Raw genomic sequence first — 144179 nt, 5'->3', positions numbered from 1 at the left:
AATTTATAACAAATGTTTTTTAAAGAACAAATGCATAATGAATATGTGATAGGATCTAACTATAATGACCAGGTTCATTGAAAGGAGGAGGGAGTACAAGCTGTGAGATGATAGCTGGGGGACCTGATATTTCAGTTCAAATTCAAGAGATAAGTTGTACATATTATCTCTCCATGAGTATCTAAGTCATTCCAAAACCTCCAGATAAAATTAGGAAAACTACTTCCAAGGCATCCACATTCACAGGTGTGGGGGCTGGTTCTATGGTATCAGAGAAGGAACTACTGCTGTAAACAGCCCTATAGAGATGAAGATTGGTAACTCACATGAATGTAATAACTTTCCAGAGTTGCTTCTAGCACTAAAAAGTTGAGTGACTTGCTCACAGTCACTTAATAGATGTCAGAGGCAGGAAGTGAACTCAGATTTTCCAACTACAAGATTTAGTCTTCTCTCCTCTATAACACCCCACTTGCACATTCACAAATATCTAAATATTTGTTATCATGTAAATAAAATATCCAAATAATTGGCCACTTTTTAAACTTTTCATATACAGTAATAATACCATAATTTACATATTATCTTTGACTCAGTTTCCAGATAACAAATGTGTTTCTCTAGTTTTTCCAAAGATACTTGACATAATAGGATAAATATGATCACCATACTTTCTGTGCTAAACATTTACTTGATAATTTTAGAGGATATTTTACCACCTGGTATGTGATTGTGCATATTTTATTACTAACTGTGTGTCTTCATGCATGGCTGGGAGGGGGAGGAAGCAATGGAACAGGGAATTTAACATCAGTCCTACAGGAGAAAATTATGCAGAAGGAAAAAATTCATATTTTTTCCTCCAGAGAATTGAGGGAGAGAGAAAATATATGGGGAAAGAAAATTTACAAGTAAATGTAGTCTACTTAAAATATTCCTGAGTCTCATATAAGATGATGCTTTTTAATTTTTAGGTATTTTTGGTTGGAACTGACCAAAATTTTAATTTTATATAAGGAGGCAAGTCAACTGGAAAGGTTCTGTCCTAGAAATATAAACTGGTGAATAAATCCATTTCTAGAGGTCCCTTACATGGCTATTATAGCAGATAGATGATGCAAAGTAATGACTCACAAAATCTTTATGATTGTCCCACAATGTAGGCAAGACAAGCACTCTGCTTGTTACCTTTGGAATGAAATATGTGTATGTGACTGTGCATGTGTATAAAAAATAAATATATATGCATATTTTATAGAATATATGTGTTATATTTAGATATTTAGGTATAAATGTATAAAGATATTGGATATGCATGTGTATATATGTGAACTTATGTACATATGCATGTTTATGCAAATATATGTTTGTATATACACATATAAAGGCATTTTATACATATTTGCATTACATATAAATCTATTATGTATTCCTAGAAGGTAAAATAGTAAGATGAATAATTGGATTCTTTCATACCTAAAATGTGACAAAAACAACCCTGAGTACAAGAGATTAAATGTGCCCCTGGAGAACCTGCCAGTAACAGTCAATCAAAGCAATTTGTCCAAATTCATCTAGAGAGATACATCAGAAATAAATGTGAACAGGAGATACCTCTTAATGATTTATGGCTGCTTCTTCAAAATATCTAATTGTCTTCCATGCCTAGTCCAAAAAACTTGATTCCATCTAAACAAAAGAATTTTGAAGTACTTAGCGCTAGTACAGGCTCTCTCTGGTTGTGTCTGCTTAGTCAAGCAGATTAAATTCACTTGTTTAGTCCTGGAAGCCAATTTAATACTATGTGTGCTAAAATCAAATAAATTTACAAATAAATTAAAAATAAAACTCAGTATCCACTAAAAATGATCAAAACATAATTATTGCTAATATTAGTAAGTAATATAGCCTCACAAAAAAATTGGAAAACAAGGGAATATCCCTTGATACCTTGGGGAATGGTTTCTCAAATTGTGGTATATGTTGGTAATGAGATATTATTGTGCTGAAAGGAATAAAGAAATGGAGGGATTCCATGTGAACTGGAAAGACCTCCAGGAATTTATACAGAGTGAGAAGAGCAGAACCAGGAGAACATTGTACATAGAGATGGATATACTGTGGCATGTATGTAATGGACTTCTCTACTATCAGCAATGAAATGACCCAGGAAAATCCAGAGGAACTTATGAAAAGAATGCTATCCACATCCAGAGAAAGAACTGCAGAAATAGAAAAGCAGAAGAAAACCATATTATTGATCACATAATTTGATAGGGATATGATTTGGGTTTTGATGTTAAAAGATCACTCTACTGCAAATATAAATAACATGGAAATGGATTTTGAACAATGATACATGCATAACTGAGTGGAACTGCTTGTTGCCTTTGAGGAGGGGGTGGAGGATCATGAATCATATAACCATGGAAAATATTTTAAATAAAAATGTTTTTAAAATAATCTAGCCTCAGACACAGAAATTTTCAGCTGTGTGGTCCTGGGCAAGTCACTTTAACCCAATTGCCTAGGCTCTACTGTCCTTCTATCTTTAAAATAATACTAAAAATTTAAAAATAGGCATTTAAAAATAATCTAATACTTATTTTTGAACCTTTCTGACAAGTGCTCACTATGTCCTAGATTCATAGCATTATAGATTTAGGTCTGGGAGGGACTTTGGGAAGAAGCTTTGCTTCCAATTCCCTCCAAATTTGACAGTTAAGGAAACTTAAAACAATGCACAGGAGAATACAAATAACATAAGTCTGAGGCAAGATGTGAACTCAGGTCTTTTTGATGGAACTTAACTCTCTGTCCACTGTACTGGAGAATACAAATGCAAAAGTATTTATATTTGTTCTCCCTATTCTCAAGGACCTTATATTTTACTAGACTTTATAGCCTTCTACCTTCAGGATAGCATAAGAAAGAGCTTCATAAGACAATTGGGGAAAGAATCTCCTTTCTTTCCTCATCCAGATAAATACAATTTGTAAAAATTTCAGTATGTTTCACTTAGAAAACTAATTGTTTGGGGTCAAACTGCCTTAGTGCCAGGGATTATCTTGGTTCTAACCAATCTGTGCCCCCTAAGGCTTAAGTACATATCTAAAGCAAATTGATCACAAAATTGCTACAGCAACAAACCCAAAATATGTGGTCAAAATTGACCAGAAAGTAAAAAGGGAATCATGAGGCGTGAGAAAGAGGGAGGGGAAAAGAGTGGGAGGGAGAGAGAGAAAGGATCATGAAGCATAAATTCACTATCAAACAATCAAAATGAAATATTTGTTTAGTGCCTACTATGTGACAGGCACCATGTTGAATGTCTACACTCAAGGAGCTCAGAATCTAATGTGTCTAAGGGAAGCCAGATATTGTCATATCAACATAAAAACCACTAAATCCAGAAAGTATTACAACTAAATAAAACACAGAGAACATTATGAGATATAAAATATATAACTTTTACTGAATCAAATTATGTTAACTGCATCAAATTAATTACATTATAATAAATTATGTTAACTTAATTACATTATTACATTAAATGCATTTAATTTAAACAGTTTTTACACAAATGCAACCAGGATTAAAAGGGAAACAAGAAACTAGGGGGAAAATTTATATCAAGTATCTCTGACAAAGGCCTCATTTTTCAAATAGATAGAGTAGAGTGAGATTTATAAGAATACATGTCATTCCCCAATTGATAAGTGGTCAAAGAATGTGAACAAGAAATTTGCAGATGAAGAAATTAAAACTACTTTTAATCATGAAAAAACATTCCCAATCATTAGTAACTAAAATAATGCAAACTAAAACAATTTTGAGGTACCTCTTCACACTAATAAGACTGACTAATATGATTTTTTTAAAAAGGAAAATTATAAATATTGGAGGAGATGTAGGAAAATTTTAGGTAGGATGTCTTTTATGTGTGTATTTTTGGTGGTCTAGATTTCCTTCTTGCTTGCATTTTCTTGAGTGCCAATTCAATTTTCTCTTATTTTTACAGCACATTGGCTACTGAGCAATTTGACTCTCTGATAGTTTTACTGTTATTGATGAGAAACAATTACTATAGAAATACTGGTAGTTTTATTTAGGTTTATTTCTAATTATTTTCCTCCCAGTTTCATCTATAAATGTTCCCATGGTGATATAGAATATTTGATTGTCAAACTTTCTGCATAATCATTTCCCCTTCCATTACTTTTTTGCTGTTTCATGAAATGATACTACTGCTGATATTCCATCACTTCCTCTGTAATATTTATCAAATTAACTGTTATTCTTAGCCACCACTGCTTTGTATTTCTTCTTATCAATATCTTTTGCTTGTTGATTGGGACAAACCTGGATTTTTTTGAGTTCCTCATTGTGGTGATTGTTTTAAATTTCTGGAAAATACTTTCTAAAAGTTCCATTCCACTTAAATTTTAACTATAAATTAGACAAGTATGTTTTCTATATCTTTATCCAAGTTACTAATAAAAATGAAAAATAATAGAGGAGCAAGATTAGATCTCTGGGGTGTTCCAGTATAGAATTTGGCATCTATTCATTTAGGACCATTATTGACTACTCTTTGGGTTTGTTATCCAACCACTTTCTGAATTCATCAATATAGCTCACATTTCTATATGTTGCCCATAAAATGATATGAGGGATTTTGTAGAATATTTTGATAAAATTTGATCTAACCATATGTAGAGGATTTCTTTGATTTATCAGGCTATTCTCATAGAAAAAGGAAATAAGGTTAGTAAGACAATATCTACTCTTTATAACTCCATGGTAGCTTTAAGTGTTCATCATTTACCTTTCCAAAAGTTTACAAACAATTCTTTTAATAACACATTGGCCATTGGACACAGACCACATTTAGTATACTGTAAATTAAATTAGTATTTGTAATTGGTACAAAAACTATAATTTGTAGTATCTCCTTTTTCATCATTCTGTCACCATTGCAATGAAAGTAGGGGGCATCCCCATAATACTCAGGGTTATACTGTATTGAATTCTGTTTCATAGGTACTTAACTGGTGGCCAACTTAATATCAATAAGGCTCCCAATATTTAGTTAAATTGATCTTTAGGTAATAGAATATGTTGCCAGAACCACATTTGAAACTTGATAGAACTTACTAGGGCTTTCTTGTACCTTTGAGAGTCTAATGCAGGGGATTATTCATCTAAATAATGTGTTTAACATTATGATTACTTTATTTCAATATAATTGTTTCCTTGGATAATTCCATATATCTTAATTTATGAATTTAATCATAGGCATAACCAGATTTCTGTCATACATGTACACAAACTGTTTTTAAGAACCTCTGGTCTATATTACTAGGTTTCTACCCAGAAGAAATTTAAAAATGGGGATGGACTTGTTTGCATAAAAAATATAACTGCGTTTTTATGGTGGCAAAAAAATGGAAAATATGGAGTTATCCCTCGATTGGGGAATGGCTGAACAAATTGTAGCATATGATAGCAATACTATCCTAGCAATACTAGGAATACTATTGTGCTATGAGGAACGATGAACTGCTTGAATTCTATAAGAACTGAAAAGACCTTCATGAATTGATGCACAGTGAAATAAGCATAACCAGGAGAACATTGTACACAGTAATTGAAAAACTGTAGGATGATCAAATGTAATAGACTTTGCTACTAATAGCAATGCAATGATCCAGGACAATTCTGAGAGATATGAGAAAGAATGTTATCCACAACTAGAGAAATAACTGTTGGAGTAGAAATGCAGAAGAAAGCATATGATTTATCACTTATTTATATGGGTACATAATTTGGGGTTTGGGTTTTAAAAGATTACCCTTAATACAAAAATGAATAATATGGAAATGGGTTTTGAGTGATAATACATGTATAACCCAGTGGAATTGCTTGTCATTTCTGGGAGGGGGGAAGGAAAAAGGGAGGGAAACAACATGAATCATGTAATGATAGAAAAAAAATTAATTAAAAAAAAAAACCTCTGGTCTACTAAATCCCCAAAGTAGAACTTTTATAAGGCTAGTCTCCAAAATATCAAAATTTTAGGTGAGCACAAAAGCATTAGAAAGAAATGTGGTGGGTCTAAATAGAAGAACTGATTTTGAGAAATGGCATAAAAACATGTCATTTTATTATAGTTTATACCAGTCAAATAAAGATACCAGTTAATAAGATTATAGATCATTTGAAATGTAAAAAAGTATAATAACAAACAAAAGTAACTTCTTCAGTCTTCAATATGTTGTATCCCAATTATTTTGGAAATAGGATTATAGACGCTATCTTACATCCATATACAAGACTCAATGTTTTCCCAAATCCTCGTGGAGAGAAAAATATGGATATAAGTTAGAAATGGACTTTGCTTTCTCTACAGCCCAACATCAGAACAATCTACTGCATGGGGGATGAATTGAAATGTCCTTAATCTAACCAATATTTTGCCTTAAAAGCTGCAAGAACCAACAGAATGAATGAAATTAATTGAAGCATCAAATATGTTGATCAATTGGTGAAAAAAAAGCATTTTTAATTTTTTAGTTATTTTATTTTAATTTTTAAATTTTTTCCATGGTTACATGATTCATGTTTTCTCCCTCCCCTCATCTACCCCTTTCTCAGAGTTGACAAGCAATTCCACTGGGTTATACATATATATTATCAATGGAACCTATTTCCATATTATTCATCTTTGTAAAAGAGTATTCCTTTAAATCAAAACCCTAAATCACGTACCCATATAATAAACGAGTGATAAATCACACGCTTTCTTCTGGATTTCTACTCCCACTGTTATTTCTCTAAATGTGTATAACATTCTTTCTCTTAAGTCCCTCAGAATTGTCCATTGCTATTAGTAACAAAGTTAGTCACATTTGATCATCCCACAATGTTACAATCTCTGTGTACAATGTTCTCCTGGTTCTGCTTATTTCACTGCACATCACTTCATGTAGACCTTTCCAGCTCTTTCTGAAACTATCTTGTTCATCATTCCTTACAGCACAATAATATTCCATCACCATCATATGTCACAATTTATTCAGCCATTCTCCAATCAAATGACATCCCCTCATTTTCTAATTTTTCTACCACAAAGAGCACATCTATGAATATTTTTTGTGCAAACATGGTCCATTCCCAGTGGGGAAAAAACATTTATTAAGTGACTAATATATATATAAAAACACAGTGCTAAACACAGTAAATCCAAATACAGGAGGAAAACAGTCCCTATCCTCAAGGAGCTTACCTTCTAACAAGGACCAAATACATCTATAGGAGTGGTAGTCATCTCCTTTTATATATAATAAATTAAGATTATTTTGGATCAAAGAAAATGCAGGGATGGTGACTAGAACAGTAAGGCAGGCCAGTGACACATTCTTTCCAGACACTATGGTAATACTGATTTGATTACAGTTCTTAGAACAAAAAGTAGAAGGACTTCAGGATCCAGTCCCAGTTTCAGGTTAGAAAAGAGTTACAATGAAGGTGATGGTCCCAAGAAGTTCATAGTCACTCCTCCCAGGCATAGCTGCTGGAATTCTAATTTTTAAGGGAGATATAGCAGCATTATAGCTGCTGAGCAAGGGTAGGCAATTATTCCCCCATGATCAAAAAGAAGAGATAGAGAAAAATCAAGAACAAAACCTCCAAATGGACCCACCTACTACTTCTTGTCAGATTGATTTATTTTCCTAGACCTAAGTATGCTCTTTAGCTCTGCCTCCAAGTATGATGCAATCATTTCTCTTCAACCACAAGTCTTGTGCTGCTAGATCAGTCTGTTATAAATTGAAAGCATCTAACTGCCTAATGGAAAGCCTCCTTCTCAATTCAGTTCATATAATTCAATGAAAGTCATTGTTCTGAATCAAAGGGAACCTATGCTATTCAGAATAGGTCACCACATTAGTCTGCCACTTACTAGAGATCATCCATATTGGCCAGAACTAGGGGAGAAAGGAGACCTTGTTTTCATATAGAGATCAAGAAAGTATCTGTTAAATATTGCGTTGCCAAGCATGGCAGAACAGAAATCAATAGAAAGTACACTTAGTCATAGCATTAGGCTGGGCTTCAGAATATCTGGCTTAAATTCAGGTGTGTGTGAATAAGAGTACCAGAAAGTGCTGGCTGGGAGAGAGCAAAACAAGCTGTGAAAGTTGTTTGGGTACTGAGTTACTGAAAATCATTACCCACAGCTCTGGGGTCAGAGTGTATATTTACTATGGCTCCAAAGGGTACACTCTAAACTGCTAACTTTTTTGGTAGAGGTCATGGAGTCAGATGGTCACTACTTTCAGTAAAGGCTTAGGATAGTTTTGAGTGAGTATAATAAAGGTTGGATGCTTGACATCCCCTTGTGAAAAATTGGTGGATTTATAGACAAAATGTTGTTTTTGTGTTTTATGGTATCACTGGCTAAATCACACCTGTACAAGAAGTTGATAAAGCAAGAGCCTTTTGCATCATATAGAGAAGATGTTTAATCTTGAGTTTTGTCAGGTAATGTACTTATCATCCTTTAAAATGCCTACAAAACTAGTGATAGATTATCATTGAAAAGACAGTTGGCTCTAATGTGGATTTTCAGTCCTCAGAATGCAGTAGCAAAGTAATAATTCGCAACTCCACACACACGTACTCTCACACTTACAAACACACACATCACTACCCTTCACTTGGGGATTTTAGTCCCTTCCACATTGTTTTCTTTTTTCCTCAATAAGATTAAAAACACACACGAAGAGAAATGCTCTTTCAGGAAATAGCAAAGAATATAGTTTGGGGACTTCATGGTTTTAAGCGGCATAGCTTGTATTAGTTTTTAATTCATCATAGTCCATAGAGTTCCTAGAACACCTTGGAGCTCCTGACATGAATAACTACTTCAATGGAAAAGAAAAAAGTTGTTTATTCAATAGCATATTGAGCTAGAGAATCTGGGAGTGAGGAAGGCACTTCTCAAAGCTCATTAATTCTGTCAAACTGATACAGCACTACTTAGGAAAGGACCACCTAGTGGTTTTGTGGTATTCATATTTTCTCCAAAGCAAAATTATTACCTTTTTGTGTGTTTATATTTACATTATTTGCTTCATATAATGCCTTTCCACTGAGAAACTGATATATTCTTAAGTCCTAGGAGAAATGGAATAGGATAGGTTAAGTGCCAGAAAGAATATTGGACTGGGAGTCATAAAAAGTTGCTCAAATCCCAATCCTGCTACTTACAAAAAAAAAATGTGCTTGCCTCATTCAGTTGAAATAATCCTTTATTCTAAGTATTAATAGGGTCTATGTTTCTCTGGAGCATGCTCAGAGGTTGTCTAATCCAACAACATCAGTTAATGAAGGAGGAACTAAGACTTGTAGAAGTTGTCACTTAGCCAAAGCAGGACAACTAGTAGTCAGAGACAGTTCTGAACACTCAGACCAGGACTTTATTGTGATGGCACTTTATAACTCTTTCTTCTTCAGGTTGGTCCCATTTCCATGTCATCTTTCACCCTGTCCCCTTCTTTCCATTCACAGAACTGTCAATTTAATTCAGGCTTTCATAACTTGTCACTAGAAATATTGCAATAGTCTCTTCCTTGCTCTCTCATATATGTGTGTGTGTGTTCATATTATATATAAAAGTATAATACATAAAAAATTTACAGATATGTAAAATTCTTGCCTTCCATCTTAGAATAAATACAATGTATTGGTTCCAAGACAGGAAAATGGTAAGGACTAGGCAATGGGGGCTAAGTAACTTGCCAAGGTTCAGCCAGCCCTAGCTGGTATTTGAGGCCATATTTGAACCCAGGAATTCTTGCTTCCAGTACTGGCTCTCAGTCTGCTGAGTTACCTAGCTGCCATCTTTGAACACAGAGTCTTCCCACAAATTGAAATTCATTCTCTATATAGATGCTATATTGGCATTTCCAAAAAGATACATCAATCCCCTAATCCTTTGTTCCAAGCTTGATCTGACTTGGGTCCAGTTTAGGTTGGATTTTAGAACAAAATGAGGCACTTAAAGGTCATTCAACAGTTAACAAATGATTTATTTCATCATAGCAAGAGGGTTTACAATAAGGATAGGCACTGAGGGCTCTTCAAATTAATTTAACTGACTAAAGTTCCCTTACTGGAGCATCAAAAAAATTCCTGGAACTGTTTGCAGCTATTTTGTATTTATGTGACTGAAAATGATGTCAACAATCTGAATCTTTAGTTTCTTTGAACTAATCAAGTCTCAAGGCTTGTATTAATACCTTTTATTTTTAGTTATTTTAATCCTTACCTTCCATCTTAGAATCAATACTGTTTTGGTTCCAAGGCAAAAGAACAGTAAGGGCTAGGGAATGGGGGGCTAAGTGATTTTCCCAGGGTCACACAAGTAAGAAGTATCTGAGGCTAGATTTGAACCAGGATCTCCCATCTCTAGATCTGGCTCTCAATTCACTAAGCCACCAAGCTGTCCCCATCTTAATACCTTTGAAGGCAAAGTTACTAATGCATCTTGTATCAGCATTAGTATATTGTTCCTATCACATGTTATCACTACTCTTCTCCAGAACCTTCATTGACTCTCTATTGGCTCTAGGATTAAATACAAATTTTTTGAGTTAGTAGTTAAAACCCTTCACAATTTGACTGTTTTCAGGATCTTTACACATCCCTTCCCCTCATTTACTCTATATGTCAGCCAAACTGAATTTGACTCTTCTCCATATAAAATATTCCATCTCCTATCTCAGTGAATTTTCACCAACTTTATCCCATTCTTGGAATACTTCTCTGTTTTATCTCTATCTCTTTGGACTACTAGTTCCCCTCAAGATTCAGATTAAGGGTCACTTCCCACAATAGTACTTACTTAATTCCCTGGCTGTTACTTCTACCATCATTTACTTTATTTTATATAGATCCTACATTTACATATGCATACATACACACACACATACACTTTCCTCTAGTAGTAGGCAAACCCCCTGAGGGAGGGTCTCATTTTTGTCTCCACATCCCCCAAAACCTAATGGAGTGATAGTCCCATGGTAAGCATTTGGTAATTGCTTTTCTAATTATCTCAACAAGTATTTATTGAGTGCCTGATGTTGTTCATTTGTTTTAGTCATGTCTGGCTCTTTATGAGCCCATTTGGAGTTTATTTGGCAAAGGTACTGAAGTGGTTTATCATTTCCTTCTCCAACTCATTTTACAGATGAGAAAACTGAGGGAAACAGGGTTGAGTGACTTTCTGAGGGTCACCCAGCTACTAAATGTCTGAGGGCAGATTTGAGCTCAGGAAGATAAATATTCCTGACTCCAAGCCTGGGGCTATACTATATCCACTGCACCATCTAGCAACTCTATTGAGTGCTTCCGAAAAGCTGTTTTAGGCACTCTGTAAGATAAAAATAGAAAGGATAATCCTTGGTTTTAAGCATGGAAAATACACATATGTATGTATATACATATGTGGGGGGTGGTATATGTTTGTATAGCATAATAATACAATAGTATATCATAATAACATTGATATTAGAATAGCAAGGTGGAACAGTGGATAGAGCTCTGAGACTAGAGTCAGAAAGACTCAACTTTATGAATTCAAATCCAGTCTCAGACATCTACTAACTGTGTGTCTCTAGGCACATCACTTAACCCTGTTTGCCTCAATTCCTTGTCTATAAAATAAGCTAGAAAAGAAAATTACAAATCATTCAAGGTTTTTGCCAAGAAAATTCTAAGTGGAATCATAAAGAGACAGACACAATTGAAATGACCAAACAATAAAAACATTGATATTATTAATAATTATTTTAGTTGATTTACTTAATATTTAATTCCTTTCATTTAATTATTAATAATTATAATTAATATTGCTAATATAATAATATATAGTATGATATTTATAAATATTTTAGATACACATAGATATATACAAATAGGCATACATACAAATAAAACAAATGTTAACATTTGATAATATACAAATAATATTGTCTGATGGAATAATGCAGAAAATGGGTGCCACTGAAGTTCTGAGAAGAGAGAGATTAAATGATTTATTTTTAATATATTGAATTATTTCTAAATCTGGGTTTTTAATTAGAGGTTCAAATCACTTCCTTGGCCTCGGTACTTATTCCTTCATTCCTTGTAGACAAAAATGGGCTCATTTTGCTCAGTAAATAAGAACTACTACTAATATATACATATATATATATGTAAGTATATATATATATAATATATAATTATACTACTACTAATAGCAGAACTAAATCTTAAATGTCTTATTAAGAAACATTACAGAAGGACACTCCTAACCAGACAGAACTCAGTTTCTCCCCCTAAACAATGGGGCACAGGACCATATGCATAACTATCAACCATCACTCAAGGAGATGGGGAGAGGATTAGAGTTTTGATGAACCACCTCCTCATTGACTATTCATCAGTTAGAGATGTCTTGAGATGAACAATGGAGAGGATGAATAATGAGATTCCAAAATTGTATTTATGGATCTGTGTGAGAAGACTTCCTGGATTTTGGTTAACAAGAGAATCACTGACCATTAATTTATTGGTTATTTCTAGCTTGATAAATAGATTTATTTTCTTATCCAGAAGCTAGACTTGGAATTTTTAATAGACACAGACATTTGTGTAGGCTGGAAGATTGTAAGCTCCTTAAAAGCTCCAAAAGGCAATGACTGCCTTTTGCACTTCTCTGTGTCACCAGAGCTTTGCTCCTGGCATGTGGAAAACCACCTAATTCATGCTTATTGACTTAACTTGAATGAAAGACTTCATGGAGGAGTTGGGATTTGAGATGAGCCCTCAATGAGAAGCCTTCCCACCAGGTAAAGAAGCTGAGTGTATATATATATATATATAATAAACAATAATAAACCAAACAAAATGAAGTGGCCATGCTGGGAAATGGTAAGAAATAAGGGAAGATGAGGCTACATTATGGAGAGCCTTGAAAAATAGTCATTAAAATGGGGTAGTGAAGAGATATTCTTTGTTACTTTTTAAGAAGGATATGATTTTATTTTATTTCTCTTTGGAGAAAATTCCTTTGCTATTCGTAGATTGGCAAGTGTTATGCAATTTATAGTCTTAGAATATTGTCTAAAGCATGGAGAGGTAAAGAGACTTTCTCAGGAAGGATCTCACAATCAGGATATGTCAAAGAAGTGATAAAGATTTATAAGCAAGGAAAGTCACTGAGAAATGAGCAACCATTGAAAGTTTATGAACAAGAGAATGATGGTAGTTATCATTTAAGAATAATCCAGCCACTATTGTTCAGGATTCATTGTGGCATCCAGGGTTAAAATCCAAATGACCAGTTGCAAAGCTACCAAATTAAGCCAGGTTTGAGGTAATAAAGGCCTTCTCTAAGGTGATAGATATAGGAATAGACGGGAAAAAGATATGAGAGACATTGAGGGAAGAAACAACAGGACCTGGAGACTGACAGTATGAGAAGACATACTTATTTGCTCTCTCCAAATTCCAAATTTCCCTAATCTTGTTGAAGACATCCTCAACCTCTCAGTCACCCAGGCTCAAGACTTGGGTTACTAGTTACTAGTTACTGTTACTAGTGCAACACAAAGGAAAGGACCCTGTCTCTAAGGAGCTCACATTCTTTTTTATTATTTATTTATTTATTTATTTGTTTTTGAAACTTTACTTTCTGTCTTAGAAGAGTGGCAAAGGCTAGCCAATTGAGATTAAATGACTTGCCCAGGGTCACACAGTTAGGAACTGTCTGAGGTCAAATTTGAACCTAGATCCTCCTGACTCCAGCCCTAGAACTCTATTTACTATCTACCTGACTGCCCCAAAGAACTCTCATTATATTATAGAAGACCATTTTCAAATAGTTATATGTAAATATAATATAGACAGTGCAAATATAAGTTAGTCTAAAACATTTCATTAGATGTAGTACTATGGTCATGTTAGTTACATGGGAAGGAACAATACACCATTTAGACTTTTTTCTCCTTTTTTTTTCCTTTTCCCAGTCACAAGCCCCATTATTAAGTCTTTAAAGGCCAGGGAATTAAATTTGTCATTCCACAAAGGGACCAGCTAGGTGGTGCACCTACCTTGTTGTAAGAATTAAATGAGCTAATATATGTAAAGTGCTTTACAAACCTTAAAATAATATATGAATATTATCATTATTATTGCTACTATTTGTTTTTATATATAACATAATATGTAATATAGTAGTAAGATTATATGTATGATTTTTATAAATTCTAATAAATATGTTTATCTAAGAGAAACAAATTCTCATTAACAATGTTCAAAATTCTATATCTTATTCTTGTTTTCCTCCTCCCTTTCATATGTCCCCCCTCCCCAAATAATTTATTTAATATTGGAATTAGATTATCTTTAAATGTTTGGTAAAACTCTCATTATTATTAATAAATCTCCTTATCTCTAAAATTGGGACGGGGGAGGGGGGAAGATGGGATTAGAATACTTCCAAGAGCCCTACAAACACTTAATCTATGATAATTCTTTTATTTTCTTTAGACCCTTACATTCCATTTTAGAATCAAAACTGTATGAAAGAAGCACATCAGATTGCAAGGCAATTAAACAAAGGCATATGTGCTCACAAATTGAGGGTCAGAGAAAGATAACTCCAGAGGAAGGCTTGTACCCTTTCATTACACTGAGAGCTTATGTGTTATGAAAAGGAACTTGCCTTTATGGTTTTTATATTATTAATCATAAATGAAATGACCATATATATATATATATATATATAATTTTTCATTAGGCAACTGTAACTATAATACTGGAAAAGTTAGTCCTAGTTTCAATTGTGTATAAGTATAATAATATCTAAGGAGAATATTAAGTATATTAGTGTGTTAGAATTTAAGAGCAACTAATTGTGAGCTTCTGGTGGAGGAATAAAATTTCAGTAATCTAGGGAAGCTGTAATTTATGTATCAGGGGATGAAATGTGATCATTTGCAATAATGAATTCACAGCTGGAGTTGTTCTAATTGTATGACTGAAAATCTGTTACCCTGAAAATGAACTACATATCCCAAGAGCCTACCGATGTCCTGTCATTACATACTTCCTGTAGACAGAGGATAAAGGGCGTGGGCTTTGGAGGCTCCCTCTCTCTGATGTAGAATCAGCACTGATGGTGGTGAGTGGGGTTGACTAAAAAATGGCTAACCAGCCATGGGTACTTGGTCTTTATTTTGTATCTTCTTTATTCCTTGATTTCTAATGATCATTAATAAATCTCTTAAAATATAATATTATTATTGAGATTTAATTTTAACTTTTACATTGATGGCAACCTCTAGTCAGAGAAGAACCTCAAAAAATTTTAAGAAAGCCTAGATGAAAAATTTTTAAGCCACATTTCTCCTGCCAAGGCTTTTTGCCCACCCCACCCACCCTCACAAACTCCACCTCTCTTTGGAGCTGCTTCATTTTTCTTTTACTACTTTTTGCCCAGTTGCTTGCTCTCCCTACTGGCTGGACTATTTTTATTAGGAGGACTCTTGGAAAAGAAGAAATAAACAGCTTCTCTCCTCCAACTGCTTGAGTCCTTGGTTCCTCATTCCTCCTTCATTCCTCCTTGCTGCTGACTCTAGCATTGCTGATACTGCTTCCTCCTGATCTTCTGGACCCTGATCACTGTTACTTCCTCTGTTGGGCTGATTGCTGCCACCAAGAAGCTAGGAGTCCTTGGAGTAGCTCCTCAGGGCAGATGGTAAAAAAAAAAAAACAGTGTTTTTTTTTCCTTAGGCAACGATTAGCCTCCTAACTACCTCTGAGGAAACTAGCATTTTACCTCAGGGTGGATGGGGAGAAGGAAGAGACTCTTCCAAACAGGAAATTGATTATAATCATGGGATATTCTATGAAAGAACACTGCATTACCTATATCAAACAGCTTTCAGCTTTAGGATATTTTTTCTTTCTACCACTGATCCTTTCAATTATCTTGCCTGGGATTCGGGGAGAAAATCATCCCCCTACAACCCTTTGCCATTTGGGCCTGGCTAGTTTGATATTATTAAAACCATGTTCTCCAAAGCTATGGGAGATCCCACACTGCTGACCATAGGGATCTGAATTTTAGAAAAAGGAATTTTAAAGGGTCTGGAGGTGAAATTTTAAGCCTTTTCAGACTCCATTATTTTAATGAAAGTTTCTGTATCTTATTTTATTTTGCTGATTGTTTTAAGATTTAATTTTATTGTTTTATGTTCATATATTAAATGTATTCAATACTGTTCTATTACACTGAATCATTTTAATCTACTGTGTTTTAACTATTAGATATATTCTGTTACCTTTCCCTTATGACTACTGAACAAAATATTGTAAAAGATTTTAAAAGCCCACAAACAGCCTTTTTTTCCATTTTGCATTTGTTAATTGTCACATAGATGATGGATGGACTCAACCTGCCTGACAACCTTTAGAGAATTTAATAAGCAAAGAATTTAATTGTAATGTTAAGGTGTCTTCAGAAAGAATTTTAATTAACTAGTGGTTTCTGAATGAATGAGTTTTTTATATATTTATATTTTAAAGAATGTTGTATTAAAGGTAGAGAAACAAAGAAATATTCCTACCAAGGTATTTATATGAAGCAGGAAGCCAAAAAGAGCTCCTGCAAAATTTTTCAGTTTAATTTACTTCCACCAGAACAATCTAGATTTTTTGGTGATGTCCTAGACCCAAATAAGTTTTACTTTGTTTAAAAATATATTTGTCAAGGTTGAAAGATTTGCTGCCTGTAAAAACTGTGACAAATATCCATCAGTTCATAGAGTTTGTTTTTTTTTTTGTTTTTTTTTGTCATACAGCAACTTAAATGAAATATGATACTGGGTTTGTTTGCTATTATCATAAAATGGGCTATTATAATTTTGGTGATTTTGATACTTTTTGAATGTGCATTACATGTTGTACTATAGTTCTTTATAAAAAACTGTTACTTTATGAAATTCATTTGCTTATACTCACAGTGGATTATGGTCAGGTTTAAAGAGGAAGTGGATCTCATTTTTGGTGAGAAATCTTTGTATTCCACATTTCCTTAGCTGACAGTGTCAATGATTGTAAGCTATATATTTTTGGTTTTTAAGACTCTTTTATTATTGTTTTTGCTTGCATGTGCAATATTCTGTTTCAGTTTTATTTTTTTCTCCATTTTGTATTTGAAGCATGTGTCACCAGCATTGAGATTTTCTTTAATTTTTTTGATTTTGCAGTAATATAAGTTTAAAATATATTTGCTATTATGCATACATATGCTACAATGCATGCCCCAAAAGCTTGAGACAATAAAAATGATGCCACTGATTGTTTAAAAAAGAATTATGGGACTTTGCTTAATGATTCTGTCTGATTCCAGGACAAGAGGATACAAAAAGATTCATTGCACAGTGCCAAAGAAGCACAAATCTAAACTGCATAGTGCCTATTGAGTGTAAGGTCAAAGAGACCAACCAATCCCAATGGGATTCATGAAAATTTTGAGCCAAGACAAGAGGACTTGAACTTGTTTGGGGTTCAAGGTTGTAGATGTTTAACATATGTTAAAGGCAGGTCTTCCTTGCCCCACATTCTACCAAGTATCTCAAATTTGGCCCCTACCTGTATCCTATAATCTAGTCCCTTTTCTGTCTTTCATGGTGTGGCAAACTTTCTATAGTCATGGCTACTTATTAGGCAAATGCATAATTGCTTAAATCATTTTAATTGGGCCCTGATTCAAGGACCTGTTATGGATTTATTTTTCCTTTACTTAGAATTTTTACACCTAAGACTTTGATAGTCTATATTTCATCCAAAACTTATTTTTTATTTGGATTTTTAAAATATTTTTACTTCTCTTGACAATTGATTCATATACCTCATAACTCAGCCATGCATCCCTAAGTGATCCCTGTATTTTTCAACACTCTCTTCAAGGGGAAATGCATTATTATTACTTTAAGTTGCAAATTTTAAATTCTTTTTGAGAGTAATTTTAGGTTAAGAAACATGTTATGTTACCTCTCCAAATCCAGAAAATGATCTGTTCTTAGAAGGCACCATGAAGATGCCTCCACAGACCATAAGCTACATCAAGAAGATCCAGAATAAACTTTGGGTGTGGTTGATTGAACTGAAGGTTGATTAAACATTTAATTTGAATGTATACTCTTACACTAAAAGGGGACTTCCCCCTAACTGGCTTTTGTTCAATGCGCCTAGCAATTATTGGTTTTGTTCTCTTTTCCTCTTATCCTCAAATTATTGCAATTTCAAAGTTGGTGTGTTTAGAAGACCCACTGGAGAGACTAGTCTTCTGTGGGTCTCAGGGGTGAATGTATGATTAAAAATCTGTTACCATAAAAAAGAACTACATTTCCCAAGAGCCTACTGATTTCCTGTCATTATGTACGTCCTGTAGACAGAGGTTAAAAGGCGTGGGCTTTGGAGGCTCCCTCTCTCTGACATAGAATCAGCACTGATGGTAAGTTGTGGGGTTCACTAAAAGTTGTCTATCCAGCCATGGGCATGTGGTCTTTATTTTGTATCTTCTTTATTCCTTGATTTCTAAGGTCATTAATAAAATCTCTTAAAATATAATATTCTTACTGAGATTTAATTTTAACTTTTACATAACAAAGTAATAGGAAAACAATCTTGGTTTGTCCAGGTTTGATACTGTGAAGATTTATCCTCATAAGAGGCTCCTCAGAATTGTATGTCCAAGATAGGTTCCTCTGACTCATCTTTAAGTCTTGTAAACCTTAAAATTTCTTAGACTTGTGAATGTTGGAAATTTCACCATTGGAAGGTTTCATGCTTGTAGGGAATTTCCTACTGATAGTGGGAACTCTATTGGAATGTGAACCCCATTGGCATGGGAGGTTCCTCCTCCTCCCTTCTTAAGATTACTTTAGGACAGAAACCTTTTGCTGAACAACGGAAAGGGCTTTGACCTATGCTTAAGCATAGAACAGGAAGTTCTTTGAGTCATGACTGATTTTAGAATTGATACAATAGAGATACTTGGAATGATAGAACCAGGTCTTGGAACTTCCAATCTCCACCCTGCTCAGGGTAACAGGATTTAGGAAGGGCTGCAGCAAAGGATCAAGATTTAATTATTTGAGAATATGACCTTCAACAGACATGTGCAAAGCCACAGACCTCTGGGCAGTCCTGGGTTAAGCTAGAGCCACCATTGGCACAGGGAAGACATGGACAGTGATTGGTAGATGTGAGAACTGAGGGGAGGGAACTTGGATGGTGTCCTTAAAGATAGCGGGGTCTGAGGACTGGGGGGTGGTTGGAGAGGTTTTGCTCTGAGAGGTTGTGCTCTGAGAAGCTTGCTCTGAAGGAAGCTGAAGGTGGAGGCCCCTGAGACTAGTTCTCCATTTTGGTCACGTGAGTGATAGGGACTGATCTCTTTTCTTTGCCTCAGCTATCTAAGGGCTTGGGCCTTTTGGCCCAGCCTAAACAGAAGGGGTATTTAAGCCTTATTCCCTTCTCTCCCCTTTCTCTCTCCCTCTCTCCCCTTTCTCTCTCTCTCTCTCTCTCTCTCTCTCTCTCTCTCTCTCTCTCTCTCTCTCTCTCTAATACCTTTCTTCCTCCTGTTTGTAATTAAACTCCATAAAAGGTTGACTGCTGACTTGAGTTTTCATTTAGGAATTACATAGCTGAATTCCTTGGCAACCTTAAATTAATATATATCAGTCTTTTAAAGTGATTTCCTTCCCACAGTCTTCTCCCAGTGTCAGTGTAATGGTGCTAGGATATTATAGGATTGAATGAAATGATTAACAATGTATCTTATCTTGACTTTGTACTAGACCTTATTAACTCTTAGAAAGTGTTATAACAAGTTTCTAATATACTCTGAATAGGTGGTCCTGTTAATCACTTATGTTAATTAGTTGCCTAAAGTCTATGAAAACAAACTGTTGAAACTCTAAATGAGGTCTTTGCCACAGGCTGGCCATGGCAAGATCTCTGACTATATTTATTCAAAAATAAAGTTGAATTCTTCCATTTGGGATAATGGTCCAGATATTTTCTTTTTATTTCTTACAATTGCCTGGGGAAGACCCTAGTAGGGTAAGGAAGTGGTGAGATACTCTCTTCATATGCAGTGTTTTAGGACATCTCTTTCCCTGCTCTCTCTTGACCTCACACACTGGAATAGTCTTCACTTAAGGAACTGAGAGCAAAATAGGGAACTCAGAGAGCTTAATCCTATAGTACTCACCTTAGATATATGTCTTGTGAGTTATTTGTCTCAGTATATTCTCTCAGGCCATTTAGTCTAGGAAAGGAAAAGTTACTATCTTGGATCATATATTTACTGCCCGCATCTCTAGGGGCAATAGACAGTTGAATACTAATAGTTTCATATTTCCTGTTGGAAGAATCAGCCTTGGCTCTTTTCAGAAGACTTATGTTCAACTTCTGCTTCTGGTGTTTCTTAGTGATATGATCTTGTCTAGCTAGGCTTTAACTTAATCATCTGAAAAAATGAGGTAATTAGACTAGATGACCTCTCAGGTCCCTTCTAGGTCTATATCTATGATCCAATCTCTCCTTTGCCTATAAAATTGAGAATCATCATTAATGAGATTTTTATTTTAAGTAGAAGTTGAATTATATGATTTTTGAGTTATCTTCCAACTTCCTGATTTTTCTGCTATTAGTCTAATATTTATTTGGATTAGAATATCAATAGATGCAATCTGGCAGGAATGCACCAACTTCTAAAAGTAGGGAAAAAAGGGGACAATAGAGGAACTAACAGATTCCCAGAGAATGGGAGGAGAAAGCTAAAGACTCTTTTCTACAGATTTCCTACAGTTTGTCATTAAATATGCATTAAACTCCTATCATGTTCTGAGCACTATGCTAAACTATGAGGACACAACAAAATGTAAAAGGCAATTTCTGCTCTCAAGATGATCACAATCTAATAAGAGAGACAACACACAAACAACTGAGTACAAACAAGCTGTGTTCAGTATAAATTGGAAATAAATAATAAAGGAAATAATCAGCAATATTCGTAAGGAGATTCAGGAAATATTTCTTTTAGAAGGTAAGGTTTTTTTCCTGGGGCTTAAATGAAGCCAGAAAAGCCATAAAGTAGAAATGAGTGAGGAGAAAATTCTAGCCATTGTAAATAACCAGTGAAATTGCCTGGTGTCAGGAAATCTTGTTTGAGAAACAGCAAGGAAACCAGTGTCTTTAGATCACAGAATACTTGAGAGGCATAGGACATAACAAGCCTGGAAGGGAGTGGGTGGAAGGAAGATCATGAATGACTTTGAATGCCAAACAAAGCTTTGTATATTTGATCCTCGAGCTAATAGAGTCACTAAAATTCATGGATTCAGGTTCCAGGGTTTTTAAATAGTATTTTCCATATTGTACAGTACTGAAACAATTGTATAAGTAGTCACCAAATTTTAAAAGGATGTTGGATTTAAATAGTAAAGGATCTAGATTTATATAGTGAAACTGCTACTTACTAGTTCTCGAGCAAGAAACAACCTTTTTGAGGTAATTCCTCAAAAGAGAAGGGGTTATTAGGCTATACAACCTCAAATACATCTTAATTCTTTGAATGTTTGAAAAATGTGGCCAGTTAAGTGTCACAGTAGGTAAAGTGCCAGTCCTGGAATCAAGAAGACTTATTTTCTTGAATTCAAATCTGGCTTTAGATATTTACTAGCTGTGTGACTCATGGCAAGTCATGAAACACTGTTTGACTCAGTTTTCTCATCTGTAAAATGAGCTGCATAAGGAAATGGCAAACCACTCTACTATCTCTGCAAGAAAGTCCTAAATAAGGTCACAATGAGTCAGACATGACTGAAAAAAAGTATAAGGATAAACTGTTATATACTGGTTAACAAGTTTCTATGGCTTTAGAATTGCCTTGGAATATCAGAATTAATCTGCCAAGGAAGTAAGGCATGCCCTGGAAGTAATTCTGTGTGGAATCTAATGGATCCTGTTCACACAGATTATTGAAAGGTCCCAAAGATGAGGTGGCAGGGATGAGAAATGTCCTTGGGATCAGGAGAACTAGAGAGAAGCTGATTGCTAATCAGTGGTAAAGTTTATTGATGGTGGATTCTATTTTATAGAGAGCCTGAAACAAGCTGAGAGTTTAGGTAAGCTTTCACATACACAATGGCAAGATAATGATTTACAAGGTGGTACAATGGATTTAGTTTATCTCATCGAATCTAGACAGAGTTTTCTATAGGCCAATAAATCAATATGTCACTATGTAACCATCTAACCCAGGTTCCCAGAGAATGCATAACAGCAGTAGTTTTATAAAAACATTCAGTTACAGTGGTAAGAGTAGAAAGGAAGGGTTTGGCAGCCTTGGGTAAGGAGTGAACTACATGTCTAACTTCAGCTGAACTATGGCCTTGGTTTTACTGAGGGTCTGTGTCCTCCAGTATTTTCCATACCATATACTACTAAAACAATTGTGTTTTACTCCAAGGGTAAGAGTGTTTACTCCTACAAGGGTAGGAGTAGTCATCAAATTTCCTCCATGGAGGTCCTTGGGCTTTGCCTATTACAACTTTGCAGTGTTCCTGCACAAGACAAGGCTATTTTCCTGTTTTATTGGAGTCACATCCTGATCAACATTCCAAACTATTCATAAATGTTCTAAATAGAAGTTTCTGCCTTTTTGCCCAATCCCAGAGATCCCATCCCCTCTTTCCTAAAACACTATAAAACTTGTTACCTCTTCCTTCTCCCTGGACTTAGCTCTACCCAAAGCCCAACATGAATTCTCTCTTTTAAAGGAAATAAATTTGCTGTGCTCACTATGGCTCTTTTGGTTTTTTCAAGGCTCCTATGACTCTTTGATTTTCAGAGAAACAGTATAACTATTCCTCTTTGGTTTTTAAGGGTAAACAATTATACATTATTATTCTTGTTTTGCTTTCTACTTAGTAAATGTTTCTGATTAAACTTTAGTTGAGTTCAGCTTGCTGATTTTTTTAATGTGTACTATACCAATGGGGGATCAGGAATTGTAGTATGTAGTATTATATTCTTTCGACCATAGTTGCCCCTAAAACAATGGAAAAATAAGTTATAGTGACAACTTTGTTTTATGAAACCCCAAATTTACCCTTGTCCAAAATAAATTGCCTTTAAGAAACCTCCTGACTGACTTGTTCCAGAATGAAAAATAAACCATCAAACACGCATTGATCACCCTAGATAGGATTAGCAAATATAATCAAATCACACTAAAATGGAAAAATTCAACTATACCTTTAATGGAGTAATTCTGAGGAATCACTGACAAAGAATATCAGTGCTTATATTTAGGGAAGATGAATAGGACAATATCTAGATACAGTGGAACAGGGAAATCTGCTGGAGGAAAGTTACAAAGTTTTTATTGATCAGAAGGCAGAATCCCATATAGTCATCAATATCACCTTTGTAGGTGTAAATCACAGCCCCTCTGGGAGACCTGAAAGCCTTATTTGCTAAACGGGAAGGAATACATAGTTACTTTGAACTTGGTAGCTTATCTATCCACACTGTATAAGAGATCTTTGGGATTTAACACTGCTGTGGTTATCAGATATAAAGGATCAGCTATTCCCAGTATTCCACCATCCAGATACAGTACTGCTTAATAGCAAAAGGTTCCAAAGGGGTTTGGGATAAATAGATTTTATGTCTGTATTATTCCTACACTCAAATTAATTTGTCTTATCATGCAAATTAAGCCCTTTCTGGTGGGTTGGTGCATCTGAGGGGAACAGGTAAAACACTATTCCTTTGGGGCAAAACCTTCAGGGTAATAAGAAGAATTAAGTTGTTTCTGTAGAACAAAGGGTAATCCTGAGCTTAATCCTCTCAACCTATGGATCCAAGGGCCTGTTGAGGTTTAACTAGAGCATAGTGGGATTTGCACCTCTCTCCTTCTGAGCACTATGTTTTTACTCATGTAGCACAGATCTATAACTAGAGTAGTTTAATCAAAATTTTCCCCAGGAAACAAAAATTTAGAGACTGTAATAATATAGGGATTAAGAGTTGTATCTGTGATTCTGTTGACATGGAGAAATAAAAGGTGAAGAAAATCTCTCTACCCATGCATGTCAGATTGGTTTCTGCAACTTCTAGTTTGGGAGGTCTGACTAGAGCACTCCACAAATGACTTGTCCAAGGTCACATAACCAATATATATGATTAAAAGATAATAATTTAATACATAAAAATGTGGTTCTCTTCCAAATGTTATCAGGACATAAATCTCTCTCCATGAATAAGTCAAAAAGCTCAGCACTCACTAATCATTCAACAAATATTTGTGTCTGCTAGGCATTCAAGCATTATACTAAGCACCTGGAATACTGTATACTGACAAAAATAGTTTTTTACCTTAAGGGCAAAAGGGGGAAAATCTGTTTGGTAGGAGGAAAAAATATCTATGAAATGCCTGAAAAATAAATCCATATTAAATTTATCAGGAAAGGACACTAGTACCTAGGTATGGACTGAGGGGCAGGGAATTTCTTTCTGAGCCTGGGAAACAGCCAGTGTAAAGGCACAAAGAAGGACATGGAATGGCATATATTAATCAATCCATAAGCATTTTTGTGCCTACTTAATAGCTGGCACTTTACTAAATGCAGGAGATATAAAAAGGGGCAAAAGACAGTCCCAATCCCTTATAATTTTGATGAGGGACATCAAGAGCTTATAATAAATAATATATATGATATTATTTAAAATAATAAAAGAGCTTGTAATTTTGATGAGGGACATCAAGAAAGACAATAAAGTGCAAGAAGAGGTGAAGGAACCCAAGAGATCTACCAAGAACCCAGCTGAGGAGTAAAATGGCTGAATCCCTAGTCACTAATCCTTTTTAAATAGCTCTGTAGCCAATCAGAGCCTCTTATTCACCACAGGTTTAATAAACTAGAAGTGGTTGTAGGATGTCCGTGGATGTTTCAATGTCTCTCCAAGGCACTTTTGTCATTTGTCATCACTACTTTCCTTAAGGAGACTCCATGACATCTCCACATGAGGAGATGCCATCAGAGAAGCTTTGAGTATACATTAATTCTTATTAACACCAGGAACCTTAAAGCTATGGCAGGCAAGTTAGTTGGATTGGCCCAAGGAGGAACTCACTTGTAGAACTACTGAATAGCTCCCTATTTTAATTATTAATTTTCACTAAGGAAAGGATAAGCTTAGTTGCTTCTATGTGTTGAAGTGCTATCATCAGCCTCTGAAATTGGGAACTTTTGGACAGAAACCTGTCTGTTCCACTCTAGGTATTATCTGGTCTCACCAATGTGATGCAGGCTATGATTTCATTAATATAGGGAACTCCCAGTGTGGAAATTCTATACATTGAGTCAATTAGCTTCTTATCTGCAGTTTACAGTCTTAGAGAGTTGTCTGGGGACCAGGAGAGGTTTAGTCACTTATTTGTAGTAAACCAACTGAGTATATTTCAGAAGTAGACCTTGAGCTCAGGACTTCCAGGTTCTAGGTTAAGCTACTTCTCTACCTAGCTCAAAGTAATCAGGTCATTTTCTAATCTTCATTAGGTTTTGTACTGAGCAAATATAAAACAAGGCATTCTAAATGACTGGCTAATTTTTTTTCAGCTTTATCCCAATGTTAACATGCCAGAACTCCCTCAAAAATGTGAAAATTGTTTTAATAATTAATTGGACAAGAGGAATATTTAAATTGGGCAGCTAGGTGGTACATTGGATAGAGAGCCTAGAGTTAGAAACACCTGAGTTCAAATCTAGCCTCAGACACTTACTGTAACCCTGGGCATGTTACTTAATCTGTTTGCCCCAGTTTCCTAATCTGTAAAATGAATCGAAAAGGAAATAGCAAACTGTACCAGTATCTCTGCTAAGAAACTCCAGACAGGGTTACAAAGAGCTGGACATGACTGAAATGCCTGAACAACTAAAACAAAATTTAATATAGGCTGTTTTTTTTCAAGATTCACCAGCAAAACTTTTGAAAGTCAAATAATTATGTAGGTGGATTATTTGCAAGGTTTAAATAGTCATGATCTTTCTCTATCATTACCATAATAAAAGATGAGTCAAAAGAATAACAGTAACTGACTTAAGTTTATTCTCAAAAGTGTACTTCAGAAATTAGCCTTAGGTCTTGTACTTCAATATTAACCCTAGGTTTTCTGGAAGGAAACAATCCAAAATGTGACATTGTCAATTAAATATGGGTTGTTCTCAAAGGGTATCAATTTATAGAATCATCAAATCTTAAAACTGGAAGAGAATTAAAACATTATACTAATAGCTAACATTTATATAGTGCTTACTATGTGCCAGGCACTGTGCTAAGTACTTTAATTACCATCTCATTTGATACTTATAGCATCCTTGGGAGGTAGGTGCTATTATTATTTACATTTAACAGATGAGGAAACAGAGATTAAGTGGTTTGTCCAAAGTCACATAATTAGTACATGTCTGAAGATGGATTGAACTCAGTTCTTCCTGACTCCAGGTCCAGCAACTCTACCCACTGTGCCATCTAACCACCTAAAAGATTCCCTTATACATCCCATATCAATGCTGGGATTCCCTTTTCAACATCTGAGATAGCCTCATCTTTGAAGATTTCAAGTGACGTAAAAATATTCTTCTTCCTGAGGAAGCTAATTCATTTTTTGGAAAGCTCTGCTTACTAACAAGTGTTAGCAAGTTACAAATTTCTTTGTATTGAGGGAAATGGTAGTGTCTCACACATAGTAGGAATTTAGTAAATGCTCATGGACAGAGTGGTCTCTGCCATATCCTTCCACTGTTGCTATTTCTTCCTTTCTATAACCAAGAATGAGTCCAATCTGCCCAAAACATGGTAATTTTTCAAATACTTGAAAACTGCAATCGTGTAATCCCTTAGGTTTTTCCTTCTCCAAAATATGTCACCAGAAGCTTCCACTGACACCTCCTAGCCAATCTTCTTACTATCTTGATCACCCTCACTTGGTAATGTGACAGCTTCCAATGTCCTTCCTAAAATATGGTACCTATAACTGAACATGGCACTATAGTTGTGGTCTAATCAGGGAGGAGCACAGTGGGACTATCACCTCCCTCATTCTGGATGCTACAGTTTTATTAATATGGTCCACATCTAAAACTAAGACAACATAACTAGAGATTTGCCTTTGAGCATCAAAATGTAAAGGTGCAGAAATGTCTTTATTCTATATTTCTTCAGCAGTGTAAAAGGCACAGTAAGAACCACTTCTCTCTCCCTCTCAACTAAAATTATCTTTCTTATTTTGTATTGTTTTTTATTTTGACCTTAATAATTAGAAAAATTATTTCAATATTCAAAGAATATGAGACCTACTTGAGAAACTCAACTGCTTTGTATATATTAAATCAGTAAGGTACTAACAAAACTGCTTTTTTTTGCTGGTACTTCCTTCCACACTTTTTTGGTTTTCTTCTATACATTTAAAAATAATTAATTGTATCTAGCTTGCATCATTTTTACCTCATGCATTCCACAGGTGATTTGAGGGCCCATTTACTGCTGAAGAACTATATACCTACTACTGGCTGTGGTTGTGATGTGTCCTTTAAGGATTTTGCTTTTTTTTTAAGGACAGCTTACTGTCCACCACCACTCCCAAATCTTTTCCCAGGAATTGTCATTTAACCAGTCCTACCTTAATCTGTGCTTCTGTACTTTGTTTTTGATTCCCAAGAAAAGGATTTTACATTTAGACCAACATATTTGATCTTCTTAAATCTAGCCATTATATTATTCCATCAAGATATTTTTATGCTCAAATTCCATCATCTAGCATGCTTTCTATCTCTTATAGTTCCATCCAAAGATTTGATCCAAAGCACTGACAAAAATGTATGATATTTTTATAGCTGAAAAAAAAGTTAGAAAATATTCCTCCAGATTCTTACCTCCAAGTTAATATCAGGCCATTAAATGATTCATTGAGTCTCATTATTCATTCAGAGCTAAGCCATTACCTATCTCTCTATCTTGCCTATAAGAATACTATGGGAAACTATAAAGTCCTTTCCTAAAATATAAACATATATGAGTATATATGTATATATAAATACAAATATATATATATAATCTATTACATTGTAGGCAACATTGTTTAAAGAAAAGAACATAGAGCATCAGAGAACCTGTATCTGAGTTCTGAATCTGCCATTTACTAGTTTTATGAATCTGGACAAACCACTTCTCCATAACCCTTTCATTTTCCTTATTTGTAAAATGGTAGTAATTCTTGAATTGATACTTCAAATACTATATGAGGAAAGCTCTTTGTAAAACTTAAAAAGCTATATAAATTCTAATAATTAACATGCTGTGTTTGTAACATTTCCCTGATTTACTGGTCTAGTGATCATTTTTTTTTTAATGGAAATGAGGATTGTCTGGCATGATCAACTTTCAGTGCATGAATACCGACTCATGCCATCTCCATAATTGCCCACACAATATCCCATTAAGTCAGAACACCTTTTAGAATTTCACTAATTGTTAAAGCCAAGCTCATTGTCTTGTCATTCAACTGGATATAAATTCACTCATCTGTACTATCATTCATCCCACATACTTCCCTTTTGTGAAAACTGGAACAGTTGTCTGAAGCACCTTTCCTGTTCCTTACAATTTTTTTGAAGATCATTGAAGGCCAACAATCACATCTGCTACACTTATTTCAGTACCTTGGGATTCATTTCTTCTGGGACTAGTTGCTTTGAATTTAGAAGAGTTTCATGCTTTATCATCATCTCACTTTCAATCACATGCCATTCATTTTTGCTTGATCCCTATTAGTCTAAAAATCATTCTCCTTTGTTAAAAAAAATGCAAAATAACAGTTGAGTAGACCTGATTTCACTCTTTTTTGCCTTATTATCATCCTTTTCAATCCATAAAGGAGTCCACATAGTACTTTGATTTTATTCTCATGCCAAATATTACTGATGAAGAGACTTTCCATGTCCTTAACATTCATGATGGGCTGAGGCTTTAGCATTCCTGACACTATTGTTATCATCTGTAGTGATTCTCAAGTATCTCCCTTGTTTCAAAATTCTGTACATATATTTTTAAAATCTAGATTAGTTGATGTGTTCTCTGGACTCATAGACTGATCTCAAGTTAATTTCCCTTTTCCTTCTTCATCAAATCAATCCAACAGGCATTTATTAAGAGATTAATATGTGTCTGCCTCTGTGCTAGGTTTGGGGATACCAAAGAAAGGCTAAAATAGCCCCTGTTTCCTAGGAGTTCACAATCTAATGAGGGAGAAAATATGAAGATAACTATATACAAACCAGATATAAATGGGATAAATTTTGGACACTTTCAGACAGAAAGTACTACTAACATTAAGGGAGATCAGAGAAAATAGAAAGTCTTCTTGCAAAATACCTGGTTTTCCCTGAGACTTAATGGAAGATTGGAAGGGAAGGTGAAAAGGCAGAGAATCATAGGCTTGAGGGACAGCAAATGAAAATATTTCGAGTTAGGAAATGAGTGTCTTGTAAAAGAACACCATAGCAGTGATCAAGTAAATTTTTATTTTACTGTCAGAATTTCACTCCAAAGAGAAATATAAGCCTTTTGAATCAGTTTCCATGTAAATATCTAAACCAGGTTATTCCATTTTTCCTTTAACTGAAATTGTAATTCAATCTCTCCAAAACTAAGGTATGTTTTGCATGGTCTGACTTTTCTCTCCTTATTTATAATAAATTCTAAGGTGCCTGGGTCACTTCCTCCTAAGATCCCTATGATTTTTTTTTCTTCAGCAATCAATTGTCCTGACTGGTGAGAATAGACTTAGAAATGCAGTTTACCAATCACTTTCTTAACCTTTTGAAGAATGGAATTAACATTAAAGTTAGAATTTGCGAGTTACTCTGTTTTTATCAGAAGGAGAGAAATCTCTATAATAGATCCAGCAGATATCCCTATATTTGAAATTCCTCATTAATGCATCTCATACCTCCATAATAGATAAGTGATCCATTTCTGCATTTTAGTGTCCATTTCCTACTTCTGGAAGAGTTTCCTGTACTGTACTCTGAACATAGCATTGCTTCTTTTATTACTATCACTACTTTTCCTCCCTCATTGACCCTCATCCAATTATGGATCTTCACTCCAGTACATCTTCTTAACATAAAGTGCTCTATCACCTATTTCATAGAATCTGTTCCTTTTAAATGAAGCATACTCATCTGCCAAGACAAACACAGGAATGATATGAACACAACTACCAAACATTTTCCACACAATTAAAACTAGATCTAAACAAATGGAAAAAACATTAATTTCTCATGGGTAGGATAAGCTAATATAATCAAAATGACAATCCTACCCAAATAATTTACTTATTCAGTGCCATAGCTATCAAACTACCAAGAAACATTTTTTACTGAATTAGAAAAAAACTATAACAAAGTTCATTTGGAAGAACAAAAGATAAAGAATACCAAGGAAAATAATGAAAAAAAATTGAAGGAGGGAGGCCTAGAAATACCAGAGCTTAAACTGTTATATAAAGCAGTGGTCATCAAAACAATATGGTACTGTCTAAAAGACAGAAAGGAGGATGAGTGGAATAGACTTGGGGTAAATGACCTCAGCAAGACAGTCTATGATAAACCCAAAGATTCTAGCTTTTGGGACAAAAATCCACTATTTGACAAAAACTGCTGGGAAAATTGGAAAACAGTGTGGGAGAGATGGGTTTGGATCAACATCTCACAACTTACACTAGAATAAATTCGGAATGGGTGAATGACTTGAACATAAAGAAGGAAACTATAAGTAAATTAGGTGAACATAAAATAGTTTACCTATCAGATCGATGGGAAAGGAAAGATTTTCAGACCAAGCAAGAGTTAGAAAATATTACAAAATGTAAAATAAATAATTTTGATTACATTAAATTAATAAATTTTATACAAACAAAACCAATGCAATAAAAATTAGAAGGGAAGTAACAGTTTGGGGAAAAATCTTTATAACAAAAACCTCTGACAAAGGCCTAACTACTCAGATTTATAAGGAGTTAAATCAATTGTACAAAAAAGCAAGCCATTACCCAATTGATAAATGGGCGAGGGACATGAATAAGCAATTTTCAGATAAAGAAATCAAAACTATCAATAAGCACCTGAAAAAAGTGTTCTAAATCTCTCATAATTAGAGAAATGCAAATCAAAACAACTGAGGTATCACCTCACACCTAGCAGATTGGCTAACATAATAGCAAAGGAAAGTAATAAATGTTGGAGGGGATATGGCAAAGTTGGGACATTAATGCATTGCTGGTGGAGTTGTGAATTGATCCAAGCATTCTGGAAGGCAATTTGGAACTAGGCCCAAAGGGTTTTAAAAGACTGTCTGCCTTTTTTTCCAGCCATACCACTGCTGAGTTTATACCCCAAAGAGATAATAAGGAAAAAGACTTGTACAAAAATATTTATAGTCGCACCCTCTGTGGTGGCAAAAAACTGGAAAATATGGGGATGCCCTTCAATTGGGGAATTGCTGAACAAATTGTGGTATATGTTGGTGATGGAATATCATTGTACTCAAAAGAATAATAAACTGGAGGAATTCCATGTGAACTGGAATGATCTCTAGGAATTGATGCAGAGTGAAAGGAGCAGAACCAAGAGAACAATGTACACAGAGACTGATACACTGTGGAACAATCGAATGTAATAGACTTCTCTATAAGCAGCAATGCAATGATCCACAACAATTCTGAGAGACTTATGAGAAAAAATGCTATTCACATACAGAAAAAGATCTGTGGGAGTAGAAACACAAAAGAAAAACAACTGCTTGATCACATGGGTCAATGGGGATATGCTTGGGGATGTAGACTCTAAGCAATCACCTTGGTGTAATTATCAATAATAGGGAAATAGATCTTGATCGATGGCACATGTAAAATTCAGTGGAATTGCTCGTTGGCTGCAGGAGTGGGGAGGGAGGAGGGGAAGGAAAGAACATGAATCCTGTAGCCATAGAAAAATATTCTAACTTAATTAATTAAATAAAATTTTTCAATTAAATAAATAAATAAAGCATACTCTCTATATAATTTTGACACTGTTACAAACCTAAACAACATTATTTCCATAAGTAGGAGTGTATATGCTAACATTCATTGGTAGAGAAAGAGCAAAGAGGAAATGTGAATAGATAGGAGTTGGGCTGTGATCTAGTAGCTAATATCTCCCACATGATATATACCAGTAGGTAGCTTGGTATTACAGAGAATAGAGTACTGGACTTGAAATCATAAAAACCTATGTTCAAGTCCAACTCAGATTTTATTAGCAGGAGTTGGCCCTATGTAAATCATACTTAACCTCCACCAATCTCATTTCCCTCATCTGTAAAATAGCAATAACAGCACCTATCTGTTGTGAGGATCAAAGAAAATAATATTTGTAAAATGTTTTGAAAACTTTAAAGTGCTATATTAATAGTACTTAACTACTATGTACACCGATGAAAGGCTATCATATAAAAAAAGCTTGTTCATTCTGGCAAATATGAATTTGGGACATGTGAGTTTCTCCAGATTTCTGCTTATGGTAGATAGTCCTTTAGCTGGGAGTTGTAGGAAAAAAAGGAATCCTGGATGATCTGGGGAGCTAGGTAATGTAATGATATATTTATGTGTGCATGTTTGAGGCAAGAAGTATTATTATTATCTCTCTTTAGTAATTTTTCTCCTTTACCTTATTTGTTTTATCAACTTATATATTATGTCTATGATTCTTTATAGCATCTCTGACCATGAAAATGTGGGTTCAAGACTTTGAGTTGCCAAAATTGTAAAGATAATTTTTAGTGTCTTTATTTAAATAAAAAATAAGTGGTCTCCATGGGCAAAATTCTCAAATATGAAATACCCAAGTTAGCTGGGTTTTATGGAGATTTTAATTAATACAAATGAAGGAATTAAGGAAAGGGAGAGAGAGAGAGACAGAGGAAATAATAGGAAAGGGATGAGCTTTAAGAGAGACTAGTCAGTCTAATCACTCCCCACAAGGTCATTCCAAGCAAAACTCTAGTGTTCAGAGAGAACCTTCAATTCAGCTTTCAGAACTGAACTCACTCCAGAGGCCTCAAGCTCCTTTCTTTTAAAGAAAATTTTCTCTTGTGTCACCTCCCCTAAATTTTCATGTCTACCAATCACAGCAAACCCTTTTCTAGGACTGCCCATTCTTAGTTTTCACCACTCTTTAGTTCTCACCTTCTCTGGGTAGAATATGTTTTCTGAGTACTTCACACTTCTTTGCTAAGCTTGCCCTTTGTAAGTTGCTTGACCTTTTAGTGATTAATTTGACCTCCATAGGTACTTATCGCCCTTTTGTATTAGATCTAAAAATAGACCTAGCTTAAGGGCTTTTGCCTCACTATAAGTATGGGTTGGGGAATTTTTCTCATTTTTCCATCATGAGTTTACAACTTTATCTTCCCCTAAAGTATACCAAGTATGGGTGGAATAATGTTAGAATTCCCAATACATTCCTGACCAAGTACCTTCATTGTTTAAAATGGGGAATAGCCTTAACCAAATGTTCCAAGGTAGAGCCTGAGAATTTTTAAGATTCACACATCTTGTTTAGCAGATGTATTTGGGCAGTTTCCTTTCCCCCACTCTATTTTTAGTTTAAAGTTCACTTACACAGAACTACAAAGTTTTACATCTTTCTTTTAAAATAGTCTTCCTTAGACATGCTTCATCCCTGGTCAAGGGCCTATTATCACTGTATATGCCACTCTGGTCCAGAAATTCAAATCTCATTCTTTGAATACCATTTTCTTAATCAGTTATTCACCTCCCATATACTCTCTTCTCACAATTATGAAAATACAATGTTTAGAGTCTTAAAGTCCTAAGGATTTTTAAGCTTTTTGAATCCAACAATATTTTTTAATTTCCTTCTGTTACTATTGATCCCCATACACCATGTCTAAAAACTTTACTTGTAAATTGGTTGTTTTGAACTCTGAAAGTTATCTCTATTAGAAATAATTCCAAACTTCTGGGTAAGCATGGCTGCAGAGTGGATGCAGCTTGCTTCCTCTACTCAGACCCAACTATACAGACGACCTCAAAAGACCCTCCCAAAATAAAAAACAACCATCCTCATAAGAACAGAAAGACCCCACAATAAGGCAAAGCTCTGACGGTAGGTGGGATTCCAGCATCTCCACAATATAAGGGAACGAAAAGCTGACCAACCCTCGCCTCCCCCACCAAACAGCCGGAGCCAGAGTTAAAGTCAGCACTGGCCAGAATCAACAAGTGAGGTAGGGGCACCCCAGGACTGAACAACAGGCAGTCCCAGGTCTGGGGACCTGAATAAGATAAGGTCCTTCTCCTGAGAGTACTAACACCCAAAACCCTGGCAGGCGGGCTAGGGGAACACAGATCTCGGGCTCCGAGAATTAGCACGCTATAATCACTGAGTGCACGAAGGGATGCCCTGACATGAGAAAGGGGCACCTACAGGTCTTGGAAGTTAGCTAAGACCACCAAAGACTTTCACCTGAGAGCACTAACTCCCAAAACGCCAGCAGGCAGGGGAGGGCAGTCCCTGGACTTCCCCAGGAAGATAGCGCAGCTGCAGAGAACCTAGAATTAGCCTGAGACTAAAGCCTTGACCATTACACCCTTATACTGAGAGCAAGTACTACCCATTCAGATTTCTGACTGGAAAGGGAAGGAAGAAAAAAACAAACAAAACACAGAGATGGCAAACTGTACCCAAGAACCCCAACACCAAGAAAAACAAGAAGAAGGGGGTGACTTTGGATATATTTTATGGAGGGAAAACACAAAAACAGAGGAAATAGCAGAAGAGGAAGCTCAAACAAATGCGCTAAAACCTCCCAAAAGAAATGGAAATTGTCCACAAGCTCTTGAAGAATTTAAATTGGAAGTTATCAAAAAGATGGAAGCCTTCTGGCAGGAAAAATGGGAAATAACTCAAAAGGAACTCAGCAATCTGAAACACGAAAAAACGCAACTACAGAAACAGCTTGAAGCCTCAAATAGCAGGATAGACCAAACTGAAAAGGAAAACCAGGCTTTAAAGGTCAGAATCAGGCAACTGAAAGACAATGATCTTGCAAAAGAGCAAGAATTAATAAATCAAAGCCAAAAGACTAAGAAATAAGAAGATAACATAAAATATCTCACTGACAAGGTGACAGACCTGGAAAAATGGAGGAAGGAGAGACAATCTGAGAATAATTGACCTTCCAGAAAAGCCAGAAATGAATAGTAATCTTGACATCATAATACAAGATATAATCAAAGAAAACCACCCAGAGATTCTAGAACAAGGGGCAATACAGGATTTGAAAGAGTTCACAGAACACCCTCTACACTAAATCCCCAAAAGACAACTCCCAGGAATGTAATTGCCAAATTCCAAAGCTTTCAAGCAAAAGAAAAAAAAATCCTACAAGAAGCCAGAAAAAGACAATTTAGTTCTAAAGGAATGCCAATCAGGGTTACACAAGACCTTGCAATTTCCACTCTGTATGACCGTAAGGCATGGAAAATGATTTTCAGAAAGGCAAGAGAGCTGGGTCTTCAACCAAGAATCAGCTATCCAGCAAAACTGACTATATACTTCCAGGGGAAAGTATGAGCATTCAACAAAATAGAAGGTTTCCAAGTTTTTGTAAAGAAAAGACCAGAGATCTGTGGAAAGTTTGATATCCAAAAACAAAGAGCAAGGAAAACTTGAAAAGGTAAATATGAAGGAAAGGGAAAAGGAGAAAAATTTTATCTTTTTCTTTTATTCAAACTCTCTTCTATAAGGACTACATTTATAGCAAATTATATATATTAATATGTGGGGAAAATGTAATGTATAACTCTCAAAAATTGTATGCATCATTAGAGTAGTTAGAAGAATCATGCATAGGGAATTATTGGGGCATTAAGACAATATGGAGAAAGGGGGGGGTGAAAGAAAGAAAAAGGGAGAGGGTGAATCATTGGTGGTACTAAGATATACTTCAAGAAATAGAAAAAACTAAATAAAATAATCTTTCTCACACAAAGATACACATGGGAAGCGGAGAGTAAGAAATTTCCTATAGGGAGGAGAGGAAGAAAGTGCTAATTGGTATTACTTAAACCTTACTCTCAGTGAAATCAACTCTGAGAGTTCCAGTCAAGATGGCAGCTTAGAGAAAGCTAAAGTTCAGAGCTCCAGAAACCCTTCCTTACCAATCTCAAACTGAAGGCTCCTAGGGCACTGAAATTCAAAACAAATAACAGAATAGACCCTGGGAACACTCCTCCTGGACCTGGATCAAAAGGTACGGCCCCCCCAAAAGTCAGAACCCAAGATCACTTGGATCTAAGGGGTAGGCAAAAGGAAAGTCCCAGGACCTATCCCCCCCCCAACCCACAGCACTGAATCTGAGGCAGCAGCAGGAATCTCAGGGAAGGCAAAAGGGCCTTGGGAGCTGGCTATTCTGAAGGCCACACCCTGAAAACAACCTGAGCCAGTCGCGGGGGCACCCAGACAGCAGGGAAACAAAGAGAGAAGAGGGAAGCCTTTAACCCCCTGACCAGGTCCTTTTATCTGAGTCTCAGCGAAGGTCCCTGCCTCAGGGCATACTCAGTCCGAGGTTAATCCTATCACTAGCCCTCAGAGCTCCAAGAAGCCACAGGCCCTCCCCCTCAGAGTGCAGGGTTTTCTGAAACAACAGTAACCCTCAGGGAAGGCAAAAGGGCCTTGGGAGCCAGCTATTCTGAAGGCCACATCCTGAAAACAACCTGACCCAGTCGCGGGGGCACCCAGACAGCAGGGAAACAGAGAAAGACAGGGGGAACCTGTAGACCCCTGACCAGATCCTACCATCTGAGTCTCACCAAAGGTCCCTGCCTCAGGGCATACTCAGTCTGAGGTTAATCCTATCACCATCCCATGGAGCTCCGGGAAACCACAGCCCCTCCCCCTCAGAGTGCAGGCTCCTCTGGCCAGCAAAGGCATTGAAATAGATCTGAGAATGTCAAGCCAGGCAGAGAGCATAGAAGTAAGGCAACAGAGAAGCATCTGGAGGGAACTGAGAAGGGTAGTAATACCGAAACACCGAAACACCAGCAATTCTGGGCTTCCTGGGGAAGACAGACAATTTGCCTGGGGCTAAAGCCACTGAGCACCAGACAGATAACAGAAGAACCAGCCCCCCTCACTCAGATAGAGATGGCAAACAGCACAGAAGCAAAAAAAAGCCTCAAAACAACAAGAAAAACAAGAAGGGGGCAACTTTGGACACATTTTATGGAGCAAAAATACAAAATACAGAGGAGATAGAAGAGGAAACACAAGCAAATGCTCCGAAACCTTCCAAAGGAAATGGAAACCCTCCACAAACTTTTGAAAAAATTGAATCAAAAATGATCAAAAAGATGGAAGCCTTCTGGCAGGAAAAGAGGGAATTAATGCAAAAGAATTTCACGCAACTACAAAACCGGTTTGACCAAACTGAAAAGGAAAACCAGGCTTTAAAAGTCAGAATTAGGCAACTCGAAGAGCAGGTAAAAGAGCAAGAATCAATAAAACAAAGCCAAAAGATCAAGAAATTAGAAGAGAACATAAAATATCTCACTGACAAGGTGACAGACTTGGAAAATAGAGGAAGAAGAGATAATTTAAGAATAATTGGACTACCAGAAAATCCAGAAATAAATAGCAAACTTGACATCATAATACAAGATATAATCAAAGAAAACCACCCAGAGATTCTAGAACAAGGGGGTAATACAGCCACTGAAAGAGCTCACCGAACACCCTATATACTAAATCCCCAAAAGACAACTCCCAGGAATGTAATTGCCAAATTCCAAAGCTTTCAAGCAAAAGAAAAAATCCTAAAAGAAGCCAGAAAAAGACAATTTAGATATAAAGGAATGCCAATCAGGGTCACACAAAACCTTGCCAGTTCCACTCTGAATGATCATAAGGCATGGAACATGATTTTCAGAAAGGCAAGAGAGCTGGGTATTCAACCAAGAATCAGCTATCCCAAAAAACTGACTATATACATCCAAGGGAAAGTATAGGCATTCAACAAAATAGAAGATTTCCAACTTTTTGTAAAGAAAAGACCAGAGATCTGTGGAAAGTTTGATATCCAAAAACAAAGAGCATGGAATACCTGAAAAGGTAAATATGATGGAAAGGGAAAAGGAGAAAATTTTTATCTTTTTATTTATTCAAACTCTCTTCTATAAGGACTACATTTATATCAATCTATACATATTAATATATGGAAAATGTAATGTGTAAATAGGGGGAAAAGAAAAATCAAATAGAATAATCTTTCTCACACAAAGATTCACACAGGAAGGGGAGGAGAAGAAAACTTCTATAAGAAGGAGAGGAAGAGAGTTTTTACTTAAAACTTACTCTCAGGGAAATCAATTCTGAGAGGGAAGAACATCCAGATCCATTGGGATCTTGAATTGTATCTTACCCAACAAGGGGAGGGAGAAGGGAAAACCAAAGGGGGAAAGGAGGGAGGGAAAACAAAAGGGGACAGAAGGAGAGGGAGGAGGGGGAGGGAACAAAAAAGGAGGGAATAGAAAGAGAAACATATCAAGGGAGGGGACAAGGAAGACTGATTTAAAGTAAATCACTGGATTAAAAGGTTAGAGCTAAAGAAGAAAGGTTAGAATTAGAGAAGGATATCAAAATGCCAGAGAATTCACAAGTCACAATCATAACTTTGAACATGAATAGGATGAACTCACCCATAAAACGTAGACGAATCGCAGAATGGGTTAGAATCCAAAATCCTACCATATGTTGTCTTCAAGAAACACACATGAGGTGGCTAGACACTCACAAGGTCAGAATTAAAGGATGGAGTAAGACCTTCTGGGCCTCAGATAGAAAGAAGGCAGGAGTTGCAATCATGATATCTGACAAAGCCAAAGCAAATATAGACCTGATTAAAAGGGATAGGGAAGGTAATTATATTTTGTTAAAAGGGACTTTAGATAATGAGGAAATATCACTAATCAACATATATGCACCAAATAATATAGCACCCAAATTTCTAATGGATAAACTAGGAGAATTGAAGGAAGAAATAGACAGTAAAACAATATTAGTGGGAGATTTGAACCAACCATTATCAAATTTAGATAAATCAAATCAAAAAATAAATAAGAAAGAGGTAAAAGAATTGAATTAAATCTTAGAAAAATTAGAGTTAATAGACATATGGAGAAAAATAAATATCGACGAAAAGGAATACACCTTCTTCTCAGCACCACATGGCACATTCACAAAGATTGACCATACACTAGGTCACAGAAACATGGCATACAAATGCAGAAAAGCAGAAATAATAAATGCAGCCATTTCAGATCACAAGGCAATAAAAATAATGATCAGTAATGGTATGTGGAAAACCAAATAAAAAATTAATTGGAAATTAAACAATATGATACTCCAAAATCATTTAGTTAGAGAAGAAATCACAGAAACAATTGATAATTTCATCGAGGAAAAGGACAATGGCGAGACATCCTTTCAAACCTTTTGGGATGCAGCCAAAGTAGTAATCAGAGGTAAATTCATATCCCTGAGAGCATATATTAACAAATTAGGGAGAGCAGAAATCAATCAATTGGAAATGGAAATAAAAAAACTCGAAAGCGATCAAATTTAAAAACCCCAGCAGAAAACCAAACTAGAAATCCTAAAAATTAAGGGAGAAATTAAAAAAATAGAAAGTTATAGAACTATTCATTTAATAAATAAGACTAGAAGCTGGTACTTTGAAAAAACACACCAAATAAGCAAAGTACTGGTCAATCTAATTAAAAAAAGGAAAGAAGAAAAGCAAATTAACAGCATCTAAGATGAAAAGGGGTACATCACCTCCAATGAAGAGGAAATCAAGGCAATCATTAAAAATTACTTTGCCCAATTATTTGGCAATAAATACAGCAATCTAGGCGATATGGATGAATATATACAAAAATACAAACTGCCTAGACTAACAGAAGAAGAAATAGAATTCTTAAATAATCCCATATCAGAAAATGAAATCCAACAGGCCATCAAAGAACTCCCAAAGAAAAAATCTCCAGGGCCTGATGGATTCACAAGTGAATTCTATCAAACATTCAGAGAACAGTTAATCCCAATACTATACAAACTATTTGACATAAGGAGCAAAGAGAGAGTTCTACCAAACTCCTTTTATGACACAAACATGGTACTGATTCCAAAGCCAGGCAGGTCAAAAATGGAGAAAGAAAACTATAGACCAATCTCCCTAATGAATATAGATGCAATAATCTTAAACAGGATACTAGCTAAAAGACTGAAGCAAGTGATCAGAAGGGTCATCCACCATAATCAAGTAGGATTTATACCAGAGATGCAGGGCTGGTTCAATATTACGAAAACCATCCACACAATCGACCATATCAACAAGCAAACCATCAAAAATCACATGATTATTTCAATAGACACAGAAAAAACCTTTGATGAAATACAACATCCATTCCTATTGAAAACACTAGAAAGCATAGGAATAGAAGGGTCGTTCCTAAAAATAATAAACAGTATATATCTAAAACCATCAGCCAATATCATCTGCAATGGGGATAAACTAGATGCATTCCCAATTAGATCAGGGGGGAAACAAGGATGCCCATTATCACCTCTATTATTTAACATTGTACTAGAAATACTAGCAGTAGCAATTAGAGAAGAAAAAGAAATTGAAGGCATCAAAATAGGCAAGGAGGAGACTAAGCTATCACTCTTTGCAGATGACATGATGGTCTACTTAAAGAATCCTAGAGATTCAACCAAAAAGCTCATTGAAATAATCAACAACTTTAGCAAAGGTGCAGGATACAAAATAAACCCACATAAGTCATCAGCATTTCTATATATCTCCAACACATCTCAGCAGCAAGATTTAGAAAGAGAAATCCCATTCAAAATCACCTTAGACAAAATAAAATACCTAGGAATCTATCTCCCGAGACAAACACAGGAACTATATGAACACAACTACAAAACACTCTCTACACAACTAAAACTAGACTTGAACAATTGGAAGAACATTAACTGCTCATGGGTAGGATGAGCCAATATAGTAAAAATGACCATCCTACCCAAACTCATTTATCTACTTAGTGCCATACCCATGGAACTTCCAAAAAAATTCTTTACTGATTTAGAAAAAACCATAACAATTATATTTGGAATAACAAAGGATCAAGGATATCCAGGGAAATAATGAAAAAAATACAAAATTAGGTGGCCTTGCAGTCCCTGACCTCAAACTATATTACAAACAGCAGTCATCAAAACAATTTGGTACTGGCTAAGAGACAGAAAGGAGGATCAGTGGAATAGACTTGGGGCAAGTGACCTCAGCAAGACAATATATGATGAAACCAAAGACCCCAGCTTTTGGGTCAAAAATCCACTATTCGATAAAAACTGCTGGGAAAACTGGAAGACAGTGTGGGAGAGATTAGGTCTAGATCAACACCTCATTCCCTACACCAAGATAAATTCAAAATGGGTGAAAGACTTGAACATAAAGAAGGAAACTATAAGTAAATTAGGTGAACACAGAATAATATACATGTCAGACCTGTGGGAAGGGAAAGACTTTAAAACCAAGCAAGACATAGAAAGAGTCACAAAATGTAAAATAAACAATTTTGATTACATCAAATTAAAAAATTTTTGTGCAAATAAAACCAATGTAATCAAATTGAGATGGGAAGCAACAAATTGGGAAACAATTTTCATAACAAAATCCTCTGACAAAGGTCTAATTACTCAAATTTACAAAGAGATAAATCAATTTTACAAAAAATCAAGCCATTCTCCAATTGATAAATGGGCAAGGGACATGAACAGGAAGTTCTCAGTCAAAGAAATCAAAACTATTAATAAGCACAAGAAAAAAGTGCTCTACATCTCATATAATCAGAGAGATGCAAATCAAAACAACTCTGAGGTATCACCTCACACCTAGCAGATTGGCTAACATGTCAGCTATAGGGACATTAATTCATTGCCGGTGTAGTTCTGAACTGATCCAACCATTCTGGAGGACAATTTGGAACTAGGCCCTAAGGGCGATAAAAGACTGTCTGCCCTTTGATCCAGCCATAGCACTGTTGGGTTTGTACCCCAAAGAGATAATAAGGAAAAAGACTTGTACAAGAATATTCATAGCTGTGCTCTTTGTGGTGGCCAAAAATTGGAAACTGAGGAGATGCCCTTCAATTGGGGAATGGCTGAACAAATTGTGGTATATGTTGGTGATGGAATACTATTGTGCTAAAAGGAATAATAAAGTGGAGGAATTCCACGGAGACTGGAACAACCTCCAGGAAGTGATGCAGAGTGAGAGGAGCAGAACCAGGAAAACATTGTACACAGAGACTGATACACTGTGGTACAATCGAATGTAATGGACTCCTCCACTTGGGACAATGCAATGTCTCTGAACAATCTGCAGGGATCTAAAAAACACTATCCACAAGCAAAGGATAAACTATGGGAGTGGAAACACTGAGGAAAAGCAACTGCTTGACTACAGGGGCTGAGAGGAAATGACTGAGGAGAGACTGTAAATGAACACTCTAGTGCAAATACCAACAACATGGAAATGGGTTCGAACCAAGAACACATGTGAAACCCAGTGGAATTGTATGCCAGCTATGGGAGAAGTGGTGGGAGGGGGCTGGGGGGAGGAAAAGATAATGATCATTGTATCCAATGAATAATGTTTGTAAATAACCAAATAAAATAATTTTTAAAAAGTAAAAAAAAAATCAAATCTGAGTGCTTAGAACATCTAGATCCATTGGGATCTTGAATTTTATCTTATCCAACAGGGTAAGAGAGAAGGGGAAATTAAGGAGGGCTTGGGGGAGGGAGTATAAAAAGGGAGGGAAAGAGAGGGAGGAGGGGAAGGCAACAAAAAGGGAGGGGCTAGAAAGGGAAGTATATCAAGGGAGAGGACTAGAGGGACTAAACTAAAGTAAATCACTGGTTTAAAAGGTTATAGCTAAAGAAGAAAGATCAGAATTTGGGGAGGATATTAAAATGCCAGAGAATCCACAAGTGACAATCATAACTTTGAACATGAATAGGATGAACTCACCCATAAAATGTAGATGAATAGCAGAATGGATTAGAATCTAAAACCCTACCATATGTTGTCTTCAAGAAATACATATGAGACGGCTTGATACTCACAAGATTAGAATTAAAGGATGGAGTAAGACCTTCTGGGCCTCAACTAATAGAAAGAAGGCAGGAGTTGTAATCAAGATATCTGACAAAGTCAAAGCAAAAATAGACTAATCAACATGTATGCACCAAATGGTATAGCATCCAAATTTCTAATGGAAAAACTAGGAGAATTGAAGGAGGACATAGACACTAAGACCATATTAGTGGGAGATTTGAACCTACCCCTTTCAAATTTAGATAAATCAAACAAAAAAAATAAATAAGAAAGAGGTAAAAAATGTGAATGAAATCTTAGAAAAATTAGAGTTAATAGACATATGGAGAAAAATAAATAGGGACAAAAAAGGAATACACCTTCTTCTCAGCACCACATGGCACATTCACAAAGATTGGCCATACACTAGGTCACAGAAACATGGCACTCAAATGCAGAAAAGCAGAAATAATAAATGCAACCTTTTCAGATCATAAGGCAATAAAAATAATGATCAGTAAGGGTACATGGAGAGCCAAATAAAAAATTAATTGGAAATTAAATAATATGATACTCCAAAATCAGTTAGTTAGAGAACAAATCATAGAAACAATTAATAATTTCATTGAGGAAAATGACAATGGTGAGACATCCTTTCAAACCTTATGGGATGCAGCCAAACCAGTACTCAGAGGAAAATTCATATCCTTGAGTGCATATATTAACAAATTAGGGAGGGCAGAGATCAATGAATTGGAAATGCAAATCAAAAAACTTGAAAGCAAACAAATTAAAAACCTCCAGAAGAAAACCAAGCTAGAGATCCTAAAAATTAAGGGAGAAATTAATAAAATAGAAAGTGATAGAACTATTAAATAAACAAGACTAGAAGCTGGTACTTTGAAAAAACACACCAAATAAGCAAAGTACTGGTCAATCTAATTAAAAAAAGGAAAGAAGAAAGGGAAATTAACAGCATCAAAGATGAAAAGGGGTACATCACCTCCAATGAAGAGGAAATCAAGGCAATCATTAAAAATTACTTTGCCCAATTTTCTGGCAATAAATACAGCAATCTAGGTGATATGTATGAATATATACAAAAATACAAACTGCCTAGACTAACAGAAGAAGAAATAGAATTCTTAAATAATCCCATATCAGAAAAAGAAATCCAACAGGCCATCAAAGAACTCCCAAAGAAAAAATCTCCAGGGCCTGATGGATTCACAAGTGAATTCTATCAAACATTCAAAGAACAGTTAATCCCAATACTATACAAACTATTTGACATAAGAAGCAAAGAGGGAGTTCTACCAAACTCCTTTTATGACACAAACATGGTACTGATTCCAAAGCCAGGCAGGTCAAAAATGGAGAAAGAAAACTATAGACCAATCTCCCTAATGAATATAGATGCAAAAATCTTAAATAGGATACTAGCAAAAAGATCCAGCAAGTGATCAGGAGGCTCATTCACTATGGTCAAGTAGGATTTATACCAGGGATGCAGGGCTGGTTCAATATTAGGAAAACCATCCACATAACTGACCATATCAACAAATAAACAGACAAAAATCACATGATTATCTCAATAGATGCAGAAAAAAAGCCTTTGATGAAATACAACACCCATTCCTATTAAAAACACTAGAAAACATAGGAATAGAAGGGTCGTTCCTAAAAATAATAAACAGTATTTATCTGAAACCATCAACTAATATCATCTGCAATGAGGATAAGCTAAATGCATTCCCAATAAGATCAGGAGTGAAACAAGGATGCCCATTATCACCTCTATTATTTAACATTGTACTAGAAACACTAGCAGTAGCAATTAGAGAAGAAAAAGAAATTGAAGGCATCAAAATAGGCAAGGAGGAGACTAAGCTATCACTCTTTGCAGATGACATGATGGTCTACTTAAAGAATCCTAGAGATTCAACCAAAAAGCTCATTGAAATAATCAACAACTTTAGCAAAGGTGCAGGATACAAAATAAACCCGCATAACTCATCAGCATTTCTATACATCTCCAACATAGTTCAGCAGCAAAAACTAGAAAGAGAAATCCCATTCAAAATCACCTTAGACAAAATAAAATACCTAAGAATCTATCTCCCGAGACAAACACAGGAACTATATGAACACAACTACAAAACACTCTCTACACAACTAAAACTAGACTTGAACAATTGGAAGAACATTAACTGCTCGTGGGTAGGATGAGCCAATATAATAAAAATGACCAGCCTACCCAAACTCATTTATCTACTTAGTGCCATACCCATTGAACTTCCAAAAATAATTTTTACTGATTTAGAAAAAAACATAACAAAGTTCATTTGGAAGAACAAAGGGTCAAGGATATCCAGGGAAATCATAAAAAAAAAATACAAAATTAGGTGGCCTTGCAGTCCCAGATATCAAACTCTATTATAAAGCAGTGGTCATCAAAACAATTTGGTACTGGCTAAGAGACAGAAAGGAGGATCAGTGGAATAGACTTGGGGCAAGTGACTCCAGTAAAACAGTATATGACAAATTCAAAGACCCCAGCTTTTGGGACAAAAATCCATTATTTGATAAAAACTCCTGGGAAAATTGGAAGAGTGTGGGAGAGATTAGGTTTGGATCAACACCTCACACCCTACACCAAGATAAACTCAGAATGGGTGAATGACTTGAACATAAAGAAGGAAACTATAAGTAAACTAGGTGAACACAGAATAGTATACATGTCAGACCTGTGGGAAGGGAAAGACTTTAAAACCAAGCAAGACATAGAAAGAGTCACAAAATATAAAATAAACAATTTTGATTACATCAAATTAAAAATTTTTTACCAATGTAACCAAATTGAGATGGGAAGCAACAAATTGGGAAACAATTTTCATAACAAAATCCTCTGACAAAGGTCTAATTACTCAAATTTACAAAGAGATAAATCAATTGTACAAAAAATTAAGCCATTCTCCAATTGATAAATGGGCAAGAGACCTGAACAGGCAGTTTTCAGCCAAAGAAATCAAAACTATTAATAAGCACATGAAAAAGTGCTCTAAATCTCTTATAATCAGAGAGATGCAATTCAAAACAACTCTGAGGTATCACCTCACACCTAGCAGATTGGCTAATATAACAGCAAAGGAAAGTAATGAATACTGGAGGGAATGTGGCAAAGTAGGGACACTAATTCGTTGCTGGTGGAGTTGTGAATTGATCCAACCATTCTGGAGGGCAATTTGGAACTATGCCCAAAGGGTGATAAAAGAATGTCTGAAACACCATTCATAAGCAAAGGATAAACTATGGGAGTGGAAACACCGAGGAAAAGCAACTGCCTGAATACAGCAGTTGAGGGGACATGACAGAGGAGAGACTCTAAATGAACACTCTAATGCAAATACTATCAACAAAGCAATGGGTTCAAATCAAGAAAACATCTAATGCCCAGTGGACTTATGCGTCGGCTATGGGGGGTAAGGGGGAGGAAAAGAAAATGATCTATGTCTTTAACGAATAATGCTTGGAAATGATCAAATAAAATATATTAAAAAAAAAAAGAATGTCTGCCCTATGATCCAGCCATAGCACTTCAGGGTTTGTACCCCAAAGAGATAATAAGGAAAAAGACTTGTACAAGAATATTCATAGCTGCACTATTTGTAGTGGCCAAAAATTGGAAAATGAGGGGATGCCCTTCAATTGGGGAATGGCTGAACAAATTGTGGTATATGTTGGTGATGGAATACTATTGTGCTGAAAAGAATAATAAAGTGGAGGAATTCCATGGAGGCTGGAACAACCTCCAGGAAGTGATGCAGAGTGAGAGGAGCAGAACCAGGAAAACATTGTACACAGAGACTGATACACTGTGGTACAAGAGAACATAATGGACTTCTCCATTAGCGTCAATACAAAGTCCCTGAATATTCTGCAGGGATCCAGGAGAAAAAAAAAAAACACTATCCACAAGGAAAAGACAAACGGTGTGAGTAAAAACACTGAAGATAAGCAACTGCTTGACTACAGGTGTGGAAGGGACATGAATGAGGAGAGACTCTAAATGAACACCCTAATACAAATACCAACAACATGGAAATGGGTTTGAATCAAGGACACATGTGATACCCAGTGGAATTGTGCATTGGCTAGGGGATGGTTGGTGGGGGGGGGGGGGAGAATAAAAGGATCTTTGTTTCCAAGGAATATTGTTTGAAAATGACCAAATAAAATAATGTTTAAATTGGAACAAAAAAAAAAGAAATAATTCCACAAATGTTGTTTCCCATTTCCTTACCACTATCCCCACCATAAAATATTCTGTTTAATCCACAAATATGCTTAAAGTCTAGTATTTCCTGAACTTGATAACTTTAATATATTTCAATATTTCTACGTTAGCTATTAAACCAGTGTAGAAATTCCTTATATATTTATAGAGAACATAAACATTCATTAGCCCAACTCTATTTCCCTCTTGGGTGTCCTTAATCTATAGCTATCTTTCCTGGCTATCAGATTTTACATTTCAGCATTGCAATCACGTGAATTATTCCATACACTCTTTCTTGAAAATCATATGAATTCCCCTCCCTTTCCCCTGCTTTAACCTATAGAAGGAAAATTATTTGTTTGAGGAGGTAGAAGATACAACACATATTCCAAGTGGCATATATTAATGGCATAAAATTGTTATATTGATCATAAAGCATTTGATGACTTCTTTTATCAAGTTAAGTTGCAAGTCAGTGTTCTGATATGTTGACAAGGGGTTCCTACCACTATGAAATGTGTTTCCTCAAACTGCCAACATTTCCTGCTTGCCTAGGTTCTTGTTTTTGTTTCCATGCCTTCTTTCTGATAGTCAACAAGGATTCTTAATCCAGTATCTATATACTTGCTTTTTTGTAAATAACTGTATCAATATAATTGATTACCTTTGTAATCTTTTAGGTATAATTTTATATATTTCAAAACATTCTGAGGAGTCCAGTGACTTCACCACATTGTCAGAGGACCATCACACAGAGAGAGACAGACAAAGTCAGAGAGAGAAAGAAATTAATTCCTGACTAGATGTTTTCAGATAAACAGATGCCCATATTTGTTGAATAGGCCATAAATTCATCCCTCAGACTACCTCTACACTCTCTGATCTCCCCACACCCACCCAATTTGTCCTTTGCCAAAGCTATTGCCATCACTTTGGCATTTCCATTTCAGGTAGTTCCCAATTTTTTTAAATGGGTTGTATTCCAGAAGTTTGTTTGTGAGTTGGTTAGTTTGGAATTTAGAATTTACTCTCTCATAAAAAGAAAAGAGAATAAGAGGAAGAATGACAATAAGAACAAGAGGTGAACAAGAACCAAATTAAATAATTGTAGGCAAAGATAAGGAAGCTATGAAAGGAAATTAGCCATTAAACATTGTAGAAAGTTGTGCTTAAACTGTGTTTTGAAGAAAGAGATGAATTCAAATAATGAGGATGAGATCTTTTATGCCATAGCCCAAGCAAATATTGTCTTAGGTAATGAACTATAGCCTTTCTGTGGTCACAATGCTTATTTTCCCTTGTTGTTTGAGTTTTATCTTTCTGGACTCAGGGTCATATACAAAATCCCTACTCTGAGACTTTATATTCTGAAAAAAGGAATACCTATAGAACAAAAGCTCCATAAATTTCAACTAAGGCAGAAATGCTTTGACTAGAGGCTTGAAAATAGTCTTTGTCTGCTCTCCTAGAACCAACCAAGCTAAATTGGGCAGAATCATGACTAGAAAGTTGACCTTAGCAAAGGAGTCATCTAGAATGGGCTCAAATAGCAAACTACTCAATTTTCAGTGGGAACTTTTACTCCTCAGAAATTAGCAAAAACTACAAATCAGGACTTGATTTATTCATTTTTTGATTTAGTCTTAAGAAACTGATGGGGAATCTGTTATTAGTGCAGATTAAATTTAGAGCTATGTCATAGATATCCTTTTTTTGTTAGAGTCTATTGTTAAACATTTAACTGACTTTCATGGACACCTGTGATTAATTTGGAGACTATAAAAACTCATTTAAAAAAAAGTTAAAATCTAGTGTAGTCCTCAGTCCTAAAGTCCCCTTCTTTTCCACAGAAATCTTGGCAAAGGAAAGGAGTCAAAGGTTATTAAGAATCATGTAGTGTTTTGTATAAAAAAAGGCTTTGAAATAAACTTTCTGTGAAAGAATTCTTTGTAGTCTGGTACAATCTATCCTTTTTGAATAAGGATTTTTAAATGAATAAAATCAAATGCTTAGAATTATAGAAAAAAAATAATTATACTGAAATACAATTATCAGAATATTTTTAAACAAGTTCAAGGATTCTGGGTTCAGAACACCTGGTCTATAGATACACATTTTACTGTTGGTGTTTTTAATGTATAATCTTGGTTCAACGACAAGGGAATTGAGACACAAGCAAAACAACTGAACCATGTCCACATTGACCTTCATACTATAAATAAATCCAAGATATATAAAGAAGCTATAGCTAAATGAAAAGAACTTTTTGTGGTTTTTCCTCAGAGGGAGAAAAAAGGATTTGGAAGAGTACATTTTATTGTGCAACAAGAAACATCATTGTACTTACAGGACCAGTTTAGATGCCAAGATTTATTCTAGCTGACATTTATTTTATAAAGATTAAGTATACAATATAGTAGACTTGTACTTTAGAGAGGCAATTCATCCTGGAGAGCAACCTCACACCTTGAGGTCATGTGACCCTGAGGAAATCATTTATTCTTTCTGAAAATTGTAGGAAAAGAGATAATCTACCAGTACATGCAATACATGAATGGCCATTGTGTAGGACATTTTAAAGGGAAGTTTCCTGGGGCAGTGCAAAAACCCCTTAGGAAGATGTAAGAAGACCATTTAATTTGCCACTAACTAGCTGTAACTTGGGCAAGTCTTTTAACCTTTCTTTAGTTCAATTTCCTCATCTATAAAAGAAAAAGGTTGAATTAGATTACTTCTATTCAGAAGTTCCCTTCCAGTTCCAAATTATAGATCTTCTTATCTTCCTTGACCTCAGTTTCTACTATAATAAAATGAGTCAATTGCAGTGGATAATTAAAAAAAACTCATTTTAGATCTAAAAGTCTGAACTAAGTATCAAATAACTGGAAATAGTGTGTGCCCTGGAAGAACGGATGACTAAACTGTAGTATAAAATAATAATAACTAACTAATAATAATAACTATAATTTCTATAGCACTTAAAGTTTATGAAGCATTTTAAAAATACTGTCTAATTTTATACATCCAACCACCCTAGGGTAGGGATATTATTTTCCCCCATTTTACAGAAAAGGAAACTGAGGCTGAGAGAGGTTAAATGCTTTGCTCAGTTTCACACAGCTACAGAGTATCTGAGGAAAGGCTTATATTCACATCTTCCTGATGCCAGAATTCTGTAACTTGTCTGTATGAATAGAAAAAAATATTTTGCAGAAAGAAAAGATGAATATGAAGAATTCAGAAAAACATGAAAAGATTTCTATGAAACATTGCATGAGATAAAAAGAACATAGATAGCTGGAAGAGACCTTAGAGGTCATCATGTCCATCCTCTTCATTTGCAAAATAAGATTTTGCAATTTGCAATTGCAAAACTGAGATCCCCAAAATTGTGATTTACTCCAAACCACACAAGTATGAAGTTTCAGAACTGAATTTTTAACTCAAGTTCAATGACTCCAAATTCAGTGGGAAAGCTCAATGTTCTTTATTTTATACCACACTTCAACAGAAGTAGAAAAATAACATATGATGTAAATTAAAAGATGGATGAAAGGAAACTGAACTCTGACTAATTGAATCTTTTGAATAAAGAAATATATCTCCTTCTTCTTGAGAGACAAGAAATATCTACATTAATCTAAAAAAACAACAACTCCCAGTATATAGGATATAATGTAATGTAATGTAATATATATATATACATATATACATATATATATATATAATCTATAAGACCTGGGACATAAGGGTGCTCAGATATATAAGTATGGAGTGGATAGAGAGAGGAATTGGAAAGTCCAAGGAGTTGGGGTGAATGAGCAGAGAGGGAAGAGTTAACTAGTGCTTAGTGACACAGAAATGTATGCTTATAATATATCTCCTGAGACAGGAGTTAAGGTAGTTACTGGGGGACTGTGTCAGCATAAAGACAATTCCACACATCTAAACTGCTTGCTTATTCAACCTACTTTATTTTTGCCCTATAGGTGCACCTAAAAAAAAAGGTGTTATTAGTCCAAACTTACAGTATGCTTGGAAATGTTTACATTGGATAGATATGTACTTTATCTTTTTCTCCATTAAACACATATAATGAGGCCGAATGAGCCTCCAGTGAAAAAGAAATAAATATCACTTTTCTTGGGATAGAAACATAGCTTTTCTCTCTTTTTTCCATTTTGAATGAAGGTTTTTCATTCCAAGATAGCACTTTAACCTTCATCTCAACAAGATATCTCTAATGATTCAAATAAAGTCATAAGTCATACAGATACCTTTTGCTGATCAATGAGAATAAAATCCACATTTTTCTGTCATCTTCATGCAATACACTATCCTTAAAAAAACTCCCTTGATCTTGCCATTCCCTGCTAACTATTGTCCTATATCTGCTACCCTTCTCAGACTAAACTCCTTGAAATAGTCATCCATACTCTATGCCTCCATTTCCTCTCCTTTCATTCCACTATTAATAACCTTCTGAAATCTGGCTTCAGCTGAGTTTGTTCCATCCAAAGTTACTAAGTGGTCTATTAATTATTCTATATAATGACCTTTTTTCAGTCCTCATCCTTCTTGATCTCTCTGAAGCTTTTAACATTGTCACCTCTTCCTGGATACTCTTTCAGGACATTGGATCCCCTTCATTCGCCTACCTCTATGACCATTCTTAGGCTTCTTTGCTACATCTACATGTACATCAGAATAACAAATAATTGGTGTCTCTCAAGGTTCCATCCTAGGTTCTCCTCTCTTTTCAGTCTATAGTACTCACTGATGATTTCTTAAACTCCAATGGGTTCAATTGCTATGAAAATAGCTACCAGCTCTAGTAATTTGTCCTTTGAACCACAGTCCCACATCACCAACAACATCATATCATATTATATCATATATATAATACTTTACAGTCATAAAGTGCTTTTTAAATATTATCTGAGATAAAGTAGGCATCTCAAACTCAATATATTCAAAATAGAACTCACATTTCCCCCAAACTCCCTTAATTCTACTATAAAAGTCATCATAATCTTCCAGGTCACCCAGTTTCACAACCATACTATCAACTTAGAATTCTCATTCTCACCCAGCCCCATGAATCCAAGCCCTTACTATATTTTGTCATTTCTTCTTTTTCAATATCACTGTCCTCTTTTTTTTTCACTCACATAGTCAGTACTTTAGTTAGATCATCATTGTCTCCTGCCTGGATTCTTGCCATGTGCTTCTATTTGGTGACTCTGCATCAATTCACTCCACTCAAATTTATCCTCCACTCAGGGGCCAAAAATATTTTTTTTCCTAAAGCACAGGTTTGACAGTACCACTTTCCTACCTGATAAACTCCCATTTGCCACCTATAGCCTTCTGGAGCAAATATAAATTCCTCTGGCATTGAATGATCTTCACAACTTGGTCTCTTCCTTTCCAGTCTTCTTAATCTTTATTCCTCTTTTACACACTCTACAATGTATCGTGACCTATTTGCTAATCCCCAAACCTAATATTCAGTCTTCTTTGCCTTTACACTAACTATCCCATACTTAAAATATTCTCTTTCCTCACCTCCACCTTTTAGATTCTCTGGCTTCCTTCATGGTTTAGCTCAAATGCTATCTGCTGAAAAAATCTATTCCTGGTTCTTTAAACAACTAGAGCCATCCATTATAAGATTATTTCCTGTCTGCTCTCCCTCTCTCTCCCTCCCTCCTTCTCTCTCTCTCTCTCTCTCTCTCTCTCTCTCTCTATATATATATATATATATATATATATATATATATATATATATATTTACATATTCTAAGACAAAAGGCAAGGATTTAAAAAAGAAATATGCACTATAAATTGATACTAAGTATCAGTTCCAAGGCAGATAATGAGATAATGTAGTAAAGACTAGGCAATGGTGTGTTAAGTGACTTCCCCAGGGTCACACAGCTAGGAAGTATCTGAGGGCAGATTTGACCCCAGGACCTCCTCTCTCTAGGCTTGGCTCTCTATCCACTGGGCCATCTAGCTGCCCCTTATGTGTATAGTTCTTTACATATTATCTATGCCACTAGAAAATTAGAGTCTTAAGGGCATTTACTATCCTTTTTATTCCCAAAAGTTAGCATTATGTTTGGTTCATAGTAACCATTTAACGCATACCTACTAATTGACTCATTGGCTGCTATTATTGATTTAAAGAGTAGGCATTATGTGGGATGGACTAATAACTTTAAAGAAAGTATAGTAAAAAAAAAATTAGAGTTGTATAGAATTCACTATAAAATGAAATGTATTAGTTTACTATGAATGAGAAATGTCTATTTTATAAATTATGAGAAATCCAAATATGACATCTTAAATCCAGCATTGTATCATTCCAAATAATAATGATAAAAGTTCATTTATATTGTGCTCCACAGATTTAATTCCATTCATTTCAACAATATTGACTGAGAATGAATGCATCCTCAAGTCCAAATGGAGGCATAAGAAGGAACTTGAGTTTTGCAAGTGCAAAAAAAAAAAAAGCACTCAGTCCCTAGTATTGGGTTGGAAATGTGAAGATTGGATTTAGCTATCTCCTGATTGTAACAATGAAGATACTTAGCTCTTTCTTTATTGTGAAGATAAAATTATAATCTCTTGATTGTAACAATGAAGGTACTTAACTCTTCCTTTATAGTGAAGCTAGAATTGTAAGCTACAATTTTTTTTTAGAATTTAACTACAAAAGGTGTTAAGTAACTACAAAAGGTGAACTTACCAAAAGAGGTGTTAAGTACCCAAAAAGATATAATCTAACCAGAGAAGGTGAGAACTAAAGAATGGTCAGTCCTGGAGAAAAGTGTCTCCTGTGATTGGTAGATATGAAAATTTAGGGGAGATGACACACAAGAAAAATATTTTTAAAAAGAGGACCAAAAGTCAGGAGTGCATTTTCATTCAATTCATTTGGATTCAGAGGGATTTATTCAGATTCAGACATTTGGACAGTCCTTTGGAGATTCGGGCACTGATTCAGAGGAGTAATTGGAAGACAGACCCTTGAGGAGTGACCAGAAGGCAGACACCCAGACTTCTTTTAGACTGTCACCATTGGTGAGTGAAAAGCTGACAGTGACTCCGTCTTTCTGGAGGCATGAAGCCTCCAGGTAAGGCCCATCTTCTTGAGACTCTCTTCCCCTGGCTGGGGCTTAGAAATTCTAACTGATATCAGAAGTCAGAGTTCTCTCTCTCTCTCTCTCTCTCTCTCTCTCTCTCTCTCTCTCTCTCTCTCTCTCATTTCTTAATATCTTCCTTCTCTTGTAAATATTGTAAATAAACTACCATAAATTCCATTTACTTTAGTAATTCATTTTGGGATTTAAAAATTAAATCCCTGGTGACCACCTATTATATATTCAGAGTCCAACTGCAATTTAAATTTAACAGGAACCATGGACAATAGTAGGTCCTAGGATACCAAAAAGAATCTACCAAAGACAAGATAAATATCTATAGATTCAATTATTCATTGCTTGTGAAAATTTTCATCCTGAGACCATCTTTCTTATGATTGTCCTGATTAAGGGGTGAAAGGCTTTAGCAAGTGATAAAGATGGGCTAGGATCAAGAATAGATCTCTCTATATTAAGTTAAGTTAAAATTGCATGTGAATGACAAGTCTCATATTCAACAACTCTATTGTAATGGGAAAGACATGAGTCTTAAAGTTTAGATGGCATTGATTCAAATTTCTTCTTTAAGATCTTAGGCAAGTAAATTCCACTGTCTGATTCCCTATCTACAAAATAGAGATGATAGTACTTATATTTCTAAAAGTGATTGTGAAGAAAGTACTTTGCAATCCTAAAAGTTCTAGGTAAATGTAATTATTGTTATTCTTATTGAACTTTGTATTTTGTTGTCTTGTTGATTTTCTAAATAAAGTTATGGATAAAATGTTAACAATTCAGATAAAGTTGAAAAGTCACACAATATTTTTTGAGAACCAGTTATTAAAATTTCCAGAACACTACTGCCAGAAACAACACATATAAAAATATGCTTAACCCTTGCTTTTCATGTTTGAATGAAAGGAAGTAGGGTTTGATGAAAATCATATCTGAAAAAAAGATATGTATAATCATATATATCAATATATCATATCTGATAAAAAAGAATAGTAGTAGATAAAAATAGATAGTAGATAAATGACCATTTAAGTCAGAGTCATAAAAATTCTTTGTTGAACATTGTTACTATGTTGGATGCCTCAAAAGTCTTAATTCAGTTTTAAACTTTAATAGTTAAACTTTAATAGTTTAAGACTTCAGTAAGACTCTTGGAATACCCTATTTTTCTATATTATTTCATCACTTAGCTCACTAGCATGAAAATCATGTCAAGGAATCAATGTGGAAATATCCTTAATATATGCAAAATGTCTTTTAAAAAGTCAATATAGAAGTCTTGGAAGTATATGTTTCTCCCTTCCCCAAAAGTCCCCTGATAATGAAAACCACAAACAATAATATTGGCATAGTCATAACTATATTCTCATAATAATTCACAATGCCTATACAATTTTATCTTCCATATTTCTATCTAGAATGAGATTCATGGGCATTCTGAAATAAGTGATTAATATCATTGAACATCTCATCATCAGCATAAGAGGAAAAATTGTTGACTTTGGAACTTAAAAGGACCATAGAGATCAGGAAGTTTTAACTCCTTATTTTACTGAGAAGAAAAATGAGAAATGGAGAAGTCAAAGCCCAAGTCATACAGGTAGCAAATGGAAGAATCAAGATTAAAACCCAGGTCTCACCATACTCTAATTTGAATGCATATTCTCTTGTGCCATACTGTAGTCAAAGATCCTGGGATGCTGTGATTTGTATGATACACAAGAGCTAAAAAGTCTTTCATATGAAACTGCCAAGTCCTTTGAAGTGCTGTTCCCTTGATAACTCTGAGAGTCTTATCCCAGGAAGAGATGACAATTGTACCAAACCATTAAAATCTATATGTAAATTTTTATAAGTCCCTGACAATATCACTATAATTCTAGAAACATTTCTGTTGGTTTTGTTAGATCAGTGATTCCTAATTTTGGTTTTGTAATACCAGGGTGTTTGGTAAATACAAAAAGTATAACAATGTCTTCAATAACATCACAAGAAAAAAATTATGTAGTATATGTTTTGTACATGTGTATATATCTGCATGTTATACATATCCTAATGGATTTTCAATCTTATCCATGTTGATCTTTTCAGTGATGGCAACTCAGTCAAGATAATAGATTTGTACTGAGAAAGAGATTCTGATCCCATCCAAGTACAACACTGTCATTTTTCCAGATAAGATAACTGAGGTCCAAAGAAAGTACTTTACTTATAGAGTAAAGAGCAGAAACAAAAAAAATTAAAGCAATTCTGAGGTACCTCCTATTTATGTGGTTATATGTCAGAAAAGTAAATAATAAATGTTGGAGGGAATGTGGGAAAATTAGGAAAAAAATAAACTGTTGGTGGGATTGTGACTGGTTTAACCCTTTTGGAGGGCAACTGGAACTATGCCCATAGGATTCTAAAACTCTACATACCCTTTGATCCAGCAATATCACTAATAGGTCTATATCTCAAAGAGACTTTTTTAAAAATGGATCTAGTTGTACAAAAATATTTATCACAGTTCTTTTTGTGTCAGCAAAGAACTGGAAACTGAAGGGCTATCTATAATTTAGGGTATGGCTGAACAAGTTGTGGTTTATGATTGTAATGGAATACTATTGTGCCATAAGAAATGATGAGCAGGAAGATTTCAGAAAAAAAAATGGAAAGGCATACATGATGCAAATTTAAGTGAGCAGGACCAAGAAAATGTTGTATTTAGTAACAGTAATATTGCAATGATGAATAATGGTGAATGGTTTAACTCCTTGGCAATACAGTAATCCAAGACAATCCCCAAGGGCTCATGATGAAAAAAATCCATCCACCTCCAAAGAAAGGATTTATGGAGTATAAATGCAGAACAAAACATGCTATATTTTACTTTCTTTCATTTGTTTTGTTGCTATTGTTGTTCAAATAATCTTCCACAAATGAAAAAGAGGTTTTACAATATTGCACATATAAATTCTATATCAGAATGTTTACTGCTTCAGGGAGGGAGAAGGGAAAAGAGAAAGGGAGGGAGGATCTTTAAAAAAAGAGTAACAAATGTTAAAAATTGTTTGTGTATATAATTGGAGAAAAATAAAATATTATTAAAATTTCAAAAAAAAATAGCAGCACAGTTTGAACCCAAGTCCTCTTACTTTAAAGCCTATCTAATAAATAATTATTTAGAGCATTATTTCATATGGTTGTATAGAGCTTTGATTTCTTCATCCAAAAACTGTTTATTCATATCCTTTGACCATTTGTCTATTGGGAAGTGGCTCGTATTTTTAAAACGTTCACAAAGTTTTCTATATATTTTAAATATGAGATCTCTATGTGAGAAACTATAAAAATTTTTTCAGAACTTATTGCTTTCCTTCTAATCTTGGCTACATTGGTTTCATTTGTACAAAAACTTTTCAATTTAATAAATTAAAATTATCCATTTTACCTTTCATAATGCTATCTCTTATTTATTCATAGATTTTTCTCTTATCCACAAATCTGATAGGTAATATATTCCCTGTTCTAATTTATATTTATAATAACTCTTTTTATACTTAAGTCAATTTGATCTTTTCATGGCAAATGGTGTCAGATAATGGCCTATATCTGGGAAAATTTGAAATTTTCCCAACAATTTTTATCTAATAATGAATTGTTATTCCAAAAACTTGGAACTTTACCTTTGTCAAACACAAGTTTACTATAATCTTTTATAACTCTTGTTTGTCTATTCTGTTCCACTGGTCTACTTTATTTATTATAGCTTTGATAATTACTGATTTAAAATATAGTTTCAAATCATATATTGCTAGACTTCCTTAAAATTTTTTTCATTATTTCCTTTAATATTCTTGACCTTCTGTTTTTCCAAATGAATTCTGTTATCATTTTGTCTGGTATTTTATAGTAAAAAGAATCATGGAATTCAGCTTACAAGACCCAGTATCAAATACCACCTCTGATGTTGTCACTTGTATCACCAAGGCCAATTTATTTAATTTTCCTAGACCTCAGTTTCCTCATAAAAAAAAAAAAAGTAAAAGGATTGAACCTAATGACTTCCGAGATGTCTTCCAGATTTAATTCTAGTAGGTAAATTCAAAGAGATGGATTTAACTGTGCTCTTTGTCTTCAAGAGGACAAAAGCAAGGGCAATTCAACAGTTGTTTAGAACTTTACATGATTTAACTAATACAATTCTGGATAGAGATGGGTAGAAAGGGAAACTTTAAACAAAGGATTATATAAAGAAGAGATTGAATAAGCATGAAAACACTACTGGTCAGACCAGAATGTGGGCACTTATTTCTATGCCAAAACCCTGCTTGGTCACCTTCTTTACCTGTACAGATGGCATCAATGAAGCTGCAGATGTTCAAAGTCCAATAAATATTTCTGTTTCTCTGTCTTGGTGGGAAAGGTTTTACAGGAAGGAATGAGTATTTCTACCAAGCTTAAATTTAATTTAAATTCTGAAACATTGATATTGAATTTATTGCTCAAAAACCAGCTTTTTAAAAATGTAATTGCTTAAATTTTACAGGCAACTATATTCATTTTTGTTGTTCCTGTGCCAACATCACTCAATTCTCATTACTAGTCAGGTAATGGTAATTAGCTTTTATGGGAGAACAATGAAATAATGAGAATGACTGTTAAACATACCAAAACTTATACCTCCACACCCAAATCCATGTCTGTCTTTTAAAGTATTAACTTGGGAGGTTGTACATTTATGCTAATGAGGCTGCCATTGTTCAAAACATTTTTGCGCCTTCTTATTTGGAATTAACCTGTAGAGGATGCTTATAAAGCCAAACAATAAAAGGTCATAATATTTCATTTTGATATGAACCGTATAACTGCCTTCATTAACATACTAGTAAAGGGCTAAGGAAGAAAAAAGAATCACCTATTTTCTAAATGGTTTAGCATCTGGCTTCAGAGCAGATGACAGATTAATGTAAAGATGGCAGATGGAGAGCAATAGGTAACTGCTGTAATTGGAACCTTTCAAGAAACATATGAGTTTCAAGAGTTATTTTTGAATGAGATTAAAGACTTCCCACTGGAAAGGTGATACAGCTGCATAGAAATTATGAAAGAAGAACAGAACAACATAGCAGAGATAATGAATGGGGAATAAGCAATAAAGTAAATTGGTTTTATTTAAAACAAAGACAATCTAACATGTGTAAACATTTTTAAAAATATTTTCCTAATTACATTTCAACATAATTGATTTCCTTTATAATCCTACATATTTTATGCATTGACAAATATTATTCTGAGTCCATAAGTTAATACAATGTTGCCAAATGATTGGATGACATGAATACAGTTAAAATTTCCTGATTTAAAGTAAATCTTTACCAATCTTCAATATAGAAAATTCATCTATTTTCTCCCACTGCAAATTGATACCTTAAATAACCATAGTTATATAAGAGGAAATATTTATTTTTAGGTAATACATATTTATATCTTAAGTTAGTGGTCTTCATTCTGCATAGAAGACAAGGAACTTTGCAATGAGATACACTCAAATGTGTCTAAGTGCTTCTTTGACTTCTACAAATGTTTTAAAGTAGTTTGGATTTCCCAGGCACTAGATATCTGGGACATGTTGGGATTTTAAATGACTTTGCTCAAACGAATCCAAATATTTGAGAAGTCTGGGAGGCTTTTACATGAAGGAACTTTAAGATCAGAAAAAAAATGTCTTGGCATCCACCTTAGCAAACTTTTTTTTTAAATTTCTATAAAGAATGACTGTGAGACCAACTTACAAAAGAACATATGTTGATTAGTCCAAGGCATGTTGACCTGAGATACTCTCACAAAAGGTATACAAAATTTATAAGCCTAATCCTACACAAGAATTTTAGTTCCCAGTTCTTCCAAAAAAATTACCTTATTTTTACTCAATATATATATTTCACAAAATTATTTTAAAAGTTGGTTATTTGAATTTCTAAAATATTCATGTTTCTTATTAAAATTCAAGATAACCAATGTTTTGTTCTACATTGCTCTTGTTAATTTTTTACCTTTATATTAACTTTCATCAACTGATGGAATACCACATATAATATTGAGCAGGTTTATATTTTTAATGCTAAGACCATGAAATTATGAAAAACTAAATGAATAAAACAAAGATAATTTATATACAATTATAATTAATGTTTTAAGAATAATTTGAGAATGTTCATATCAAAAGGAAAAAATTATAAATAGAAACATGAAAGCCATAATATATATATATATATATATATATGTTTGTCTCTCTGTATGATTTTATCAAATGACATGACTAGTGTGGTGATACCCAGGAATTTTAATGTAACCAAGAAACAAAAAAATTTTTTTTAAATAAGAAGAAATTTTTATCAGCTACTTCTGAATGACTGAAAGGATTGCCATCATAATCCTAGCCTTAAGATAATTCAAAAAATATTAGATGCATACAGTTTTTGTAGTGCTATAATTTTGACATGACCCACAAGAAAAATGGAAATAGATCAAGTTGTCTGAGATGATCAAGCAAGAGAACTTCCTCTTCTCATCCACCAATCTGAGAAAGTATCATCCAGAATCTACTGCACATGTATGATACATAAAGATGGAATGTCCTGTCTTATTAAAAATGATTGTTATGATTCACATTCACAAAACCAAATAAATTTAAATAATTAAACTTTCAAATGACATTTTTCTAAGTGTATAGCATTTAAGCTCCTGGAATTATTCAGGTTTCAAACTGCACTAAGACTTTTCAGATAGCCTATGTGCTTATGAACAAGAGTGTGTTTTTTAAGATTCTAATAGCTTAAAACTGGAACATCATATATATGTATATGTGCAAATACAAATATAGATATATAATTCCAAAAATGCATATGTATATGTGTTTTCATGTAATATATATTTAACTATGTACATGTTGTTTCCCCCACATACATACCCTCAATGAGTAACTTCCTTAATTGAAAAAAATTGCTACTTTTTTTTTTCATTTTATCCTTAGCACTTTGCACAGTGACCTAGACAGGTAGGTACTTCATAAATGTTTCACAAATCTAATTGAACATTCTGTTAGAGGAAGACTCCTTTGCAGATGGCATCTCTATTAGATAAGTGGCAGTAGAATTATTTTTTTTGTTAAACCCATATCTTCTATCTTAGAATTGCTACTAAGTATTGGTTCCAAGGTAAAAAGGTGGTAAGAGCTAAGCATTTAGGGTTAAGTGACTTGCCTAAGTTCACATAGTTGATTGAAGCCACATTTGAACCCAGGACCTCCTATGCCCAGGCCTGGCACTTTATCCACTGAATTACCTAGCTGTCCCAGCAGCATTTCAATAGAGAGATAAATGACATCTTTGGAGGTGATACTTTGGAGAATCAATGAGACCCATTTGGTTACTGAGAATCCAAGCCATGAGGTATTCCAGCCATATACACAGGATGAGTTCTCTCTGAATTATTTCTTTCCCTATTGGAGTGTAGTAACCTTTGGGTGATTGTATCCTGTTGAATATGGGGGGTGGGGTGGAAAATGATTCTAGTACATAATTTTCCTTTGGTATTTGTTTTGTTATTCTGTCCTAATCGTGTTTTGCTATTGTGTTTATGGTTCATGACTGGTCTGTTGGTGGATACAACAAATTAGATATGAGATTGAGTTATGCATTATATAACTATGATTCTCCAAAGCATCCTTCACAAATCTTAGGGAAATTACAGGCTCCAAAGTTATGTAGGGGGTTAAGGTACATTTAATGATTCAATGACTTTCTGATCTCATTAATGTGAATATTTTCTCCATCATTACAAAATAGGAACTATCCATCCCTTCTCATGCCATTACTTTCCATATCATTCCTCTTCATGGATTCTCCAAAAAGGGGCTTCCTGGTGTGCTGAAGTTCTTCTCTAGGTATTTTCAAGGTAGTAACTAGCATGTCATTGAATTATCAGCTATGTGTTCTCCCTTATCAAAAGTAACACATGATCTTAATATAAGCATGAGATAGTCTTGTCAAAGGACAAGTTTTAAGTCTCTGTTTCCTCTACCAAAACAAATATTGTTATTGATAAATAAATAACAAACCCAAGTTCTTAAATTCTTTGCACATTTTAAGTAATTGTGGATCTGTGAAGATTTGGTTCACTTTAGAAAATCATTTGTGAAAACTGATTTGTCTCTCATATTTGCATCAAGGATACTTTCAAAAAAATTAGAACATTCACAAAATAAAGTTTTGTAAAACTGAGAAAGGGTGATAGTTATTAACATCTTCATAATCATATTTTGGCGATAATCATTTCATCCATATTTTCCCCTCATTTGGTATATTCTCATCCCTGAGATATCTTATAAAATGATCCCTGAAAATGTTGATAATTATCTTTAATATGTCCTTCATTTAATCCATTTCCCCTTCTCACCCTCATTTGTTTAAATGTCATTTCTATTTCTTCATTTAGCATGTCAGAGTGGAATGTTCCAATCCAAATAAAATGATTTCATCACCACTGGTAGTGGGAAAAGGAGTCTTTTAGTGACACTAAAAGATTTATTTCATTTTGCATCTTTTTTTAACCCTCCAGCAAGTTTCAAATGTGCGTGCATGTTCTCAGGGAAATATGGCTTAGTTCAATAGCAAGCCAAAATTTTTGCAAGCTTATTTTCACTTCCACTATTTCTCTTTGTTGTTTTATGGGGTCACATAGCTTGGACTCTTCTGCTGTGTTCCTTTTCTGGATTTTACAAATGCTTTTATAAATTATGTAAAATAAAAAAGCATTACCATGACCCTCTGCTTGACAAAGAGATCAACACCATTCTAGTCTCTTTTGGTTTCCCTGTTTTATATCAGCTAAACATTTTCAAGAAATTCTAAAAATCAAAGTAAATAATGTTTTCTTTTTATCATTACTAATTTTGGGGGGGCATCAATTACTTGTTTTAAATAAGTACAGTTGAAACTATTGAAATTGTAAAGTAGAGAGAATAGAAAAGAGGGTCCATGACAAAGCTTTCAAGAACACCCATGGTGAGGGTCGGAGGGTCTATAATAAACCAGCAAAGGATAATGACAAGATGTGTCTAGGAGAACAAGCAAAGAATAGTGTCATAGAATCCAATGGAGAAAAAACATATTTGGCATGAGGGACTGGTTAATAATAAAAGCTAAAGCTACAGATGGACACTATATTTAGCAGATCACTGGTGAATTTTGAGAGATGATATTTGATAGTTTGAGGCCACATGTCATATTATACGAGGTTGAGATGGGAATGGTGAAGAAGTTGAGAATAAAGAGTCCAAATTCTTACATTTTTTCACCATCCTCCCCATTTGCATTTTTGCACTCAAGTCACTGATTATCAGTGTATATACTACACTGCTTCAAAAGGTTTTGCCATGCTTTCACAAAAATTTTTCTTCCTCTTCATCCTCTCTAACTGAAATTGTTGGATAAGCTGAAATCATTGGCAATTGCTTTTTATTCATGCTCATTATTAATAATGGAAAGTGAAAGACTAAAGTAGTCAATAAACATTTATTAAGCATTATCTGTCAAACACTGTGTAAAGCATCAGAGATTAAAGAAAGACAAAAATTCAGTCCCTGCCCTCAAGGAGTTCATAATCTAGTAAGGGAGGCAGCATGAAAGCGATTGTATACAAGCAAGATTTGTACATGATCAACTGGAAATTATCAGCAGAGATAAGGGACTAGCAAATGTTCTTTGGTTTTGTCTCCAATGAATTTCTGGACGTCTCAGCTACTATTCTTCCTTCTTTGAAGTTTTCCCCACCACATTATCTAGCTTTCAGTATACACACACACTCATACACACACATACACACACATGTTCTTTCACTTTGCTGTCCTTTTAATTTAAAATTCTTTTGATGATACTTTCAAGAAACCTGGAAAAATCAGTTTTTTAAATGTACTGAATGTCTGGCCAGGATCTACCAATTCTATATTGTAGGCTATGATCCAGAAATCCAGATCTCACTCTCAGATATGCCCTTCTTAATTAGTTGTTCATTTCCTGTATTATTCTTAATCTTATACATCAATTGCTCTAAATGGGCAACAATGAGGAAAAAGACCATCTGTATTATCTGTGACCTTGAGTTTCTTGGGCAACACTTCATAGGAATTGCTAATACTTCTCTGGTTCCTTCTGGTAGTTTTATTTGTGTACATTTGAAACACCAAAAATGAGCATTTGTCATCCATTTTGATAAATCTTGGAAAGTTCTTTCTTATACTTTGGTTACATATCTAAGAAGAAAACAAACCTCTCTGCTATTATCAAATCAATAAATAGATGCTTCAAGACTCATGAGAAGATAATCCCAATATACTGGGTTTTTTTCTTCTTTTTTCCCATAGTAAATAAACTGTAGTTTCTGTGACTCTATTATGCCATTCTTGGAATCATGTTGTTGTTGTTGATAAAGATGATGATGATTCACAGCTAGTATTTCTATGGTGTTCTAAAGTACTTTACATGTTTCATTTGAGCCTCGTAAAATCTTTTTTGCCTTAGGTGTTATTAATATACCCTTTTTATAGATGAGAAAGCCAAAACTGATTGGGACCCAATGACCTGGTCAGGTTCAGAAAGCTAATAAATACCTGGGACAGAAATCATAGTCAAATCTTCCTGACTTCAAATACAGCATTCCATATACTGCTCCACCTCACTGTCCTTTCTTCTCAATTTAAACTTTTCTTTGTTTTCCAGGTTGCCAAAACCAAAAAATATTCAACACCTGTGTTTAGTTATGCTAATCCTCTCATGTTAGACATATTCTGATTCTTGGACCACGTCTGAAACCTTTCCAGACTGGTAGAACCTTTCAGCATTTACACTGATAATAATCATTTACATAACACCTACTATTTGCCAGGCACTTTTCCAATATTAACTCATTTGATCTTCATAACAACCCTGGGATATAGGTACTACTATGATCCCCTGTTTATGACTAATAAAACTAATGAGTCAGACAGCCACATAGCTAGTCAGTATCTGAATCTGGATTTGAAGTCAGGTCTTCCTGACTCCAGGCCCAGACTTCTATCCATTGCACTACCCTGCTTTCTCTGAGAATCTAGAATCACCTCCATATCACAATGAAATGTAGAGAATCAAAGATTTAGAGCTGAAAAAGGATGTTATAGGTCATCTAGTTCAACTTCCTTGTTTTTTAAAGTTGTCTAGGTAACAAAGGGAAGTCAGAATTTGCACTTATCTCCTTTGACTCCAAATTTGGCATTTTCCCCACTAAACATATTGCAATTTTTTTTCAAATGCATGTTCAAGTCAACCTTATAATAGAAGCTTTAGCACAGTAATACCACATCCCTGCCTTCTTACTCTTCACTACTGGTAGCCTAATGCTAGAATACTCTCATCTTATTCTCTCAGGACTCTGATCAGTGACAGGAACTAAGCTGATAAATGTCTTTTAGCTAGGGTATTAATGATAAGTAATAGCTTAATGTGTTTGCTTTTTAACTTGAGCTTTTAATGACTTAATCCAAAGGTATGACAAATGTGGGAAGTTTTAGGCACTGTGACAGGACCAGTAAATTAAATATAGGGGACTTAGCAGCCTCTTATTATACACCTTTTATCTCCTACACAATTGTCAAGAGTTTGAATTGTCAGACTTCCAGGTAAACACGGCAGCAGTCTAGATGCAGGATTCTTCCTCGCCTTACCACCTACCAATACAGACTACCTCAAAAAGCCAAAAAAACCCAAATTCATATGAACGAAAGGACTCTACAGTAGGGCGCAGCATTGAAGGTACATGGGATTTGAGCATTTCCACACCATAATGGGGTAAAAAAGCTTCCACCAAAATGTGAGCTAATCCACCCTCCCCCATCCCACCTATGGAGCCAGAGTCAGAGCTAGATCTCACTAAAATCAGTGAGTGAGTGAGGGGCACCTCTGGAGTGAGTGAGGGGAACCTCTAGGTCCTTGGAAGCTGACTGAGATCACTGAGGACCTACCCCTGAGAGCAGCTAGACCTGAGGCCCCCAGCAGGCTAAGGAGCACAGACCATGGAAGCCAGTAGGGAGGTAGCACAGAGAGGGGGTAGAAAACAGTGGAAGCTGCAGACTCAAGAGCCAGCCTCAGCCAAAATCCTTACTCCTTAGTTCCATACACAGAAAGCCTGCTCATCTCACTCAGATTTCTAACTGGAAAGGGAAGGAAAAAGCACCACAGTAATGGAAAACAGTACCCAGGAACAACAACATGCCAACACCAAGAAAAATAAGAAGGGATTGACCCTGGATAATTTTTATGGAGGAAAAACCCAGGCTACAGAGGAAATAGGAGAGGAAATACAAATAAATGCACCAAAAATCCTCCAAAAAATGGACATTGTCCACAAGCTCTTGAAGAATTTAAATTGGAACTTATCAAAAAGATGGAAGCCTTCTGGCAAAAAAAGTGTGGAATAGTTCAAAAGGAAATAGTTTAAAGGACAAGAACTCCCAATTAGAGAAATAGCTGGAAGCCACTTAAAGCAGGATAGACCAAATCAAAAAGGAAAACCAGTCCTTAAAGCCCAGAATTAGGCAATTGGTAGCCAGTGATTTTGCAAAACAGCAAAAATTTATAAATCAAAGTCAAAAGACTGACAAAATAGAAGAAAACATAAAATATCTCATTGACACGATGATGGATCAGGAAAACAGCATGAAGAGACAAGTTGAGAATTATTGGTCTACCTGAAAACCCAGAAATAAACAGAAATCTTAACATCATAATACAAGAAATTATCCAAGAAAATTGCCCTGATGTTCTTGAACAAGGGGGCAAAATAGACATTGAAAGAGTTCATATCACTACATATCACTACACTACATCCTCAAAAGACAACTCCCAGGAATGTAATTGCCAAATTCAAGAATTTCCAAGCTAAGGGGTAAATTTTACAAGAATCCAAAAAGAGACAAACCAGATATCAAGAAACACCAATCAGGATTACACAAGATCTGGTAGCTTCTGCACTAAAGGTCCACAAGGCTTGGAATATGTTATTCAGAAAGGCAAGAGAATTGGGTCTTCAACTAAGGATCAACTATCCATCAAATATATACTTCATATATACTTCCAGGGGAAAGTATGGGCCTTCGACAAAATAGAAGATTTCCAAGTATTTGTAAAGAAAAGACCAGAACTAAGTGGAAAGTTTGATATCCAAACACAAAGATCAAGAAAAACATGAAAAGGTAAATAAGGAAGAGAGATAAAAAGGGGAAAATGTTTTTTATTCAAAGTGTCTTCTTTAAGGGCTTCAATATGATCAAATTATTTATATTAGTATGTGGGGAAAATGTTATTTGTAACTCTCAAAATTTATATTCACTATTATAGTAATTAGAGGAATCATTCACAGGAAGAGATTGGGGTAATAAGTATTATAAAATGATATACAAACAAAAAAAAAAGAAAAAGGGGAGGGGGGAATCAAAGATGGCACCAAGAGATACTTGAAGAAATAAAATAAATAGGATAATCTTTATCACACAAAGATACACATGGGAAGGGGAGGGCAAGAACACTCTTATAAGAAGGAGAGGAAGAGATTGCTAATAGGTGATACTAAAACCTTACTCTCAGTGAAATTCTGAGAGGGAAATTCAATTCTGAGAGGGAAGAGCATCTAGATCCATTGGGGTATTGAATTCTATCTTACCCTACAGGAAAAAAAAGAAGGGAAAACTAAGGGGGGTAGCGGGGCAGGGAGTAAAAAAAGGGAGGGAAAGAGAGGAGGGAGGGAACTTAGACCCTGAAAAAATAAGAAGGGAATAAAGGGAGGGGGCAGAAAGGGAAGCTTATTAAGGGTGAGGATTAGGGGGACTGATTAAAAGCAAATCACTGGTTTAAAAGGATATAGCAAAAGAAGAAAGGACAGAACTAGGAGAGGATATCAAAATGCTGGGGAAAACACAAGTGGCAATCATAACTTTGAACGTTAATGGGATGAACTTACCCATAAAATGAAAACAAATAGGACAGTGGATTAGAAATCAAAATCCTACCATATGTTGTCTGCAAGAAACATACTTGAGGTGGGTAGACACTCACAAGGTTAGAATTAAAGGTTGGAGCAAAGCCTATTGGGCCTCAACTGATAGAAAGAAGGCAGGAGTTGTAATCATGATATCTGAGAAAGCCAAAGTAAAAATAGATCTGATTAAAATGGTTAGGGAAGGTATATATAGTGAGGAAATATCAGTAATAAACATGTATGCACCAAATGGTATAGCATCCAAATTTCTAAAGGAGAAACTAGTGGAGTTGAAGAAAGAAAAAGACAGTAAAACTATACTAGTGGGAGACCTGAACCTACCACTATCAATTTTAGATAGATCAAATCAAAAAATAAATAAGAAAGAGGTAAGAGATGTGAATTAAATCTTAGAAAAATTAGAATTAATAGATATATGGAGAAAAATAAATAAGGACAAAAAGGAATATACCTTCTTTTCAGCAGCACATGGTATATTCACAAAGGTTGACCATGTACTAGGGCATAAAAACATGGCAAACAGATATAGAAAAGAAGAAATAATAAATGCAACTTTTTCAGATCATAATGCAATAAAAATAATAATCAGTAAGGGTACATGGAGAGCCAAATCAAAATTAATTGGAAATTAAATAATATGATTCTCCAAAATTGTTTGGTTAGAGAACAAATTATAGAAACAATTAACAATTTCATGGAAGAATATGATAATGATGAGACATCCTTTCAAAATCTATGGGATGCAGCCAAAGCAGTACTCAGGGGGAAATTTATATCCTTGAGTTCATATATTAAGAAATTAGGGAGAGCAGAGGTCAATGAATTGGACATGCAAATCAAAAAATGTGAAAACTAAATTAGAGATTGTAAAAATTAAGGGAGAAATTAATAAAATCCAAAGTGAAAGAACTATTGAACTAATAAATAAGACTAGAAGCTGGTGTTTTGGAAAAAGAAACAAAATAAAGTACTGGTCAACCTAATTAAAAAAAAAGGAAAGAAGAAACCAAATTAACAGTACTATAGATGAAAAGGGATACCTCACCTCCAATGAAGAGGAAATTAAGACAATCATTAAAAACTATTTTGCCCAATTATATGGCAACAAATATGGCAACCTAAGTAATATGGATGAATATTTACAAAAATATAAATTGCCGAGATTAACAGAAGAAGAAATAGAATTCTTACATAATCTCATATCAGAAAAAGAAATTGAACAAGCTTTCAAAGAACTCTCTAAGAAAAAATCACCAGGGCCTAATGGATTCACAAATGAATTCTATCAAACATTCAAAGAACAACTAATGCCAATATTATACAAACTATTTGACAGAATAATCAAAGAGTTAGTTCTACCAAATTCCTTTTATGACACAAATATGGTACTGATTCCAAACCAGGCAGGTCAAAAACAGGGAAAGAAAACTATAGACCAAACTCCTTAATGAACGTAGATACAAAAATCTTAAATAGAATACTAGTAAAAAGACTCCAGCAAGTGATCACAAGGGTTATTCACTACGACCAGGTAGGATTCATACCAGGGATGCAGGGCTGGTTCAATATTAGGAAAACCATCCACATAATTGACCATATTAACAAGCAAACTGACAAAAATCACATGATTATCTCAATAGATGCAGAAAAAGCCTTTGATAAAATACAACACTCATTCCTATTGAAAACACTAGAAAGCATAGGAATAGAAGGGCCTTTCCTAAAAATAATAAACAGTATTTATCTGAAACCATCAGCAAACATCATCTGCAATGGGGATAAACTAGATGCATTCCCAATAAGATTAGGAGTGAAACAAGGATGCCCATTATGACCTCTATTATTTAACATTGTACTAGAAACACTAGCAGTAGCAATTAGAGAAGAAAAAGAAATTGAAGGTATTAAAATTGGCAGTGAGGAGACCAAGCTATCACTCTTTGCAAATGATATGATGGTCTACTTAAAGAATCCTAGATAACAAACTAAAAAGCTAGTCAAAATAATCAACAACTTTAGCAAAGTTGCAGGATAAAAAATAAGCCCATATAAGTCATCAGCATTTCTATGTCTCCAACACATCTCAGCAGCAAGATTTAGAAACAAAAATTCCATTTAAAATCACCCTAGACAATATAAAATACTTGGGAATCTATCTGCCAAGACAAATATGGGAACTATATGAACACAACTACAAAACACTCTCCACACAATTAAAACTACTTCTAAATAATTAGAAAAATTAGCTGCTCATGGGTAGGATGATCTAACATAATAAAAATGACCATCCTACCCAATCTTATTTATTTATTTACTTGTTTGTTTGTTTGTTTATTCATTCATTTATTTGTTTGTTTGTTTGTTTGTTAATTTATTTATTTGTTATTTACTTATGTAGTGCCATACCCCCTCAAACTACCAATTTACCAAATTTTTTTTTACTGAAATAGAAAAAGCCATAACAAAGTTCATTTGGAAGAACAAAAGATCAAGGATATCCAGGGAAATAATGAAAAAATACAAAGGAAGGTGGCCTAGCAGTCCCAGATCTCAAACTATACTAGAAAGCAGTGGTCATTGAAACAATATGGTATTGGCTTAGAGACAGAAAGGAGGATCAGTGGAATATACTTGGGGTAAATGGCCTCAGCAAGACAGTATGATAAGACCAAAGATCCCAGCTTTTAGGACCAAAATCCACTATTTGATTAAAACTGCTGGGAAAATTAGAAAACAGTATGGAGAATATTAAGCATGAATCAACATCTCACACCCTACACCAAGATAAACTCAGAATGGGTGAATAACTTGAACATAAAGAAGGAAACTATAAGTAAATTAGGTGAACACAGAATAGTATACATGTCAGATCTTTGGGAAAGGAAAGATTTTAAAAGCAAGCAAGAGTTACACAAAAATCACAAAATGTAAAATAAATAATTTTTATTACATCAAAGTAGAAAGTTTTTGTATAAACAAAACTCATGCAACCAAAATTAGAAGGGAAGTAACAAATTGGGAAACAATCTTCATAACAAAAACCTCTAACAAAGGTCTAATTATTCAAATTTATAAAGAGCTAAATCAATTGTACAAAAAATCAAGCCATTCTCCAATTGATAAATGGGCAAGGGACATGAATAGGCAATTTTCAGTTAAAGAAATCAAAACTATTAATAAGTACATGAAAAAGTGTCTAAATCCCTTATAATCAGAGAGATGCAAATCAAAACAACTCTGAGGCATCACCTCACACCTAGCAGATTGGCTAACATGGCAACAAAGGAAGGTAATGAATGCTGGAGGGGATGTGGAAAAGTTGGGACATTAATGCATTGCTGGTGGAGTTGTGAATTGATCCAACCATTCTGGAGGGCAATTTGGAACTATGCCCAAAGGACGATAAAAGACTGTCTGCCCTTTGACCCAACCATAGCACTGCTGGGTTTGTCCCCAAAGAGACAATAAGAAAAAATGCATGTACAAGAATATTCATAGCTGTGCTCTTTATGGTGGCAAAAAAATTGGAAAATGATGGGATGCCCTTCAATTGGGGAATGGCTGAACAAATTGTGGTATATGTTGGTGATGGAATACTATTGTGCTCAAAGAACTAATGAAGTGGAGGAATTCCATGTGAGCTGGAACGTCCTCCAGGAATTGATGCAGAGTGAAAGGAGCAGAACCAGGAGAACATTGTACACAAAGCTGACACACTGTGGTACAATCAAATGTAATGGACTTCTTCATTAGAGGAAATGCAGTGATCCTGAACAACCCAGAGGGATCTTTAAGAAAGAACACTATCCACATTCAGAGGAAAAACTGTGGGAGTAGAAACACCACGAAAAGCAACTGCCTGCCTACGTGGGTCGAGGGGGATATGATTGGGGTTATAGACTCTAAATGAACATCCTAACGCAAACATGGACAACATGGAAATAGGTTCTGATCAAGGACACATGTAATACCCAGTGGAATTGCATGTGGGAAGAGTGAGGTTAGGGGAGGAAGGGATAGAATATGATTCTTGTAACCAATGAATAATGTTCTAAATTGACTAAATAAAAATTTTTTTAAAAGTTTGAATTGTCTACAGCTACCAGCCATACCCCCTCCTTCCACCTTCCTAAGTTCTTTATAATTTCCCAATTTCCTTCCTAACATCTTATTTCCTACAAAAGTAGAGAAAGTCCCTTCTAACAACTAAGTTGATTCTAGAGCTATTACTAAAGATAGAAATACTAGGTCAGCAGGCTGTCTCCCTGTATATAAGATATAGAAATAAGTAGTCAGTATAGTGGAAGGAGTAAACTTGGGGTCAGGAAGGTCCAAGTTAAAATTCTGCCTTAGATATTTGTTACCTATATGACCATGAAAAGTTGCCTAACATGTCTCAGTTTTACAAATTGATTTTCATACATTATCTCAGTTTTATCTTCACAATTAATAAGTTAAATTCTACAGTCACTAATGCCATTTTTATAAGTGAGGAATTTGAGGTTCAGAAAAGTTGAGGGATTTATCCATGGCCACATAACTTGTAATAATCAGAAATGTGGTTCAAACACACTTTTCTGTCTATAACCTGATTATTCATTTAACTATTTCTTTAATGAATAATAGGAGGAAGATAATCCAACGATGGAGACAAAATCATCAGAGAGTGGAATAAGGACTACAAGAATGTAATACACACAGAAGCCAAGGGATAAATATACATCCAAAAGAGGGTGATAAGTTATATCAGTAAATAAACACTCATTAAGCACCTACTATGTGCTAAGCACTATGATAAACACAGCACATACTAAAGCAAAAGACAGTTCCCTATTCAGGAGGTATTCACAGTCTAATGGGGGAGAGAACATGCAAATAGCTATGGGTAAACAAGATATATATGGAGTGCACTGGAAATAATAAGGAGCTGGAAGGCACTTGTATTAAAAGCAATCCAGAAATATTACATATAGACAGTGGGAATTTATGTAGGAAGCCAGAAAAGGAAGACATAGAGATGAGGAGAGAATTCCAAGCATGGTGTTAAATGCTTCAGGGTCAAGGGGGGATGAGGTCATTGTATTTGGCAATTGGGAGGCCTTTGGGAGAGAGTGGATTAAGTAGCATGGTGTGAACGGGAATCAAACTGAGACAGTTAGAAGTTGATAGGTAGTGAGGGATTGGAAGCAGAGAATATTAATTATTCTTTTCATGAACCTGGTAGTGGAAAATAGGAGGAATATCTGGTTTTATTGTTTGTTTGTTTGGCTTAGGGGAATCCTGAACATGTTCATAGGTGAAAAGGAAAGAACCAGTGGGGAGATAGTAACTGAAGATGAGGGTACATAGTAGGAGTGACTGATGGAGCAATCAGAAACCAAATAGTCTTTCTTGTGAGAAACTGCTCACTCCATCACTGGAAGTATTCCAAAAGAGGCTGTATAACCCATCTGTCAAGGATGTTGTAATGAGAATCCTTCATGGCATAGTAGGCTAAACTAGATAACCTTTAAGGTCTTATCTGACTTAACTGTGTGTGCTTGAAAATAGGTAGAAATTAAAACAATGAAGTGAATAGCTATTATTTTCTATCCAAGAGGATAGTTTGAATCCTGAATTAGATAACTATACTGAATAAAAAGATAAAGCATGGAATTATTCTAAATTTACAGAAAGATATCAGTTTCCATTCATGTCCAAGTCATGAATCCCATCTATGACATTCTTGATGAAAGATTATTCATTTCTTGCCTGAAGACCAATGAGATGAAATTCACTGCCTCTCGTGATAGCTCATTCTTTTTCAATTTTTCTTTTTCTATTTTTTAGAGGTTTTATTTCCAATGTGTTGAGGCAAAATCTATCTTCCCTTAACTTTTTATCCATTGGTCCTAATTCTATCCTTCAGGACTAAGCAAACTAAGTCTAATCTCTCTTCAAAATGACAACTCTTTATATAATTGAAGAGGATAATCACTTTTTGTCATTAAATATTTCATTTCTTCAACCAATAATAACAATATACCATTGACTCAAGTCTCTACAGCATCTTGAATGAGGAAGGGAAGAAACAGGAAAGGGAAAAAAATATCTATTAAGCATCTTTTATGGGTAAGGCACTGTGCTAATTGCTTTACTAATATCTCATTTGATCCTGATTGCTCATCTATGATCATATTCTAGTTCATCAGGATCCTTTTTAAAACATGATGACCCAAATGGAACACAGTACTCCAGATGCAGCCTGTTCAGGATGAAGTACAATGGGACTATCACCTCTCTTACACTGGACCCAAGATGTCAAACATGAAGCCTCCATGTAGCCCAGAAATCAAGTTGCATTCAAGCAACTTGAACCAGATTAAAATATAATTGGGAAATAATTAACAAAATAAAAAAATTTAATAGAGAGAGACAATGTTAATATCTGATTTCTTAAGTCATTATGTAGCTGGAAGGGATCTTTATGTATGATTTAGTAGTCCCTGTTTCTAGTTGACACCAATGCTCTGGACTTTCCTTATATTGATTAAGCCTGAAATTACATTATTGAGCATGTGCCTGACTCTAGACACTCAAAGAACTCATTCCTCTTAGTATAAGTCATTCTGTTGGTGGTTTTGCTAGTATCTTAGTCTAGTGAATACATCTTTAACTGAAAAAACTTCAGATTGGGGAGCTCTCCAGGCCAGGTGCAATACTCCAGGAAGCATTTACCAGGGAATAAACTCTTCAGTAATTGAATGCCAGCTAGGCCCTCTTGCACACTGCATGCTCACTAGTATACCTATGATAATCATCCCTACAATTAGAAACTATCTTCTGGTGATCGCTGAGAGGCTACACCTGCTGAAGAGTCCTGGGAAGTCTCATTCAGCTCTCCATGATTAACCTTGAAATTTTTCAAGCAGGAAGTCAAAGATGAAGAATTCAAGCCTTTTTGTATAAAGGAAAAAAATGTGAAGGAGTTGTTTAGTGGAGTTAATCTTCAATTTCTCTCCTGTTCCCATCCTCACCACAAGACCCATTCCCAAGAATCTTCTTCACTCTCTCAAAAGACCTTGGGATCTGAGTTTGGGGAGAATTTCTTTGGCTTTCCCATGCTGTTGGCAATCCAGATTCAAAAAACTACAAGTGCTTGTTATGCAACTATTCCCTCCACAAAATCATAGAATTTCCAAGTTAAAAGGAGTCTCAGTAGCTCTCTGGTCCAGTTCACTTATTTTTTTAAATCTCCTTTGTTTTACCAATTTTAAAAGTCAGACTTTCTTCTATAGTGGTGTATCAGAATTCCAGAGATTTGCTTTGTTCCCCATTTTCAAAGGTCTCTTAATATTTTGAAGAACTTTCAGGGCATTAATAATCACTGAAATCTTGAAGTTAGAAGAAGTCTCTGAAATCAACTTGTCTAAACCATACTCTATATACTGCCTTCTGCTAACAAATGATCAGGCTACTTCTACTTGAAACCCTCCACTAAAGAAGACTCTACTGCCTCCCCTGGAAGCCCATTCTACTTTTGGATAGTATAGTTGTTATAAAGTTTTATTCATATTAACTTAAAATGTGCTTCTATGAAACTTCTCTCCATTGCCTTTATTTCTATTTTCTGAAGCCAGGTAGTACAAGTCTAATCCTCCCTCTACATAACAGTTCTTTATATAATTGAAAATTTCTATCATACTTGTCTCCTCCCCAATAATTCTCTTTTTTTCCTAGGTTAACAACCCTTAGTAATCTTCCTTCTACTGTCTTCATTAATCCTACCAATCATCATATGGCATAGCCTTCATCATCCTGGAAGACCTGGTTTTGGGGATGTTCTACAGTTTATCATTATTTATAAAATGGGATGTGCCAGGGTTGGGAGGAAGTGTGGTGGTGGAATGCAATGCATAGAACAGAACACTCCAATGGAGGAGTATGACCACATCAGAGGATGGTAATGCTTTCACTTCTGTGGTCCTAGACTCTTATGTGTCCCTTTATGAAGCCAGAGATCACATCAACTTTCTTGGCTGCCTTTCCACAAGACGGACCAATGTTAATAATTATTAATCAATACCAATCCATGTAATTAAAATTTATAACTAAAACCAATGCAATCAAGATTACTAACTGGGAGGGGGATCTTTATAGCATATCTTTGAGAAAGGCTTCCTTTCTCAAATATATAAAGAATTGAATCAACTTTATGAGAACACAAAGCATTTCCCAACTGATAGTCGTAAAAGGATGTGAACAGGCAATTATCAGATGAAGAAACTAAAACTATCTTTAGTCATATGAAAAAATGAGCCAAATAACTCTTAATTATATAAATGCAAATTAACACAACTCTGAAGTACCACCACATACCTATCAGACTGGCAAATATAATCCAAATAAAAGGAAAATAATAAATGTTGGAGGGAATATGGTAAAATTAGTACACAAATACACTTTTGCTAAAGCTGTAAACTAATACAACCATTCTGGAAAGCAATTTGGAACCATGCCCAAAGGACCATTGAACTGTGCAGATCCTTTAGTGCAGCAATACCATTATTAGATCTATATCCTGTTGACATCAAAGATAGGGGGAAAGAACCTACATGCTCAAAAATATTTATAGCAGCTTTTTTGTGGTGGCAAAAAATTGGACCAAAGAGATATCCATCAATTCTGGAATGGCTGAACAAGATGTGGTATATGATTATAATGGAATACACATTTGCCATAAGAAATGATGAAGATGATCACCAAAAAAAAAGAATTGAAAAGATATATAAAGTGATGCAAAGTAAAGTGAGTTGAACCAAGAGAATGTTGTATTCAGTAATGATTGTGTACGATGATCAACCATGAAAGACTTAGCTGTTATCAACAATGCAAGGATCTGGGACAACTCCAAGGGATACATGATGGAAAAGGCTATCCACTGCCATAGAAGGAAATGACAAAAGTCCAAATAAATAATGAAGTATACCATTATTCATTTTATTCCCACCATAAATTTTCCTCTAGTGTAACTGATACATGTCTTCTTTTACAACATGATGAACATGGAAATATGTATTGTATGATAAAATATGCACAACCTTTATCATCTTACCTGCTGTCTAAAAAAAGAGGACAGGGTAGAAGGAAGGGAGAGAACATGGATCACAAAATGTCCAAAAACAACTGTTGAAATTTATATTGATGTGTAAACTTGTGATAGAAGTTTCAAACCCTAGAACTGGAGTTACAGTCTGGGAAATTGATGGAGTCTCAGTCACATTGGGGGAGGGCATCCAAAAGATGTTCTGGAATCTGGCAATAGCAAGAGTTTCTGTCAAAGAGAAGCAGTTAGCTCTCTCAATCCTGACACAGCTGAAGGAGAGGTCTGGTCAAGACTTTGCTCCTGAGGAAAGACTTACCATTTCTCCTGGTGATTGGACACCCTTCCCCCACACACACTGATCCCCAACTGAAGGAGCAGTTGGAGAAGACAGCCAAGCAGCTGACAAGGTCATCTCTCAGCTCCTGGTGCCCTGGGTCTGAACTGTGCCCTTGGACCAAGACCAGGGCAATCCAAGCCTGAATCTCTCAAGGGCACAAGGCTTCCAAGGCCTGGGTTCCCCAACTTGAGGAGGGAGGTAAGGGTAGCTAGAATAGGGATGCCTTTTTCCCTCTTTCCTCACAAAACCCTCCCTGCAGCCATTTTCCTGTGTTATTCCCAAATTGATTCAGTTAGAATAAAGTTTGTTGTTTCCCCCAACTGACTCTAGTATGAGTGGGGAAACAGTTCCAGCTTAAGGGGAAGGGTAGCCCTCTCTTTGAGGAGGGAACCTCCTCAAACATTAGTAGTAGAGGGGAGTCAAGAGCCAGTTTGGGGTGAGCATCATTAGATGAGGAGAGGCTTAAGGGGGGAACTACTCACTCCCCCTCTCCTCTCCCTTGGCCAATTTAAACAGCAGCTGTCTCCCCTGAAACCTGCTTTGAGAGGGGAAGGCTCCACTCCTTCTCCCTCTCGCTCTTTACCAACAGATTTAACCCTCTATTACAAACTAGAAAAATGTATTTTAATTTTAAAAATCATAATCTAAAAAGGGATTTATAATTTATTACCCATACTTATGAATGCTATTCATGAGGGAAAGTAACCTATACACTACATTTCTTTTTTTAAGACTATCTCCTTCTATGCCCTCTATGATACTAAAAAAAAGTTCTGATGGTCTAAATTAATCTGAGACCTATCACCAATCACAAAAGGTAGCAGAAAAATAATTCAGTTCAAATACTACACTCTCGTAAATTTCATAAAACAAGGTCAAATGAGGTAACATATATAAATGAATTTGCAAAATTTAAAGTGTTATGTAAAGACTAGCTTTTTTATAGCTAATGTTTAGAATATCAGAATAAGGTAGAGATGAAGTATAATACCCCTTAAATTTACAGGTGAGGAAATAAAGGTCAAAAAAGAGTAAAATGGCTTATGCTCATGGTCTGGCAGCTATTTGTTGATATAGCAAGGCCTTCATTCAGATGTATCATGGAATACCACAGACTAAAGACAGAAATCTGGGGCAGTTGGGTGACTCAGTGGATTGAGAGCCAGGCTTAGATATGGGAGGTCCTAGGTTCAAATCTGGCCTAAGGAAAATGGGACCCAAGAAGATTAAGTGCCTCAGATTGAATATAAAAGTCTCTGTATGGAAATGGAAAAATCTGTGAAAATAATAAATTGTTTTAAGGGAACTGACCTGGAAGGTTGCTCTTCTACACAGTGAAATCCTGCTAAAAATCTTTCCCCACACCACTCTAATGTTTTGAGTTTATTACCCTGTCTGAAATTTTACCAAAATGGATTCATTAACAAGCATTGTAAACATTTAAATATTATCAGACTTAAGTGCTAACTCACAGAACTGTAGAAGATTATAACTAGAAGGAACTTAGAAAACATCTAGTATGGTGTCTTTTTACAGATAAGAAAACTTGGGCCCAAAGAGATAAACTACCCAGTCACATGGATAATGGCAGATTTGGGATTTGACCCAAGGTTCTTGGACTCTAAATCCATTAAAAGTGTATTCATATATGTTCAATCAGATTATTTTTCTCCTAACAGGTGGAATTAACTTTGAATTGAGAAGAGGAATTTTGATGAGGGACAAAGTGGTGGAATAATTAAGTAATTTTGGAAATAGGGCACTTTAAGCATAGGAGAAGTTTGATGGGGGTAGAAGGCATGGATCAAACCACATTAGAAAGAAGGGAGTGGTAAAGTGTCAGAGACAAATTTTGGATTAGGTAATCCTTGACCCCTACAAAAGGGAAACATTCTCTTCCTCCTACTCAAGCCCTTCTGCTGCAAAAACTCCAAGGTCAGGCTACTAAATTTTTGCTTTAGCTTCATTATGGATGAAGAAAATTAAGGAAAAAAGCATCTAAGAGTCAGGATGTATAGGATGTATAAGGGTGGGGATACCAAATACAAAAGCAAAGACAGTCCCAATGTTCAAGAAATTTTCCCTCTAATGGTAGAAACAGCACACATGGAGAATGGTAGGAGGAATGGAGGAGAATTGTTTCTAGAATGTTTCCATGGAGAATTGAATTTCTTATTTCAAACATTTGAACATACACTTTAAAAATATAATTATTCATAAATCAAGGGTTTGCATTGTTGTATTCACGTAAACCTGTGGAAAGCCCATGTGCACACTGCCATTTTCATGATGTCAAAAGAAGTGAGGTTTCCATTCCACTGAGTAGACTCATGTGGTAAACTTACAGGGGCATTGAACAAGAGTTGTATCGGATGGACAGGTATATCTGTCTTATGGGATAAGCAGGTAATTATCCCAGAAATGGATGTTTCCTTGTGCTCAACAACTCAGAATTATCTCAATTACTACCTCAATTCCACACTTCACTTTGTTACATTTTTGGAAGGAATACTTCTCTCCATAAGACTCATTTGAATCTAGTTCAATCTCAAAAATCATTTATTTTTTTTAAAAAGCTATCATCTGAAGAATTCTGTCCTAGGCCCTGGGAATGTGTCTAGATTAATAAAATGAATAAGAAATGGTTCTTGCTTCTCCTGGAATTCATACCTGAGTATAAGCTACAATACATGTACAAATAGCTATGATGCAAAAGAGTATATAATTATATAAGTGGTCTGAAATGGGGTGCAATTTGAGAGTAGAATGGAAAAAGATCATTACTGACTAGACTGATCAAAGATAGCTATGTCAAGATGACATTTTAGCCAACTGTTAGGGTCCAGTGCGTCGCCCGCCACCAAGGAAAAACCCACAGACAATGCAATTAAGCAGAAGGGTCCTTTATTCTGGTATGCACCAGGGGAAGCTCAGCACAAGAGTTTCGCCTGCAGTTGTGAGTGCAGAGTCTTTTATACCCAATGCCTGTCAGCATATCACTAGCCACCATACCTGGCCCACAAGTTCTCCTGGAATCTACATGTTGGGTGTTGACACATTCATGTTTCCTTACAGGGGTCTGTTGGCCAGATGTTCTACAGTGATACGTGTTGTACTGAGTAGCTCCCTGCTTGGGGCTTCCTCATAACGACCTTCAAAGACAGATAGGATTTCAACAGAAAAAGGCAGGGAAGGCATTTTCAATATCAATAATAGTAAGTGAAATCATGTATGTAGAAAGAGCAATGGTGTCAAAGTAAAATAGAAAGGATCTCTAAGAGGTCCACATTAACTTGGAAAACCACAAAATGACATTATTTGTGCTGTATTATATTTTTCATTTATTTATTTGTCTGTTTGTTTTTCTAAAACCCTTACCCTCCTTTTTGGGATCAATAACGTGTATTGGTTCCAAGGCAGAAGAATGGTAAGGGCTAGGCAATGGGGGTTAAATGACTTTCCCAGGGTCACATTATTTATTTTGTTAAGAAATTCCCATCTGCTGCAAATCAAAACAACTCTGAGGTATCACCTCACACCTAGCAGATTGGCTAACATAACAGCAAAGGAAAGTAATGAATGCTGGAGGGGATGTGGCAAAATAGGGACATTAATTCATTGCTGGTGGAGCTGTGAACTGATCCAACCATTCTGGAGGGCAATTTGGAACTATGCCCAAAGGGTGCTAAAAGAATATCTACCCTTTGACCCAGCCATAGCACTGCTGGGTCTGTACCCCAAAGAGATAATGGACACAAAGACTTGTACAAAAATATTCATAGCTGCGCTCTTTGTGGTGGCCCAAAACTGGAAAACGAGGGGATGCCCATCAATTGGGGAATGGCTGAACAAACTGTGGTATATGTTGGTGATGGAGTACTATTGTGCTAAAAGGAATAATAAAGTGGAGAAGTTCCATGGAGACTGGAACAACCTCCAGGAAGTCATGCAGAGCGAGAGGAGCAGAACCAGGAGAACATTGTACACAGAGACAAACACACTGTGGTATCATCGAACATAATGGACTTCTCCATTGGTGGTGGTGTAATGTCCCTGAACAACTTGCAGGGACCCAGGAGAAAAAAACACCATTCATAAGCAAAGGATAAACTATGGGAGTGGAAACACCGAGAAAAAGCAACTGCCTGAATACAGAGGTTGAGGGGACATGACAGAGGATAGACTCTAAATGAACACTCTAATGCAAATACTATCAACAAAGCAATGGGTTCAAATCAAGAAAACATCTAATGCCCAGTGGACTTACGCGTCGGCTATGGGGGGAGGGGGGGGGAGGAAAAGAAAAGGATCTATGTCTTTAACGAATAATGCTTGGAAATGATCAAATAAAATATATTTTTAAAAAAAATTAAAAAAAAGAAATTCCCATCTGCATTTTAATTTGATTCCCTCCAAGTTTGGAAGTGTTGCAGACAGCACATAGTCCAAGAGTTGAGATGTCAAGGAGTCCTGTTTGTCTAGCACCGGTCATTGAATCTAATGCATAAATTTCAACCAAAATAAAGTCGTAACCATTAGAAAGAAGACAATTCTCTGAAAAGGCCATATGAGGCATTAGCTTTAACATAATTAAAATTATTTTTATTATTTTCACTAATACTTGTAGAGTGCTTTGGAGCTTATAAAAAAGAGCACTTTTGAATTCAGTATCTCATTTTATCATGAAGAAATACACTGCCATCTACCTCCTCTAAACTAAGAGATTTCCAGTTCAGCAAGCCATGCGTGTATGCTCAAACATATGTGTGTGAGATTTGACAAAATGAAGTAGATTGGTTTAATTATCCAGAAAATTGCTTATTTGTGCTCAACCAATCAGAAGTATCTAGATTATTGCCTGTATTCTGCACTTCTCTTTGGTTGTGCAGACCTAGCCTCAGATGCTGCTCAATGCACACTGTACCAATCCTACCTTGAGATGTAGAAACCATGGCAACCTGCTGCCACTGCAAAATCGACTTCTTGTTCTCCCACTTACTTTCTCCATCTTTACAGATGTGACTGCTTTACAACCAGCTACTAGAAGAGATTTTGTAGCAAGCTCTTTGCCTGTTACTCATGTGACAAGAATTATTGGTTTCACTCTGATGAATGTATATCTGAGGAGCTATTGAATTGTGATAAATAAGGGTTAAGTTTCATCATGCCATATTTGCAATCATTTTTATGTGGCATACTAGTAATAGATATTTTTATTATTATTTTAATTATATTTCTGTGGAGGAACAGAGGGGTATATGTCCTTGTGCATTGTTGTTTCTCCTGAATATGGACCTGACATTGTTCTTCTATTGTGATATCTTAGATGTGAACTTTCTCATGTGTTAGTAATAAAACATAGAATGAGCAAAGGAAAAAAAGAGAGGGAGAGGGAAAGGGAGAGAGAGAAAGAAAGAGATGGATATATAGTAGATAATATGTAATCAGAAAAAACAAATAGCAATCAACATGTAATCAGATCAGATTGCATTGTGTTACAGAGAACAATTTCAATTATTTTTACAAATCTCATTCATATTGATCATCTGAATATACCCTACATAAACTATAATAAATAGTTCATAATTATTTGCTATGATATTGTTGAATATTTGATAGTAATGAAATTATAATCTGGAATCAGGATTCCAAGTTAGAATAATTAGTTGTGTAAACATTAATAAGGACCAACTATATGCCAGTACTAAGCATGGGGTTATAAAGAAAGATAAAGAGATAATCCTTGCTCTGAAGGAGCTAATGGGGGGACACCATACAAACAACTGTATATAAACAAACTTTATGCGGGTTAATATATGGATAATCAACAGAAGGGAAGCACGAGATTTAAGAGGGAATTGGAAAGGCTTCCTACTGACAGCAGTATTTTACCTGAGACTAGAAGGAGTCCAGGAAAGCCAGAAGGCAGAGATGGGACAAAGGATATACAGCAAAAATTCTTAGAGTTAGGAGATAGAGTGTTTTATTCAAGGAACATCAGGGTATTGGAGATGGGATGGTGTCCGGTATAAAATTAGAAAGGGGGGTGTTGGTTATGAAGGACTTTGAATGCCAGAGGATTTTATATTTACTTATACATATTCCTGCAAAAAGGTAATATAGATGGGCATGCAGTTGCTTTAAAGAATTAGAAAGTCATTAGAACCACTGATAATTAGAACCTGAAAGACCACTTATCTCCTCATCTCCTCATTTGATAGTTGGGAAATCTGAGGTGTGAAGTTAAAGAATCAGTCACTTGAAGAAAGACTTTCTATATATGCATACATATACACATATATTTATGACTATACATAGATATGTAGATATCAGATAGAAATAGAGAGGAATAGAGATGTGAAAAAGATAAATATATAGATATATGAAAGATAACACAGACATGGGCATAGGGTAGAGTAGTTAAAAATCATGTAGTTTTTTAAAATTCCTGTAAAGATCAGTTTTTTGTTTTGTTTTAAAAACTCTTAGCTTTTGTCTTAGAATCCATACTAAATATCAGTCTCAAGGCAGAAGAGTAGTAAGGGCTAGGGAACTAGGGTAAAGTGATTTACCCAGGATCACACTTCAAGGAAGTATCTACAGCCAGATTTGAACCCATGACCTTCCATGTCCAAGCCTGGCATCCTATCCACCAACCGACCTAGCTGCCCCTTAAGATCATTTTAGCTGTTAGAACTCTTAATACTTTGGTTCAATCACAATTATTGGAGGATATGAATCATATAACAATTAATAGGCAATAAATATAAACAAAAGACCTATGGAAGTTACATAAATGTAAGGATAGAGTCTCCTTGAAGAGGAAGATAAAGAAGTTACTGAAATTCATTTCACTGTGCACCTAAAAGCCACCAAAAACACAAAATTAATAATATTTCCTTTCAATCACTTAGAATGAATGGTTTAACTTTATTTTTAATAGTGTTTAAAGCAGATTTGGAAATAAACACAGCCTTTAAAATTGTAAATCTGAGAGGTCATCTAGTCAAATCCCTCATTTTATAAATGATGAAATAAATGTTCAAGAAAGGAAAATGAGCAGCCCAATAAAATATGACAGTGGAATACCAGGACTAGAACTTGTCTCCCAACATTCTATTCAAAAAGCTGTTTTTGTTCAATTGTTTTCTCTCATGTATGACTTTTCATGACCTCATTTGGGGTTTTTTTGTCAAAGACACTGAAGTGGTTGGCATTGCTTTCTCCAGCTCATTTTACAGATGAGAAAAATGAAGCACATGGGGTTAAGTGCCTTGCTCAGGGACATGGAGCTAGGAAATGTCTGAGGCCAGATTTTCACCTTCTGTAGTCAAACAGAATAAATTTAATTTCTCTTTTATTTGAATCTTCCTCAATACATATGATGATATATACTTCAGTCCCATACCAAATTCTATTTTCAAAAAATACCCTTTTGTGACTTTAAATATTGTCATAAAAATATAGTGCTGTTCCTCTTTAGCTAGTATTCCAAATTTAAAAGTGAAGATCTGAGGATTAAATTTAAAAAACACTGATTAAGCACTTATACAAGGCTTTATATGAGATGCTAGAGATTCAAAGATGAAAACAAAATAGCCTTTGAAAAGCTTATCTTCTACTGGTGAGGTATAACATGTAAATATATATCAATACAAATCATATGCAAATTAATGCAAAATGATTTAAATAGGGAAAAGAGTGATAATAGTGGATGGGTGGGAGGTAAATATTAGAAGGAATTCACTAAAAAGTTGCATCTGGGCTATGCTTTCAAGGAAGCAAATAATTCTACAAGATAGAATTGAGAAGTGATCTAATTCCAAAAGTAGTAGACTCCCTTCTACAAAGGCATGAAAGAAAGAGATGGAATGTCACATAGAGGAAATAACTAGCTAGAAGGTTGACTGAAAGGAGGAACATGTGATAAAGAGTACCATTGGATAAGACAAGGAAGAATAAGGGGATGCAGGCAGGGAAGGATTTCAAATTTAGGTCTGAGAAGTACTCAGTTAATCTTAAAAGCAAAAGGGAGTCATGACATGGAAGTTATTTGAGCAGAAGGCTAATGTGATAACGACTTGTATTTTGGAACTATTAATTTAGTGCAATCAAAGGAAGAATACATTGGAAAAGGAAGAAAATGGAGTCAGGGAGACCAATTAAAAGACAAGAAAGAATAAGGGTCTGAATTAAGACAGAGCTCTATTGTAAGACCATTTGCTTCAGAGTCTGACAACTTGGGGTCGAGCCCACTGATTCGCAAACATCATTTTTTTTTTCAATTTCAGGTGATATCCATGTCAGGAGATAAGAGGGCAGATGCAAGAGATATTGTGGAGGTAAAATCAAAGTGCACAATCATTATTTAGAGCCAGACAACCCTGTTTTTTAAGGATGAACAGGCAATTTCTGCTGAGCCAAGAGAAATTCTTGGCTAAGTAAGAGATTTCTTACTTATTCAGTTAAGAATTCCAATAAAAATATTCAAAAAAAAAAAGGTGTCAGACTAAAGAATGGATGCTGGTTTATTTAATTAACTATAGAGACTATTAGAAAAGTAATAATAGCTCAGCTACACTGATTGCTAAAGGAACCAATATTCCTTTATCATAACCAACCCCACCTAATCTTGGGCTATAACAACAGAATTAAAATTTTCCAAGCCATGGCAGCTCCTCCAGGTAGTCAGCATGGATTTAAGCTGAAATAATTCACCATACATGTCCAAAAACAGAATGGTCTTAGGAGTAAAAGATGGGAAGTTACTTGTATGTTATACAAAATAACTAAATAGACTAAAATATATTAGATAAAATATATATTTAAATTATAAAACATATGTCATTGAATTGCTTTTGCCAAGGAGCAAGAGGAGAAGGACGGGAGGGAAGGGGAGGGGAGAGAAGAGGATGGGGTAGAGGAGGAGAAGAAGGAGAAGAAGGAGGAGCAGGAGCAGGAGGAGGAGGAGGAGGAGAAGGAGAAGAAGGAGGAGCAGGAGGAGCAGGAGGAGGAGGAGGAGGAGGAGAAGGAGAAGAAGGAGGAGCAGGAGAAGAAGGAGGAGCAGGAGGAGCAGGAGGAGGAGGAGGAGGAGAAGGAGAAGAAGGAGGAGCAGGAGAAGAAGAAGAAGAAGAAGAAGAAGAAGAAGAAGAAGAAGAAGAAGAAGAAGAAGAAGAAGAAGAAGAAGAAGAAGAAGAAGAAGAAGAAGAAGAAGAAGAAGAAGAAGAAGAAGAAGAAGAAGAAGAAGAAGAAGAAGAAGAAGAAGAAGAAGAAGAAGAAGAAGAAGAAGAAGAAGAAGAAGAAGAAGAAGAAGAAGAAGAAGAAGAAGAAGAAGAAGAAGAAGAAGAAGAAGAAGAAGAAGAAGAAGAAGAAGAAGAAGAAGAAGAAGAAGAAGAAGAAGAAGAAGAAGAAGAAGAAGAAGAAGAAGAAGAAGAAGAAGAAGAAGAAGAAGAAGAAAGAAGAAGAAGAAGAAGAAAGAAGAAGAAGAAAGAGGAGGAGGACAAGGACAAGGAAATAAAAAATATTTTATTTTACTTAATGAAATCATTTTGAAAACCTTATAGCATGCCCCTTCTTTTTGAATATTTTGAATAGAATTAAGGACAATCCCACTATAAATGCCTTTCTCTTAACTTGGTGGTGCATCCTCCTGGACTCACTCAAGAATGTTATTATCTGCTCTGTTTAAATAGCTTTAGACAGAAATCCATAGGTAAGTTACCTCATAGAGTACAAGGTTCCAGGACCAGAGCTCAAAAAGAAGGAAACTATAGTTAATGCAATTGTAGGAATTGCCAAAGTTGTCTGCCAGAGTTACTGAGCCATTGTTTATCATTTTCCCCAGCTAATAAAGCCTTTGCTATCAACAGCAGCCAAAACATTACCAAGGGACTGAAACCCAGTTTTGAAAGCCAAAGTAATTCTTATTTATAGCCAGATATAAAAAATATATCTTGATTTGGAATAATGACTACCATAATAATAATGGAATCATTTTCAGTGCTTGGTGTAAAATGATGCCACCATGTAGAATGACCAGTACACATGGGAGATAAACTTTCTTCCTCTCTCTGATGTTTGGTGGAAAGAGAATAGAGACTGTCTTAAAAACTCTAAGGACGTTACTCTGAGTTCTATTAATATGAACTTTAAATAGATATTTTATAACTGTCTTTTAATATATGTGGTTTTCACTATAATTCTATAACTATCATTTTATGCATTTAAAAGTATTATTATGTGAAGAGTCCCAAAGGCTTCGCTAGACTGCCAAAGGAATTCATGACACAAAAAAGGCTGAAAATCCTTGACTAACATTTTATTTTATGCCTCACCCAACTAAATAATTCCAGTTTCATCTGTTTTCTTGATCTCAAAAAGACTAATTCCAAACTGGTCTTATATTGTGCTACCTTTCTCTCCCCTCAGTTTAGGATTGCCTTCCTTCAATTGATCACAGAATAGCAGTTTGGAGATCTAATTGTAGGCCCATTTCCACTGCCCAGCAGAATAGTATTGATGGCCAATTAATTGTTGTTGAGGTCACAACTGCCTTCTAACCAGACCCAGGTTCTTCTCCCAAGACAGTAAAACTGAAATAATGTTCTATCTTTCCTCTACACTAAAACTGACAGGCCTTTCTTCAGTCCTCATCTTCCTTGGCATCTCTATAGCATTTCATGCTCACTTCTAGATAAGGCAGTTGTTACAGTAGAAGGATTGCTAAATTTGGAGTCAGAAAAGTAGTTTCACATCTTAATTCTGCTATTTACTATGTGTGGAATATTGACTAGTCACTTAACTTTTCTGGACTCCAGTTCACATTTATAGATTTAGAACCAGAAGAGATCTTCAAAGTCACCTACTCCAACCTCTTCATCATACAAATTAGGAAACTGAGGCTCAAAGAAGCTAAATCACTTGCTCAAAATCACATCACTACTGGGTGTCAGAGGGGAGGATTTGATCCCAGGTCTTCCAGACTCTTAAGTGTAACATGCTATTTTATCTTGCCTATCAGTTCTTTGGCAGTAGAATGAGGGAAATGGACTAGATGATCTCTAAGGCCTCTTTTAGTTCCAAAGCTATGTTCCTCTGATTCTATGCTCCTTGGCTTTATGGGTTCCTAACTCTACTGGTTTTCTTCATATGTTTCTAACTCTTCTTCCTCTATCTCCTAGACCAGATCCTAACTCTAACTTCTGATCATAATGAGAAGTCAAATCAAAATGCATTTATTATTTCCTCTATGTCAGATTACATATAAAAGCAAACAGAAGAAAATTCCCTGCATTCAAGGAGTTTATATCCTAAGAAGGGAAGACTATATATATATATAATATATATATATATATATATATATATATATAACAGAGATAAAAAGCAAGGAAGGAGAAGAGAGAGAATTTATTGGTGGAAGCATGGTGAAGTCTAAAGATTCAAGATTAGAGAAGAGGAAAAAGTGAGCATGGCACTTCCTCAAAATGGAGTTTGTAAGAGGAACTCATCAAGGGAAGGAGGATCTGCATGGGGTGGAATTTCTAGGGTAAAAAGAACTAAAACCAAAGGAAAAGAAATTGTGAAAGTCATTTGGAGGGCTTTAGAATTATAAAGAAACCCAGAGGTTGAATTTTAGGAGGTGAAATTGGCAGGACTTGAGAAAAAGTTAAAGAAAGAACTTCTTGAGATGAAGGAGAACTGGAGATGAAGGATTTGAGGCAAAGAAAAACTCAAGCAAAAGGGCCTGAGGAACAAGAGAGAAAAAGAGGAATTTAGGCAACAGCAGGATAGAAAGGAGAGGAGACACATGAGGAGCAGAAAAAATCAAGTGGAAAAAGACAATAAAAACAAGATATATTAACACAAGATATGTGCTTATTAACAAAGGACAAAGGAAGTTGAAGGAAACTGAAAAAGAGAGGAAATAGTAGAGAACATCTATAAGCTGGAACTGCCTTCCTTATAGTCTAAACTGACAAAATGTTTGGACAGCTGATAACTTTGGGGCTCTGCTTTTTCAGGGGACAAAGGTAAACTACTCTGTGTCACTCATGACACCCTTTTGTGGGAGTGGAGATTGGGGAGGAAAGACAAGAGTTACTAATTACTAATTAGTTCCTGAGGCTACAGCAAATCAACATTGGCAGCAAATTCCTGGTGCACAAGGAGTGAGGCCAGTACATTGACATGCCCAAGGGCATTCTAGAGAAATGGAGCTGACATGTGCCTGGTTCCCTTGCAGATCCAGGTCACCACATTAGAGACATATTACACCTTTAAATTTTGAAATTGGTTTTTTCTGCTTGGATATACAAGAAAGATTCAGACTAGTCATCAAAAATATCGGTGCTGTCATTAGGGTAGGATAAAGATTGTTGCGAGGGATATTTTTTAGCAATTCCTACTGTAACATAACAGTACTATTCTTTAACACACACAAAAAAAAGTCTTGGACTAACCAAACAAGAAATTAATTTAATGAAGTTGAAACTCAAACTTCTGAAAACTAAAGCTTCAATGATGTCACCAAAGGTGGAAGCAACATTAGCAGACATTTCCAGACACCGTCATGTTTTCTTCTTAAGAATAAATATTCAAATGTATTTGCAGCAAACTCTAAAATTGCTTGGCTAAAATGTTGAAGTTCATGTTGTCAAAAATGTCATTTCATTAAGAAGTAGGATCAATAACACACTAGCCCTTGAGCAACTTGCTTAACTGGGAATTATAGTTTCACCACTGAGGCCTTCCTTATTTCTACAGCTAATAACCCTTGAAAATGAAAAGAAATGCAAAACCCAAAGCAAGAGTTCTAGAATCTGGTTTATTTTCTAAAATGTAGAAAATCACTAAAAGATTAACTTATCCACCAACTATGAGAAGAATTAAAGTATAAATACAGATATACTTCCTTATGTGGACTAAAGTAGAAATATTGAATTAATAATAAGTTCTAGGGGGCAGCTGGGTGACTCAATAGATTGAAAGCCAGACCTATAGATGGAAGGTCTTTGGTTTAAATATGACCTCAGATACTTCCTAGCTGTATGACCCTGGGCATAACACTTTACCGCCATTGCCTAGCCCTTACTACTCTTCTGGCTTGGACCTAATATACAGTATTGATTCTAAGATGGATGGTGTTGGTTTTTAAAATAAAATTAATTTAATTTAAAATAGGGTCCTTTTTTGCTTGTCACAGCAAATTACCTTTGGTCAGGGTATTTGGATATCCTGTATTATGTGCTACATGTTAAAGGATTTAGGTACTGGTTACATTTTCTTCTTTTTTTTTATCACTGTTTGGATAAAAAGAAAAGGAGACTTTTGTTCTTGGCTTTCTCTGTGTCCCTCATGGTGTCCTATTAGGAGAAGAGAGAAGAGAGGAGACACTAGAGCCACATAATTGCTTATACAGATGTTCCTGTGACTGTAGGAAATCAGCCTGGGCAGCAAATTCCTGATCAAAGAGCAGGGCCAGTACATTGACCCAGCCAAAGGCATTCTAGAGAAATTATGTCAATGTGTGCCTGGTTCACTTGTAAATCCAGGTCGCTATACTAGAAAAATTGTATGCTTTTAAGCTCTCCAAAGCCTTGTAGTTAAACACTACAAAGGTGACTTGAGACATTGAGTATTCATTCATAATAAGAGTTCTCAAAAGTACATACTTCTATGAAATGTTCTAATTATGTACTTTTAAAAATTCATAAAAAAGATTTGTGAGTGATGTTGCCTTAGGAGTTAATATAATAAATTTCATGTGCATTCCATGCTTTCTCCAAATACAGGTCTGAGGATCTCACTTCTAGCAAACATCCAGAGCAGGGGAAATGTCTCAATAACTTGCTTAGTGTGTGTAGTATTTATATTTCTGTTACAGCCAAGTGACTACTTGCTGTGCTCAGAGTGTAAGCTGATCTTTCTTTTATAAGAGAAGAAAAAGGGATTCTAGGAACACATCTGCAATCTAGTTATCAAGGAGAATTAATTCTCCCTTAAAGAAATGGGAAAAGAGCTTAAGAAAAAGTCCTGGCCTACGCCAACAGGTTATAATATAGAATCAAAACTATAATTAGGGTGGAATAAATGGAGCTTTGCCATAAGCCAGAAAATCTAGAGGACATAAATAGCACTAATCTGCTGCGTGCTTTCTATCATTTCTACTCTGTCCTTTGTGCCGGCATTATTCTTATTTGCTCCACAATCAAAACAGTGGCATCTCATTGACTACATCATTGTACATCAGCGAGACATCCAGGATGTACAGATCACCAGAACCATGAGAGGAGCTGAATGCTGGATAGACCACCGATTGGTTAGAGCAACTCTTCAAATGTGCATTGCGCCTCGCCATCCAAAACGCACCCAGACAGTTCACGCATCGTGCAACGTGAATCGTCTCAGAGATCCATTTTATCTGCAAACATTGCAGTTCTGTCTGGGTGACAAACTGTCTGTCAAAGGACCACTCATTGGAAGCCCAAGGGAGAAATGGAACCAGTTCAGAGACGCAGTGACAGAAACATCAAAGGCAGTCCTAGGCCCCAAACAAAGCAACCACCAGGACTGGTTCAATGAGAACAACACAGCTATTGAAGATCTGTTGAACAAAAAGAACAAAGCCTTTATGGAGTGGCAAAATAACCCAAACTCTGATCCTAAAAAGGACAGATTCAAGTCTCTCCAAGCCACAGCGCAGTGTGAGATCAGGAAAATGCAAGACTGATGGTGGGAAAAAAAGGCAGAAGAAATCCAATGCTTTGCTGACACGAAAAATTATAAACAATTTTTCAGTGCCCTCAAGACTGTATATGGGCCATTAAAATCCGCCACCTCCTCCTTGCTATCCTCTGACGGTGACACTCTCATAAAAGACAAAAAAGGCATCAGCAACAGGTGGAAAGAACACTTCAGCCAGCTCTTCAACCTACCCTCCTCAGTCGACCAAAGGGCCCTTGACCAGATCCCCCAAAACCACATCATCAAGCAACTTGATGTTGCTCCTTCATTAGAAGAAGTCCAAAAAGCCATTAAACAAATGAGTGCAGGCAAGGCACCCGGTAAAGACAGAATCCCAACCGAGGTGTACAAGGCCTTAAAGGAAAGGCGCTTCAGGCATTCCATATAGTACTGACCAGCATATGGGAAGAGGAAGACATGCCCTCAGAACTCAGAGATGCCTCTATCATAGTCCTATACAAGAACAACTACAGAGGCATCTCACTACTCTCCACTGCTGGAAAGATCCTCGCCCATGTTATACTCAACAGACTCCTGTCATCTGTTTCAGAGCAGAGCCTGCCTGAATCACAATGTGGCTTCCAACCAGATCGCAGCACCATCGACATGGTCTTCATGGTGAGGCAAATGCAGGAAAAATCCCTTGAGCAAAACCTGAGTCTCTACATTGTCTTCATAGACAAGGCGTTTGACACAGTGAACAGGGACGCATTGTGGGTGATACTCAGCAAGCTTGGTTGCCCAGAAAAATTCGTCAAACTGATCCAGCTCTTTCATGTCAACATGACAGGGGAAGTCCTATCTGGTGGAGAGACTTCCGATCACCTCAACATCTCCAATGGTGTGAAACAAGGCTGCATCCTTGCTCTGGTGCTATTTAACCTATACTTTACCCAAGTATTACGACATGCTGTGATGGATCTAAGTCTGGGCGTCTACATCAAATACTGACTGGATGGCTCACTATTCGACTTCACCGCCTGACTGCACAAACAAAGACAACAGAGAGACTCATCCTGGAAGCTCTCTTTGCAGATGACTGTGCTCTCATGGCCCACCAAGAAAATCATCTCCAAACCATTGTGGACAGGTTCTCTACCTCAACAAAACTGTTTGGCCTGACTATCAGCCTCAGCAAAACAGAGATGCTGTTCCAACCTGCACCAGGGAGGCCAACTAACCAGCCGTGCATTACAATCGACAGCACGCAGCTTTCTAATGTCAACACTTTCAAGTACCTGGGCACCACCGCCAACGACGGGTCCCTAGACCACAACATTAATGCCAGGATCCAAAAGGCCAGCCAGGCACTCGGGCGGCTGTGCTCCAAAGTCCTCCAACACAGCGGTGTAAGCACTGCGACGAAGCTCAAAGTGTACAATGCAGTGGTCCTCAGCTCGCTCCTGTACGGTTGTGAGACATGGACACTGTACCGGAAGCACATGAAACAGCTGGAGCAATTCCACCAACGCTCCCTCCGGTCAATCATGAGGATCCGATGGCAGGACCAAATCAACCAATCAGGAAGTCCTCGACAGAGCCAACTCCACCAGCATCGAAGTCATGGTCCTCCAAACCCAGCTACGATGGTCTGGACACGTCATCCGCATGGACCCACAGCGAATACCAAGACAGGTATTCTATGGCGAACTGTCAGCTGGACTCAGGAAACAAGGCCGACCAAAGAAAAGATTCAAGGATCAGCTAAAGTCCAACTTGAAGTGGGCTGGCATGACACCAAAGCAACTAGAACTCGCTGCCTCTGACAGAAGCAGCTGGCGAACCCACATTCACCATGCCGCCGCCACCTTTGAAGATGAGTGACGTCGATGTCTTGCCACTGTGCGTGAACGCCGACACCAGGCCACAGCCGCACCTCCCGTAACAACTGGCGTCCCAGGCCCCATGTGCCACAAACTGTGCGCCTCAGCCTTTGGACTCCAAAGCCACATGAGGGTACACCGTAGATGATAATGCACAAAGACAATCGTCATTCTTGGCTTCCGAGAGACTACTACTATTCTTAGGCATGTTACTTCTCCCCTCTGCTACTTAAAACCTTTAACACTTCCAGGAATTTCACCTCCCCTTTCAGAAACTGTGTTTTATGTGAGTTTATGTATGTATATATGTGTGTATACATACACACAGAGAGACATATACATCACCTGCCCTATGTCCAAAAATTACTAGCAATAGCTCTGAGTAGAATATAGCCATGTGTAGAAAAAAGAAAGAAGAAAATTACTAACAAATACATATGAAGGTCTTCCAAAAAAAGGGAAAAAAATAAACACTTTATAAAGAAAATAGCTATTCATCTTCTAAGGAATTAAGATATGTGTCCATGGATGGGAGATAATTCAATGAGGACTGAAAGAAAAAGGTGTAGTTCATGACTCCATACTGATGAATATTAATACAGCTATTTGTTCACCTGATACAAGAGCAAGGAGAACTGTTGTGATATGGAAATCACATTAAAAGACCTAGTTTTGAAATTCGCACTGTTATCATCCCAGAGTATGTATACAAGAAAAAACTTGTAAAACTAGGAAAAAAAATGTTCTAGTTATCCACAAAGACACAAATGATACCATTAGAAATAACCTAGAAAGCATTACCAAACATTGCTAAACATGGGTGCACAGGTGGTGTTTTCATCACTGCTACTCACTAAAAACAAGCTATTCAGAAGGAAAAGAAAGTAAACATCTGGTTAAGAAAACAGGGATTTCAAATGAGATTTGAAGTTTTGAACCATAGCAAAAGTAAAAGTTGGAAGAGAGAGATGGAGATGGGGATGAATTTTTCAAAGTCTAGATCAGTTGGCTTTACTAGCAGGGTAGATAGAAGACTGAACCTGAATTCAGGAAGGTTTCAGATCAAAAATGATCTTAGACACTTACTAGCTAAGTGACTGAGCAAATCACTTAGCCTCTATTTTCTTAATTTCCTCAGCTATTAATGGGAATAATAACCATGCCTACCTTGGAGGGTTATTGTGAGGATCAAATGAGACAACATTTGAAAAGCACTTAGCACAATTTCTGGCACACAGTAAGCACTACAAATGTTTATTCATTGACTTAGACTCCTAACAAAATTCTAAAATATATTATAATGGTGATGGTATTCACTCCAAAGAACATGCATGAAAGTAGGCATATAGAAAACCATTTCATGAAGTGTACACCAGAGCTCATCTGACAATTTCTGGGAACCTGTAGAACTCATCACTGAAACTTTAATCTGACAAAATAGTCTCTTGATCATACATTTTACAAGAAGAGCCACAGTGGTACTTTGGTAGATTGCTAGGATACTTTAAACTCTCCCTGGTTTAGATGAGAAGAGTTAGCATTCTTCCTTCACTCAGAGTACATGGCAATTGTAAGTATATGTTCTACATAGGAAAGCCAAGGCTGGCAATCTCAATTTCCTGTTGGCATTTTCTCCTTTGTATTTCTTTCTTAAGTACAGGTGAAAAGTAGTGATTCTGAGACAGATGTATTAGGAAGTTTTGGTATCTGCTGTTTTGTTTTGCTCATCTAGGTTATAAATGTCCACATGAATCTGTCTAGATGTGGCTCACAGAGAGGCAAGAATAGATGCCTATAGGATTTTCTCCCTGTCCCCTAGCCTTCTCCAAGGATGATTTTTATTCCTTTTTAAAATATTTTACTTTTTCCACAATTACATGTAAAAACAATTTTAACTCTCCTTTTTAAAATTAAATTTGGATTCCAAATTCTTTCTTTCTCTTTATGCCCTCCTTCCTCTTTGAGAGAATAAGCACTCTGATAGAGATTTTACATGTGCAATCATGTAAAATATTTTTTCCATATTAGTAATTTTCTAGAAGAGATCTCAAAAAGAAAAAGGTAAAATATAGTCAAACTCCATCATCTCTAGAAGCAGATGGCACTTTTCATTTTGAGTTTTTGGGATTGTCTTGGATCACTGCATTGCTGAGAATAGCTAGATCATTCACAACTGTTCATGAAACAATATTGCTGTTACTCTGCACAAAGTTCTTTGCATTCTGCTCACTTCATTTAAATAAGTTCATGAAAGTCTTTCCAAGTTTCTTTTCTGAAATCATCCTGCTTAGGTGATTTTTCTTCTTTCTAGAAGGGGAAATAGCAGTTTGGAGTCAGAAACTGGCCACTCTGCTCTCCTCAAAGAGAAGATACTTGGCTAGGATCATATTTGTCTGTTCTCTTGAGTATTTTTAGTCTCAGGAATATAATTTTTAGGGGAAATTCCCTGAAGTCTCTAGCATAGCAAATTGTAAATAGACACATGATCAATATTCTTCACGTCGACATCTTTCCAAAGTCTTTCTCCCTTCAAGGACTTGAAAAGGAGTTGGAATCATGCTTTTTTCTCAAAACTAGAATCCAGATGAGCCCATATCTCTCCTCTCCTGTTGTAACTCCACTGACCTCTCACACAGGCATGTGAATAATTTGAGACTTGAGTAATCATTCTCCACCACTGAGAAGAGACTCCCATGCAATTGGTCTTTTCACACAAGGGTTACATGTGTCTAGCCTTGGAGGCCACTGGGGAGAGGTCCAGAGATTATAGATCCATAGTCAGTGTAAGAAAAGAAATTATATCTATCATACTGCTTCTTGAAGGAGAATATGAACTATGACTCAGTTTTTAACAAAACATGAAATTAGAGGGAATTGTTTGGATAGTGCAGAGCCAAGGTGAAATATGACATTCTGATTTAGCAGTCCAGCAAAAATGCTTTTTGTCTTGAAAGTTTAAAGTCTCTCTCTCATTGGAAAGTAAAATAACAGTTATAATTTATTATTGCTGCTATTTTGCTTTTATATCAATGACCCATTTATGTTTAGCATTTCTTTTGTTCTGATTCTTGATATATGTTGAAGTATCTTTCTATATCTTCACTTTGTGAGGACCCTAGAAAGGAGCCAAACCTAAGTTTTAAATAATCTTTCCTGGGTTTCTGAGGTGGGAATATAGAGTTTGAAAAAGAAAAAAAAAAACACAATCCCAAATCTTCTTTACAGACTCACCCATATGTACATGGATACAGGGCTGAGAGACACTTTTCAGTGGAGAAGGAAGGGGCAAAGGACCTCAGCTGCCTCCCCCCAATCTCTGACCAAAAGCATTTTTGCTGTTAAAATACTATTAAATATAAGATTAATGAACACAAAGAAAATGAAGTGGTGATTTAAAAGATTCACTATTGTCTCTCTCACTCCCAAGTCTTTTATATTGTCTACAATTATTTGGATAGAATTAATATAAAAATGTAAACATGTAAATATAAAGTTCCTGCAAGGTCTCAGATGGACAGAAAGGTCAAAAGACTTTTCCGCACAATTGACCCCAAAGCCAGAACTCGTGTGTGTGTGTGTGTGTGTGTGTGTGTGTGTGTATACCACATGTAAATATTGTACAAAGTAATAGCATGTATTATAAGGTTATAATAGCAAAAGGCTAAGAGTTAGGACACCATATAATATACTTAAGTTAGAAAGATACTTAAGTCAAGATTAGAGACAGATCAATTTAGGGCTTAGGGAAGTTAAACTCATAGTGAGGCAGAGTTAGGGAAAGTGTAGGAAACAGAATAGAACATAGAATAAGTAAAGTACCAAAAATTGTATTAGATAAGACTAGGGCTAACAATAAGATAGAATAGTATTGAGTTTTGCAAAAGTTAACATTGTTCAAACAATCTAGAAGTAGGAAATTGTTACAGTTTTTACATAAATTGATTTATACAAATATTGTTACTGGACAATGTTGTTCAACCTGTTTCTCAAATTTTCAATATCATGTACCCAACACAATTTTCCTACCCAAACCGTTTTCCATAAACCCTTCTTAGAATTAAGGTTAAATAGCTTAGTGTAGAAATGGTTTAGAAAGATAGATTTTTTAATTATTTTTGGGGGGGGGGGTAAGAACATTAGATAGCTGAAATTAGATTTTAGAACACATAATCCCAGTGCAACTTTGGGAAAGTATGCACATGACAAGAAGTGGGATTTGTAAGGATGGGGGCAGGGAGATTTGGAATCCTGGGATGAGGACTGAAAGAAGTTGAGTGGCAGTTAAGGAGCAAAGACTTCTGGGAGGAAAAACAGTCCTGAGGGGATTCTGAAGAACTTCTGAGTCTTCTCACTTGGGACCTGAATCTATGAAGTCCAGTTCTGTGGGGCTGAAGGATCACTGAAGACACCCAAAAAGACCCTGCTTCTTTCTCCAAGCTTGTTGCTGATCTCCCACCAAATATACAACTATTACTGCCCTTAACCTGAAGAAATACATCTCAGACCCCTGAGGAGGAGCTGGTTGGACTATCAAAGGAGGACACAGCTCCCTTGACCCTCTCCGACTCCTTGAACTATTTTCTACATATTTCTCTGAGGACAAATAGTGATTAAGTAATAGAAAGGGGATATTAAGTTGGGAAGGGGAAGAGATATCTGCTGGGCACTGTTACAGGCCCATCAGATTACAGACCACATAGAATTTTGGCAGGGCCACTTAATCCCTCTCCCTTCATCCAGTTTACCTAAACCCCAACAATGAGCCCCTCTGTAGAAGTTAGACATTTGTGTTGGCCTTTCAAAAATATTAGAGTTAACTCAAAAACTTGGGACTGGCCACACAAAGGGCACCTGAGATCATACCCTCTGTGGTAAGGCCCTGACCAAGGCCTGCCACTAAATCCTCTTTGAGGAAAAGGCATTGAAACCATCCACAAGTGGCGCTGACTGGGGGGAGTGACAACAAATCCCCTCAGTCATTTCTTCAAGGGGCATCAAGTGATAACTGACAACCAGTTATCACTTGAGTGAGAGAGAAGGAGCTGCCAGTCCTTCTCTAACATAGACTCTCCCTCACACCCTGTTCCTGCTCCCACAATCCACCCAGGGCCTCACTGGTGTACCACCTTAGCCAATGAACTAAACCATCTATTATAACAACCCTTGGGTCCATTTTTACAACTGCTCTTCTGCCTTAGAACCAGTACACAATATTGATTCTAAGACATGAGGGTTTTAAAAAAAGGAAAGAAATGAAGCCAACCCACCTTTCTTTCCCTTTTGAAAGGTTACTAATCTGGGAGATCCAGGAGATACTGCAGATATAGTTTCTCGTTTTATCTTTCCAGGCATTTTACATCACTTGCCCTCATAAACTCTACCTCTGAGTCACATCACCTAGCTTAATGCTTCCTGAATGTGCCTTCCATCTTCTGCCTCCAAACTTTTATCCAGTCTGTCCCCCATAGCTCCAATACTTACATCTTCAACTCTACCTTGTAAAATTCTTAACTTCCTTCGAGGCTCAGATCCAATGAAACGTCCTCCTGGGAGCCTTGTTTCTTCATTCATTCATTTATTTATTTATTTTTATTTTAATAATTGATAATTATTATTTAATGGTAATTAATAATAATGTTTTAATAATACTTTGATGATATTTTAATAAAATAAATATTTTGTTGTTTATATTTATTTTATTATTTATGATTTATTTATTTATTGTCTTCCCTTTTCTGTGAATTGTTGAATCTTTTCCCCCTACAAAATGTCAGTGTCTTACACTTAGGGACTTTCTTATATTTGTCATTGTATCCCCAACACATAGAAGGCCCTTAACAGATGAGTTGAGATTAATGTTTAAACTAGGAACATTCAAATAAAGCTGGCGCGGCTGCTCCACCAGAGCAGAAAGATTGCTTCCTGCAGCCCCACTCTCCTGGATCAGCACACACACTGTGTATGACTATCATGGACCTAAGTCCTTGCTTGAGAGCTGATTACATTAAGGTGAGTACAAACAGGGACTAACAATAGAGAAAAGGCTGAAGCAATGTGATAGGAGCATAGGATAGCCCAGCACAAAGCAATACTTCATCACTATGGAAACAAGGCAGCAAAGGCCCAACCCAAAGAGTTGTGAGACAAGAAGCTTGGCTATATCAGGACTCTGCCATCCAGAAGCTATGGGGTACACAGTATGACATAAGGGAAAGACTTCTAGATTTGGGTCCAGATGGCCAGAGTTCAGATCTCGACTTCTTATTATCCATGTTTCTGAATTGCTTTAGGCATCTCTTTCCTCATCTATAAAATAAGAGGTTTGAACTAGATGACCTCTGATGTCTCTTACATGTATAATCTGGTGTCTAAATGTATAATCTTGTGATTTTAAAGATCCTTTCTGCCTTTCTCATTCTGAAATTCTATAAATTGATGGCTGCATAATGATTAGATACACGAGGTCAGAGAAGAAAAAATAAGTGTAGCAGAATCAGTAGGAAAGAACAGGGAAATTCCATGTTAAAATTAAGATAGCTCCATCTGCTCTTTGAAAGTCTTAGTCTACCAGCAGAGTCCTTGATGAGATCAAATCAGATCCAAAGCAAATATCTATTCAGAGCCTTCTATAAGCAAGGAGTTCTGTTCAACCTTAATAGCTCCAGATTGAGAAAAGAATTCTTGCTCTGGCTGATTTGTGTCCTGGCTTCTGATCTTCTTGACCCTTGCTTTTAACTTATTATCAAAGACCTGGCCAGACTGCTTATTATATTGCCTTCTCTACTCTCAGCCCAGCTGGTGGCCTTTATAATTCTATTCCATCCATTAAATTAGACCAGGCTGATGCTTTTACTTGGTGTAACAGATTACACCATATGTATACAGTGCATAAATGTAATACAGAAAAGAATTGTTTTCCACATTGCCATAGCTACAAAATTCTACTTCAGTCTCAACGTAATCCCATTGACTTTTTATGAGGACTTACAAATCCTACAATTTTTCTCCTTGATTTCGTGCATGCCTGAGTTTTTTCTAATTATTATCTAAACCACATTTCCCCTAACCCACCTTTTCAGCCCTAATTTGAAGAATGATTCTTACCCCCATGCCCCATATTTCTAATCTCCAGGGTTTTTCATTTTAGTGCAACACACTAATGGACCTCCATAATTCAAAGGAAAAGCTTTCAGGCACTAGTAATAGACCATCAGGGGAAATATGCTTAATTAGTGGAATTGCTAACAACAATCAAGAATGTCATTATACTGATGCCATTTTTCACTAAGTTCACTATTACTCTAGAAGCTCAAAAGATAGTTATTTTATCTAGATGAAATGTGGCATGATAATCACTGGTAGTGATACATAATAACAGAGCCTTTGTATAGGCACACTCCACACAATATTGCCCCAACCAATGTTGTTTCACAGTAGTGTTATTAATATGTTATATGGGGCAGTTAGGTCGCTCAATGGATAGAGAGCCAAACCTAGAGGAAGGAAGTCTTGGGTTCAAATCTTAACAATTTGGGCACTTCCTAGTTGTGTGACCCTGGGCAAATTACTTACTGCCAAATTTCCTAGCCCTTACAGCTATTCTGCCTTGGAACCAATACACAATGTTGATTCTAAGACAGAAGGTAAAAAAAAAAGCATGCATCATTACATTTATAAAATTGGCATTATTGCTTCTATAGAACGAATTATTCCCCTGGGCAATCCTGCTTCATTTCATGCTATATTTTAGTCTAACCAGGGATTAGATGGGGGCATGCAGCTTGGCTTAGCAAAAAGAACACTGGGATTTGAGTCACAGAATTCAGTTTAAATATCAGCCCCCCAAATTTGCAATCTGTGTGGCCACAATAGGCAAGTTATTTAAACCCTGTGAATATCAACTCATCAATTCAGTATCTTTAGCTGGAAAATAGCATTGACCACATTATTCAAATGTCAAGTATACATTTGCTAAAAGATTGTTTTACAGAGAATTCACACAAGAAGATATGAGTACACTCAAAAGGACTGTGAAGAATTTAGGTATCAATTGTGAAGCATGTGAGACACCAGCACAATGGTGCATCCACATCCAAGAAGGCTGTGTTCTATGAGCAAAGCGGAACTGCTGTAGCTTAAAAGACATGTGAAACATGCAAATTTTAGAGACATCTCCATCTCAAATATTTATCTGGGCTATTTGTGCCTAAAATGTGATCAAGTCTATTCTAAGCTCATATTGATCTGATCAGTCACAATTGGGCACACTATATATTGACACCAATTATGTCATTTTGTCTTCCTTTGGTATGAAGGACAACACCCACCCAGGATAATATGCACTACAAGCCTCCTAATTTGTAGTCCTTAAAATGTCATAAAAATTGTTATCATAATCATTGCTGCCATTATCATTATAATTATTGTACATATTATATTCCTTTATATTAGTTTTCCAGGTAGGAAGTTTCAGTTATAGAAAGAGGACCCGATTTTCCAAGTGACACCTAAGACTCTCTGGTTTTTAGTCCTTTTCTGGATAAACTTGACATAATCTTTCTGAAGTGGTATGTACTATTACTGTGGTTCACATTTGGTGGTTTGAGAATACATTGGGGGTTTGCTTGGACTGATGGTCCAAGGGTTTCACACTAATATTTCTTCAATGCTTCTTTAAGCAGCAAATACTTGTGAGGAATATTATGAATAGCATATTAAATTACCCAAGATGTTCAGAGCACTTTGGTGTTGTCTTTGTTTAAAAGGGTTCTTAGAACAAAAAAAAATGTTGGAAATCACTGGGATATTATGAGAATACTGTCAGATACTAGATTCCAGTTGAATTCATCTTGCTATAAATTAAGAGCTTAAAAAAATCTTATTGTAAAGTATGCTAGATTTAATAAACTCTTCATCACAGTGCTATTTATCTGTCTGAAAATCCATCACTCAGCCTTGCCTTAAAGTGACAGGACCAAAACTACAATTTCCATTCCAAGGAGAGTGATAGTATTCAAAGAAGCCCTGGTGTCAGAATGTGTAGGCACAAATCATTACTATGAACATGAAATATAGCATGACTTTAATCATAAATTCTTAGCAACTATGGATGTATACCATTCCATTATCATTAAGGAGAACTATAACTTTGCCTTTAACCATGTTCAGACCTTCTGGGTGATAAATGTAAAATGTATAAACATATGAATAATGGACTGTAGCTTTGTAATGCATTATGAATATATGAAGCATAAAATGTGAAATGAATGGCCTGGACCTGTGTTAGGACATTTCATATTTAAAGAGGAGCTGATAATATTTCAGAGCTGTCTAACACTTGACAGTTAGGTGGGTGGCTATCTTGCCCTTCCTCTCAAATCCAAAAACACAGATTTTTTTTTAGTGCTCTTCAAAATTCTGAAGCCTTAATGATTATATTGAATGGCTTCCTCAACAAAGAACCCTAAAAATTGTTAAGTAAAGAGTATAATATGGGTTGATTTATTAATGGAAAGAAACTACAAGGGATTTAGAATTGTTCTTCCCCTGTGGGTTCCTTTCATAAATAATGGAGTATCCCTACAAGACACATTTGTGAAATGAAATTAATGCAATATTCCATATGCAGTAGCCAGAGCAAAGTGCAAGAAGACTATTTCCTTTCCAGTATTCTTCTCTACATCTCAATGTAGATTAAAATCATGTAGTGATTTTAAGCTTCTTTTTTTTTTTTTGACTACCATATTCATTCAAGTAGCTAGCAGCACAGTGGATAGATTATTGGGCTTGAAGTCAGGTAGACCTCAGTTCAAATCTGGCCTCAGACACTTACTAGCTGTGTAAGCTACCTTGGGTAAGTCATTGAACTGCTATTTGCCTCAGTTTCTCCAACTATAAAGTGGAGATAATAATAGCACCAACCTCACAGGGTTGTTCTGAGGATCAAATGAAATAATATTTGTAAGTTGCTTAGCACAGTGCCTGGATGTGTAGTAGGCACATGACAAGTCTTATTTCCTTAACTTCACTCATTTACTCAACAAGCATTTGATAATGCTGATCATGCCAGGAACTATGCTGGTGCTGGGAATACAAAAACAACTACAAAAGAGTCCCTGCCTTCACAGACATTCTATTAGTAGGGAATGATAGATAGATAAGATAGATAGATAGATAGATAGATAGATAGATAGATAGATAGATCAATAGATAGATAGATAGACAGACAGACAGATAGAGTGATAGAGTGATAGATAGACACATACATACATACACATATACAGATGTAGATGTAGATATTGATAAGTAAAATGTTTAAAATTGGCAAAAGTCAAAACGGGGTTATTTTGTGTGTGGAGAAAATTATTTCCAGAACAGGGCTATATCTCCCCTCAGAACTCTTAAGAGTAACCCTAATCTGCTTAGGGATTGTTTTGCTGGCATTACAATGAATAGGCTAGCATCTGGTGCATTCTCCTCAATATAATCATCAGTTAAAATTTCATCAATATCATTTTAACTAATTGATGTCTCCCCTATATCAATGGAAGAATTAAAATCAAGAAGCTTTTACATTGAGATTTTTACTGAGAAGGCACAACAAGAACCAAAACATTTCCCTGTCACAAGTAGGTCATACTCTCTCTTCTACATACTCATTCAATCCCTGGAAGAGTGGGTCCAAACTAAAAGTGGTTTCTACCTAGCATTTCCCACCCAGTTCTCTTCTGGGTGAGATAGAGTTAGTGAACCAGTTTTCCCCTTATTTTAAGGACTCAAATTTTGGGCTACTGAGTTGTCTCTTGGCTGTGATAGGGTTAAGCAGGCTGTACCTCCGGGCTACCTTCTTAATAGACTCATCTGCAGCAGCTACCAGTTATCTCTGCTGTGGACTACTACCTGGTGGCTTTTTTAACTTTTCAAAGCTTACAAATTCATAATCTACTTTGTCTATTTCAAATACTCATTTATCTAAAATAGGGAAAAAATATACATGATAGACATAGAAAAACTTCAGAATCATGCATTCATGGCCTCATGGTAACCAGATAAGAAGATAATAAAGCTGAAAGCAGGTAGCAAGCTTCTTACACTTCCATCATTGCTTTCCCTTCCCAAAGACTTGACAGCAGTATTTGATGAACTTGCCACCAGAGAAAACATAATTTGTGTTTGTTTTTGCCTTTTGTCTGCACACAGTTCTGGATGAGTATGGAATTAAAAGGCTTTCTGCACCATACAATAAACTTATTTATTATTATCATTAGCAACAATGCTCTGAAGCAGGGACTGATACACTGAGGTAAAATCAAATGTAATGAACTTCTCTATTAGTAGCAATGCAATGATCCAGAACTATTTGGAGAGACATATGAGAAAGAACACTATCCACATCCAGAGGAAGAACTGTGGGAAAAGAAACACAGAAGAAAAATATCATATGTACAAAACAAGAGTTCATTTTATTTTTACAGTAAACCTATTCCTCTTCCAAATTCTCCTGTTTCTGGAGTCATGGAGATAGAGCGAAGATGGTGGAGTAAAGCAAAGAAGCTCAAAGTGGCCACAAGAATACTCTCCAACGATATTAAAAGAACTCCACAAAACAAATATAGCAGAGATGAATCAACAAGGAAACAGAGTGAAACAACTTTCTTTTTTTTCAGATTTCTGTCTATGATCCTATGATTTTTTAATATTTATTTATTTGTTTGTTTTAATTTATTTATTTAGTCAATTTAGAACATTATTCCTTGGTTACAGGAATCATATTATTTCCCTCCCTCCCCTAGCCCCACCCTTCCTGCAGCCGATGCGCAATTTCATTGATTATTACATGTGTCTTTGATCAGAACCTATTTCCATGTCATTGGTGTTTGCATTAGGATGTTTATTTAGCGTCTACATCCCCAACCACATCCCCTCTACCCATGTAGTCAAGCAGTTGTTTTTCTTCCGTGTTTCTATTCCCACAGTTTTTCCTCTGAATGTGGATAGTGTTTTTTCTCATAGATTCCTCCAAGTTGTTCAGGATCACTGCATTGCCACTAATGAAGTCCATTACATTCCATTAGACCACAGTGTATCAGTCCCTGTGTACAGTGTTCTCCTGGTTCTGCTCCTTTTGCTCTGCTTCAAGTCCTGGAGGTCATTCCAGTTCCCATGGAATTCCTCCACTTTATTGTTCCTTTGAGCATAATAGTATTCCATCACTAACATATACCACAATTTGTTCAGCCATTCCCCAATTGAAGGGCATCCCATCATTTTCCAATTTTTTGCCACCACAAAGAGTGAAGCAATGAATATTTTTGTACATGTCTTTTTTCTTATTAACTCTTTGGGGTACAATCCCAGCAGTGCTATAGCTGGATCAAAAAGCAGATAGTCTTTTAGCACCCTATGGGCATAATTCCAAATTTCCCTCCAGAATGGTTGAACTAATTCACAACTCCACTAGCAATGCATTAATGTCCCAATTTTGCCACATACCCTCCAGCATTCATTACTTTCCCTTGCTGTCAAGTTAGCCAATTTGCTAGGTGTGAGGTGATACCTAAGAGTTGTTTTGATTTGCACCTCTCTGATTATAAGAGATTTAGAACACTTTTTCATGTGCTTATTAATAGTTTTGATTTCTTTAACTGAAAATTGCCTATTCATGTCCCTTGCCCATTTATCAATTGGAGAATGGCTTGATTTTTTGAATAATTGGTTTAGTTCTCTATAAATTTGAGTAATTAGACCTTTGTTAGAGGTTTTTCTTATGAAGATTATTTCCCAATTTGTTGCTTCCCTTCTAATTTTGGTTGCATTGGTTTTGTTTGTACAAAAACTTTTTAATTTGATATAATCAAAATTATTGATTTCACATTTTGTGATTTTTTTCTAGCTCTTGCTTGGTTTTAAAGTCTTTCCTTTCCCAAAGATCTGACATGTATACTATTCTGTGTTCACCTAATTTGCTTATAGTTTCCCTCTTTCTATTCAAATCATTCACCCATTCTGAATTTATCTTGATGTAGGGTGTGAGGTGTTGATCCAAACCTAATCTCTCCTATACTGTCTTCCAATTTAACTAGCAGTTTTTATCAAATAGTGGGTTTCGGTTCCAAAAGCCAGGATCTTTGGGTTTGTCATAGACTGTCTTGCTGAGTTCACTTACCCCAAGTCTGTTCCACTGATCCTCATTTCTGTCTCTTAGCCAGTACCAAATTGTTTTGATGATCACTGCTTTATAGTATAGTTTGAGATCTGAACTGCAAGACCTCCTTCCTTCACATTTTTTTTAATGATTTCCCTGGATATCCTTGATCTTTTGTCCTTCCAAATGAACTTTGTTATGGTGTTTTTTTTCTAATTCAGTAAAAAAAACTTTTTTGGTAGTTTAATGAGTATGGCACTAAATCAGTACATTAATTTGGGTAGGATGCTCATTTTTATTATGTTAGCTCACTTTTCTAATTGTTTAGATCTAGTTTTAATTGTTTCGTAGTTGTGTTCCTATAGTTCCTGTGTTTGTCTCGGCAGATAGATTCCTAAGTATTTTATATTGTCTAGGATGATTTTAAATGGAATTTCTCTTTCTAATTCTTGCTGCTGAGATGTGTTGGAGATATATAGAAATGCTGATGACTTACGTGGGTTTATTTTTTATCCTGCAACTTTGCTAAAGTTGTTGATTATTTCAACTAAATTTTTGGTATATTCCCTGGGGTTCTTTAGGTAGACCATCATATCATCCACAAACAGTGATAGCTTGGTCTCCTTATTGCCAATTTTAATACCTTCAATTTCTTTTCCTTCTCTAATTGCTACAGCTAGTGTTTCTAGAACAATGTTCAATAAAAGAGGTGATAATGGGCATCCTTGTTTCACCCCTGATCTTACTGGGAAGGCTTCTAGTTTGTCCCCATTACAGATGATGTTTGCTGATGGTTTTAGATATATACTGTTTATTATTTTTAGGAAAGGCCATTCTATTCCTATGCTTTCTAGTGTTTTCAATAGGAATGAGTGTTGTATTTTGTCAAAGGGTTTTTCTGCATCTATTGAGGTAATCATGTGATTTTTGTCAGTTTGCTTGTTAATATGGTCAATTATGTGGATGGTTTTCCTAATCTTGAACCATCCTTCCATTCCTAATATGATTCCTACCTGGTCGTAGTGAATAACCCTTGTGATCACTTGCTGGAATCTTTTGGCTAGTATCCTGTTTTAAGATTTTTGCATCTATATTCATTAAGGAGGTTGGGCTATAGTTTTCTTTCTCTGTTTTTTAGCTACCTGGCTTTGGAATCAGTAACATATTTGTGTCATAAAAGGAATTTGGTAGAACTCCCCCTTTGCTTATTCTGTCAAATAGTTTGTATAATATTGGCATTAGTTGTTCTTTGAATGTTTGATAGAATTCATTTGTGAATCCATTAGGCCCTGGTGATTTTTTCTTAGAGAGTTCTTTGATGGCTTGTTCAATTTCTTTTTCTGATCTGAGATTATTCAAGAATTCTATTTCTTCTTCTGTTAATCTCAGCAATTTATATTTTTGTAAATATTCATCCATATCACCTAGATTGCCATATTTATTGCCATGTAACTGGGCATAATAATTTTTAATGATTGCCTTTATTTGCTCTTAATTAGAGGTGAGGTCTCCCTTTTCATCTTGTATACTACCAATTTGATTTTCTTCTTTCCTTTTTAAAATTAGATTGATGAGTACTTTGTCTATTTTATTTGTTTTTTCAAAGTACCAGCTTCTAGTCTTATTTATTAAATCAGTAGTTCTTTGACTCAATTTTATTAATTTCTCCTTTGAGTTTTAGGATCTCTAATTTAATCTTAATATATTATATATTATAATTATGATATCATATATCATAATTATAATATACAATATATTGTAATATATCTTAATATATTATATATAATATAATATAAATATATTACAAATGTGTACATTTTAATAAGCTTGCCAACAGGAGGAAGCCTGCCTTCAATCATGGAGAGGCTGCCCTTTTCAGCACTGCTCCCTCCCCAAAACATTTGTCTGCCACCTCCACCTTTTTCCTTAACTGGCGACTCCTCCGTCTTCCCCTTTGGTCTCTGGACCAAGCCCCCTAGAGCCACCAACAAGAGAGGAAAGATGGCAGTGCCCAGTAGGAAGGGGAGCTCCTTCTCTGCTAGCTGATGGCCCAGGGATACTTTCCGCATGGGCTTCCTTTTCTTCTCACCTCCTCCGGTGACTTGTAGGTGTTTAGAGCCTTGTAGGGAGCGGCCAGGTGGCTCAGTGGATAGAGAGCCAGGAGGTCCTGGGTTCCACTCTGGCCTCAGACCCTTCCCAGCGGGGTGACCCTGGGCAAGTCCCTTCACCCTTTTGCCTAGCCCTGACGGCTCTTCTGCCTCCCATAGGAGCCAGGACACGGTATAGCTTCTAAGACAGAATGGGGGCTCTTGCAGAAAGGCCGATGGGGGCTCTCTGGGGCGGGGAGCGGGAGGGAGGCTTCCTGGGGTCACTATAAATAACCAATACTCAACAGCATGGGGACCTCAAGGGTGATTTATTGGTTCATGTAACCAACAAGGAAGGAAAGGCCAGCTGCCATCTGGGTAAACGTCATACCGAGGCTGAAGGAGGCTTTCTGGACAAGACTTTGTTTACTTTCTAGTTTTTTAATTTGCATGCCCAATTCATTGACCTCTGCCCACTCTGATTTGTTAATATATGAACTCAAGGATATGAATTTCCCCCTAAGTACTGCTTTGGCTGCATCCCATAGATTTTGAAAGGATGTTTCATCATTGTCATTTTCTTCAATGAAGTTATTAATTATTTCAATGGTTTGTTCTTTAAATAACCGATTTTGGAGAATCATATTGTTTAATTTGCAATTAATTTTTTATTTGCCTCTCCATGTACCCTTACTAATTACTATTTTCATTGCCTTGTGATCTGAGAAGGTTGAAGTTATTATTTCTGCTCTTTTGCACTTGTTTGCAATGTTTTTATGCCCTAATACATGGTCAATCTTTGTGAATGTACCATATGCTGCTGAAAAGAAGGTATATTCCTTTTTGTCCCTATTTCTTTTTCTCCACATGTCTACTAACTCTAATTTTTCTAAGATTTCATTTGCTTCTCTCACCTCTTTCTTATTTATTTTTTGATTTGATTTATCTAGTTCGGATAGGGGAAGGTTCAGGTCTCCCACTAGTATAGTTTTTCTAACTATTTCATCCTTGAGCTCCACTAGTTTCTCCTTTAGAAATTTGGATGCTATGCCATTTGATGCATATATGTTGAGTACTGATATTTCCTCATTGTCTATACTGCCTTTTATCAGGATGTAATTACCTTCCCTATCTCTTTTAATTAGATATATTTTTACTTTGGCTTTGTCTGATATCATGGTTGCAACTCCTGCCTTCTTTTTATCAGTTGATGCCCAATAGATTGAAACAACTTTCCAGAAAATAAAAACCCAAAAGGTAGGCAGAGAACATCTGGGGCACTGGGGTAAGGGAGGACCACAGTCAGCAGGAGACTATAACAAGGAGTCAAGAGCAAGCCAAGGACAAGCCACACACCTCCATCCCACATCTACTCTCCCAGGTTTAGAACCTGAGCCCAAGTCAACAACCAAACCCTGAAACCCTACCTGTGCAAATAGAGGCCCAATCAACCCACACCCCTTGAAATTTTAAACCTGTGAGGAAGTCCAGAATCCCAGCCCAGAGTACTCTGTGCTAAAGTGGGATGATCTGCTAAAGTGGGTTGATCTGCATGATCACTAAAGAGCAAAACCAGGAGTCTCAGTCTATACTTGGGGTGAGGACATAGATCCCAGTTTGGGGTAGCTGGTAGACTAAAAGTGGGTCCAGATATTTTTGAAGAAAGCTCAGGGTAGAGCTCCAGGACAGGGCAATCAACAGGGTCTGATTAGATCAAGTACACAATGAGACAAACAAACAAACAAACAAGACTTACACCTAAACCTAAGGCTAGAATTTGAGCAGTTCCTGACCTAACCAAGCTCAGAGTAAAACCAAAAGCTTAAACCTAAGCCTGAGGCAAGTCTTTAAACTATCAGCATCTCAGCCCTCTGACCATCATGCCACATTAGAAAAAGTGAAACTTTCAAAAACCCAGAAAAAAAAAGGTAAGGGTTGCATCAAGGAAGAACTGAAGTTTAAGAGGGTATCTTAACCTCCCAGAAGAGTTTACCTATAAAAGGTAGGAGAAGTGAGCAAACAACCAAATTCTCCTTTTTCTGGTTATAGAACCATCATCCTTCTAGTCATTTGGATTTTTAGTCTTGAGGTCATTCTTAGTGTTTTCCATTTCTTCAATCTCCATATCCAATCATTTGGCAGGTCTTTTCAATTCCATCTCTACAATAACCTTAGCATCAGTCTTTTTCTTTGATCTCGCAAACTCATCACCAAAGGTGAGATACTCATAACTTCTTGCCTGACCTATTGCAATAGCCTCCATCTTGGCCTCTCTGCTTCCATCTTCCCTCTCCTATCCATTCTCACATGGTTGGTAAATTAACATTCCTAAAACACAGGCTTGGACATTCCCATATTCAAATATCTTTAGCAGCTCCCTATTCCCTCTGAGATACAATACAAAATTTACTTAGCATACAAAACCCTTCATGTTCTGGTTTCCACCAAACCTTCCCAGACTTATTTCCTATAATTTCCTTCATGCAATTTATACTGAAGCCAAACTGACCTACTAGAGATTATCTCAATTCAAGATGCATTCTCTCATTTCCATGTCATTTCTTAGGATGTTATCCATCTTTGGAATATACTTCCTCCTCACCTCATCTTCTTATAATGTAAGAAAATGTATATATGCATTATATATGTGTGTATACACATATATACATTATATAAATATTTAATATATAATATAAATATATGTACATATATAATATGCTGTGACCCCATATGGGGTTTTCTTTGCAAAGATACTGGAGCAGTTTGCCATTTCCTTCTCCAGATCATTTTGGAGATGAGGAAATGGATGTAAAAAAAATCAAGTGACTTGCACAGGGTCACACAGGAAATACAGGAAATAAATGTCGTTTAGAGTCTACATCCCCAATCATATTCTCATTGACCCATGTGATCAAGCAGTTATTTTTCTTCTGTGGGAGTAGAAAGAATTGTCTTGGATCATTGCACTGCTGCAAGTAGAAAGTCTATTATATTTTATTGTACCACAGTGTTTCAGTATCTGTGTACAATGTTCTCCTGGTTCTGCTCCTTTCACTCTGTATCAATTCCTGGAGGTTGTTCCAGTTCACATGGAATTCATCCAGTTCATTATTCCTGTTAGTAAAATAATATTCCATCACCAATTGATGCCACAATTTATTCAGCCATTCCCCAATCAAAGGGCATGCCCTCATTTTCCAATTTTTTGCCACCTCAAAGAGCACAGCTATAAATATTTTGGTACAAGTCTTTTCCTTTATGATCTCTTTAGGATACAAACCCAGCAGTGCTATGACCGGATCAAAGGGCAGAGAGTCTTAAAGCCCTTTAGGCATAGTTCCAAATTGCCTTCCTGAATGGTTGGATCAATTCACAACTCTACCAGCAATGCATTAATGTCCCAACTTTGTCACATCCCCTCCAACATTTATTACTTTCCTTTGCTTTCATATTAGCCAATCTGCTATGTATGAGGTGGTACCTCAGAGTTGTTTTGATTTGCATTTCTCTATACAGTATCTTTTAATAGCTATAGTCTAATATTTTTTAAATAAAATGATCTCAGACTGAAACAATCATTCTAAAGAGGCCTCTTTAGATCCTTTTTTAAGATGGTTTTTAAAAATTCAAATCTAGATAAAAACCTATCTTTTTTATAAGATTACTAAAAAAAGAAATTGATCTCATTTTGGACTCTCCGATAGTCATTTTCCTTATTTTTACATAACATAGTTAGAACTACAAAAGGAAGGTTGATGATATAAACATTCAACTTTAGGAGGGAAATACTATTGATATATAGGGAGGAAGACACAGGGTTAAAGATTTATTTGGGAACTTTTATCACAGAGACATGGAATGCTAACATTTATTTCTCTTATGTAATATGTGAAAGATGCTTATCCAATGAAAAATTACAATGTTCAACAGGCATTCTCATACCACTACCTGATATGCATATTAGAAAGCATGACCTTCTTGGATATTGTTCCATGATAGAGGAGACAGGAACTCTCAAAGACATTCTCAGACACAAGCCTCTTAAACAAAGAGACTAACTTTGATCAATAACTACTTTTCCTAATGATCTAACTTCTGTGGGCCAGTTCCCTGGACCCTTCCAGCTACCAGCAGGTAAATATAGACTAGAAGATGCCTAAAATTCTCCATTCTCAGGAATATACAACAGTATATATCTCCCTGGGTCAATCAATGAATGGATTCCAAGAAAAAAATGCAAACTCAGGAATTAAATACAGAATTTCTTCCCTATGCTATTCAACAAGCATTTATTAGGCACCTAGTATTTGCCAAATACTCTATTAAGGCCACTTAATTTTAGTCAGGGAAAAAGTATTTGTTTGTCCCCTCTCTCTAAGACTGCTAGAGAAAGTGAACTCTGCCAAGTCTGAAATAGAAATAACCCTGCCTTTCCATCTTTCCCTATATCCCCAGATTTCTATTCTCCTTTTGAGGTTAATTCAGCAATTCTCTTGTGATGTAGTAGAGCTGAATACTAATAATGTCACACTTTCCTGTGTCCTCCTTCCTGCTACATCTAGACAGTGAAGATCACAATTTGCTCATAGTTCAAGAGCTGTGAATTGAACTGGTTGGGGAGAAGAACTTCCTTCCCTTGCCCTCCCTCTTTTTTTTACCCCTTCTCTGAGAAATGAACCAAAGATCTCCATTCTTTATTGTTTGCCTTTCTCGGTTCCAGTTGCTGGTGGTGAGTCTCCACTGTAACTAGAACTGTAAGCAATGACAACCTTGAAGTCAAGATTCCAGAGGGGATGTTTCAGCCAACCTAGAAAAGAAGTCAAGCGAAACCATGCTTGGAATTCAAGTTCAAACTGGGATTGTGCTCTCTAAGAACTAAATTAAGTTGGGAAACAAACACCTTCTCCTTCCCAGAGACTATGGTGGTGGTGAGGGGAGGGGTGATAGAGTAAACCCCACCTGTTAGAGAGTAAACTTATATAGTTGTGATTATACCAGTTGAAGTAAATATTCCATTGTAAAAGATTATTTGAGCATTGGTGGTCGAATAGAACTGAAGTATAGAAGACCTCCTCACAATCACTACAAATGATGGAGCACCATTAATGTGAGTTAGAACCACTGGCAGAGAGCCTACCTCCAATCTCCCTTAAAGGTACTAGAAAACTCTGGAGGAGGAATAAAATGTAACATAACTGGACATTAGGCAGTGTGGGTCAGGGTAGTAAATGTTACAATTATCTGGCTTTTTTTTTTTAGCCTGTCCGCTCTTCATTCTGGTTATCTTCCTTTGGACACACTCCAGCTTGACTTAGTCCTAAATTCTGTTTCCCTAAAGTGAGCACAGTGTGATCTGATTGGGGCATAGTTTAGGCATCTATTTTCTTTCAAAGAGATATTGAGATGATTTTAAAAGACCGTGCCTTTCTATAAAAACTGGATATATGCTACATACATAGCTATCTGCATGCTGTCTCCTCAGTAGCAATGTGAGCTCCTTAAGGGTAGGGACTGTGTTTTTGCCTTTCCTTGGTTCCACAGTGCATGCTTTGCACATGGTAAGTGCTTAATAAATACTTGCCAACTGGCCTGAATAAAAAGGTCACCTATGAGTTCAAGTGAAATATTTTCCCTTTTATATAGATTAGGATTATTATGGCATAATGAAGATTGAGTTTGACTTATTATTATTATTATTATTATTATTATTATTATTACTCAATTTATTTCATTCTGACATCTCCACCCTGAATGAGAAGAACTAACGATACGAAAAAACAAAAGAAAAGGCAAGGTTATTGTGGGTATCCCTGGATAATGAGATACCCCCTCCCCCTTGCTAGGTTATGGATTCCATTTTATTATTATTACTCTTAGAGAAAAGCTAATGGGAAGGACAAAAGATACTGCCTACTAGAAAGGGACCTTTTAATATTCTCTATGGACTAGAAAAGACCTTATTTTACTTTCTTAATGATGGAAGAGTTTAATTTCCTCAAAAGGGAACCGCATTTCTAAAATAGAACAGGGGAGGGCACTAAAGAGTTACAGATTGCTTCATAAATTCAATAAAGTAGTCTCACAACCATCTAGTAAAGTTATCAGATAAACTAAGACGTGTGGGCATTTCTCGTTTCAATAGTTACCTAGTAAAATGTGCTTATTTTCAACATCTGAAGAAATTAAGCTTCCAAAGAGGGCTTGGTGGAAGTTAATTCAGTGTGCAGAATAGCATAATATCTGAGATCGAAATTTTCTAGGAGCCGTGTCCTGAGATTCTGCAGGTAGAAAATGTTGGTTAAATTCCTACCTCAGGCTTTTCACGTGGAATCTGAGGAGTCATTTATGGATGTTAATTATAACTTCAGACAAGATAAAAGAAAAAAAAAACGTTTATTTATATGACAGACATTAAAGGAGGATCCAATAAACACAACCATTTAATGAAGTATAACGTATTCATTGTAATGTTTTGATTTCTACACTTGGGAAAATTTTTTGAGTTATAAAATAGATATACTTAAATTTTTACAGATATAAAAATACTTATAAATGTTAGTAGCTATTATTATTTCACAAATTCTTGCCCCCATGTTAGAATCCCTCATACCCTTAACCTTTGCTAATCTTCAACTCTGGGTAACTTTCATGTCATCCAATTTCTTCTTGTCTTCTGTGGGAATTGAGATTCTACTCAATGAGCCTTTTGTTTTCCATGGCAACAGTTCATTTTTTTTCCTTTCTCTTCAAGCCTCTAGCTCACACCTCCCCTCTACACATTCAATCTCTTATTTCACTGAGATCTGAAATGAGTTCTCTGAACCCCACACCTCCATGTCTCCATGCATTTCACTTATTCATTTTGTCTTCCATTCCTCCTATTTCAGAGGATAAATCATCCCTACTCCTTGACAATACTTGACTCAAGGCATACACTTGAGTCCATTCCCTCATGCTTCCTCAGAGATGTGGCTCTATTTTAAGCACCTTCAATCTTTCCATACTGACTGGTCCTTTCCCTCCTGCTTATAAACATGATCAGTCCTCTCCTATCTTAAAAAGAGACTGTATGGTATAATGGATGGAGATTCTAAACCTGGAGTCAAGAAGTATTGGGTGTAAATCCAGCTTCATTTTATTATAATCAGCCACTTTACAAGAGACCTTAACAATTAAAAATTATATAAAATATTATATAAATGTGAACTGTTCCTATTTTAAAGTTTTTTCACACATTTCTATACCCTTGAGATAACAATCTTTCTCCTCCCTTTCTTGTATAACTTGGCAAGTTATTCTAAACCTCCCTAAACCTTGATTTCCTCATCTAAGAAATGGCTGAGTTGGACTAGATGATTTCTAAGAAATCTTCCAGTCTGAGATCTGTGTTATCCATTTTCTCACTGCCTATTCATTCCTCCCAGTGCTCAGATAAAATGTGATACTAACGAAACTGCTCTCTCAGTGCTTCCTAACTGCTAAATTCAATGGTCTTCTCTCATCTTTATACTCTGACTACTTTATAGTATTTGACATTGATAATGACTTCTTTTTAGAAATTCTCTATTCCCTTGGCTTACATAAGACTATATTCTCCTAGTATTTCCTCCTATCTCTCTGACCAATTTTTCCTTGTCTTTTATGGTAGGGTCCTAATATTGGTTCTTTCCAAAATTCACTCCTTGGCCCACTTCCATTTTCTCTCTATTCTCTTTCATTCACTTCTATAATTCCAACTATCATATTTTTTATAATGGCCTCAACATTTATATCCAAAATCTTGACTGTTGTGCTTAATCCCAATGAGCCCTACAAAAAAAAAAATCTGTCTGGAATTCAACCTCAAACTAAATGTTTACAAAATCAAATTGTTTATCTTCCTTATAAACCCAATCAAAACTTATTCCTCTTTTGGATTTCCCTATTTCTGAGAATGACCTATCAATGGGTCAGTATTCAAATTGATGTTCAGAGCCTAGAATAATTTCAACTAGCTTATAACTCTCACCTCCCATATATAATTCATTTCTGATTTCTTTCAATTCTAAATTCACTATATGCTTTGAACATCACTCCTTTATATTATCACTTTGACTACCTGTAAGGCCCCTTCATTACCACCTGTCTAAATTATTGCAATAAAAATATTTCTAATAGGGTATCTTAGTTCTAATCTATATAATATAAAAGCATAATCTATAATTCACACTATCAGATTTATCTTCAGTATGAACATATCTAATCAAGTCCACCCTCTGTCCATTAATAGTAATAATGGTTTATATTTATATAGTTTTTTTTAATTTGTAAAACTAGTAATTATTATCTCTTATGAACATTACAATTATTCTCTAAGATAAATATTTCCAGTATCATCATCATCATTGTTTTGCAGATAAAGAAACTGAGGCTTATAGAGGTAAAGTGATTCTTCTCAGGTTCACACCACCAGGTAAAGGTCAAAAGTGGGATTTGAATCCATGTCTTTTTGACAAAGTCCAGTACCCTATCTACCATATAATACAGTACTTTACTTTTAATTATCCAGAAGAGGAGAAATACCACCAGGAATCAGAAGGTCTGAGTGTTAGAAGACCTGTTCCAACACTTTTCCAGGGTCAAAATGTGTGACCCTGGACAAAACTCTTAATTTAATTTCTCAGTCTCCCATTTTCCTCAACTACAAAACATGATTATAATAATTTATACATTATATAACTCTTCAACTAGAATCTCAAGCATAGTAGAAGCCCATATAGGCCAACCTATACCTCAGATGATGCTCCTTGACCACATACATATCTGACACATAGTTATAGAGAGTGAATAACTGTTTAAACATATTCATATAAATATTTTTTTTTCATTTTTATCAGCTCTTCACCACCTGGCTTGAGTCCCTACCAGGGACTGAAACCTAGTGGTTATATTCATTTTGCTTTTCATTATTTCATGTAGACTTTTCCATGTTTTTTTTTAATTAACATCATGTCTCATGGCACAATAGCATTTCAGTCCTTCTTATATTTCAAATCTTGCTTCTGGAAGGGTAGTTGACAATTCTTTCTTGTTCTTATATAGCAGGAGAGATACCATGATCTTGAGGGTGGTCTTCCCACTTTAAGGTCTAGAGATTGCACTTTAGATGTGCTGCATACAATGACTACATCAGAGTCTACTACTTCCAGGAGTAGTCCATTGCATTTTTGGATAGCTCCCATGATTCATAAATATTTTCTTGTATTGAGCCTAAATTCACCATCCTGGGATTGCAATTTGTTGTTCAGAAACGTAAACCTAATCCTTCTTCTGTATGATAGCCCTACAAATTCTTGAAATCTGTTTATTTTTTTTTATCCTCACTAAACCTTTGTGTTACTCCTCCATTCATTTGGCATAATTTCTCATCCTCTTACCATCTTGGTCACCTTCCTCTGGACATATCCTGTCTAGTCAATGTTTTTTTCCTAAAATGTGACTCAGAAATGAACATGATTATTTAGATATTACCCGACCTATCTTAGAAAAATACTACCACCTCCCACTTTCTGAAAACTCTTTCTCTCATAATGTATCCTAATATTACATGAGGGGGGGTTGGATTAGTTGGTTTTTATCTATCATGCTATACTGTTAACGTAAGAAGCTTGTAATTCAGTCATATTTCCAGATAATTGTTCACACACATATATCTTTTCATATTTCTCAATGGCTTTTGTGATGAAAAGTATTTTATAAATTTTAAATATCCATAGAGAATAATGATCTTCAGTTCTCATTTCCCACAGTGCTTGGGTTGAACATATCTGAGTGATTTCATCAAGTGAAAATTATGGTTGGTGATACTGTACAATGTGAAAAAAAATTTAAGTGATGCAGAGCTATGAGGGGAAGACCTGAGCAGACACATAAGATGCAATGAGCCAGGCTATGATGAAGGGGAAGAAATAAATCCCTCTGGAAAGGTACGACCATGGTATTCCTTAATTCAGCTGGACCCTAATGACCCCAAAGACAAGCAAGAAGTAGTCATCAATTACTCCCAAGTGAATAAAGAAAAACAATAAAGAATCAAATGCCGTGTTGTGTTTCTCATTGGGATCCTAAGTTCTAAAATATCTTTATCCTCTTTCTATGCCAGTATTGGCAAAGGTTTTCAAATTCAAGTGCCCAGATGGAAAAGTCAAGCTGTCTGTGATACCCCACATTACCCAAGAGAGTGAAGGGAGGAAGTGCAGCTGGACAGAGGGGTGGGCCATGCAAAAAAAAATGTCCTCAGGAGTTGGGAAGAGGGGAAACAAAGCAGCTTTCTGAGAGCTGGTGGGCACATGTGCCAATACTTTGCCAATGCTGCTTTATGCTGTAGAATAAAACTGTGACTTCTGTAAAGGTATAAGAGATTGTACCCATTATTTATGGACACCAGGAATGCTTTTACTAATCATTTCCTCACCTCATTATTTACATTGTTTCATGTCTTAAATGTTTTTACATGGGGCTTTATGATCTTTTGCGTAGTCTGGCAATAGATATTGATTTGAACTGGACCCTGAGCCATGAACTGCTTGATTGATTACCCATTAAAGCCATTCTAAACCTGATTACTTCAGGATTGAACCTGAATGGTTCAGTATTAAATAAATGTGTATTTATTTAATGTTTAATTCAGGTTCAGGATTGATATATGTAAGTTAATAATAATTATAAATTCATAATATAATTCATAATAAACAAATAATTATTATTAAAATAATAAATAAATGTGAATTCATGTTTATTTCTCCAAATACCAGTCCTTTAAATACTTCAAGATAATTATCATCTCTGCTGCATTAAGTTTTCTCTTATCCTGTGTAAATATGTCCGGTTCTTTCCATTTATCTTTGTATATCAAGGTTTAGATACCCCTCATAAACTTGGTTAGTAGATCTGGACATATACCAGTTTCTCTATGCCCTTCATAAAATACATTCACGCATGCATAAGTAAATTTAATACTCCAATGGTCCCCGACCAAATAATGGAAAAGGCAACCCTAATGCCAGCATTCACTTAGTTCACATTTGATAATAGGATAAAATTAGGCACTTTGAAAGTCATCAAAGAGTTAACAAAATGTTTACTTTAACCTAATACTACAGGGATAAGAATACTGGGATTCAGCTCTGTAGACTGTTTCTTCAACTGACAGTTTTCATCTACTGCATCAAGTCTTTCCTATTTAGATGGTGAAGCCAAACTCATTTAAGGGGCTGTGAACCTCTTCCAGTAGACTCTAAAGAGTTCTGGAGCTTAATGCAGTCAATATAATGTTATTCACAGAGTATTCAGAACATGTGGCTCTTCATAGGAAATCGCTTGAACTTGGACTCTACGATGGCTTTCCAACCTGTACCAGAAACAAAGGCTCATCTTTTTAATGACAACATTCTATTGGTGTGTTAGTCTCTGAGATAGTGAAAACCAACATCATTCAAAGAGCAAAAGAAGGATGCATATAGTATCTATGAAGCAGATTGCAACACAGAATCAAATAGTAATTATGAAGAGTAAAAAATGTCATCAAGGAATTGTATAATGAAAACGAATAGCAAGGGAAAGAAATGACACATTTAAATCCTAAATGTACCAGTGGTATTCTTTTCATGTCAGATGACAACAGATATAACCCTTAGCATATTTGCCAGATCTCCTATAAAGGAAGACATAAATTTGAGTCACACAAGTTGAGTAGTTCTAAATGACTTGTAATCTCTATCATTGAATAGAAATTCCAATTTCATACATTTCAGTTTGAAAATATTGTGTATGCCTACTACATGATAAGTTCCTTAGCTAAACATATTTTTTCCAAGACTGTGTGCTTTGCAGTAATAATTTCTTAATAAGAGTTTGTTGAATTAGACTCTTAAGAGAGCAAATGTAAATCTATCACTGCATGAAAGGTCAGCTTCCTGAAGATGTGTGGGACAAAAGATTATTACAATGATTCATACCTTGGTCATATGCAAATACATAGAATCAACATATACAAATTCTTTAGACTTTGAGGTTTATTTATTTTGTAATTTGATATAAACTCTGGGAAAACCACGATTGTGACATTTATTATCATATTTAATTGTTTTCCCAAAGAACTCAACATGGAACTGCTTTGGGAAGTATTTTTGTTTGTTTGTTATTACTACAGTTGAGCCCTATGTTTTCTATTTCCTCTGGCAAACTAAATGTATCATTCCTCATTGATGTTTGTCCAAGAATGCCTAAAGAAAGGTCATATAATTTCAAATATTTTCTTACAATTAAGGAACAAACAGATATATAATAGTCTTCTAATACAATAAATATACTTTTTGAACATTAAATAATTGAGGAAAAATTCTTCTAATTACTCAGGTTTTCAACCCTGGAATCATCCTCAACTCTTCACTTTCACCATCTACATCTTATCAGTTTCCGTCTTATCAATTCTATCTAATTAGCATCTTTTACCTCTGTCCTCTCTGCTCTCCAGCCTGTCATCATCTCTTACTTGGACTAATTTAATAGCCTTATCACTGATCTTCCTGCCTCTTGTCTTCTTCTTCATCCTTGACATAGCTGTTAAATGGCATTCCTAAAGTACAAGTTGATTATGTCACTCTACTCCTCAAAAAGTGATACCTCATTTGGCATTTAAACTCCTTTAGAATTTGGTTTCATCCTATCTATCCAGGATAATTGCATTCCCTTTTGCATTTCCCTTCATACTCATGCTTGTAAGTGTTTGACTTGCTGTTCTCTATACATCACATTTTATTCCCCCATTTTTATTCCTTTTGAAGACATTACCCCACAGATAATCATATTATAGGAAAATACAATTCCTCTACTAATCAACCATTTTATCTCTAGAGGTTCAACTAATGTGTTTCCACTTATATAAAACATAAAATGATTACACAATTAGATCTTAAACATAATCATTTATTTAACATGTTATTAATTATTATTAACATGTTTAACAAGGCAATAGTAATAATAATATCACAATAAAGCAAATACAGGAATAATAAATATATCAAAATCTACACATGTACCTATATCACGTTCATGCACCTTTGCAGGAGGCATATGCAAAGAAGAGTGAGTACTTACTTATGGAATCCTGCTAAGGAGGCACATGAAGTAACTCACAACTCTAGAATTTTAAACTCCAATATCTTCTTTCTGTTCTGGAAATTGCCCTTAAAACATCCTTAGCAAATGCAGCTTCTATGATGAACAGATGCTTCCACTGTTAAACTGAGTTCATCCATTCTGTGCTTAACTGACACTTCATTTGCTCCACTATCTCAGCCAAAAAAGGAGATCCTTTGAATGAATTATCTGTTTCTCTAGTTTCAAGCTATTTCTCTGAAAAGCTGAACTTACCCATCAACAGCAATTGTAGTATCTGACCCATTCGTGCTTCATGCAGTTCTGAAAACTTGCCTTTCTCCTCTCTCATCTTTCTGGATTCAGACTCTGAGTCCTTTCTGTGAGGAATCTCACCCTAGGTTATGAATAGTAACGAAACTTCCATCTTCTGCCTATGATCAGATAAATAACATATATCCCATAGTCATAAAAATATTCTATCTTTATCTTTCTATGCTTATTCAATATCTTTTCTATTATATTTCCCTAGTTATCAACCTAAAAATTCTTCATATCTAATCATATGAAGCATGTCACATTTTCCAATCAATCTAATATTTTATAGTTTATCATATCCAAGATGAGCAGCTGCCATATCAGCACTTTTAGTGTAAAGGCTTTCTTGTAACTCTGAACAGATCTATTTCCCTAGACAAATAAGTCGCCCTGGTGAATTTAACCTATTAACCATTTTTCTCAGAGACAGACTTAGTTTCTAAAAAAGTGAACTGTCAAGGATCAATCCTGTAGACATAAAAACAAACAGGGGATTATAAATGAGTCAAGGCCATTGCAATAATTGCTAAAAATGACATAACTATCATGGTGCTTTGGAGCAGATTGTTAAATTATGGAATTGCTAAATTCTTCTATACACTCTTCTGAAATTGTAGTATAATCTTTTTCCACAGCCAATATAATAGTATCTTCTCAGAGATAGTAGCTATGTTTAGCAATACAAGTTGTGAATGCTTTGTATAAAGTACATAAACATGTAATTGGCCTGTGTTTGGAATGTTCTCTGATATTCTTGACTATTGTGGATAAATCATGATGTGTTCTGTTAATAAAAATAGATAGCTAGATATATACCTCAAGGATATAAAAAAGGACCCATAAGTACCAAAAAATATTTATAACAACTCTTTCAATAGTAGTAACAACAACAACAACAATAAACTGCCAACTAAGGGAGTGTCAAGCTTTTGGGAAATTACTGAATAAATTATGGTATATTAATATAATATTATTATATCATGAGGAAAAAAAGTTTCTTAGAAAAACTGGGGACACCTCTATGGACTCAAGTAGAATGGTGTGAGTAGGACTAGGACAATTTTTAAAATGATATAATGAAGAAAAAATTGTGAAAGACAGAATTCTAATCAAAATAATGACAAATCATGGTTATAGACTCAAAATACATAGGTTTTTTTTTTTAACATGGTCAATGTGGGAATTTATTTTGCTGGACTATATACCTAATGTAATGAGTGATAGTGTTGTTGTTCTTCATTTTGGGCAGTAGTGAGAAGGAGCAGAAACAAATGTTTGAAAATTCCTTCTGAAATGAATACAGAAATGAAGGTGCCTGGAGTCTACTTACCCTAGCTTAGTATATTTATAAAGGGGACTAGCTTCTTTTGACCTTGTGATTAAAAAATAATCTAAGCCCCACTGTTCAGGCTCATTCAGGTCAGTGTGAAGTCTTGGCAGAGCTAACTAGCATTAACAAATTATAACTAGGTAAATACAGAAATGAATGAGTACCTGAACAAATAAATAAATGTTGGGTGAGACTTTCCATGCCACTAAGAAGCATTTGAACCAATAAATTGGGATCTTATCAGTCTCTGATGCTTTGATTTTACTGAAAAGCTACAGTTTCAGATACCTCTCTTGTAATTAATGTTCTTTCATTTATTATATGAATGGTATACAAATATTCTTCCTCTAATATAATTAAACCTGCTTTTTCATTGGTTTAAACTGTTTGAAACTATATGGAAAGCCAAAAGATTTCAATATTCTGCTTTTTTGGCATTATTTTCTTACCTCTGATTTTTTTATCTCTCAAATTGTGGTAGTAATTGTTGTTGTTCAGTAACTTAATTGTGTCCAACTCTTTGTGACTCCATGGACAATACTCTTCATGAGGTTTTCTTAACACAGATACTGGAATGATTTGCCATTTATTTCTCCAATGGATTGAAGTAAACAAAGGTTAAATGACTTGCCCAGAGTCACACATCTAGTAAGTGTTTGAGGCCAGATTTGAATTCAGTTCTTACTAACTCCAGGCCTAGAATTCTATCCACTAAGTCAACTGGCTGCCTCCTAAGATTTGGTAGCAAAGTTTTGTTGTTGTTGTTGTTGTTGTTTTAAAGGTAATGGGGGTTAAGTGACTTGCCCAGGGACACACAGCTGGGAAGTGTCTTGAGGACAGATTTGAACCTAGGACTTTCCGTCTCTAGGCCTGGCTCTTAATCCACTGAGCCACCCACCTGCCCCTGATAGCAAAGTTTTTTTTTTAAATTAATATTGAATTGTTAATTTTTTTATTTTTATTGCTTTGATTCATTGGCTTTCTTTAGCCTTTTGATTTTTTGTATTCACTAGATGATAGATTTAAATCTATAAGTGACCCTAGAAGTTGTTGGGTCCAAACCACCAAACCACTTGCTTTATAGATATGGAAACTAAAATAAAGGGAGAATTAAATTACTTGGACAGGATCATGTAGGTAGTGTCAAAGCCAGGATTTGAACACATATATTACTTAGAGTCATAGGAGCAATTTCATCACACCAGCTATAGGGTCATTCCAAACATTGTGACTCAACTTGGTACCAACATAATCACCATGTGTTAATTACTCAAGTGGCATTTCCTTATTTTTATCTTGCCCTCTCCTTGTGACATGGATGATAGATTGAGTTTTTTAAAAATATTTTTAAGATTATTGTATTTTCCCCAAATATATGTAAAAATGTTTGACATTTATATTCTGACACTGTGCTATCCAAATTCTCTCTCTCCCTTTTCCCCACCCTGAGACAGCAAGTAATCTAATATAAAAATAATATGCTTCAATCTACATTCAGAGACCATCAGTTCCCTCTGTGATGATGGATAGCATTTTTCATCATGAGTTCCTTGGAGTTGTCCTGGATCCTTGCATCACTGATAATAAAGTCAAAGTTGACCATTGTACAATATTGCTATTATAATGTACAATGTTCTACTAGCTCTGCTCACTTCATTTTATATCAGTTCATATAAGTCTTTCTAGGTTTTTCTGAAATTGTTCTAATCATCATTACTTATGGCACAAATAGTTTTCCTTTACAATCTTATACCAAAACTTCTTCAACCATTCCCAGGATTGGGCTTTGAAAGGGTTGGTAATTGTTGACGTGATGATCATCATCATTGCTGTTACAAGATCAGTAATGAGCCATTTTTAATTATGACCATGGTCAAAATTATAATTAAAGCACCTATTTTAAAAGCATACCAAAAACTTTGCTACCAAGGCTTAGGAGGCAGCTAGTTGACTCAGTGGATAGAATTCTAGACCTGGAGTCAGTAAGAATTGAATTCAAATCTGGCCTCAAACACTTACTAGTTGTGTGACTCATTTAACCTTTGTTTACTTCAATCCACTGGAGAATAAATGGCAAACCATTCATGTTCTTAGTAGAAAGGAGACTGCAGAAAATGAAAGAATGACATTGTTTCCCCTCTACAAAAAGAAAATCACATCAAAAAAGTTTTAAACAATAACATAATAATAGCACATTTTGATATCACCTTTAAATTTACAAAGAATATTTCTTGGAATAATCTTTTAAAATAGAAAAGCATTATTATTTCCATTTTACAAATAAAGAAACCATTATCCCTTCATCAGTAGTATCCAATAACCACCACTCATTGGTGTAGGTGAGGTAAATAATGGGGAAAATAATAATAATAGCAACTCTTAATTACCACTTTACATTTTGTCTCCTCGTTGGAATTCAAAATTAGTGATCCTTGAAGGCAAGGATTCGTTTTTGCCTTTCTTGATATTAACAGCGCATTTCATTGTGCCTAGAATATAGTAAACACTCAATGAGTGCTTATCATGATTGTTGCCATTGATTTTAAAGTTAACAAGACGACGTTTCTACCAACAACTCTATGAAGTAGATAGGGTAAGTACTGATGAAATCACTGGTCTGGAAGATATGGTGATTATTATAATCCTTATTTTATTTGTGAAAAAGTATCCATCAGAGAGGTTAGCAATCTGAAAAATTCCCCCACTCAACCTGATACCATGGTTTGCCTTGAGGTCAGGCACTATTTTTTAAAACCTTTCTTTGTAACTCTAACACAGTACAGTGTCTGGAACATAGTCAGCACTTTTAATTTGGAGACTTTTCTGACCATTGGCTCCTCATGGTCTATAAAAGCAAGTGGAGCATTCTAGTTTACTCTTTCCTGATCATCACCGTCCCCCCTATTCCTCCCCAATAAGGATCTATAAAATCCAGCTAGTTGGTCTCTCTCACCCTCTCTAAGACTCCTAAGGCATTTTTCTCTACATACTTCACTCCACTCCACCATAGAAGTGTATGTCAGTGATTCAGAAACACGTGGTAATTAATAGCAGACTTGCTTTCATGACATCCGGGAGGATAGATCCTGAGAGATTTTATGCAGAAGTATATTCAGGGGACAACTAGGTGGTTCAATGGATTAAGAACCAGCTTAGAGATAGGAGGTTCTGGGTTCAAATATGACCTCAGACACTTCCTAGCTGTGTGAACCCACTGAGCAAGTTACTAGCCTTTACTGCTATTCTACCTTGTAACCAATACTCAGCATTGCCTCTAAGACAGAAATTAAATTTCAAAAAAAAAAAAAAAGTACATTCATTTAGTACCTTGAATCTATCTGCCTTTGCCATCATGCAATGGTGATAGAGATGTGCATGACTACTCAGCCTGAGAAGCAGCTCCCAGATTTAGAAATTGCTTTGTAGATAACTCCAAGTTTGAGAGCTCCCGAGTTCAAAAGTTCAGGTATTAGATAGACCTATTTTAATATCCTGATACAATGTGTTCCCTGGGGAAAGAAGATGATCCTCATGGTTCCTTTGTAGCCTCCTACTGAGGAGTAACGACCAACGAGTTACTTAGGCTATGTGACTCAAAAGCAAAAAGGATTGATTGCTTTTTCAGTAGCTCCTCAAAGAATTTCTATCTTTGGGGAAAGAATAAACCACAGGGTGGCACTATAGTCTGGAAAGGATTTTGTCTGATCCTGGGAGAGGAGAGAATTTCACTAGAATCTAGGAAGTTACTCTAGTTGCAAACACAGTCATTTTCTTTCTTGGGAGAAGATGGTGAGCTGTTTGAAAGCTCACCATGTTTCACAGGCTCCTATAGGTCCCTTCAGTCTATTGCATCTTCTGTGGGTGTGAAATAAAGGCTACCTTTTGCCTGATATTCATTTAGCATCTTGAATCTTCATTCAGGAGTTAGGCAGCCTTTAAACCACATTTGGGAAAAATATGAGTTATATCCTTGAGTATACTTAGAGATTTTCCTGTAATACTTCAGATGAAAATAATAAGCCAACAAAAACTAAAGTTCTTCTTGAAATCAGCCTGCAAGACCTACCAGGCAAGTTGTATCTTTGAGGTAGTTGAAGCTTTTTTTAAACCCTTACCTTCCATCTTAGAATCAATATGGTGTATGGGTTCCAAGGCAGAAGAGTGATAAGGGCTAGGGAATGGGGGTTAAATGACTTGCCCAGGGGCACACAGCTAGGAAGTGTCTCTGGTCAGATTTGAACCCTGGACCTCCAGTCTCTAGGCCTGGCTCTCAATCCACTGAGATACTCAGCTGCCCCACAAGTTGTATTTTTGGAGAGGCTCTGTGCCACAGGTTGCTCAGGGTCACATTGCTATTAAGTGTCAGATATAGGACTTGAAGGGCAGGTAGGTGTCACAGTGGCTAGAGTACCAAGCCTATAGCCAGGAAGTCCTAAGTTCAAATCCAACCTTTCGGCATTTAAAAGCTGTGTGACCCTGGGCAAGTCATTTGACACTATTGGTTTCGGTTTCCTCATCTGAAAAATGAGGTGGGAAAGGAAATGGCAAATCACTAGTATCTTTGCCAAGTAAACCCCAAATTGGGTCATGAAGAGTAAGACATGACTGAAATGACTGAACTACAACATAATGATACTTGAAACTTGCTCTCTCATATACAGGAGAATTTATAAAGCAAGGTTTTTTCTTCAAAGTTCATCTCAGAGAAAGAAGGACAAAAGGACAAAGGGATACATAAAGGGAAGGATGGGAGGTATACCTTGAGAGGAACACATATCAAGAGGTATGAGGGTCAGGTTGAGGAGATATGGGCTGTACTCTTAAGATAGGGGAAGGGTTTTTAGAATCAAACTCATATCAAGAAAAGGGCTGGCAGGGTTAGGAGGATAAGGAAAGTGTTTTTGGAATGGTAGGTAGAATAAGAATTAAAAGATAAGGGATGGTGGGGAAACCTTTGGCAAGTTGGGCCAATTTGGAACTAGGAGGAAAAGGGTAAAGGATAAGGGAGGATTGGGGTGGGGGAGTGGGAATCAGAGAGCTATTGGTCAAAGGAAATTGAACAAAAGAGGAGGAATATGACAGAAAGAAAAAAAAGAGGGGATAAACAGGGAGGAGGAGAATCAAAGTAAATGGAAATGCACAGCTAGTAACTATGAAATTGAGCATAAATAGTTATATAATTTGAATCAAACTGGCTAATTGTGACACTTCTAGTTCTGTCAAATCAAATGTCAATCTTTTTATAGATATATACATCTATATTTTAAAGAAAAAAACAATTCATAAAGAAACTGAGCAGATGAGGCTGAAATTCACATTGCTGTTCAAGACTTAATGAGTTGCAAATTTTTCCTTATCTGGTTTCTATTCCCTGTTTCCTTTCTCCCCACACTATTCTATACTCTATTATTATGGAATCTTTTCCTCTCCTTTCTCTTTTTTTTTGTTTTGTTTTGTTCTCTTCTTTTTGCTACATATAGATAGCATTCCACTGTTCTCAAGGAAAGCCCAGAGATCTTTGCTCTTTTCCCAGGCTTTCTTCCCAGCCACTGAAAGGAAAGGGGGATGGGGTGGGGGGAACCAACAAGGAGAGACTGTGTGGTTCTGTCTGCCTTTGCCATCATGCGATGGTGATGCAATGGATAAGTGCTCAGTGACTGGCTGCCTCCAAACTGGTCATGCTCTGTTCACACATGGAGCAGCAATCGGCTTACAAGTAAATCACATCTGAGCACAAGCTGACCTCACAAAGACAACCAAAGGAGGAGTATTCATAATCTAACAAAGCATCAGTGAAGCATGAAACTAAAGGAGACCCTCTGCTTGCTGAAGGAAGCAGGCTTCTAACATCTACACTCAAGCCTGCTCAAAGAATTTTATGGACTGTGTAGTAATATCTGCTCATTTGTACTTTGAAGACATTAAGTGTTAATTCATAAAACAGGATAGGAAAGAGAGTACCAAAGTCTGGAATGGGAGAAGCAACAATAGTAAGATAACAGAATAAATAGGACAAAAGATTGATTCTATTGTTGTAGTCCCTGAAATTTATGATGTCCATTACATAGCTCAGGTTGTCAGTTACAGTTAAATATCTACAGAGAGCATTTTAGTTGTAATCTGAAACTTCTTTAAATGTCTTTCTTTTTCTACATAATTTATATATTTACTATCTAAATACACTTTTCTTTCAAAGATCTGATACTAGGAAGGGAACAACAAAGCATCTGTTATTCTAGGAAAATCAAAGCCTCTGTAAAATGCAGCTGTGTCATTTGCTTACAAGCACTTTAAAACTGTAACAATTATTTAGCCTTTATGAAATATTATCTAAATTATTTCATCGTATAGATACCTACAAATCTAGTCTAAAATTTGCCTATTCACTGACTCAGTCCTTTCCTTGGAAGGGATTTTTAGTTATTGTTCTATCAATTATTTAGAATCCCACTATCAGTGCTTCCTTATAAATAGGTTACCATGGGAAGAAATTCACAGCTTTCACAATGCTTCTGCCTGACCTTGGCAACCATTCCCAAGAGAAAAGGCTTTACTAAATGTCAGAGGACATTTCACATTAAAAGATACCACATCAGTCTAGCTATCTATACATTAAACTACTCAATAGTCTCTGCTGCAAATCAGTCATGAGGATGGAGTGAATTTATTCTTTCCTTACTGCTGCAAATGCTTCCACCATACTCTGGATGACTTCCCTTTATGGGTGACTCCTTCAATAGCAGAATTGTGAACATCTATATATGGAAACATGCTATTTCCAAGTTTATATTAATTTAAATGTTGAGTAGCCTTTGTCCTAGGCAAAACAGAAAAACAAAACAAAACAATGAACATATTTGAAATTCTGCTTGAGCTATACAGGATTCCAGAATATTGATATTGTCTGACACTAGATTTGAACTCAGGCCTTCCTAACTCTAGGGATGGCATTCTATCCTCTGAGTTACCTATTTGCTCCCACATCATATTGAGTCCATGTCTATTTCATTCTATGTAATACTGAATAAAAGCTAACCTGCAATATTTTATTATTATATCTATATTTTTATATTTAATTATAAACTGTCTACAAATTCCAAACTTATCTGTATAGGAATTTGCACATTTATGTCTAATAAAAATAAATTTGTTACATTTGTAGAAAACTGAGTTAAAGTATAACTACTCACATATAGGGATTATGTGAAACTGGATCAATCAGTTAGCCGCTCAGTGACCTAAGAACTTACTGAAATGCATTCATTTAAAGAATTTTCTTAATAGGAATTCCCAACACTAATGAAAGCAGGTCTTGACCAGGTCCTCCTCCTACCCCTCTTCTCCCCCCTGGAAAAAAATACATAATGCTTTACAGTTTACAAAATACTCCCATACACGTGATCACATTTGATCTGAGAGAGAGAGACAGAGACAGAGAGACAAAGAGACAGACAGAGAGACAGAGAGACAGAGAGAGAGAGACAGAGAGAAACAGAGAGAAGTAGGTAAGTAGGAAGGTAAGTAGGTAGGTAGGTAGGTAGATCCCTGAATTCTAGACAGGGAAGGCAGCCAGTAAGTGCAAAGGCACATAGGGAGAAATATTATATATAAGGAAAAGCAAGAAGCCCAGTTTGTTTGAAACATCGAAGTTTCTCTGATATTTCTTATGCTCTTGTTCTCATGAACTATCTCCAGTTTAAATACTCTGTGTGTGTGTGTGTGTGTGTGTGTGTGTGAGAGAGAGAGAGAGAGAGAGAGAGAGAGAGAGAGAGAGAGAGAGAGAGAGAAAGCAGATAGGTGGCATACTGCATGGAGTGCTGGCTGAACATGGAGTCAGAAAAACTCATCTTCCTGAGTTCAAATCTAGCCTCAGATAACTGATCCTGGGCAAGCCACTAAACCGTATTTGCCTCAGTTTCCTTAGCTGTCAAATAAACTGGAAAAGGAAATGGCAAGCCACTTCAGTATCTTTGCCAAGAAATGGGATCATGAACAGTCAGATATGACTCAAAATGATTGAAAATATTTTTGTATTTATATGAAAGAAATAATCATTTTAAAGCACTTAGCACAGTACCTGGAACATAATAGATGTTTTAAAAAATGTCTGTTTCCTTCTCTTTCATTCATTCACTTTATTTTTATGATGATTTTTATGATTCACTTTTATTTTTATAATTTTGTAGTATAAATAGAAATTCTGTATAATTTGTATTTATTTGCTTTATATTTATACAAATGTCATATGTATTTCTATATAGGAATATATACATATGTACATATGTATATATACACACACACATCTATATATGTACATATTTGTTTTCCTCTCATTAAACTGGTAAATTGGGGTTGTTTCATTCTTTGTGCTTGTATCCCTAACCCTTAGGAAAAGGTTTGGTACATAGTGAGCACTTAATAAATACTTGTTAAATGATTGATTGTGTAAATTGTTCAAAGTCAAATACCTAATAAGTAGTGAATCCAGCACCTAAGGTTAAGTTTCGGAACTCTCCATTTTAGCACCCTTTTTCTACATAGCACTGCCACATTTATCACAAGATTGGGGGTGGGGGGAGGATCACTAACAAAGTAACCTTAAGACAGAGTTGATCCATAAGATGTCATTGTCCTACCAGCATTTAGGCACTCTTTGCTGAAATTCAAATCTGTTGAACTAGCATGTGGAAAGCAGGATCCAACATGCTAACATATGTAGCAAGCTAAAGCAGGTCAACCAATCAGTCAGTCAATAAACATTTAAGTCCCTACTATATGCCAACCACTGTGCTAAGGGCTGATGATACCAAAAAAAAAAAAAGCAGCAAAATATAGTCCTAGTTCTTAAGGAGTTCACAATCCAATGAGGGAGACAACACATAAAAAGAAGCTAAAGGTGGACAGAGGTTCAGGGAGGTAGGGAGCTGAGGGAAGTAAATGGCTGAAGTCCTGCAACCAGAGTGGTAAATGATGAAATGTCTGTCTGGGATTTTTCCTTAAACAGAGGATCTGGAAGGGGTTCTCTGGATAGCCACCCTCCACCATCTCCAGTCAGAGGGATAGAAAGTTCTAAGGGCTAGGAAGTAGCTAAGCAGATGCAAGTTTCAGAACTAATATGATTTTGCCAGAAGATTCATTTCTGGAGCAGCAAAGAAGTCAAGGTGAGTAGTCAGAAGAGATACAGACAGAAATAATAATAATAAACAAAAATATCCACGAGCACATACTAAAGTATAACTTCCATAACAATATAAAAAATGGACTTTTCTGTATTGATGTAGGTTTAGTTTGCTTTGTGATTGTCAAACACATTTTCAGAGGTGTTGAATACAAGTTAGAAATGCAATAATAAGACAGACCTGCTATTGGAAATTGTTCAAATCATATTGATCTAGAAGTTATTTCAATACTTCTATGAATCTCTGATCTCATTGATGTAAGCATTCTTTCTAAAGGTGGAAATCACTTCCAGTCTGCCTTTTAATCCTTTGTGACTCTTTCCATATTTTTTATAACCCCTCCAAAGAGAATTTGCTCAGTTTACTTAAAACCTTTCTCTAGATCTCTTGACATGGTATGGAATCCAGTAGAGCCATATAAAAGCATAAAATCACAGTGTTAGAACCAGAAAAGAGCTTCATTCAATCAACCAATAGATGGCTAGTAAATGCTAAGGCTGTATAAGTAAGACTGCTATACTAGGTACTGAAGATATAATTCAATCAATTTGTAAATATTCATTAAATGCCTATTATTAGCCAGACACTATCTTAACTCAAAGAGTTTGGGGGGGAGGGAAGTGTCAAAAGACTAGATATATGTAAATATATGCAAAATATATACAAAATGAATACTACACCATTTTGTATGGGAAAGTATTTGCCCCATAGAATCAGGAAAGAACTTGTATGGAAGGCAGCCCTTAAGGAAACTTGGGATTCTAAGAAGCAGAGAAGGGAAGTGCATTCCAGAATCTGGGGGGAAACCAGGACAAAAGCAAACATCATGTTGTATGTGAGGGACAGCAAGAGATCCAGTTTGTTCTAGACCATTGACCTTCTCTAATGATGTCTTTTACGTTCATCTTCCTGAGCAGTTCTTCACTTAGGCTACTCATACCTACAATCCACTTCACTATTGTTATTTGGTGACATACAGCTTTAATTCTTCAGAAATTATAGTACTCCATTATTTCCAGCTATACAACTTCCCTGGAAGAATACTGATGTTACAAAAATGATCTTTGTTTCAGGGAAAAGCTTGGGGTCATTATGAATACAGAGAATTCCCAAAGTCAATATTCTATTCAATTCTGGACCCAGTTCATTATCTATTTGCAATGTCTGGTCAAGATATGTATACCAATAAAGCAACAAATATGTTTTATACATCAATTTATATATTTTGTAATAGTCTATGTAATACACATTATTTATCCACTTGGTTTTATTTTTATTTTTCCTCTGTGTTTGGACAAATTCTTTTGAGTTATTAGTCTACAGATCAACAATCAGGATTAGGGATCTGCAAGCTATGCAGTTTTGCCTCACTTCCTATAACACACCCAAATTGAGATCAAGAACATGGACTAGGGTCACCGAAGCTTAAATTCCTGTCTTAAATTGAGAAGCATAACAAAATACAGCCAATTTGACAAAAAAGAAGTTAGGCTGTTATAGAACAGTAAAATTGGATGCCTTTATTGACTAAGAATGCTATGTATCCAAAACCTAACTTGATTTTAAAGCATAGATAGATTGATGAGCATTTTAACTTGACAGACAAGAGATGAAATCCCCAAACTCAATTCAAGGATTGGAACCATCAAAAAGTTTAATTCAATTCAACAAATATTTATTAAATGCCTATAATGCATGATTTTTGTCCTCAGAGGACTTTTAGAATCTAGAAGGGAGATGGGCACTGACACAAAAGGAATCCTAATTCCTATGTCTATCCTGATTTAGCCTACTCTGGAAAAAACTATGTAAAAGGGACCAGGATTGGCTTATCCTAAATTGCTGTACTTGTAAAAGGACCCAGCACCTTTTGAATACTTCAGACCCAACTTTCCCTAGTCATCCAAAATTACTCAACAGTTCCTGAATTTCTAGTTGCCCAGGACTATTCCATATTCTGCTAAGTCTCCTAGAACCAAAATGAACATTGAAATCCAGAATAGTAGAGAGCATGAAGCCATAACTAACCACTCTGGTACCTGGGGCAAATGTAGGGGAGTTTGGTTAGGGATGAAGAAGAATTCTTGGAGAAAGACCTTAGAAAGAAAACTCTTAAAGATATTAGACCCCATGGGAGAGAGAGATTCTAGAACAGTATCCAGTGTAGAGAACCCAGAGATGCTTAAACAATTGAAAGCTGCTACAAGGGATACTACAAAGATGGGAAATAGTTTGTTGCTGGACCAGAAAAGAATTCATTTGCAGTGTGGTAAAGTCTTAAGATCTGACTTCAGCTAGTATGGGGATCTTACTTTTACCTTCATTGTGGTCCAGGAACAGAATTAAATCCATCCTTATCTGGTGCTGTAGCATTAGAGGAGGGAGAAGGCAATGAGGAAAGCTACTAGAGCCATCATCTTCCTGGAGTCTGGGATGTAAGAATTTGCCTAAAATGTGTTGGTCTGGCCACTGGATTGTAGGAATAAGTGACAAAAGTGACAGGATGATCTGGGCTCGGGGTAGACCTAGAGCCAGTTAAGGGTCATTCACCTAGAACCAGTTGGAAGAATGCTCTGTGTCCTATAATAAAAGTGCTAGTAGTATATCTACTTCCATAGAAGGAGCCCTTTGGATAAAGATTGACACTGCATTCTTATCAAAATAATTTGTGATTTCTACTCAGCACATTCTCTCTTTACAATTAATCAATTGAGTGTGGAAGTCATCTCTACACCTTGAAATCCAGGGCCAGATTGGTAGAGAAGTGTAATACAAATAAGTGTAATGGGAGTTGGAATATGAGAAATTCAAAAGAGAGATTAAAGTGGTCTTAGAGATTTGATAATAGAGGAATCACTTCCAGATGGATGACTTGGGGTGCATGAGAGAAGCAACAGCTTCAATATATGGCAAAGATGGAGAACAGCATTCAAAAAGTCCTAGAGGCAGGAGAAGACAAGGCAAAATATAGGAAAAGGCTGGGCTTATAGAGTCAAAGCTTCCTTTTAAAGGAGATTATATAGCTACCTGTTGTTTTAATGGCATAGTCATTTCCAAATAACTGGCATCACCACCATTATGGTCATCACTGATAGACAGCATGGGGAAGTGGAAAGAACTACTCTCCAAGTCAGGAAGCCCCCTTTAGGTGGGCTAAAGTCCCACCTCTGACACATTGGCTATATGACTGTAAGCAAGTCACTGAATCTCAGGCCTCTAGACAACTTTTTGAGGCAATTAGTTGCAGAAAAGTACCAATTAGGGACAACTGGGTGACTCAGTGGATTGAAAGCCAGATCTAGAGACAGGAGGTCCTAGTTTCAATGCTGGTCTCAGACACTTCCTAGCTGTGTGACCCTGGACAAGTCACTTAACCCCCATTAGAGTCCTTACCATTCTTCTGCCTTGTAACCAATACCTAGTATTGATTCTAAGATGGAAGGTAAGTGTTTAAAAAAAAGTACCAATGTAATTGTGAACATTCCTCATGGCTCTGCCATAAGCACTCAATGTTCTCTATCTCTGTCATTCTGTCTCTCTCACTTCATCAGTTTCCATGGACACAACAATCATTTCAATGCAGATAATTCAGATCTATAAATCTGGCTCATATTTCCACTGAGCTTCAGCCCCACATCTCCTATTGCCCACTGGACATTTTATTCTGAGGTATGCTGGAGACGTCTCACACTCTAATACCAACTCATCTTTTCTCCAAAGCTTTCTTTTCTTCAAACTTTCCCTTTTTCTGTCAAAAATACCACCATCTTTCCAGTCCTCCAGGATGATAACCTCAGCATTATCCTTTACTCTTTCTTAACCAAATATCTAATCAATTGTCAGATCTTGGTATCTCTGCCTCCACAACATCTTGTTCATTTTACCCCATTCCCTCTACCCATTTTTGTTGTTGTTCTGTCATTTCAGTTGTGTCCAACTCTCATGATCCCATTGGGGATTTTCTTAGCAAAGAAACTAGAGTAGCTTACCATTTTTTTTTCTTCAGTTCGTTTTAGAGATAAAGAATCTGAGGCAAACAGGGTTAAATTACTTACCTAGGGCCACACAGCTGATAAATGTCTATGACCAGATTTGAACTCAGGAAGATGAGTCTTCCTGACTCAGGGCCTGGCACTCTATCCATTGTACCACCTAGATATCTAGTACATACTAGACACTTAGAAGGAGGTTCCTCAATCAGGAGTTTCCTCTATTCAATGAAATGATGGGTCCAGTCTTTATCCTGTCTCTTTACCACTGAACTTTCCATTCTCACAAAGAAAAACAGTTAAGCAAAATCAGTGACCTAGCAACCCTGTCTGACAACATATACGTTAACAGCCTATTTTAGTCAAGAAAGTCACACCTATAATTCTGGTAGATGAGCTAGTTCGTCCACACAATGTGTAAGAGAGATGAACATTCAAGAGTATGCAACAACAGATGTATGCCTGCAAGCTAAATGGTCAAATAAAATCAGAGGCAGAGCTAGGATAGAAATGTGAATTCCATATAGGGGCTCTGAGGGGGAAAGGGGCAGAGACACCAGTGAACCCAATCCTAGTTGACCCCAGAGATGATGGGTAGAAAAGGTAGCCAAATTAAATACAGCTTGTTCGAATTTAAACTTTTCCCTTCTCATTTTTTTATTCTCTCTCTCTGTCTCTTATTTCTGTGCCTCTCTTTCTCTCCTTCTCTGTCTGTCTCTGTCTGTCTCCCTCCCTGATGGTTTCTTTTATGATTTTTTAATTTTAGTATCAATAAGTATTAATGTTCTGCCTTCCATATACAAAGCACTGGATATGGCACTTGCATTAAGCCCATTCAAATAGGCCAATTGCTATTTCTATTTTGTCCTCTCTTCTCTTCCCTCTTTTCTTTGTGTGGCTATCCCCTATCTCTGCCTTAGACCCTGTCTGTGCCTTAAGAGGGTCCAATCATCCCCCAATCATCTTTTGTATTAAACAAATATTTATTAAAATTTTTGCTAAGGGCTAGGGGTACAAAGTAAGGCAAAAGACAGTCTTTGTTCTAAAGAAGCTCACATTCAAGTGCAGAAACAACACACAGACACTCCATTCAAACAAGATGTATACAGGATAAATTGGGAAGCATTAAGAGGTATTGGAACTAGCATTAAGTTCTTCTACCTTGTAGAAGATGGATTTTTAACTAGAATTTGAAAGAAGGCAGGGGAGCTGGGAGGCTGAGATGAGGGGGGAGAGAACTCTAATCTTCAAGGCAGGCTATGAAAATGAATACAGTCTGGAAATGGAGTGTCTCGTTCAAAGAATAGCAAAGAAGAGTCAAGGATAATTTGAGGTTACAGATCCAGGACACTAGAAAGATTGCATTGCCTTCAAAATAGAGATGTCTGGAAGCAGGAATAATCTGGGGGAGAAAGATAATAAGTTCCGTTTGGATTCTGTTGATTTTCATGTGTCTTTAGAACATTCAGACTGAAATGTCCAGTGGAAATTTGGAGGTATGGGACTAAAGCCCAGGAGAGAGACTAGAACTAAATATAAAAGATTTGAGGTGCTGTAAGTTATCTATAGGAATATGATAGTTAAACCCATGTATGAGTTTACTGAGAAAGAATGTAGACTGTAGAGGGGAAAGAGAAAAGAAGGGCCTTCAGATGGAACTTTAGGAAACACACAGAATTGAAGAGAATATTTATGAGGTCAACAAAAGAAAACTGAGGAGTAGTCTTTTTCTGCAAACCAAAAATAAGCTGTTGTTTCTTTAAAACCTCTATTTCCAAACATACCAGCATTCAATAAAAAAAAAAAAAACTAATTAGCTGCCATCCCGGATGGATCAAAGAGAAACAGATCAGAGCGAAACATGCTAGAACCTTGAAAGAGACTCAGTGGGACCTATAAGCCTGGCTTTTGACTTGGCATTAGAAAACAGGTGTAACAATATTTCCTGTGGCTAAAAGACTCATTTTGTTCAGTGATAATGACTTCACAGCAGTGGGAGCACCAGGAGAAGGTGAAAATGCTGGGGCTCTGATAATATGATATAAACACTGCTTGCAATAGCACTGAAAGCTTTTCAATGAAGCCTACAAGTGTTTGGTAGCAAGTTTATAATCCAGCCTATGGTGAACATCTGAAGACAAAGGCAAAGTTAGATTCTGCCTAAAGGCAGGAAAATGAGTATCCATTTGATTTTATTTAAGATGTTAATTAAGTTACTTCTTCCCACACACACACTTGCCTTGTCACCAGCCCCCTCCAAGAATGATGCTACTTTTGAACCTGCACATTCCAACATTCCATCTTCAGCACCACTACCACTACAGTTTCAAAACCAAGGTCTTTGATAGGAGTGGCCAAAATCTCTTCTTCCCCAGGGAAATGCTTGTTTTCAAACTTCTCTCTGGGTCACTCCTTTGCTAAATCCGTGTATGGATAGAGATGAAGTTATTGGAGCTATTTTCTCCCAGGGGGCCAAAAAGAGAAAGAGAAGATGGGAGGTGGGAGGTGGGAGGAAGTCAAGCATACTGAGGGTGATTTTTTTTTAACTTGGAAAGAAACTGGTCATGGCTGTGGGAAAGTAAGAGGAATTATTCATACAAGTCTTGAACTTGGCCTTTCTTATTCAGGGTGGGGAGAAGAAAAAGATAGGTCCTACCTTCTGTTCACAGAATCTAATCTCTTCCCCCTCACCACCACCACCAAAAAAAAAAAAAAATCCTGTAATGAAAGTGGATTACCTCATAACACACCATTAGAAAGAAAGATCCATCTAATTCTCATTGTTTATCAAGTGACAAGGGGTTACCATAGTTCAGGCAGCCTCATTACAAGAAATGCTAAACATGAGAGGCCTGAATAGAGATTACATAAAAGCACTGGGGATGGTTGCTAGATTCAATCCAATTGTTAGTTAAGGCCATAGCAAAAATAAAATAAAATAAAATAAGTTGTTTAAAGATTTGAATTCATCCAGGTCAAAACAAAGATAGGTTCTACATAAAGGTTCATATTTTGATAAGCAGAGTTTATCAATAATGAATTAATAAAGAAATTTAAAATAAGAGAAATTATTAAATCAAAGCAAGATTATGGAAATTGTGCTCTGAACTTGTTATGGAGACTGAAAAAGTATGCTCTGGTACCATGACCCTGTCCCTAAAACCTTGCCATTTGTTTCAGCTATTCTGATTTCCTTACTTACTAACAAGATGCCAAACAACAGTTGTATGAGAAAATGAGGAGAGAAATTTGAAAGAATTGAGGAAAAAACAAAACAAAAATGGGTCATGAAATTATCATGTTTATGATTTAAGAGATCAAAAATTCCTATATCATTTTATAATATTCAATTGAACTGATTTTTTATCATCCTTAGCACATTCTTTTCCCACTCACACACTTTGGATAGAAAAAGCTTTCTCTGTCACTTTAATGTGATAGTCAGCTGGCATTTTAGCTACAATCTTCTATTTTTAGACATGTTTGTATAGTAGTTAGCTACTACTTCCCTTTAAATATACTATTTTTAAGGATTGATGTAAAGTTGGTAGAGAATCTTTTTCTCAGGAAAAATATGATTATATATTTAAGTACCATTAGATCAATTTGTATAAGAAATGAGAAGCTCACGGAAAGACAGCAAGGCATAATAGTTCAATGTAGTGTACTTTTCCTCTGCCTTGGCCCTTCTTGAACTAGAGCCAGGTTTTGATACTGTTGCTCATCCCTTCCTCTCAGATATTCTCTCCTTTCTTAATTTCTGGGTTACTATTTTACTACTCTTCAGATTGTTTCACTGGATAAACATCCTCTTCTTCCCACCCATTAAGTACAGGTTTCCCTCAAGATTCTATGCTGTGCCCTCTTCTCATCTCTCTCTATAACCTTCTGGTGAGGTCATCAGCTCCCATGTAGTCAATTACCATCTCTATGCAAATGATTCCAAAATCTATATCTACAGCCCTAATCTTTCTCCGGAACTTAAATCATATATTATTGACTGATTTCTGGAAAGCTCTACCTAGACTTCCCAAACCTTAGTATACATCAGATAGAACTCATATTTTCCCCCCAAAAAATTCATATTTTCTGAAAGTTTCCCATTTCTTTTGTTGATAGTACTGCAATTCTTCCTTTCACCAAGGTTCACAAACTTGGAATCTTCATTAACTCTTCACCTTCACCCCCTTTAAACCCTTATCTCCTGTTTTAGGATTGACAACAAAGTTGACAGAAGGCAGAAGAATGGTAAGTGCTAAGCAATTGGGGGTTACATGGTTAGCAAGTGTCTGAGGTCACATTTGATCCCAGCTCCGACCAACTCCTGACCTGGCACTCTATCCACTGTGTTCTTCAGCTGCTCTCCTCATGGACTCTTTTTCAACCTCCATATATAATTAGTTAATAAATTTTATTGATCCTACCTTCCCAACATTTGTCATATCCCTCTCCTTCTCTTGACTTAAACTCTTTGCCCTAATTCAAGACACCCCCTCTATCTGATCTACTTCAATAGCCCCTTAATTGGCCTCCCTGACTCTAGTCTGGTCTCTCTCCTCTGACCCACATCTCTTCTTTAAAAAATTTACTTGTTCAGATTTAACAAATATGAACAAACATTTCAATACACAGTGAAGAAGAAAGAAGATATTGTGTATGAAACTGTTAACTTCTACTACGTGCAGTTTTTAAAAGATTTATTGCATTTGTGGCATTATAGTAACAAAATTACCATTTGCATCCCCCTCTGAACATTTTTACTTTCTTTTCAGTGTACTTCTAAAATCTAATCCATCTACAATTTTTACAAAATTGAAATTCCTAAAACAGAGATCATATCAATGACCTACTCAAAAATATTCAGTGGAATCCTAATTTTTCTTAGATAGAGAGAATTTTTATTGGGCACTAATTATGTGTGAAACACTATGATAAGTAATATGAATATGAATACAAGTAAAAAATATAGTCTTTACCCTCCAGGAACTTACCCTTGGCCCAGACACAAAATAAAGAAAGAATTGAATGAATGAATAAATACATATATTAGAAAGATAAAAGAATACATGAATGAATAGAGCCAGAAGAAGAAATTAACTCACAATAAAAATCTCTCAACTATTCCCTAAAGTGAGAAGAGGGATACAGAGATAAGGAACCATCATATTTGCATTTAATCTATTTGCATTATTTATCTCTTGAATAATAATCACTCCTGAAGTGAAAATAACTTATCATACAACATGTGAAAGAATTAGGTTTTCAGAAGAAATCATGATAGTGTGAATTTTAGATTTACTCTACCCTGCTTAGTCTTTAGAATTCTAGCAACCAGGAATATATACACCCCCACTTAAGGATTAACTGTGGGGGAGGATGGTCTATGACCCACGTGTGCTAGCAAGTGACAAATCAGAAACTACTGACTGACCTCCTGGGCTGTCCAAAGCCAAGTTTAAGCCACCATTGGTACATGTGAGACACAGAAATTTAATGTAAAGAAAGCCTTTATATTTCACATCACTTCCTGTAAGAGGGACTCTTTTGTGGCCTTGACGGTGGTACTGGACTTGGAGGAACTTCAGCTCAGGACCTCAGACTGCTTCCCTTAGGCAACCACATGGTGAGTCTTAAGGCTGAATCCCTTTTCCCTGGATTTCTGAAGGCACCAGTCTCCAAGGAGGCTCCTCATCTTGGAGGAGGCCTCATGACTGGAAGCCAAGTTAGATTTAATCTTCTGGGAAGGCCCTCTGGCTGAGGCCTCTAAACTCCCCCTCACTCAGGCCAAGTTGGAACAGAACTTCCCCTTTCTCTCTCTCCCTCATTCTTAATTTCTTCCTTCTATTGTAAATAAACCACCATAAAATTCCATTCTGACTTGAGTATTTCATTGGGCAACCACTAAAATTTTATTCAGTCTCAACCCTAAAATTTACCCTTAATAATAGTCTGATGTTTGGCTTCTATTGGTCTTAAAAATACTTGAATACAATGGAATACTATTGTGCTATAAAAAATGACAAGTAGCAGAGCGAGAGGAGCAGAGCCAGGAG

This window comes from Monodelphis domestica, chromosome 2 (assembly GCF_027887165.1).
Source record: "Monodelphis domestica isolate mMonDom1 chromosome 2, mMonDom1.pri, whole genome shotgun sequence".
Classification (NCBI taxonomy): domain Eukaryota; kingdom Metazoa; phylum Chordata; class Mammalia; order Didelphimorphia; family Didelphidae; genus Monodelphis; species Monodelphis domestica.
This window is presented reverse-complemented; position numbering follows the sequence as displayed.